Here is a 144,179-nt window from a genome sequence, read left to right on the forward strand (position 1 = left end):
CCGGTGAAAGTTAAAGGTGGGGAAAGAGGGGAGGGAATCCTTGACGCGTCTTTACCGTGCCTTTACCAAGGAAACCTTATGCGCGTGTGCTCTGACGCAACTGCCCATTTTTGGAAACATGCGTCAATGGTCGAAACCAACTGTGAAATGGGGGTGGCTGTGAAAAGCCAACAAGTTTAAAGGAAATTAAAGCATTTTAAACATTTCTCAATTGCTCAGTAGAATATATAATTCGTAATTTACCCATATTATTCCATAAACTTTTTACTGGACAGTAATGCCTGGTAGTGATTATGTACAATATGTATGCTGCCACCCCTATTTTGCTGTGCGCCTTATCAAGACTGTGACGCGTAGACGCAGGTTGGCGTTGATAAGCGGAGCTACGAAGTAGAGTAGTGCCATTGAAGTGAGTCATCTAACGACGTGACCTGTAGAAGTAGCACTGAAGTTCACTTAGTCGCCAAAATCAGCTCAACAAAGTCCAGAGCGGTACACTCATCACAGCCGTGAGTCACTGCTATAGGGACAGGACTAAACCTACGAGAGCACAGAGTTCACTGAAGAAAAGTAGGTGCTTCACAGATTTTTTTTTTCTTCATTTCATCTGCTTCTACTAGAACATCTCAGTAGCGATGAATATTAGGCATTAGGTTTACACGGGAACATCTATTTATTGGACTGTTAAAGAGACTACAGAATTTGAGAGCGTTGACTTCTCTAATAATATAATATTACACAGATATTCCTGGATTTTACATAATGACCATTAAGAAGTATTTTGGATATAATTTTTAGATTAGGTATAAAGGAATCGCTTTGCTTGGAAGTGCTTTTTTGCCACTGGAGACACTGGTCGTGTGGGAATTCATTATCAACCTTCTGAAATTTCCTCCTCTTTCTCTGGATCATGTACCAGGATTACATCGGGACATACGACACGTCCTCCCGCGGCAGCAGCAGCTCACCGGCGCACCCGGACACCAGCCCCATTCCTGCCTCTAACTATCAGGTAGCATAATGTGCTTGAGTGTCCACTTTACATGTTTGCACTATTCGGGTTTACATGAATAGTCCTAGTTACCATGTTATCATAAATAATTCCAAACTGACAGGTAACGATATGCACTTATGCAGAGCATATTGTCTTCACACACTTTACATCACAGTGCGCATACTACACATACTAAACAATGTGTTGTTAAACAACAATGGCAATATGCAATTAGAAGCAGCTCCGCTAAATAATAACACTGTAGCACATATTAACATAAACTGCGATGTAAAATGGGACCAAACTTTCTATACACCGAGGACTTGGTCATTGGCATTGGCTTTCATTTTCATTATGTGAACTAAATTAGGCTACATTCAGTGGCCCTGTATGAATGTTTTTGATTAAAAAAGCAGCGCAAGTGTTATAAGTGCTTAAAAAAAAACTTGACACTTGATAATTGAATAGACGGACGATGCGCCCTTACCTTAAGTAGGCTATGCATGCCTACCGTAAGAATACAGTGTATGCTACATATTTTTATAACTGTTTTCCGAATTGCTAGGTTTTAAAATAATCGTATCCGATCATTATTTTCAAAAGAAAGTGCACGAAGGACGCACATAGCTTTTATGCATCCGCAAAATGCGTAAAATCCAAGCAGAGGAGTCCGTCTCGCTCTCTTAATAAATGATTCCCAGTGTTTTTCGTTGTTGTTGTTTTGCCCGTCTTGCAGTCTATCGTTTTGTTAAGACAGTGCACATGTTGGCACCCATAACATTATGTTTCCGTGGAATTAGGCATGTTGTCAGATAAGGGTAGCAGTGGCGTGGGTGGTGTGCGTAATGTGAAATAAACCCACGGAGAGTGCGTACGTAGTGGCCACAGGATGCCACACTTCCGGGACTTCCACATAAGCTATTGCTTTTTACTAACCTTCAGAACATTTCATTTGTTTATCTGAAAGAAAAAAATATATAGATGTGTGTGATGGGGATAATAGGATATAGCATATGCTTAAATAGCTGCTTAAAAATGGAGGGGGGGGGGGGGGGTTACATTAAATTACAGTTTATTTAATTATTATAATTTATAATTTAATATAAACCTTGTTGCAAATAATGTTTATCACATACATTGTAATATATCATTGCCATCTGTCTATGGCTATACCACGAGGGTTGCATTATATATTACATGTTTCAAGTAAAGTTTTCTAACAGCTAAGAAGTTTAGGCAATTTTGTGAGAATTTTCCGATCTCGACATCAGCGCGAATGAATGGGAGCTTGTGCACCGGTCAGTTTGGCAACTTGTTCCCCAGACTGGTATTTTAATCACATCTGGTACGTTAAACACAGCCCCTGTCAGAAATTCCCGAGCATCATCGTCTTGTATGGTTGCTGTTTTAACTACCAAACCCATGGAATAAACTGCCCCCTTTCGATTCCAGCATGCGCTGTTTTGACTCCTTTGGGGAAAAATCAAGTGAAGGGGAAAATGCTGGTACATTTCAGGAGAAATTAGCGCAACGCGGTAATTTCGCAACACAACAGAGCTTCATGGAATGATTCAGTAAGATGTTTATATGTTGACCTTCCCTTCTCGGTCGCTTGTGATGGACTCGATGAGAAATAGACGCAACAGTTCCTGGAAGGTAGTGGAGTCTTTCGCAATACTGAGTTGTAGAAAACTCTTCTCTACCACCGTAAAGAAACAATATACTTTTAGTGAAAATAAAACAATAAAGTGAGACTTACAAATACTGACGTTTAGCTCTAGTCAATTTTTTAATGCACGAAATGATTGTTATCCTTTTAAACAACACCACGCTTCCCGTAATTCATTCACCTCCAAATGTTTAAACATGGTCCGTCACATTTTCCCGTCAGTTCACAGTTTCAAGTCAGTTTCCCGTTAAAATCCCACCAGGAATGCTTGAAAGGACTGGAATTTGGTGGATGGAATGTGCTGGCATGGGATCCCAGTTCAGTTTCCCGGATGACTGTAATAAAGAGCAACCTTTGTAACGTGATTAAGCATTTGTCAGACTACATATGTAAAAAAAAAAGAAAAAGAAAAAAAAAACATATAACCTTATAACTTGGGTACTTTTTACAAGTAATATTTAGGTAATAGCCTTGTTTGTACTGCAGCTTTCACTATGTGTTAATTTACAGATCAGAAGTTCACATATTTTCAAACGTGACTATATTTGAACAAATATTTGTGATATTTATCTTTTCTAAATTGACATTATTAACATTAAAGTTATTTAAAACTGATGTTAGTAATAGAAGACCCGTAAGTGTCACTAGCTGCTGTTTACTTACATTGAAATTAATAATTGGATACAATGCACTTATTGTGGACATACATGATTATTCATTTGATTAAAATCAGCATTTTATTTCAGTCATCTTATAAACAAAGAAGTGTATTTGTTATGAGCCATATTCACTTCTTATAAGACAGAGTCCGTTTAAAAAATATATGTTGTATACCCACACAGCAGTGAATCCGTTGCCCATTGCATCACAGAGGCTAATTATCTAACCCTGGCCGGCTTCTTTCATTGAGGGTTGTGGGCTTTCCCATGATTCACTGTGTGTGTGTCACCCTGTCGCTCTGGGGGTCAAGCAGTCAAGAGGGCGCAGAGCGAAGTAGCACGTGGAATGATTCATTAATCTGTGATGATGGGAATTTGTAAAATGGCTAAAAAGTGGGTGGCTGGGGTACTGCAGTAACAAAGAATAATGAATCATACAATTTTTAACGAACAGTGAAAGTCAGAGTTCTAATCCAGATTTTTATCATAAATATTTACACGTTAATCTCTCTCTCTCTTTTCACAGAAGTACATAGTAGACATGCCTGGCTCTAGCAGTGCCTTCATTCCCACAATTAATGCCATAACGACCAGTCAGGACCTGCAGTGGATGGTTCAGCCCACAGTAATCACATCCATGTCTAATCCATATTCCCGGCCTCACCCGTACGGCCTGTCTGTGTCTAGTGGCCCGAGCCTCCTCGGTCACACAGCCCTCACACGGCCCGGGGTCATCCGGTCCATCGGCGACGCCCGGGGTCGACGTAAACGAGACGAGCAGGTCAGTGTTAAATTTTTCATCAGACAAATTTTTTTTTTTTTTTTCATGTGCTAACATCTGCTAAATTATTAAACAACGACATTTGTTTGTAATTAAAGCTTCATTACAGCAGAACTTTGCTACATTAATACTGTTATTTTCTTTTTTTATTTGCTGAGAAACAATTGTTATTGTACAAGTGTAATTTAAATAAATTTGCCTTCAAGTATGTTGCTTAATATGATGTAAGCCTTTTTTTTTTCTTCTTCGTGAGAACGATTTCTCACAAACAACTGGAAAAGTTTACTTGTGTGAGTGCTCACTCCTCATTTTGTGTGTAGCTCACCCCAGAGGAAGAAGAAAAACGGAGAGTTAGACGAGAAAGAAACAAACTAGCTGCTGCAAAATGTCGGAACCGCAGAAGAGAACTGACCGACATGCTTCAAGGGGTGAGTTTTCTACCATTGTTACAAAAAACATTCTTGTAAATTACCAGCACAAGGCGAACACGTTTACCAAATAGTCCAAATGAAATGTCCACAACTATCTCTAGGCTTATTTTCACAAAATTTTTAGTGGTTGAAAGTTGAAAAGACCATAAAAAGAAGGTTTTACAGCCACAGAAGACCAGTGTTCTCTGACAGACATGGGAATGCCCCCAGTCCCAGACAATTCTGGCTGTAATTTAACTACTAAGCTTCTTTATAATGGCATCTCTCAGGCTTTCAGACCTGAAACATGAGGGAGGAATGTGCTACAGGGGGTTGGAGGGAAGCAAACGTCTGATATTGTTCGACTAGGAAACCACAGCTAACCATCAAACCCCACACACTGCTATCTTCTCTCATCCCTTCCCCCACGCTTCATTCCTCACCAAATAAGGAACTGTATGACAATAACTATGCCCTTTCTTCCAATGTACTGTTTCTTTCTCTGTAAAACAAGCATTTGTTTTGCTTTTAGTTTCCTTCTTCCTCATAGCCATATTAATGAGTCAAAGACAGCTACGGTTTATATATGGCTGTCTAGCCACATTGTTATGTCTGTTTCAACCTTCTGTAGGCTTTGACAGTTGTTCCAAAATATTTGGTGCTGTGTCAAGTGTCCTGTTTAACAAAGAAATGTGAACAGCTCAAATTTATTTGGGAAATAATTGCTTGTGTTTATGGTTTGCTTTTTATAGTGCCAAATTGCTCTGAAGAGTTCAGTCAGGAAAATGTTCGGGGTGTGGATGAAATTAGGCTTTATATTCTAAGATAATTAAAACTAAACTAAACTAAACTAAAATATATTATTATTGTAAAAATAGTAGTACTGGGTTGACTAAGACCACCCAGAGCACCCTGTCAGCAACCTTGATAAACTTTTTAAAATACTTAAATTGAATCAGTAATTACAGCATAATTAATTTGCAAATCATTTCACTATCCAAAAGAGTATCAGACAAAATGAAGCCTGATCATTTATTGTATTTATTTTTTTATTTTTTTAATTCAAGGAGACAGAGAAGTTAGAGGAGGAGAAGGCTGACCTGCAGAAAGAAATCGAGACCCTGCAGAAGGAAAAGGACAAGTTGGAGTTCATGTTGGTGGCCCACAACCCCGTGTGCAAACTGCCTCCTGAAGAACGCCATCAGAACTCGCACTCCCAGCAGTGTGCGCCCCTCCCTCTGACCATGCGCTCCAACCTTGGTCCCCGGGGACCGATGGGTACCCTCAACCCAGTGGTGGTTAAACAGGAGCCTTTGGAAGACGATGACGATGAGGAAGAAGGAAAAAGCCAACGTTCAGTCATCAAGCCCATCTGCCTAGGTGGCGGCATGTATTGTTCTGATGGAGACAGCCTCAACACGCCTGTGGTGGCTGCTTCCACCCCGTTGTCCACTCCGAACATCCCAAGCCTCATCTTCACCTACCCCAGCATGCTTGAGCCCGAGAGTCCTTCACCCTCATCGGAGTCCTGCTCCAAAGCCCACCGTCGTAGCAGTAGCAGCGGCGACCAATCTTCAGATTCCCTTAATTCTCCCACCCTCTTGGCACTTTGAAGGAAGATTTGACGGTGCTCCTTTGCCATTCTTACAGATCTCCAGAGCGCGCTCAGCTACGACTTCACCTCAGCAAAGCTGAGAACCCTCAAGGGCTAATTTGCTCATTTTATTTAAGCGTTTCAGAAGAGAGTTTTTGTTGTAATTTTTGTTTAAATGTATGTGCAAACTCAACTTGCTGTTTCAGTTACAAATAATCATGAGTTTCTGGAATGCGGATGAAATAAGGGGAGGAGAGATTTCATCTTTCATCTTTAGAAAGACTCAGAGCATCTTGCAGTCGGCTGCCTGTACAGTAGAGCAAGATATTTCCTGCTGGCTGTCTGACTAATAAAAGATTGGAATGGTTTGCAAGATCGAATTCTTGATAGGTACAGAATAAGACATTGGACACTACAGTAGAAAGCTGCCCTCAAAACATCATCTTTGTATTTTTGACGTGTGGTTATTGTCCCTTTGTATTTTATGTCCTGCTGTTTATAATATTTAGGGTTCACTGGATGAGCCTCACTGCTGAGTGTCGGAAGAACCATCTTGTATATTAAAATGCTGACCTTTGTTGATATTTTGTATTTGCGGCACAGGCACTAAGATAATTTGCCAAATTTACATAGCTTTTGTTATGTGAAGCAAACATAGAAAAAAAAAAAAACACTTTTTAGCATCAGCGGATCTACTGTCAGGGATTTTTGTCTGTGTCAGTGAGCCATACAAGCATTACTAGAAGCAATTGCACAGAGAACACAATATAACGGTGTACATGAGGGAAACTCTAGCCATATTAGGCTCTGCCTCTAACCCTGACATGGCAATATCGCTTTTGTATTGGCACACACTGTGGTTTTCAAATAATAATAATGATGATTAAAAAAAAATAGTACTTTTATAATATGTACTTTTATGTCTTGATTGGCCCTTTTTTCAGGGTACAGTTTAAACTGAATCATATATCAGCCATATGAGCACTTCTCCCTGAAGAACTGGTTGGCTTTTATTGCCACTCTTGGGAACAGATGCACTTTGTCAGCAACCTTACAATCAAATAAAACGCCATTCTTTACAGTGATGGAATAAACAGGGAACGCAAAATGATATTGAATGTTTGATGCAATAGGTGAGTGTGGTGTGCATCAGACGCTGAAAAAAAGATACACATTGCAATATTTCTTGAAAAACATTCCATGGAAAAGAAGACTTCAGTGAGATCTCAAGGTTACTGTTGCTACAGTCAGATAATAACTGAGGGTGAATGTGAGTATTTTGTTGTACAGGATGCAGCAAACTGAAACAAAAAAAAACAAAACAAAACAAATGTGGCTTCTATTTGAAGGACTTTGTTGCTTTATTTATGTCAGGAACTTTCAAGGATCTAGGAGATAATTTCAGTGTTCGTTTTATTGAGTATGAGAGATTCTAGTTTTGAAAACCAATTTAATACCAAAAAAAAAGGAAAATGTTTAATGACTGTGTGCTGTAAACCGTTCTCTGTTGGTCTTTGAGCCCTGTGTAATTTGAGCAAGCCGTCTGTATAGCTTTCTGCACATGTCCTGCTTATCAGTCTGTTCTCTCTCTCTCTCTCTCTCTCTCTCTCTTTATATTGCTTTTACTGTTGAAAGACAGAAAATAACCTACAAAAACAGCAATATGTAAGGCAGTGTTGTTCCTTTGGTAATTTAAATTTATTATAATGATAATAAAAACATTTCCAAAGTGGTATTTTTGGATAGTCGTACTTTGCTGTGTGAAGTGTTTTGCCTATGTTGGATATTTCATTGTTACAATGTGGTGCTTCTGTGTTTCTTTGAGTCAGTTACAAGATGGTTGAATGCACCTGCTTTATGCGTCAGTTATTCATTTGTCTCTAATTTCTGCACTTAATCAGAGATGCAGATTTATTTGTCCTAATATTGGTCTGTGAACCTAAATCTGTCATTAAACTTTTTTGATAGACAGCTTTGCTTTATCCAACTGATGATAATGTAAGACAATACTTGCTTTGTAAAATACATAAAACATTTCATAAATGGGGATCGTAGAGTGTAGAAGAAAAAAATAAGCAAAATAAGCATGTGCATACTTGCATGTACTGTACATACGGTTTTAAATACAATACTTTCTGCTCATAGTTCATCAACGCTTTTGCTGTCCTGGTTATCAAAACTGCACTTTATGTAAAAACTAAATGTATAAACTCGTTTGTTAGGTTGCTAATTTGGCCATACAAATTAGGGTTTCATTTCTCTTGAAGAATCACTCTATATATATTCATTTCAGATGTCAAAAATTATGTTTTGGTTAAAGGTGCATTCATTATCTTGCATTACCATTGTCTCATTTTACCAGATCAAGTTTTATAATGATTATGTACTAGGTTGAAAATGATTTGCCAAGTTTGAGATTTGAGTCTTTTTAAAAAAAATATTACTGGCTGTTTTGCGGTTGTGTATTGAGCTTTAGGCCAAATTCATGTGTCTGTGTGAAAATCTTTTATTTTGAAATAAATATTTCGATTTTTAAAATCTGAAATGTGTACATATTATTTCAGATATATCACTGCACTGATGTAGTCTCAAATCATTGTAAAAATAATGCTCTTCTGAATGTTTATCAGTTCCATGACTCATACTAAAATTATTTCCACTGAAAATAATAAAATACAATTAATAAAATATCATACAGGATAACATTATTAAAGATCAGATAATTATTATAGTTAATTCAGTTTTCACAATTCACAAAGCGATCACATATTTTATGGCAGTCAATAATTTATTCAAGACATGAAGTGCTTACTATATCTGGCAACCATAAACAAATTATACTTTAATAATGTGTTTACAAGGTATTTTGTAACTATTCACATTTTACAAGATTGTATTTTAGATTAGGTTTAATCTTTTATAATTAATATATATATATATATATATATATATATATATATATATATATATATATATATATATATATATATATATATATATATATATATATATATACACATGTACTCATTAATTAATTTCAATACTGAAAGGAATTTTATTTTAATTTTTGTCCACTGGACAGTTTTATGTAGTTTTATGAGTACAACACATAGTCTCAAGCTGATTTGGGGAAATTTTAGATCTCTGTCATTCTATGTTCATTTTAAATTAAAAGTCTCTTGCTTCAGTTATCTTTATTTTATATATATATATATATATACACACACACACACATTTTACAATAATACTTATAATTCAACCTTCAAGGACAACTAAAAGGTAGTATTTGAAATGTGTAATAGTCAACAGGCAAAAATGGAACACGACACAATAGATTTATACTGCCACCTAGTGTTTAAGATACATATGAGTTTTATGATATTTTATTTTACATTTTTCTGCTTAAAAACAACACAGTTAAGTTATTTTTAGTATATACACATTAAATTATATTATAATAGTCATAATAAACATGAAAGATATTAGTAATCAAAAAGACAAAATAGAAATCTGAAATATCAGAACAAAAAACAGAACAATAATCTTCAAGGATTTATGTAAAAATTATATTACATAATGTGAGAGTTATAAAGTCAGATTGATATCTCCAATGAGCCCCTAACAGATGCTTGTGTAGATGTGCAGTCTATGATTAAAGGTTTAGGCTGGCAAATGAACGATTTCAAGATCTAACTTTTCTGCTTCACTGTGTTAGTGAAGACATTTGTTTTTTAGATACAGTGACAATTGTTATTTATGTACATTTTATGTACATAGTGTTCTATATTGTTAAAAAGGTATAATTGTTTTACAATTCAAATTATTCTAATTGTAGCATACTTTTTGGCATATCAGCAACTCATCTAACTATCATACTATGTGCCTTGCGAAAGTATTCAAACCCTTTAATTTTTTTTTCATGTTTTGTTATATTGATTACTTGATTTCCACATCAGTCTACACTTGCATAATGGCTAAGTGAAAAAAGAACTGTCACCACTTTGTAAATTTATATAAAAAAATAAAAAAAACTGCAATAAGTACATACGTATTCCAGTATTCAAACCCTTAACTTAGCTGAAGCACCTTTACAGCCTCAAGTATTTTGAGTATGATGCAACAAGCTTTGCACATCAGCATTTGGCAATTTTCTGCCACAATTTCAGGTTTCTCTAGAAATATTTGATTGGGTTCAATGCTCTGCACTGGGTTTTCATTAAGGTTATTTATATATTTTGGTGCACTGAGTTTTCTTCTACTCTGATGTGTCCTGAAAAACAGCACCTCGTCATGATGCTGCCACGAGCCCACTTTTTGCTACTCTGCAGGTGATGAGCAGTATCTGGTTTCTTTCAAACATGATGCTTGTAATTGAGGTTCATCAGACCAGAGAATCTATTTTCTCACAGTCTGAGGGTCCTTTAGGTGCATTGTTTGCAAATGTTTTCATGCATCTTCAAAGAGGAGAAGATTGAGTTCAGCCATACCATCATAAAGCAGAGATCGGTAGAGTGTTGCAATGATGTTTGTCCTTCTGTAGGTTTCTCCTGTCTCCAGATATGATCACGGAGCTCAACTAGATTGACCATCAGCTTCTTCTCTTAACCAAAAGACTTTCTCTATCAATTGCTCAGTTTGGCCAGGAGGCCAGCTCTAGGAAGAGTCCTGGTTGCTCCAAACATCTTCCATCATGGATAATTGAAGCTACATGCTACATTTTTTTTTTTCCTAAACTCTTCCCCAGATGTGTGGTTTGATGCAATCCTGTCTCGGAGCTCTATAGGCAGATTATATATTAATTTGTTTATTTATTGCTTCAGGCCTTGGTCTTTGCAAAGATACCTGTTATTTGCAAAGATATCTAAAGATAAAAAGATAAAAACCAAATATTTGCTTTGTCATTAAGATGTATGGAGTGTAGATTTATGTGAAAATAAAAAAGAATTTAAAGCAATTCAAAATTTAACATAAGGCTGCAACATAATAAAACATGAAAAAATTAAGTGTGCAAGGCACAGTAATTAATAGTGTTTACTAATTAAATTAAACCTCTGTACAGTGTGTACTCAATGTGGTTTATCCATTTCAGATTAGGCTTTATTTTATTTTTTATGCAGCTACATCTGAACAACAAGTCCACTCAATTTCATCATGTAATTTCGAACTTTAAGTTTGCTTTCACAGGAAAAGATGACTAACTTCAGCAGACTGTGAAGTCACTAACAGATGCTCATCCAAATATCATCCGTGACACACAGTAATTGGGCAGGTTACTGTTGATGACAATACTTGTGACAAGACATTACTTGGTGTATATTCTAACTTTATATAAATTACAATTGCTGGTGCCTATTAACATTTTTAGGTCTACCTTTTAAATTACGGTACATGTATTTGTTTAATTTAAAATCAAACATTATCTAATGGAGTAAGTCAATATGATTTAGCTTGTAAACTATTTTTTTTTATTGTCACGTTCTGAAGTGAGCCTAACCAAAGTCCCTTGATGTATCGTAGTTTGTAGTTCGCTTCGCAATAATAAAACTATATTGCCCAGAATTCTTGTAGACTATTCTTGACGCTCATTGGCTGTGCAAAGACACCCCCTCGTAAATGTTCTAGGCGAACTGCATGTGAAGTTTAGAACAGCCTCTGTACATGCGCAAATGATGTCCCTAATTCTCACAGACTAGCCTTTTTGCTTTGACGATGGCATTAAACTGCAGCACATTTAGACGCCTTATCTTAGGAGCACAGACCGCGGCTGAGGCCTGCACAAAGCGGGCAGTTCAACAGACATGTGGGAGATACAGAGGATGTCGATGGTACTCTGGTGTCACTCATGAAGAGAAAACTCTAGAGCAGGTGTGTTTGTTACACTTTTTACACTTTGACTTTGCCCTGCCGCCGCTGACAGGTACGACATCATGAAGCGCTTTAAAGTCACGTGATGTCTAATTGTATGTTTTGGTTTAAAACTCTTGCATAAACAGCATTTTAATGTTGTTTGTTTGTTTGAATATTTGTTTCAATGTTTGTTTGAACACTTTGAATGTTTTCGTATAACGTGTTTTGTATGTATTGGTATGTGTTTATGTATGATTGTGGCCTGTTTAACTTTGTTTATTTAGTATTGTGCATAAACTAGCCCTCAAAATTGAAACATTTCATTGCATTAATGTAAAAAAAAGGATGATTAACATTTTATATATATATATATATATATATATATATATATATATATATATATATATATATATATATATATATATATATATAATGTATACATAAGTGTGTGTGTATACATACACACACACATATATATATATATATATATATATATATATATATATATATATATATATATATATATATATATACATATATATATATATAAATATACATATATATATAGTGTGTGTGCGCGCGCATGTGCATATAACTGTTTTAAAGTGTGACAAATTATAAATGTTTCTTTCTTTACAACAGTTGGGTCATAAGACTTTCACTGAAGTACCAAACCAGACAAATCCGTCATGGATGTCACGCTTTGTAACATGCCGTTATGCATTACTGTGAAATCTCTCAACATCAAAGTGCTTCCCCAAACTGGGCAGTAGCCTACAAAACTAAGTAAATCACATCAAAATAAAGTATTTGTATCATAAAACTTTAAATTAATCTCTGTACTTGAGATATATATGGTAATTTCTTGTCAAATTAACCAAATTTCAAAAACTTCCCTAGCTCAGTGTTTTTTTTTTTTTTTTTTTTGCTGATATTGTTTCTTAAGAAAAACATACAAGTATCGTGATGAAACATACATATCACATGTCATGGATGAATATTGACTGAGTACAGTAATCCACTATTTTGTAGAGGGGGGGGTCAAAATGGCAATTTTCACCTGAGAATCAAAGCCAAAATACAAGGGGGTACAGATTACTTGGAAGATGGCAGCATCATAATGTTATTTTTACACAGAGATTGGTAGGTCTGTTAGTAAAATCTGTTTTAGACATCTTTATTGCATCATGTGCCAATGGTGAATAGGGAAACAACATCTATCATGTTTTTGCTCCAAAGTTTGCATGCCTGTAATTAAAGAAGTTTTAAAGATGTCTTAAGGCGCTTTTGGATATTGGGACTTACCAAACTTTCCTGTCTGTGAGTCATGAATATTATTTATCCAAAGTTTGAATGCCTATAATTCAAGAATTATTAAAAATATTGCAATAAGATTTTAGGTTTTTAATAAACTTTTCTTTTGGAATCTTCATTTTCAAGGCCCTACATCAATCAGTTCCAGATATATGGGGATCTCAGTGAGTCTCCATTTTCAGAATGTTGAATGTTACCTATTTTTAGTGTCTGAAAAGCAAATGTTGGTCACTGTTTATACAGCTGATTCTTATTGTATTTTAAGCAGAATGTCTGAAGAATAAGTAATGTTGAAACTAGAAATGCATCATGTTTTCCTATATACATACCTGTCGGAGTGCTAAAAATGTACTGAAATGGTCAATGGTCAGTCGATATTGATAATTATCATGAAAAATGTAAATTCTTTATTTCTTTAAGGTCTAAAGCCAGATTTTGGCTCTAAAACTAAATAAATATCTAAATAGAAAAACATATTTCTTAGTTTCTGCATGTTCTAATGAGTGATATTGTTTCTCTTAGAAATGTACATTTGGTAGAAGCTTGAGTTAGAGTGTAGAGGAAAATGTTTGTTCATTATCAAAATCTGTAAGCTGTAGCAACCCCAGTTTTAGACGGTTAAATTGATTCTGATCACAAGGATTTTTATTTTTATTTTTTAAGCATTGGTCTCCCATTGTAGCATACATTTAAATCATGATAAACATAGTTAAAACAACACATATAGCACCTCTTTACCATGGTAAAAATATAACTATATGGTTTTTATGTAGCTTATTTGTATAAAACAGCAGTCTAAAAATATTCAGTATAAATGTGCATATGCTAAAGCTTAATCACAAATACATACTATAATTATATATCATTACTCCTGTAATGAAATTCAGGGTGAATATTCCACATTTCTGCCACACTATCATGGTACAGTGAGTATTACTACAGTAAATCCTTTGTAAATGATATCGACATATAGATTGAAAAACCTTCTGACTGTCTCGTTGCACACAGTTTTTTCTCCTGTTTGGCTTTAAAATAGTTTAAATAACAGAGTCATTTGTGTTCATCGGTCTATTCGCACTTCACACTGGATCTCACAGCCCTGTTTAGTGCTCATGTGACTGAGTAAAGCCATCTGCTCTAGTGATCTCGCCTCGAGTGGCAGTTTGAACTTTGATCTGAGCAGATAAATGGTCCGTGTGGCACAATCCAAATGAGACACACTGTTTTGTTCCACTTTTGGAGCATTAACATTATACTGAAGATTTATCAAACTCTTCATATCGTTTTATCAAGGAAAATTATATTGCGATTAATTATCGTTATTAAATTATCAACCAGCCCTATTCTGAAGCTACCAAGAGTTCAAACACAGTATTGTAACATGTTTGAAGCAATTTAAATTTATGACATTCAAACAGGTATGTCCTATAAGATTGTTTAGGATAGAGGGAAACAAGATGCTTTCCTAGTTTCAACATTACTTATTTCTTTCAGATATTTTTACACTAAGTATCCGCTGTATACAAAGTGACCAACATTTGGTTTTGGATGTATATATTCTTCTGTTTGTGTTCTAAAGTTATTTATAATAAGTGAAGTTTGTTAAGTGCAATGATGTCAGACTTGTTCTGGATAATAAGGTTTATTGTTAAATTGTTAAATGCCCTGCATCCATTACATATTTTGTGGCATGATTATAAATGTTTGATTGTCACATTTGAGTTATGATTGCTAAAATTGCTAAAACAACAAAAATAGCTAAACTGAACATATTTTACTAACAGACCTAGCAGTCTCTGTGTAAAAATGACATCATGAGCTGCCATCTTCCTGAAGTAATTTTTAGCCCGTTGTAATATGGCTCTGAATCACAGATGGAAATTGGCATTTTGACCCCCTCTACAAAATAGTGGATAACTCAGTAAATTTAGTATTTTGGCTTTCATTACTATACTTTCTTAAGAAAAAATGTTAGCAAAATAAAAAATTGAGCCAGGGACCTGGATAACAAAAATTCACCCTTAATTTTGCAAAAGCTGAATGGATTATTTTTATAATTTAATATTCGAAATCTGACTGTGAATGCAAACTATTTTGTTCTGCTGATTTATGATTTTAACATGTTTTATTTGTTTTCTCTATAGGTCGGAGAGCTTATGGTTCCAGGTAGTCAGAGGCGAGTCCTGAAGGATGTCCTGCCTTTCTCAGCATTTCTTATAGACTCCTTTGGACGCAGGCATAATTACCTTCGCATATCTCTCACTGAAAAATGTAACCTCCGCTGTAAGTCTCTCATATAATATATGTTTTGTAAAAATACTTTTGCTTCTACTATAAATGCTTCTGGTCCAAATGAAGCCCTACTAAATAGTAATAAAAAATATTAGTGATTAGTATTACATATATTCTACTGTATTTTAACAGTTTATCCAGAATTAGTACATAATGGTTTTATTAATTGGGTCACACTTTATTTTGATAGTCCACTCTAGACATTCTACTATGTAAGTAACTTTGCAGCTACAACTAATTCTCATTAATTTGCAAATACATGTCTACTAACTCTCAGAGTAGACCGTTAGGTTTACATTTACATTCAATCATTTAACAGACGCTTTTATCCAAAGCAGCTTACAAATGAGAACAATAGAAGCAGTCAGGTCAACAAGAGAACAAAAACAGTATACAAGTGCCATGACAAGTCTCAGTTAGTCTAGTACAGATCACGTAGCCAGGTTGTTTTTTTTTTTTGTTTTTTGTTTTTTTTTCTTTTTTCGTTCAAGAATATGATAGACAAGAAAAGAAAAGGTAAGTGCTAGTATTAGTTGGTTAAGTGCTGGAGAAAAAGATGAGTCTTTAGATGTTTTCTGAAAATAAGTAAAGATTCGTTTCGAGTAAAGCTGTTCGAATTGAGATCAGGAGGTCATTCCACCAGATGGGCACAGTCCAGGAAAAGATCCGTGAGAGTGATTTAGGTTTTCAAAATAAATTGTCACCATTAATTGTAGCAATAAGCCACAAGAGGTTGTATATTACAGTGGTTTTAGATGAAATAATATTACTGCAAGTAAAAAAAAAAAAACTTAAATATGCATGAATATTTGGTTCTGTGTTTCTCCATAATTTAGAGTCAATAATGTTTCCTCAGGTCAATACTGTATGCCTCAGGAAGGGGTAATGCTTACCCCTCGCTCTCAGCTCCTAACAGCAGAAGAGCTGTTGATAATAGCCAGACTCTTTGTACAAGAGGGGGTAAACAAAATACGACTGACTGGAGGAGAACCTCTCATTCGCCCAGACATTCTGCCTATAATAGGTAATTGTTCCACCTTTTGTTAGTTTTGTAATTGCTTTTTACTTTTAAATATAACTGTAGTGGTATAGGCATTTTGAAAACTACATCTTATGTTGAATGCCATAAGGTCTGCAATTGTGAAATGACAATCAGTTCATAGTATTAAAGGGATAGTTCACCCAAAAATCTAAATTTATTTCATTTATAACTCACCCTCATGTTGTTCCAAACCTGTGAGACCTCCATTTATCTTCGAAACACAGTTTAAGATATTTTAGATTTAGTCCAAGAGCTCTCAGTCCCTCCATTGAAACGGTGTGCACGGTCTACTGTCCATGTCCAGAAAGGTAAGAAAAACATCTTCAAAGTAGTCCATGTGACATCAGAGGGTCAGTTAGAATTTTTTGAAGCATCAAAAATACATTTTGGTCCAAAAATAGCAAAACCTACGACTTTATTCAGCATTGTCTCCGTGTCTGTTGTGAGAGAGCTCAAAACAAAGCAGTTTGTGATATCCGGTTTGCGAAAGAATCATTCGATGTAACCGGATCTAGTTGAGTAATTAATTTACTCAAACAGTACACTGACTGAACTGCTGTGAAGAGAGAACTGAAGATGAACACCGAGCCGAGCCAGATAACGAACAGAAGACTGACTCAACTTGACTCGACTTGATTCTGAAGTGATTCTGTGCTAATGTTATGAGCCCAGGTAAACCGAAGGCTTGAATCAAGGGCAATCATCGCCAATAACGCCATTACGTTATTATACCGCATATACCGCAAAAGAACCGGTGAACTGTTTTCTTCAACCGGTTTATTGAATCTAACTGTCTGAAAGAACTACTGGTGATCCGAAAACCGATGTAACCGGTTCTTGACTCGTGAAAGAGTCAATGTTTCGTTCGTTATCTGGCTTGGCTCGGTGTTCATCTTCAGTTCTCTCTTCACAGCAGTTCAGTCAGTGTACTGTTTGAGTAAATTAATTAAGTATTGGTTTGTTTTAACTCGGAGGTAGTGTCAGCCACATTAAAAAAAGTTAACACCTTAAGTAATTGTGGATTAATGCGTATTGGAGACGCAAACTGTTTAAAACGATTCTGTTCGATTTGGTGAACTGATTCGTTCGCGAACTGGATATCACAAACTGCTTTGTTTTGAACTCTCTCACAACAGACACGGAAGAGAAGAAAATGCTGATTAAAGTCGTAGTTTTTGCTATTTTTGGACCAAAATGTATTTTCGATGCTTCAAAAAATTCTAACTGACCCTCTGATGTCACATGGACTACTTTGATGATGTTTTTCTTACCTTTCTGGACATGGACAGTATACCATACACACAGTTTCAATGGAGGGACTGAGAGCTCTTTTCTCTACATCCGATCTGGGACACTTCCAAATGTTGATTTTAATTGGATACATAATCTGGACATCAGACCCATAAAGATAGCATTTTAATGTCTGCATGCTGTATATGCCCATGCATTTTATTGAGGTGAGAACTTTATATGTAACAAATTGCGGAACATTCAGAAGCTGGTTTTCAAACCCTGCCCCATGAATTTTAGGCTATAGATACAATAGCTTCACTAATAAAACCTACATTATATTTGTCAGCAATGAGGTGATAACTTCATTATAACTGGGGTGATAACTGTTTTTGTAATTAAACTGTGAGGACCAGGCACTTGGTCCAAGGAAGGTATCCAGTGCTGGCTGCAGGTTTCTTGCGTGTTCGATCTTTTCAGCGTGTAGTGTTATTAAATTTAGGTTAAACTCAAATCTGATTCTTTTTTTATTATTTTAATCTGATTCCATTTTATTATGATCTCGAATTTAGGTTGGAATACCAAAAAAATTGGTTGTATGTCTGTTTCTAATTAGTATTCTTGTGACATTTGATTATTGTAGTTAAACTTTTTTTTATATTAACTCGTTCATTCAGGTGCTCATGTTTAATAATGTAAACAAAGTGAAATGTAAAATGGTGGGCCAAAAAATCGTTGTATATGGTCAAACGATTAAGACTTTTGAGTGTAAATGCACCCTAGGACTGATAATAATTTTGTTGGTCTGAATTTTTGGCACTTTATTCTGCAACTTGCATGACAAAACAATGTTACACTCAAAAACACTAATTAATATATATATATATATATATATATATATATATATATAATATTATTATTATTATTATTATTATTATTATTATTATTTTATGATTTTTTTTTTTTAATAGTTATCTTTTCTCTTTCTTTCTGAAAGCGGAACTTAGGAAGTTGGAGGGTCTGAAGACCATTGCAGTGACCACAAATGGGATGAATTTGACCCGACTGTTGCCCAGTCTAAAGAAAGCTGGAGTGGATCTACTCAACATCAGTCTAGACACTCTGGTCCCTGCAAAATTTGAGTTCATCGCTAGACGAAAAGGTATTAGGTCCTAGCTCCAAAATGGTTCATAAACTACAAAAGTTTATATTCCTGCATGACAGCTAGATAGGTGCAGAAAGAACGCATAAGGTGTGTCAAATTCTCAATACAAATCATCGTACTGATGACAAAACTAATCTGACTTCTCTACCCTGTAACATACAACTCAATCAACCTCCAGTTGTCAATAACATTATACAATACCAATAAAATACTGTACTTCCCTTACAAAAGTATGGTGATGGTGTCCCGTCAAGAAGCTACTATCACTACCTCAAACCACACATGTACTGATCTTTGTCATATGACTGTTAGCTCTGCTGTTTCTGAAGCCATTACATAAAAACATTCCATCACAGGTGTCATGGATGAAGAAATGTAGATTGTGATTGTTATGAAGCATAAAGGTAGCAGCAGAACATTGAGAAAGTATATGAAGCAGTTGATCTCAAAAGGCTGAAAATAACTGACGAAAGGATTATGAAAATGTTTTATTTGAGATTGCTCCATGTTCAAGTTTCATAATTTTTATTTATTACCAATTTGAGTCTGTTACATTATTGGGTCAAAACATATAACTACATTAATATGTTCTAATCAAATATTGACCAGTAAAACTTTTATTATGGATTTGAAAGAGATGATCTTTTAACCATTTATTACATTTTAATGCCAAGCTATATAAGCGGCTTACCTTTTTTTTTTAGTTTATTAATGTTATTTACAAAATAGACACTTGTACAGTCACACTCACACAAAATGTTTGGTTGCCAAAAAAAGTTGGTGTGTCTGCCACCTTAAATATGTGCAATCTGTCTAATTGATGCCTAATATTGGTACCTCTTGCAGGGTTTCATAAAGTGATGGAGGGCATTGAAAAGGCTATCGAAATGGGCTACAATCCAGTCAAGGTATTTTACCTGCCTCGAAACATCTGAATTGTTAATCCCTTATAATATATGAAATGGTTCATGTCTCAGAAAGTGTCAAATGCTAGAGCTCTAAAACCACTTTAGGGCATTTCTTGTCACCTTTCTAGCAACACCTGAAACAACTTATTAAAGGGATAGTTCACCCAAAAATTTAAGTTATGTCATTAATGACTCACCCTTATGTCATTCCAAACCTGTAAGACCTACGTTCATCTTCAGAACACCGTTTAAAGCCCTATTCGGACGGGACTAGTTTTATCTCATTAGTTTCACAGACGTACTGGGTGATTTTAATCCTGTCCAAATCTGCCACGTCTGTGTTTTTCTCACACAACCTCTGTGATAATTCCAGAGCAAATTACCTTCTGTTTTTCAGCAAACTCAGTGATCCTCTGAGAAAACTAATCCCGTCCGAATGCGAATGTCTATGATTGCCGGTGATATTTTATTTCACAACGCGTTTCCTTGTGTGTTTTGGCCAACGTGAATTACCGTAGATGCTCTTACTGCGCGCATGTTTGATATATTTGCTTAGCGACAAAAAAATAATGATAAAAAAATAAATAATAAAATAATAAAATCAAGAGCAAGATCAAGTAAACTGTTAATACTGGCTATTGTAATGTCAGCATCAGGTAAGATTACTCACGTTCATTTATGTACTCTGTTACATAATGTTTTAATTTACATTTAATAAAATATATATATATATATATATATATATATATAAAAAAAGGAAACCAAGTTAAACTGAAGGAACCACACATTAACATGGTTTTACTATACTAGCCATTTAGTATTTATTGTGTAATAATACTAAGGCAATCATTCTGAATGAATGCAATGCACGCATACAGAGCGCGTGATCTGTGTGACGCCCAGATGTACAAAACAGACCTCCCACCTCTGTAATAAACACGGAGATGTTAGTCCCGTCTGAATTGGTACATGAAAATCGCAGACGTCAGGTGGTAAGAATCGAAACTCAAACGTAGTTTAGAAAACTAGTCCCGTCCGAATAGGGCTTAAGATATTTTAGATTTAGTCCAAGAGTTTTCTGTCCCACAATTGAAAGCGTTTGTACGGTATACTGTCCATGGTTAGAAAGGTAAAAAAAAACATCTTCAAAGTAGTCCATGTGACATCAGAGGGTCAATCAGAATTTTTTGAAGCATTGAAAATACATTTTGGTCCAAAAATTGCAAAAACTACAACTTTATTCAGGATTGTCTTCTCTTCCATGTCTGTTGCGAGAGAGTTCAAAGCAAAGCAGTTTGTGATATCCGGTTCGCAAACTAATCACTCGATATAACCGGATCTTCTTGAAATAGTTCACCAAATCGAACTGAATCGTTTGAAATGATTTGCATCTCCAATAAGCATTAATCCACAAATGCCTTAAACTGTTCACTTTTTTTAAACAAACAAACCAATATCCTGGAGTAATTCATTTACTCAAACAGTACACTGACTGAACTGCTGTGAAGAGAGAACTGAAGATGAACACCGAGCTGAGCCAGATAACGAACAATAGACTGACTCGTTCTCAAGTGAAGAACCAGTAGTTATGGGAAGTTCAGTTCTTTTCCATGAATTGGTTCTTCTAGACAGTTCGATTCAGTGAACCAGTTGAAGTAAGTAAGTAAGTAATTTTAATTTATAAAGCACATTTACACACAGCGCAAAACTGACCAAAGTGCTGTACAATGAATAGCTAAAAAGACAATAAAAGTATAAACACATAGATTGAATAATCATAATTATATAAAACATTAATAAAAATAAGCCTTCAATATCACGTCACACAACACAGAAATACAGAAAACAAACAGAGGTACCAGGTTAGGGAACAAGGAAAGCCAAGGAATAAAAATGAGTTTTTAACCTGGATTTGAATGTAGCAATGGAGGGAGCAGATCTAATATCCTGGGGGAGCTGGTTCCACAAACGTGGGGCAGCAACTGCAAAGGCTCTGTCACCTCTCTGTTTAAGCCGTGAGCGTGGCACAAGCAGGAGCCCTTTGTTTGAGGATCTCAGTGACCTTTGAACCGAGTATGGTTGTACAAGGTCGGTGATATAGGTCAGTTGAAGAAAACGGTTCACCGGTTCTTTTGCGCTCAAAGTAATGACGCCATTGGCGATGATTGCACTTGATTCAAGCCTTCGGTTTATCTGGGCTCATAACATTAGCACAGAATCAGTTCAGAATCAATCACCAAAAGAATCCGTTCAAGCCGTTCAGACGCACTGTGTGGTTGTCTGCTTTACACTGAATCCTACATGCGCAGTTATCATCAGCTCCTTGGTTCTCGAATCAGACACGTCCGACAGAAATGGTTCTTGACTCGAGAACGAGTCAATCGTTCGTTCGTTATCTGGCTCGGCTTGGGGTTCATCTTCAGTTCTCTCTTCACAGCAGTTCAGTCAGTGTACTGTTTGAGTACATGAATTACTCCAGGATATTGGTTTTTAACTCATCCACATTAAAAAAGTTAACAGCTTAAGTCATTTGTGGATTAATGCTTATTGGAGACGAAACAGTTTCAAACAATTCAGTTCGATTTGGTGAACTGGTTTAAAAAGATCCGGTTACATCAAGTGATTCGTTCGTGAACCGGATATCACTAAACTGCAATATTTTGAACTCATTTACAACAGACCCAGAAGAGAAGACAATGCTGAGTAAAGTCATAGTTTTTGCTATTTTTGGACCAAAATGTATTTTCAAAAAATTCTAACTGACCCTCTGATGTCACATGGACTACTTTGAAGATGTTTTTATTACCTTTCTGGACATGAACACACACTTTCATTGGAGGGACAGAAAGATCTCGGACTAAATCTAAAATATCTTAAACTGTGCTCCGAAGATGAACGGAGGTCTTACAGGTTTGGAACGACATGAGGTTGAGTCATTAATGACATAATTTTTATTTTTTCAAAAATGAACTATGAACTAACCCTTTAATATTTGTAATTAATCTTTGTGCGGTTATTCGTTCATTGTGGTAAATTGTCGTCTCTCTTCTCAGGTGAACTGTGTGGTCATGAGAGGTTTGAATGAAGATGAGTTGATTGACTTTGTGTCACTGACAGAGAGGAAACCATTGGATGTGAGATTCATAGAGTACATGCCTTTTGACGGTAAGATTGTTATCTGAAGTCAAATAGAGAAATCTACATCATACACTTGCTAGCCCATCTTACAGGTTTAATTATAATCGGCACAGTTGTAAAGGTCACAGTTTCTGCCCCAGTTCTTTAATCACATCAGTAGTGCAGATTATTCTCTTTCCAGGTCAGTGAGACCTGAGGTACCTCAGGATTTATATTCATAACACGTTATTGCAGTCCACATTCTGTTGATATTTTAGTGGAAGTCATATACCTTCACTACTAAACAGGTTTAACAGCTATGTGCAGAAGCAAGTTTAGAAGAAACTCCTTAAACTGGATAACAGTGACAGTGGAGAGTTTAGAGACATTGAATAGATTACTGTTTGTGATCCTGGAAAAGAGAGATTTTATGAAGGCAGTTGCAGAAGCTAATACGGTGTCACTTTTATAGATTTTTGTCCTGAGGGCCAATACTACAGCAATCACTGCAGTAACAACTGATTAGATGCTGTGAATAATGGAGCAGTTTGTGTAGTATGCAAACCTCACTTGACTCAAAGTAAAACTGAATGACTACAGGAAAAAATAAATAAATAAATAATTAAACATTCTGTAGAATCCATACTAAAACTATGAAATTAAACTATTGTGTTCTTCAATGAACTATTGTGAACTATTCTGTTTCCAATGCACTTTTCTTGCTAACTTTAAGAAAGATTGAGATTAGCATTGGAAAAAAAGCTTGAAGTGTGTAGTGAAACACTTCAAGATTGATTTTAGCATTAATATCTCTTCACATGGGATGCCATTTTTTAAAATCTTAATTAAAACTGCCATTTAATTTGTTTCAAGAAAGAAAAAAAAAAGGAACAACAAAACAATTTCTTAATTAAAGAAAGTTAAGCAGCTGAATGTTGTTCAAGTACCTCTGCATATTGCCTGTCTCTGTAGGTAACAGATGGAATTTCAAGATGATGGTGAGCTATCAGGAGATGCTGGACTCTATAAAGCAAAAATGGCCCAATCTGGAGCCTGTGCCTGGAGAGGAAACTGATACAACCAAGGTCAGCCCAGCTCCTGACTGCTAAATAAATCATTGGCCATGAATCATTCTCAATGTTAAATTCTCGTTAGCGCTTATTTAAATGTTCTGTTTTGAGGGTCAAGTTTGTGCAGTCTTTATGTATCAGTCTGTAAATGGATATTTCTGTAACTTGTAATTATCCTTCAAGAAAAGCATTCCTTTTGTAATCTTGCGTCAAGGCTGTAAAATCATATCAGTGGGATAAGCCCTCATGTGTGTGCTTCTGTGTTGTGTGCTTACAGGCGTTTAGAGTACCAGGATTTCGGGGCCAGCTGGGCTTCATTACCTCCATGTCAGACAACTTCTGTGGCTCCTGTAACCGCCTGCGCATCACGGCTGATGGCAACCTTAAGGTAAATGGTGTTTGTGTGTATGATGTTCCTTATACTGATATGTCTTGTGCTTAAGCTTTTCAGTTTAGCTATCTGATCTGTGATGTTTTGTTTTTCTATATTTGCCTGTGTTGGCATGCTATTAGGTTTGTTTGTTTGGAAATTCAGAGGTGTCTTTGAGGGATTTTCTGCGCTCTGGAGCAACTGAAGAGGAACTACTGCACATCATAGGGGCAGCAGTCGGGAGGAAGAAGAAACAGCATGCGGGTAAAGACAAACACACTCTGACATATCGAACCAACTGTTGGGCAAATGATTCCCAAATACAGATTTGATTATAGTATCAACATTCAGGTCATGTGTAATTCAGAATTAATTTACTTATTTGTCTTTCTGTGCAGGGATGTTCAATATATCTCAGATGAAGAACAGGCCAATGATCCTCATTGGTGGGTGATTTGGCTGTACGTAATACACTTCCCATCTCCCTATATCATCAACTGGGGTGTGCCATAGTGTTGAATATCTCATTATGTTCTGTGATTTTGTGTAAGGATAATTAGGGAATATTTTGCATTATTTTGTTTTTGTGCTGGTACCTTGACTGGTTTGTGCATGATATGGACAACTGACTGCCAAAGCTTTTCATATTCTTCATATTCTGTGTAGTGGTTAGTTCACAGCAGGGACAGGAATTACAAAACTTTTGCCACACTAACTGGATTTTTCCAGGGGCATTTTTACTATTTTTACCAATCAGTTGAAATCAGTATCAGCAAAATTATTAATTTTACATATCAAGATGTTGCAGCATTAAGATGTATTTACACAGTAGTTACAGTTACATAAATAATATTGAGATTAATGTTTAAAAATAGGCTACATTATGAAAGGTGCACTCTTAAAGGTATAGTTCACCCCAAAAAGAAAATGTGATTTTTATCTGCTTACCCCCAGCACATCCAAAATGAAGGTGACTTTTTTTGTTCTACACAAACAGATTTTTTAAACAAACCGTTGCAGTCTGTCAGTCTTGTAATGGATGTGAATGGGAACCATGGCTAAAACATGCACAAAACCAAGTTAAACCCTGTGTCTTGTGACGGTAGATTGATGTGTAAAGACATAAAATGATCGGTCTGTGCAAAAAATTTAACTGTATTTATGTTTTTTTTTTTTTTACCACTGATGCATGAACTACTGAATGGGCGCCTATTCAAAACACAGCTTTTGCGTGAGGGGTCGTCGTCCTGCTTTACAGCGGATCACAGTCTTATAAGTGCATTACCACCACCTATCTCTCAAGTGGACCATTGACACTTCTAATTGAACTCCTAATTTTCCTAATCCAAAAATACTACTGACCTTAATGTGTATCAGTCACTCTTCTCTTCCTTTTCTGCTAATGTCTCCAAGTCAAGTCAAGTCACCTTTATTTATATAGAGCTTTAAACAAAATACATTGCATCAAAGCAACTGAACAACATTCATTAGGAAAAAGGTGTGTCAATAATGCAAAATGACAGTTAAAGGCAGTTCAACATTAAATCCAGTGATGCCATCTCTGTTCAGTTTAAATAGTGTCTGTGCATTTATTTGCAATCATGTCAATGATATCGCTGTAGATGAAGTGACCCCAACTAAGCAGACCACAGGAGCTCCACTGCTAAAAGGCCATACTACCATAACACTCTGTTTTCCTCACTCCTTTATCCACCTCTTGCATCAACTCTAATAGCTGACAACTTAATTAATAAAATGAAAAACATCAGTGCACAATTTTCCACAATCCATCAAGCACATCTCACCAGCAAACATGTTCATTTACATCCTTCTCTTCACTTTCTGAGGCAGAAGTCTCCAAACTCATCTTTCTAATCATCCTACTACTTGTCCGGTTGATCCTATTCCATCTCATCTCCTTCAAGTAATTTCTCCTGCAGTTGTACCTGCACTCACTCACATCATTAACATATCCATCCACACTGGTGTCTTTCCCTCAACATTTAGACTGGCTCGTATAACTCCACTACTTACAGGGTTAGTTCACCCAAAAATCTAAATTATGTCAATAATAACTCACCCTCATGTCGTTCCAAACCTGTGAGACCTCCGTTCATCTTTGGAACACCGTTTAAGATATTTTAGATTTAGTCCCAGAGCTTTCTGTCCCTCCATTGAAACTGTGTGTATGGTATACTGTGATGATGTGGCTCTAACGTCTGTCGTCATGAAGTTGAAAAACAGGTTCTGGCTTATCTGAAGGACATCACTGGACCCTTACTGGACCCCCTCCAGTTTGCTTACTGAGCAAACAGGTCCGTGGATGATGCAATCAACATGGGATTGCACTTCATCTTGCAAAATCTGGACAAAACAGGGACTTATGTGAGGATCCTATTTGTGGACTTTAATTCGGCATTCAACACCATCATCCCAACAGCCCTTCAGACCAAACTGACCCAGCTCTCTGTTCCTAGCTCTATCTGTCAGTGGATCACCAGCTTTCTGACAGATAGGCAACAGTTAGTGAGACTGGGGAAATTCACATCAAACAGCTGCTCCACCAACACTGGTGCCCCTCAGGGATGTGTTCTCTCCCCTCTGATTTTCTCCCTGTACACCAACGACTGCACCTCTAAAGACCCCTCTGTCAAGCTCCTAAAGTTTGCAGACGACACTACAGTCATCGGCCTCATCCAGGACGGTGATGAGTCTGCTTACAGACAAGAGGTTGAGCAGCTGGCTGTCTGGTGCAGTCTTAACAACCTGGAGCTGAACACGCTCAAAACAGTGGAGATGATCGTGGACTTTAGGAGAAACCCACCTGCACTTTCCCCACTCACCAACATGAACAGCTCTGTGACTGCAGTGGAGTCATTCAGATTCCTGGGAACCACCATCTCTCAGGACCTGAAGTGGGACAATCACATTGACTCCATTGTTAAAAAGGCCCAGCAAAGGTTGTATTTCCTTCGCCAGCTGAGGAAGTTTAACTTGCCCCAGGAGCTGCTGAAACAGTTCTACTCGGCCGTCATTGAGTCTGTCCTCTGTACTTCAATAACTGTCTGGTTTGGTTCAGCAACAAAATCAGACATCAGAAGACTACAGAGAACTGTTCGGACTGCTGAAAGGATTATTGGTGCTCCCCTGCCCACCCTTCAAGAACTGTATACATCCAGAGTGAGGAAAAGGGCTCAGAAAATCACTCTGGATCCCTCACATCCAAAACACCCCATCTTTGAACTTTTGCCATCTGGCCGGCGCCTCAGAGCCGCAAACACCAGAACAGCAAGGCACAAGAACAGTTTCTTCCCCCAGGCAATCTACCTCATGAACAGTTAAATGTTCCCTACTTATGCTTATAAACGTGCAATATCCTTATATTTATTTGTTAACCCTCCATCCTAGAACATTCCTGCATCTCACTCAATCCTTTTCCATTATCATTTATAGCACAATTGTTTATACACTTATTTATTTACTTTTTTTTTTTTTTTTTGTCTGTGTGTTGTTGTCTCTGTGTACTGGAAGCTTATGTCACTAAAACAAATTCCTTGTATGCGTAAGCATACTTGGCAATAAAGCTCTTTCTGATTCTGATTCTGATGTTTTTCTTACCTTTCTGGACATGGACAGTATACCATACACACAGTTTCAATGGAAGGACTGAGAGCTCTTGGACTAAATCTAAAATATCTTAAACTATGTTCTGAAGATGAATTGTCACCGTGGTCTCACGGGTTTGGAACGTCATGAGGGTTGAGTTATTAATCACATAATTTTGATTTTTGGGTGAACTAAACCTATAAGAAACCTACCCTCTCTTTTAGAGAACTACAGACCAGTTTCCCTTCTTCCTTTCATTATAAAAAGACTTGAACGAGCTGTGTTCATCCAAGTCTATGCCTTTCTCAAACAGAACAACCTCCTTGACAGCAACCAATCTGGCTTCAGAAGTGGACATTCAACTGAGACGGCCTTGCTCTCAGTTGTTGAAGCACTAAGACTAGCAAGAACGGAATCCAAATCATCATAATTATTTTGCTTGATCTGTCCGCTGCTTTTGACATGGTCAACCACCAGATCCTCCTGGCAACCCTACTGGAAAAGGGCATCTCAGGAGTCTTACCTGTTAGATAGGTCCTGCAAAGTATCTTGGAGAGGAGAGGTGTCCAAGTCGCAACATCTAACTGCTGGGGTGCCTGAGGGCTCAGTTCTTGGACCACTTCTCTTCTCTGTCTACATGGCATCTTTAGGTTGTGTCATTCAGAAACATGGCTGTTTGGCGATGACACTCAACTCTACCTCTTATTCCATCCTGATTATGCGATGGTAGCTGTTCGCATCTCAGTGTGTCTAACAGACATTTCTTGCTGGATGAAGGACCATCACCTTCAACTCAACCTTGCCAAGAGTGAACTGCTTGTGGTTCCATCAAACCCATCATTTCATCACAATTTCACCATAAAGTTAGGCAAATCAAACATAACTCCTTCAAAAATAGCCAGAAACCTTGGAGTTACAATTGATGATCAGCTAACTTTCTCAGACCACATTGCTGTCCGGTCCTGCAGATTTGCTTTATTCAACATCAAGAAGATCAGGCCCTTTCTTTCAGAACAAGCTGCACAACCCCTTGTTCAAGCTCTTGATCTGCCGAGGCTGGACTACGATCCATTTCTGAGTGCACTATCAAATTCCGTAACATCAAGCACATGGACTTCACTCTTTTTTTGACTTTTGTCTCTGGGCTTCCCAATACTAACTCCGTGGAGTACTATAATTTCCATGCTTTCCTCACTTTTGGATGAGTTCGCACCTGTGCGAGAACAGCTTGTTACTGTTAGGAAACCCTGTCCATGGTTTACCCCGGACTTACGTTTAATGAAAGCTGCCAGAAGACAATTAGAACGGCAGTACAAAAAATCTGGCCTGACGGTGCAGTCTGCTTACCATTCTGCTTTGAATACTGCACGTAAGAACTACTATTCAAGCGTCATTGGTAACGCTGCAACACATTGTTTAAGGCTGTTTAAGACTGTTGACAATCTTCTCAAACCAACTAAGGCCGTTGTTCATTCCTCTGTTGACCAGTGTAATAAGTTTCTTCATTATTTGTACAGTTCACACAGTTCAGGCATTGCAGTGCATCAGAGGTAAAAAAGTTTCTTTTCAGTTCAGTTTCTTGCACAGACCGATTGTTTTGTGTCTTTAGACATCAGTTTATCATCACGAACCATAGGGTTTATTTTGGTTTTGTTTGTGTATGTTTTAGCCATGGTTCCCATTCACATCCATTTTAAGACTGACAGACTGCAACAGTTTGTTTTAAAAATCCCTGTTTGTGTTCTACGGAAGAAACAACGTCACCTACATCTTATATGCACTGGGGGAAGCAGATAAACATCAAATTTTCATTTCTGGGCGAACTATCCCTTTAAGATGTGCTCAATAATGTCACCTTTACCATTGTCACAGTTTTCTCAGTCGCTTTGTTGCATTTCTCGAATCATCCTTTATATTTTTAATGAAGTATGTGCATTTCGCAATACAACAATTCGTACAAACAGTGTCATACAATGGTTAACCTGCAACTTACTCAGAAATTTTAGTTCATCTGTCAAAAGTATTTCAGCGAACTTATCATAGTCCTTGTGTCATTGTTCACAAACGAGATTCACAATGCTTAGTCTTGTTGTCAATATACCTCAATATACTAATGTTAATATTACCTGAAGTAAACTGACAACCGTTTGGATGGCAGTTACTGTATTGAAATGCAGAAGGCTGCACTTCTTATGTATGCTATATATCCATTCCAAAAAGTACAAATTAACACATTACTGTATGTGGGATATTGTTTGAAGCAGACTGTATATGAGTCATAATTACTAGTGGGTTGATAACAAGACAAAAAAAAAAAAAAAACCTTTGCATTGTCATTGTGATAAAGATAAGACAAATATGGGCTCAAAGATGAAAATACAAATTTAGAAAGACAAACACAGGAAACACCAGAAGCTTTTGCATGCAGCACTGTATGAGGAATTTCAGAAAACTGGTTTATCATTGGTTGAGCAACATTCTCATCATTAGTGAATGTCAAGATTCGCCTGCACAAATCATAGCAAATGAAAAAAAAAGACTAATAGAAATGTGTAGAGATGTGTTTGGCAGTTTATGACAACTACATTAACCATTTTGCATTTAATGAATTGCACAGTGAACGAATGACTTTTGAGGGGTAAGACTGTTGCGCAGAGAACTATATAATAGATTTTGAGCAATATGACAATAGAAAATGATAATGTAGGAAACCACAGACAACTGTTCATAATCAATTGCATGAATGTACCAAAGCAATTTCAACTTGTTCAAAAAAAATTGAAAATTATTTTATGATGTAGTTAATTGAGCTCGAATGGGAAATTTATATAAATAATTACAATTAATTATGATTAATTACAATTATTTATATGGGCTGCTAGTAGGAACTGTAGCAGAATTAAATTGCCATCAGCTAATCGGTTCGTCCAGTGAACCCTTAGCACAATTTCATATTAACTCTAAGAAAGGATATTTCCGTGGCCACAGAAAATACTTTCATATAGTATTAGAGCACATAGCAAAATCGGAATCGTATTGGGACATTGAAATGTAAGGCAGAATCAGTAACACATGTAATTTGTGCACAAGATTTTTATTAACTAAACACTAATGCAAACTAGTCTAACAAACAAACATACATACAATCATTCATACAAGGGAAAGAGCAAATGAGATTTGGATGATACCATCAGGAAAACCAGAGAATGAAGCTATGAAAAGTGTCAGTTAACCACCTGAGTAAAAACATCATCGCCGTTTATAACGGGGTCCTTAGCTTATACTAAACTTCTGTTTTGTTTCATTAAATAGTTCATTAAACTGTTCATTAAACTGTTTTGTTTCAAAAAAGCCTAGAATGAGCGTCTGGATGCAAAGTCTTGATGGTCTGGAGGTTCATTGGTGTAGGAGTCGCGATCACGTTCTTCAGGTTTTGAAGAGTGATGAATTCCAAAGGTGTTTCCAAAAGAATTCCAAAGAGAACTTAGGAAGAAGATCCTCTCCACATATTTTTAGATCATAAAAGTTATCTTATCTTGCTGAGGTGTTGTGTTTGCAATGGTAACCAGGGGTCTGGAGTCATTTGCAGACATCCTGGCATCTAGTATGTTTATTGGCTAAGGGGTCCGAGATTTGTTAAATAAAAAATGGTCCAGATGCTACAATGATGTGCACAAGTAACTGGATTGAACAAATAGATTTTGAGAATTTCATTTCTGATCTGAGAAATGCACCAAACAGAAAAACTGTATAACAATAACTACATTATTCTACATGATACCTATTGCACACCCCTATCAACAAGCAACATGTTTCATATATTTATTGTTTATTACCCTCCCGCTTATGTTAATGTGTATGCATTCCCTGAATTTTCACATTTAAAAGTGATTATATTGTTGAATATGTGTGCCCTTGTCTACAGGTAGAGAGCTCAAATGGCTGCTGTCAGTACATCTATTTAGAGGCAGTCAGAGGCAGCCTCTTCCTCTGATCCACTACATGGTTCCAGCATCCTCTGCAACAACTCACTCATTAACAAATTGCATTCAACCCTTTTGTGGCAATGCCCATCAGGACTACACAAGCACTTTTGTCTATGATGCACTAGGTTTGACTCCTCTTTGTAAAAAGCATAATCGACCAAGGTTTCATTCTATGAAAAGATTGAACAATCAAAGGCAAATTTGTGCAGCCTCAGACTTACTTTGCAGTGAAGTGATGACTGAATCTTATCAAGTGAATGCTGGTGCCTTAAAAAACCCCACAGCTTCAACTCTTCATATGCACATTTTACGCAGGGGGTCTCAGCCACCACAGTTACAGTCCAAAACATTTCCTCCCATCCTCTTTCATAGTGCACTACTGTCAACGTCCAAATTTAGAGATTCAGCTCTGCAGTTTTCACGTCACTACCATAAAAAAAACCCTGAATATGGGTTTGATTTGAAAACACCACATACAGATGCACAGTCCTCCAGCCTTGATGGGACCTCTGATAAGTTGACCCACACTGATGCACAGGGTAAAGCCTCCATGGTCAATGTGGGCAGTAAGGCGGTGACTTGTCGTACAGCCATGGCTTGTGGCAGGGTCGTCCTGGGCCCAAAAGCTTTTAATTTGTTGTGAGCCAACCAGCTTGCCAAGGGCGATGCACTAGCGGTAACACAGCTAGCGGGCATCATGGGTGCCAAGCAGACTTCATCTCTCATTCCCCTCTGCCACCCGCTTCCTCTTGACCACGCCTCCATTACCATAGAGTTGCTGGAGGAAGAACATACTGTCATCATCAAGGCAACCTGCCAAACCACGGGCCGCACAGGAGTGGAGATGGAGGCGCTGACTGCCGTTGCGGTGGCTACGCTAACCCTCTATGACATGTGAAAATCAGTCAGCCATAACATTGTTATTACTGACATCAAGTTGCTCAGCAAGACGGGTGGGCAGAGAGGGGAATTTAATTGGTCACCTGATTCCTAAAGAATGCATAAACCGCTGGCTTAATTTCACCTGTTTGAATGTAGCTACAGTATTTATTTTTCTGTTTAGAATGACAACAGTTTTCTGTAACAAAATGTGCCTTCACATGCCTCTAATTAATCTACTTATTTTCATTTTTACTATTCCTTTGTCCATGCCCTTTGTCCATGAAAAATACTTTATTTCAGTTTATATTTATTTTGATAATGATAATGCAGCTAATTATACTGCATTGAGAAAGGTTGTCACAGTTTTCACCAGTTGAGCAAACTTATATTATCACTGAAAAGTGGTTAAGCAAAACCAAGCAGCAAATGTTTGACCTCTGTGTGAACCATCCCTTTAAACTAAAACACAACCAAAATGCAGCTTTATAGAGTGCTCCAGGGTTTACACATTTTGCAGGTCAATAAACCAGGAACAAGCATTTTAGCATGTCTGGTATGGTTTTCATGTCTGTTTTTTGGCTTAAGGCCTGCAACATATTCTAACTCAAACCTCAAATTTTCTGGGATTTTTTTTCTTCTTTTTAATAAATTAAGGCTGAAAAACTTGTTGGAAGCTTCTTTACAGTCTTTGTTTAGCTTTTTACTTTTTTTTAGATTGTATTTGGGATTCATAAAGGTGTGAAAGAATTTGTGTAAGAATCAATGTAAGAATCACTGAGTAAGAATCTGATGTAAGAATCAAACATTTGTTTTTAATGGTTTGGCATACAAAAATATTTCATCACTGCAGCACTCTTCAGAAGGCTTGCATTGAAAATTCCCAATTGGTGTAAACGTGTTACAGTATTAAAAATCCCCTTTCTTTTAGGTTACATTATTTTTGTTTTTGTGTAGTCTTTCATGTAACATGAGCAGAACAAATTCATTACAACATTTGTGACAGTAGTTTTATCAACTAACATTCTGCTTGTGTTTCATGAACAAGGCCCATATTTTATAAAATAACATTTTCCATATTCAAGTGTTTTTGAAAAGGAATAATTTCATGATATCCTGCTAAATAAAAGCACAAACTGTAAATTCACCCTGTGACTTGTTCCAAACAAACAAGAATACAATGAATTTTTCTTTTATATATAACACTGAAATCATTAAATGTCAGAATGATGTTCATCATAATTTTCTAATATAATTGATGTTTACAATGTGTAAAATGTTCCATGTTTCAAATGCAATAGTTGTTTTGGATAAAATGTTTGAATGATAGATGTGTTTGGTAGCCAAATATTTTTTTTTTTTTTTTTTTTTTTTTGTCTAGGTAAGTTGTAACAGACATTGATTAAACTAATTTGTATAAAGGAAAGTCATGTTTAAAACTGATGTGCTAGGGACGTCTGTATGTCGGACCAGAAGTTGCTGTTTGAATGGTTCTGATTATTTTTTTCTGTGATCAGAAGAGGGCAGTGTTGCACCGTGAGAAACATCTTATAGCCGTGAGACCTGCCATTATTAAATGGATGAATGTCTGCCTAATGTATTCATAGTAAAATGACATGTGATTTACGAGCCAGCTGTAAACAGTTTACCCAGATGTAAGTGAAACAAGTTTATTTTACCCTACAATATGTCACATAGAAAGGGGGTCAGGTGGAGGGTCGGACCATAGAGATCAAATGTATATAAATGAAAGGCTTGTCATTCTCATACAAACTAGCTGACAAATATCAATCACAATATAGTTATACCATTTCTTTCATAATGCTGTATATACATACAAGATATAGTAAAATAACTATGCCAAATAAATAGAGCTTCAGTTTACAGAGTGAAAGAAAAATCCTCATTCCAAATTCAGTATCACTTTTTTTCTTTTTGTCTTCAACTGACAATGATGTTGTACAAAATATTTTGATAACTACATCTATTTTGTGAGCTCTTGTCAAATCAACATTTAAAATGGTGCATGGCACAAATACAACCCGTCAAAATCATAATGGAGCATTCCATGAACACACTCAAAGTTTAATTTTCTTGTAATTTCTTGTAATTTCTTGTTCTTGTCACAGATAATAATACACATATATATTATCAGAGAACCACTGCTATGTCCCACTTGAGCAAACAGGGACAACATCAAGTGCCAAGCAGAAGTGGGAGGCAAAACATATTTCAAATATATCTAAAATATAAAAGTGAGTTATACATTTAGGCAGTTGGCATGGTGCTTTCATATTCAATCTAGTACCAATATTTTTATCTTGTACCAAAAATAATCAGTATTCTTTATTATTCATATTACAGTTCATATCTATCTAATTCTATATTCAATACAAAGAGCTGAAAAGGACAGTGGAACACAGATTATTGGGTAAATTTACATTTAATCTATGTAGGCCTCTCTCTCTCTCTCTCTCTCTCTCTCTCTCTCTACATACATAGGTTTTCTTTTTCTTTTCTTTTTTCAGCCTTTGTCTCCTCAGGTTTGTGATTCAGTTAAAAGTCTGTCCTACAAAAAAGTGCATTAAGCAACTAGTTACATTTTTTCCTTTGGTTTTGGAAAATCAATCACCAGATATACATAAAGTACAAATAATATCTCTGAAGATTTTTATACTCTTTGAAGCTTAAAAGGCAGAATACCAAAGTTGTTTTATGCATCAATGTAACTTCTAGAGTCTGCAGTACCACTCTTCTCATGACAAGCTTGATAGAGATGTAAAGGAAATTAAAATAAATAACCCCAGTCTTCATTTGGCAAGGGGCAAGTGTCTGTTTTTTTTAGTACTACATGTATTAATATAAAATTGTCGAATTTAGTGTGTCTTCACTTCTTTTGGATCATATTTATTCTGGTGCACAAAGAACAGTTAATTGTGCAAACCCACATTCCTAATTCTGCATGATCTCCAATTAAGCAGCTCAAGACTAGGGCTTCGCCACAAGATCTAATAAGAGCCTATATGGGGAATCCTTAGGAAGTGCAATCAAACTAATTACAAATGCTCTGATTTAAGTGGGCAATAATTGTATTTTTCTAAATGTCCCAGAAAAAAACTCTCTGCTCGTTTCAGGTCAAACCTGGAATAAACTGTCTGTTGTACAAAAATACTAACTTTTTGTAATAAGCAATCTCAAACCATTAGTCGCGAAAAAGTGACTTAACACAGATAAGACTACAATGACTATTTTTGGTATTAAACGAATAAACAAACAAATATACAACTTTCAATCATTAAATCTAATTAAGTACACAAGCTGATACAGGTGAAAAAGGAGAGAATTTCTGCACTGGCCCATTGTTATAGCACTTGTAAATTTAGTGTTAAAACTTGTGTATTTTTGGACTATTAATAAATAATTTTACTGGCTCAAAGAAATAGATATACCACATATAGATATACCACAAGCCCTGCAGTCACAGACACCATTCTTGTTCCTTAAGCAGGGTCAGAGAGCAGAGCTGTACCCACAAAAATGGACAATTAGCACCATGCATGTCTATATTTAACTTTTATCTCTTAAAAGATAAACACAATCATCTTATACCGAACTCCCACTGTGACCCCATATGGACAGAGGGCACAGGAGGTCTCAGACTGCTGCAATGTAACCTGCATGGGGTGATTTTTTTTTTTCCTTAATCCATAATCACAGTCTCACTGGAATCTACATTTCCTCTTCAAATGTTTGCATTCATTGCCTTCATATATGTGTATATTTACATATCATAGGCCTCTCCTTTACCCTGTCTCTGAAACAAGAAGAGAGAGATTGCAGAGCATCTTTCAGTGAGCCTGTCCATCTTTGAGCTTGTCCGTTATTACTGGTCTGAGCATAATAAAAACAGAGGGCAGTGTATGGTATTTCAAGAGAGTTCTCTGTCGGTCTGTAAATATAAAAATGCGTATTCACTGAGGTCAATAGTTCATCTTGCTGACTTGAATTACTTTGAATCTGCCAGCTGGTTGACAGAGCGCTTGCGGTTGCGTTTAAGTTTAGAGTCCTTGTCGCAGACTTCACCTGAGCGAAGCGCCGATACGAGATCATCAAACTCCCCCACCTCCTCTGACACACTGCATCCGGTGCTTTTCTTTGCTTGCCTTTCTCGCTCCCGCTGGTCCTTCAGCTGGGATAGATACATGAACAGAGATTAACATTTAAAATAGCCATATATGTTTAGTATATATTAACACTTATATTATTATTTCCTCTTTCCAATGTAAAAAAAATATAAAGTAGCTTTAAATACAACTAAACATTTAACAGAGGCCAATCTTGAAAATGTCCTACAATAACAGCATTACAACGCAGTAAGGCCCTAGTAGAACTGTTTTGAGGTGATTCATGGTCTCATGAGTGATTACAGTGACCTCACTGCATTTGTGATCCTACTACAAATTATTCCAAGGCCTGTCGACTTATGGAATGTTTTCCCTCAAGGTCCCTCAAAACTCAACATAAGATATTCAGCTCAAGTGTGAATTTGTTTGTTGAAATGCATTAATCTAATGTACATGGTAAAGTGACAAAGCTGTGCATTTTCTTCTGATATTTATATTTTATCAGATAATGGATGTACATCACGTGTACATTCACATTGGTAACCACTTGTTACATCAGCAGTTTTGACTGTCTACACTATATGTGGGAACCAGATTATTATCAGTGACTCTTTATATGCTGGATTCAGTAGACAGATATATTTCTGACTTACTTCATGTGCTTTTTGTTTTGTTTTTTGGATTTGACACATCCAGTTTAGACAGCCTGTTGGAGTGTCTGCACAGCCTTTAAAAGAACCCCAGCATCAAGAATGATTGGCATCATTAGGTTCTGTCATTCAGAAACATGGCTTTTCATACCACTGCTATGCTGATGACACTCAACTCTACCCCTCATTCCATCCTGATGATCCGACGGTAGCTATTCGCATCTCAGCTTGTCTAACATACATTTCTTGCTGGATGAAGGACCATCACCTTCAACTCAACCTTGGCAAGACAGAACTGCTTGTGATTCCAGCAAACCCATCGTTCCATCACAATTTCACCATCAAGTTAGGCACATCAACCATAACTCCTTCAAAAACAACTAGAAACCTTGGAGTTGCGATTGATGATCAGCTGACTTTCTCAGACCACATTGCTAAAACTGTCCGATCCTGCAGATTTGCTTTACTCAACATCAAGAAGATCAGACCCTTTCTTTCGGAACATGCTGCACAACCCCTTGTTCAAGCTCTTGTTCTGTCCAGGCTGGACTATTGCAATGCCCTCTTGGCAGGTCTTCCAGCCAGTTCTATCAAACCTTTACAATTATTCCAGAACGCGGCAGCAAGATTGATTTTTAATGAGCCAAAAAGAATATACGTCACACCTCTGTCTGTCACACCAATTTACACTGGCTTCCAATAGCTGCATAAAATTCAAGGCCTTGATGTTTGCCTACAAAACTACCACTGGCACTGCACCGATTTACCTAAATTTGTTACTTCAGACGTATGTGCCCTCTAGAAGCTTGCATTCTGCAAGTGAATGTCGCTTGAATGTGCCATCCCAAAGAAGCACAAAGTCACTTAACAAAACCTTATATTAGTATATAGTATATAGTAGTATATGAGGTGCCAAACAGGAAATGATTATATAAAAATTTGAATATACAAATGTAAATCCGAATATACACTTATAACTCCGAATATATAGAAGTAAATCTGAATATATAGTTATAAGTCTGAATATATAAATGTAAATCTGAATATATGCTAATAAGTCTGAATATAAAGAAGTAAATATGAATATATGGTTATAAGTCTGAATATATAAATATAACTGAATATATATAAGTAAATCTAAATATATAAATGTAACTGAATATATATATAAGTAAATCTAAATATATAAATATAACTGAATATATGCTAATAAGTCTGAATATATATAAGTAAATCTGAATATATGCTTTTAAGACTGAATATATATATATATATATATATATATATATATATATATGTATGTATGTATATATATATATATATATATATATATATATATATATATATATATATATATATATATAAATTGTCAATATATAGAAGTAAATCTCAATATATATTTATAAATCTGAATATATAGTTATAATTATACACACACACGCACACACACACACACACACACACACACACACACACACACACACACATATATATATATATATATATATATATATATATATATATATATCTGAACATATAGAAGCAAATCTGAATATATAGAAGCAAAACTGAACATATCAAAACTAATAATAAAGTCTGCATGAATAAAGTTAAATATAATTTTGGTAACATATTCAATGAAGCCCGTATTTATAATACATTATAAGGGCTTAAGGCATTATAATGAATAAACCATAATAAAACCCTATAATATGTTGTATCAACTCATGAATAATCATAACGACAATTATAATACATCATAATACTAATGTATTTGTGGTTGTAAGTTTAAGAGTATGATTATTTCTAACAAACAATGAACTCCATATTAAATCTACTTCATTTACAGTATAATGGACTGTATCATATCTTGACATTGTTGACATTGTTTATTCTGATATGATATCTGATCTTATTGCTGTCTGAGAGAAGTTTTTTTATTATTATTATTATTATAATTATTACTTATTATTGTAACAGACACACCAGGCTCCAACACCACCCAATCACAGCGCACGCCATCACCAGAGTACTGATCACACTCACCTGCCCCTCATCAACTTGCCAATCTCCCAACACTCAAAAGACACGCATACACGCAGTAACTGTCTCTTTCGCAACTAGGTCAAGCTTACCTGCTAACTTCAAGGACTAACCGTGTTCTCTACTTACCTACCTCCAGCGATCTCTAGTTACCTCCTATTCCCATTGTGTGTGTGTGTGTGTCATCGCCCTCCATCGTCTCAAGCCTCTGCGTCTCAGATCATCACTCCTCCAAGACATCAAGACAGTATCCGCACCCATTACTCACTCTTCACCTCTTCACCCACAGTTTGACTCACCATTGTTCACCGTTACCTCTGCTTGTGTCAAATAAACATCATTCCCTGTCATTCTCTCTCTCCGGTCCCTATGTACTGTAACACTTATAAGTGTTCTTTGACTGCTTTAAGTAAAGTAGCATCAGAAATACTGCAAGAAATGAGTTTAATAATGGATTATAACTATGAGAAATATAATCCATTGTAAAAAGTGGATGCAACATGTTTATACATTGTGTAAATATTAAAATATAGTAAAACTGTTCTTATGAATATTCATGAAATGATACAACATATGAAAAGTTTTTTTTTTATAAAGCATTATGTATTCATTATAATGCCTTAAGAATACCGTTATAATGTATTATGGTGTATATGGGAAAGTCGTGGCCTAGTGGTTAGTGAGTTTGACTCCTAACACTAGGGTTGTGGGTTTGAGTCTCGGGCTGGCAATACCATGACTTAGGTGCCCTTGAGCAAGGCACTGAACCCCCAACTGCTCCCCGGGCGCCACAGCATAAATGGCTTCCCACTGCTCCGGGTGTGTGTGTTCACTTCTGTGTGTGTGCACTTTGTGCACCCTAAATGCAGAGCACAAATTCTCGTAATGGATCACCATACTTGGTTGAATGTATGGAATGCACTTCACTATATAGTCTACATTTCAACAGAAATATATCTTTATTAATAGAGAGATGTTCTTTTTTTTAATGAAAACGCTGGGCCTATGTATCCTGTACTTGTATCAATGCAGATAAGTTAACATATTAGTTATTTTAATTATTACTATCACATGCTGCTACAATTGTCTCTATTCACTTCAATCACTTCATACCTCTCAGGGTATTAGCATTTTCACTGACTTTGAGGGTATTTTGACACCACAGTCAGCCTTTTTTAAAGTATATATACAATACTTCTTTTGGTTTAGATTAATGAGCTGCACTTACAATAATTAATACAACAAAATATTTACATTAATAGCTATATACAGTATGCACAGCTATAATAAAGAGTCTATTGATATGCTATAATATAGATATGCCTTATAATATAGTTCTATTGAGATGTAGACAATATATATCCATGTTTGCATTTATACAGTATATTCCGGATTTATACATATTTTCAGATTTCATGATATGCATAACTACAGTATATATTCAGAATTCATATTTTATATTCAAAATGTACATTTATATATTCAGAAGTATAATTAGAAATTCAGGTTTATAACTAATATTCAGAATAACTTCTATACATATTCAGAGTTATAAATATAAATTCCTGCAGGTTTGCCTTATACGACATTAGGATGCTTCCTGTCAGAGCAAGCAACCCAACTTCTTGTCCAAACTCTTGTTCTCTCCAGACTGGACTATTGTAATGCTCTCCTGGCGGCCCTTCCTGCATGTAATGTCAAGCCTCTGCAATTGATCCAGAATGCAGCAGCGAGGGTTGTCTTCAATTAGCCAAAAAAAGCTAATGTTACTCCTCTCCTCATCAGGTTACACTGGCTACCAGCTCGCATCAAATTCAAGGTACTGATGCTTGCCTACAAGATGACCACTGGCATGGCACCAACTTACCTAAACTCACTGGTTAAATCTTATGTGCCCTCCAGAAGTTTGCGCTCTGCAAGTGAACAACGCCTTGTGGTGCCATCCCAAAGAAGTTCAAAATCACTCTCACGGACCTTCTCCTGGACTCTGGCCAGCTGGTGGAATGACCTCCAAATCTCAATTTTTACAGCTGAATCTTTACTCATTTTCAAAAAACATAAAAAGACATAAAAAAGACTTTTTTGCCTGCACTTAACCAACTAATACTAGCACTTTTCCTTTTCTTGTCTTTTCATAAAAAAAAATAAAAAATAAATAAAAAAAACTTGGCTGTGCATTCTATACTAGACTAACTGAGACTTGTCATGTCGCTTGTATACTGTTGTTGTTCTCTTGTTGACCTGACTGCTTCTATTGTTCTCATTTGTAAGTCGCTTTGGATAAAAGCGTCTGCTAAATGATTAAATGTAAATGTAAATATATTCAGATTAATTCTATATATTCACAATTTACAGGATTATAACTATATATTCAGATTTACATTTTTATATTCAGAATTATAAATATATATTCATATTTACATTTATATATTAAGAATTAGAACTATATATTCAGATTTACTTATATTCAAAATTTACATTTATATATTCAGGCTTATAACTATATATATTCAGATTTACTCCTATATATTCAGGTTTATAACTATATATTCAGATTTCCATGTATATATTCAGAATTATAACTATATATTCAGGTTTACTTCTATATATTCAGAGTTATAAGTATATATGCATATTTACTTTTATATATTAAGGCATAAAAATATATTCACAATTTACATTTATATATTCAGATTTACATCTATATTCAGACTTATAAGTATATATTTAGATTTACTTTTATATATTCAGACATAACAACATATTCACAATTTACATCTATAGATTCAGATTTAAATTTATATACTCAGAATAATTATATATTCAGATTTACAGTTATATATTCAGACTTATAATTATATATTCAGATGTACTTTTATATATTCAGACATAACAATATATTCACAATTTACATTTATATATTCAGATTTACATCTATATATTTCGATTTTTATATAATTATTTCCTGTTTGGCACCTCAGTAGTAGTAGTAGTAGTAGTAGTAGTAGTAGTAGTAGTAGTAGTAGAAGTAATAATAATAATACTAATAAAGGGGTATGTCAGTAATATTTCAGGGTACCTCTGATGAGATCGCTTTAAGTTGGAGAAATAAATGATGGATGACTCACCACCTCCAGAGCTTTCAAGCCACTCCTAATGATGAACACGTCCTTTTCCAGCTCAGCCAGACTGTGAGAGTAAATGTAAGATAACTGCAATACAAAATGGCCTAAGCCTATCAAAAGAATAGATAGATACTATGTTTATGCTCAACAGTATACAGTGTTTGACTTACTTGACTTTGGCAGCTTCTGGTATAGAGACCAAGTCCTGTTGAAGACTGAGGATGTCAGGGTAATTGTTCTCAAAGTTCATGATCAGATAATGCAACATGGTGATGTTCCTGTAGAAAATGCATATAGAATTATTAATTTATTTCAAGTTTAAAGCAAAGAAATGAAAAAAAAAAAAACATATTTACCACTGTTATTAATCCATATTTAGTGATTTTCATACCATAACGTGTACTCAACATCAACAATCCATTTTTTTTAAACAGTGAATGGATGCTTTGAATTTTTAAGAGATTTGATACAATTTATGCTAATAAACTGCAATTATTTAAAAAAATGCCTTGTGTGAACATTTTTAAGTGACAACTAAAATTTACTACAAATAAACAAAGTTGACTGATTACACCAATTCTGTAAAATGCATTTAACATCTCAATGGTGGCAGTGGGAAGTCTAATACAGATAAGCAACTTCAGTCCTGGAGTGCCGCTGTCTTGCAGAGTTTAGCTCTAACCCTAATTAAACACACCCGAACAAGCTAATAAAGGTCTTCAGGATTACTGAGGCTATTTAGTATAAGGATTTGTTTCAGGGCTGGAGCTATACTCTGCAGGACATCGGCACTCCAAACCAATGACATTAATTGATGCATTTAGATGAACAAACTAAAAACCTCTTCATTGAACTCTGACCTGTCTATACTTGACTTGGTGTCTATGATCTTGTTGAGGCTGGACACTTTGAAACCATATGCATTGCCTCTCTGTCCTTTGTTCATGAAGTTCCCAAATGCCAAAACCACTTCCAGAACCTGTGTCAGGCGCTTACTTCTCATCACCTCATGTGACGCCCACAGGATAGCTATAATAGATTAAAGAAAATATATTACTCCATAATGTCTATAATGTCTATATAGCCTCCATAATGTCTATATAGTACTAACATATTTATTATCAGGCAATATGGACAACATGATTTTCTTTCACAGACTTAACTGGAATTTGTTGAACATTAAGTGTTTATTATTTCTGGATTAAGTATTCATAAGTAAGGTCATAAACCGGCTCAGCAGATTGATTCATAATTCACCAAAGCTTATATATAGGGGACGGGATATATATATATATATATATATATATATATATATATATATATATATATATATATATATATATATATATATATATATATATACAGTACAGACCAAAAGTTTGGACACACCTTCTCATTTAAAGAGTTTTCTTTATTTCTTTATCATGACTATGAAAACTATGAATTAACACATGTGGACTTATATATGGAATTATGTACATAACAAAAAAGTGTGAAACAACTGAAAATATGTCATATTTTAGGTTCTTCAAAAAATGCCAGCTTTTGCTTTGATTACTGCTTTGCACACTCTTGGCATTCTCTTGATGAGCTTCAAGAGGTAGTCACCTGAAATGGTCTTCCAACAGTCTTGGAGTTCCCCGAGAGATGCTTAGCACTTGTTGGCCCTTTTGCCTTCTGTCTGCGGTCCAGATCACCCCTAAACCATCTTGATTGGGTTCAGGTTCGGTGACTGTGGAGGCCAGGTCATCTGGCGCAGCACCCCATCACTTTTGTTGGTCAAATAGACCTTAATGCCTTCAGTGTGACTCTACAATTTTCATAGTCATGAAAATAAAGAAAACTCTTTGAATGAGAAGGTGTGTCCAAAAGTTTGGTCTGTACTATATATATATATTGGCTAATTGGATTGTGCTTTTAATAAGAGTGTAGTGCACTCAGCTCTGTTAAACACATTTTACCACACGTAATTCCATTGCATATAATCTGCAAGAATGTGCAGAAAATGTGGAAAAACGCAGCAGATTCTAAAAGTCTAGTAAAAATAGTTTTCCGGGGGATAACATATGGAAACCAAATTATTCTGTATGAGGGACCAAAATGCAATTGTAATCATTTCATGATCAACACGATTCACTGTACAAGATCAGTACCCACAGTAATGTCAGCATGAATCAGCAAACAAATAAAGACATTTCTGAAATAAATTAATTAAACCCTTTCTTTTCTTCCAGTTCCAGTTTACACAAATGAATTACACAGCCCAGTTTAGAACCCTACGTTTTGCCTCAGAGTTCCCATCACAGAGCTGCAGTACTGAGTCACTCCAGCAGGAACAAGAAAGAGTATGTGACTTTGATGCCTGTCCACAATTTTCCAGCCGCCAGTTTCCCATAAGAAGCATTTCCCGAAGGGTCTTAGCCACAGTAAGACTTCCTTTGCCTGGATGTTAAAACATTCAAAATGGCTTTCTGTTGACATGTTTTAATGTGCAAGGGTGGGCCAGAGAATTCCTTAATTTGTTTTGTCTTTGTTGATGGCACCCATTATTTCTGCTCTATAAAGCTTAATTAGACACTGTTATCAATTAGACATGATATGGCATTGTAAAATAAGGGAAACTGTCATATAAGCAACCTTAATGTTTACCTTTGTAATTGTTTTTCACTTAAGGTTGTGAAAATGAGTAGTTAGTAATATTAGAGATCGGTGTATGTACTTGGAAATTTGAGGGTGTATGGCTATTTATCACATTATGGAAAAGAGCAGCATGAACAATCTTCAAAACACCTTCTGTGTATCACAGAGGAAAATAAATCTTTTTTTTTTTTTATGACATTAGGTATATGAAATGATGACAGTACTGTATATTTGTTTTTTGGTAAGATCATCATTAATGTGCAGGGACAGGTTTATAACCAGAATTGAGGAAAGCTTATGTTTATCTGAAGTACTATGCAAGAACATGCATGTCATGACTCTTTCTTGAAAAGCTTGAGACTCTTTGAAGAAAAAAAGCAGCATTTATGAGAACGACTCTCCTCTCTCAACATGTGCCAGCTTTCCAAAACAGCCTCCGTGTAAACTCTGTTCTTTATTTGAACTGGAGATAAATTCAAGTATAAAAGCCACACACAATCACAAACATACCAGCCCTGACTTATGTTCTAATATCCACTTCTCCCAAATCACATTTATACAGCCACTGGTCTCTGTTCTTCAATATGAACCAGTGTTAATTTGCAAAGAAACACCTCTAGTAACATTCCTTCTAAACATACAAACCTTCAACCTTTGGTTTTATTTCTGCTAGACGCTCTGCAAACTTCTTTTTGAAGAAAAGAGACTGGAGCCTCTGCTGATAGTGGTCGATTCTGACAGAGAGAAAAAAGTCACAATTATTTAAGTTTTAGACCCCCCCCCCCCCCCCAATAATTTTAATTATTCTCAAAGGTATTGTACTTAATTTTGTTTAAAGATAAGGTTTAAAATGCTGGAATAAAATAAATTGTTTAAAAATTATTATTTATTATTTTTTTGCATTAGATTAATGAGAAAAAAAAAATTCACATTACAGTAAGTATATATGGGGAGGGGTAAAGTAGTAAACTTTTTTATGACATTAAGAACCTCTTAATGTCAAGGGGGAAAAAGATGGCTCTTTATTTTACATGTATGTACTTATTATAATAACTATATACAGACCCTGAACCAAAACCTTAAATCTAACATGATTTATAACCATATTAACATCAATAAGTTATCTTACATTACTCTTTTTTTGTGTAAGGAATGTAGTTTATCAAGTATGCAGATATAACCGTGAATGCATAGCCAGTGAAAACACTTTTGTTTGGTTATTAGCTTTTAGATATGTAGATTTATGCAAGTATGACTGCTTGACAGAAAGTATGTTTCTGGCCTCATGATAAATGTTGACTTTGGAATTTCTAGATATCACAGATTTTTGCAGTGTCCTGTTTCTTTGGAGGTAAAATATGCTGAAGAAATATAAATAATGACTGCCAGTCCTGGTTTGTTGCCTCTTGTGTAATTAATGCAATTCAGTATTAAATCTTCTGGTTAAGAACTTTCAATAATATTATCCTTCACTCATCCAAAATTGCTTTTTTATTATTATTATTTCTGAAGCCATATATACATCATTGTGCTCATTTATCAAATGTATTTAATCTAAGATTCAATTACTTCGCAGTACCTGCTCATCTCATACAGGAAGCGATCAGCCCGGGCCATACGCTCAGGCTCATGTTTGCTCATGTCATGATATTGACCTCCAGAAGGTCAATATCACTTTTTTCAGGAACAAACTTCAGCAGCTGTGAATGTACAATACATGGACCCATACAGAGTGTTTACTAGTATATAATAAAAGTACTAATTCCAAAACATTATAGTTACATATTTCTTGATGAATCCATTCTAAAGCCTTCACCTGCTCTAACATGTCTTTAGCCAGCTCCTCCCTCTCATCCATCTCCAGAATGGCTTTCTTTATCTCTTCATTGCTCATTTTTAACCTATATTGACAGAAATATTTTCTTTTATTATGTAAACTCTTAATATTTAACATTATTTAGAAAGTACAAACACCAGTAGTATGCCAAACCATTCTTTATGACATGAGAGGTTAGGTGTGGTACAATCAATGTTCTCTCCTCTCAGCTTTGATCAATAAAAATTGGGCCACATCAAAGAACACTATCAAACTTTTCCTGGCATCATTAGGTAAATATGTGGCACCTGGGCCACAGAATTGCAGGAAATAGCCTGTTTCTCCCTTATGAGGGCACATTAATAAAATATATGTGTGCATATATTTCCAGATAAATTATTTAGTAAGTAAATAGTAAGTAAGTAAATTTTATTTATATAGCACATTAAACATAGCAAAGCTATCCAAAGTGCTGAACAATGTAAAATCAAATTAAAAGTAAGAGGAAACAGAAAACAACAATAACAAAAACAAGACATATAATACAATAAAACAGCAATGAAGTGAAATTAAAATGCTAAGGAGAAAATATATGTTTTCATATTTATAAAAATATATTTTTTCATATTTATAATAAACTATTCCAATAGTCCATAAAAAAGTGTAAATTTTGATTTCAAGGTGACTTTAAGAACTAGTCTGACCGACTGTAATTTTGGCCAGGGGTAATCTGTCTCTCCTTTCAGATTCAGATTAGTTTTTTATGTAACTAAAATAAGTTGTGACCAGGTATTACATAATAAGCCTACAATTTCAAAAAAACTTTTTTTTCCAAAAATGTTTACATTTTGGGCTTCATAAGTGTAGCATCAGTTTTCCAGGATAACTGATAGGTTGACTATAACACAATTCTGACCCAGAACAAGTGCATACTTTGAAAGCAAGATGACACAGTTTTGGGCTCTCCGTCCTTCAATAACAGACAGCTCTTTGACTTTGCGTGAGCTCAGATAAAGGTCATCCATTGATCCTGTTTCTTTCTGCAGAAAAGGAGAAAACTGTTTGAATACATTTTATTTATAATGAAATAAAATAATGAATGAGTATTATGAAGTATTTTTGAATTTACTGATATAAAATTTTTATTTATAATGTGGGATTGTGCTTTGGCTTGTATTTAGGCAAAGGTTTAAATTGTATTTATTAATCAACCAAAGCTTAGGACAATGAGTTATGACAATTTCATTGCTTGTTTTGAACACGCAATTAACTTTCTTTTTTTTTTTAAACCAGTTTTTCGAAACTGAATGAATCAGTGAAAATAAAACATACAATACATTCCTAACTTTCTATATGTCTATTATTAAAGAGTTTGGTGATTTTACATCCAAGTTAGTTCTGGCTACAGATAAAGTCTTAATAGTTGGTGATTTTAATATCCATGTCGATAATGAAAAAGATGCATTGGGATCAGCATTTATAGACATTCTGAACTCTATTGGTGTTAGACAACACGTTTCAGGACCTACTCATTGTCGAAATCATACTCTAGATTTAATACTGTCACATGGAATTGATGTTGATAGTGTTGAAATTATTCAGCCAAGTGATGATATCTCAGATCATTATTTAGTTCTGTGTAAACTTCATATAGCCAAAATTGTAAATTCTACTTCTTGTTACAAGTATCGAAGAACCATCACTTCTACCACAAAAGACTGCTTTTTAAGTTATCTTCCTGATGTATCCGAATTCCTTAGCATATCCAAAACCTCAGAACAACTTGATGATGTAACAGAAACTATGGACTCTCTCTTTTCTAGCACTTTAAATACAGTTGCTCCTTTACGCTTAAGAAAGGTTAAGGAAAACAGTTTGACACCATGGTATAATGAGCATACTCGCACCCTAAAAAGAGAAGCCCGAAAAATGGAGCGCAGCTGGAGGAAAACAAAACTAGAGGTATTTCGTATTGCTTGGCGGGAAAGTAGCATATCCTACAGAAAAGCATTGAAAACTGCTAGATCTGATTACCTTTCTTCTCTTTTAGAAGAAAACAAACATAACCCCAGGTATTTATTCAATACAGTGGCTAAATTAACGAAAAATAAAGCCTCAACAAGTGTTGACATTTCCCAACACCACAGCAGTAATGACTTTATGAACTACTTTACTTCTAAAATCGATACTATTAGAGATAAAATTGCAACCATTCAGCCGTCAGCTACAGTTTCGCATCAGACAGTGCACTATATACCCCCTGAGGAACAGTTCCACTCATTCTCTACTATAGGAGAGGAAGAATTGTATAAACTTGTTAAATCATCTAAACTTACAACATGTATGTTAGACCCTATACCATCTAAGCTCTTAAAAGAGGTGCTTCCAGAAGTCATAGGTCCTCTTCTGACTATTATTAATTCCTCATTGTCATTAGGATATGTCCCCAAAACCTTCAAACTGGCTGTTATTAAGCCTCTCATAAAAAAGCCACAACTTGACCCCAGAGAACTAGTTAATTATAGACCAATCTCGAATCTCCCTTTTCTGTCCAAGATACTAGAAAAGGTGGTATCCTCACAATTATATTCCTTCTTAGAGAAAAATGGTATATGTGAGGATTTCCAGTCAGGATTTAGACCGTATCATAGTACTGAAACTGCTCTCCTTAGAGTTACAAATGATCTGCTCTTATCATCTGATCGTGGGTGTATCTCTCTATTAGTTTTATTGGATCTTAGTGCTGCGTTTGACACAATTGACCACAACATTCTTTTGCATAGACTTGAACACTTTGTTGGCATCAGTGGAAGTGCATTAGCATGGTTTAAATCGTACTTATATGACCGCCATCAGTTCGTAGCAGTGAATGAAGATGTATCATATCGATCACAAGTGCAGTATGGAGTACCTCAAGGCTCAGTTCTAGGGCCACTACTCTTCACGCTTTATATGTTACCCTTGGGAGATATCATCAGGAAACATGGTGTTAGCTTTCACTGTTATGCTGATGATACGCAGCTCTATATTTCCTCGCAGCCCGGTGAAACACACCAATTTGAAAAACTAATGGAATGCATAGTCGATATAAAAAATTGGATGACGAGTAATTTCTTACTGCTAAATTCAGAAAAAAAACAGAGGTGTTAATCATAGGGCCTAAAAACTCTACTTGTAATAACCTAGAACACTGTCTAAGACTTGATGGTTGCTCTGTCAATTCTTCGTCATCAGTTAGGAACCTAGGTGTGCTACTTGATCGCAATCTTTCCTTAGAAAGCCACGTTTCTAGCATTTGTAAAACTGCATTTTTCCATCTCAAAAATATATCTAAATTACGGCCTATGCTCTCAATGTCAAATGCAGAAATGTTAATCCATGCATTTATGACTTCAAGGTTAGACTATTGTAATGCTTTATTGGGTGGTTGTTCTGCACGCTTGGTAAACAAACTACAGCTAGTCCAAAATGCAGCAGCAAGAGTTCTTACTAGAACCAGGAAGTATGACCATATTAGCCCGGTCCTGTCCACACTGCACTGGCTCCCTATCAAACATCGTATAGATTTTAAAATATTGCTTATTACTTATAAAGCCCTGAATGGTTTAGCACCTCAGTATTTGAATGAGCTCCTTTTACATTATACTCCTCTACGTCCGCTACGTTCTCAAAACTCAGGCAATTTGATAATACCTAGAATATCAAAATCAACTGCGGGCGGCAGATCCTTTTCCTATTTGGCGCCTAAACTCTGGAATAACCTACCTAACATTGTTCGGGAGGCAGACACACTCTTGCAGTTTAAATCTAGATTAAAGACCCATCTCTTTAACCTGGCATACACATAACATACTAATATGCTTTTAATATCCAAATCCGTTAAAGGATTTTTAGGCTGCATTAATTAGGTAAACTGGAACCGGAACACTTCACATAACACCGTACTTTCTACATCATTAGAAGAATGGCATCTACGCTAATATTTGTCTGTTTCTCTCTTGTTCCGAGGTCACCGTGGCCACCAGATCCAGTCTGTGTCCAGATCAGAGGGTCACTGCAGTCACCCGGATCCAGTACGTATCCAGACCAGATGGTCGATCAGCACCTAGAAAGGACCTCTACTGCCCTGAAAGACAGCGGAGACCAGGACAACTAGAGCCCCAGATACAGATCCCCTGTAAAGACCTTGTCTCAGAGGACCACCAGGACAAGACCACAGGAAACAGATGATTCTTCTGCACAATCTGACTTTGCTGCAGCCTGGAATTGAACTACTGGTTTCGTCTGGTCAGAGGAGAACTGGCCCCCCAACTGAGCCTGGTTTCTCCCAAGGTTTTTTTTCTCCATTCTGTCAACTATGGAGTTTCGGTTCCTTGCCGCTGTCGCCTCTGGCTTGCTTAGTTGGGGTCACTTCATCTACAGCGATATCATTGACTTGATTACAAAATAAAACAGACACTATTTCAACTGAACAGAGATGACATAACTAAATTCAATGATGAACTGCCTTTAACTATCATTTTGCATTATTGAGACACTGTTTTCCAAATGAATGTTGTTCAGTGCTTTGGCGCAATGTATTTTGTTTAAAGCACTATATAAATAAAGGTGATTGATTGATTGATTGATATGTCTCTCAAAAAGCCAGTATTAAGAACAGTGTGTCATTAATAATAATAATAATAATAATAATAATAATAATAATAATAATAATAATAATAAAATAACAATAATAATTCATGCACCTGAAACACCACAGATGCTTAAAAGAAGCTTGATTATTTCACAGAGACCATTCATCTATTTTTGGTCCGGACCGTTTCCTGTGCTGTGAATGTTTTGATGAGGTTACGTGTCATGTAACTCCAAATTGGTCCAAAGAAAGCAAACTTTTTACACACCCCTGCAACTCTCTCTGAGCAGTGACATGAAGAATGTGGGATAGGTGAAAGGTCATTACTTCCCACAACATGGCTCATCTACATTTTAGACATCTGTGTATTAATGTTCAGTAAGTAGACACATTTGTGACAAATTTATATAGATATATACATTATATTTATAAATTTATATATATATATACGTAACTGATGATATTCAGAGAGTTAAATGACTTGGCACAAGCTGATTGGTTCATGCTGCACATGCAACCAGTGGGCTTACTGCCTTGCATTTATATGACTGGCTTTAGCATTCACTAGAGTTTCCTGCAGAATGCTTTTGAGAGTTTCTCTGAAACCCACCACCTTCCCCAGCTCCACCTGTATAGACCTGCTATGGGTTACTTTATATGCTATGTGTGTAGCGTAGTATGTCTTAAAAAAGTCGGGGCGCGGCACGGCTGCTGACCCAGTGCTTCTCCGTTCGTTTGTTTGTTTGTTCTGTGAATTTTCGGCGTTAACCGTGTGTTTACTTATGTTTTGTTAATGTCCTTGAGGCAATCAACATGGAAATGGATTACTTGCGCGCAGTGGTGATCTTATTTATTCTATACGCTGTCATAAGAGAGAACTTTGCCCTTTTCGGGAACAATGAGGGAAGTAAACACCAGATACAAACGTCATCAGTAATTACTTATTCGAGGGATTTTATTTTTGCCCTACGGAGTGAAGCTGTGCCTGTAGACTTAAGTCGTGTATCAGCAATACCTCATGGAAAAGCCCAGGGCAGGAAAAGGAAGAAAAGAGGCTCGAGGGGAGGCGTTCGTAACAGGTTGAGAAGGCGAGGAAACAGACACCCGCTTCCCATCATAACTCTGTCAAACGTCAGATCATTAAATAATAAACTGGATGAGATCACAACACGCCTCCAGTTTGACGAAGATTTTAGGAGGAGTAATTTGCTTTGTTTCACAGAGACGTGGCTTCACGAGGACAGCGCAGGTATTGACATGGAGCGATTTACAGTTATAAGAGCAGATCGTGATAAGGTGTCATCTCAAAAATCCATCGGGGGAGGACTCTGAATGTTTATTGACAGCACCTGGGCATCACAATTTAAAGTGCTCAAGAGAGTGTGCACTAGAGACTATGAACTGCTGTCTGTATCTATCAGGCCATTTTACCTTCCGCGGGAGTTCGGGCAAATCACCATCATCCTTGTCTATGTCCCAGGGCCTAATAATAAAGAAGCAGCGGAAATGATAACTGAAAGCTTCAATGCTGCTCTCTCCCGATCGGCAGATCAGCCAGTTTTTATTTTGGGGGATTTCAACACATGTCAGCTGTCACCTCATCTACCCACTCTGCAGCAGTATGTCACCACGCCCACTCGCTCCACTCGCATACTGGACCAATGCTTCGGTAACATCCCAGACGCATATAAAGCAGTGAGTCGTCCTCCTCTTGGTAAGTCAGATCATAACGTCATTCATCTCCTTCCAACATACAGACTGTACGTCAATGGACTGAGGATGGGGAGGAGAAGCTCAGAGATTGTTTTGACTCTACGGATTGGCGCATGTTTTTTGACACATGCTCTGATTATCACAAATTAACAGACATAATCACATGCTATATTAAGTTTTGTGAAGAAACTGTTATCACCTCTAAGAAAGTTCAGGTGTTTAGTAATAACAAGCCATGGCTCTCAAAGGATCTTAAAACGTGTCTGAATGAGAAAAAGGCTGCATTTTTGAGAGGAGAAAATGATGTAGTAAAGGAGAAAGAGAAGGAATTTAAACGTAAGGTTTTTACAGCAAAAATAGATTTTAAGAATAAGGTTGAACAAAGATTCTGTACAGGTAATGCAAGACAAGCATGGGAGGGATTAAACACAATAATGGGTAGGGAAGGAAAAAAAGAAAGTGTAAACGTGGCAGATTGTGGTAAATTTGTTAATGATTTAAACATCTTCTATGGAAGATATGATGTGAGAGACCCAAAAATAGGCTGCAGTATTACCTGTGATCAGATTGGTAGCTATGAACATATACAGCTTTCTGAAGAAGAAGTAGCCAGATGTCTCTCTAAAATTAGACCAAACAAAGCCCCTGGGCTTGATGGCCTCCAAGGAAGGGTGTTAAAGGTATGTTCTCAGCAGCTTAAAGGGGTTATCACTCAGCTGTTTCAAATTTTGCTGAATTGTCTGAATTCATGGAAGAAATCCACAATAATACCTGTGCCTAAGTCTCTAGGGCTATAGCCCTTGGAGACTTTAGACCAGTGGCACTCACTCCACTCTTAGCTAAGTGTATGGAGAGAGTGGTCAGTACTCATCTTATGTCTTCTGTTGGGAATCAACTTGACCCCCTTCAATTTGCCTATAGGTCACACAGGGGCACAGAGGACACAACTCTTACTCTTGTAAATCAAATAGCTAAACATTTGCAACAACCAAAGTCACTTGCTCGGGTTCTTTTTATTGATTTTACTTCTGCTTTTAATACTATGCAAACTGACATTCTTTTAGAACAACTTCATAGGATGAATGTGAATGGTGGGCTCATTCACTGGATTAGAAGTTTCTTAACTGACCGCCCTCAGAGAGTCTTAATGAATGGGGTCTACTCAGATGAGCTTGTTATAAATACTGGAGCACCACAAGGCTGTGTGTTTTCACCTTTGTTGTTTTCAATTTATATAAATGATATGACTGTGCACAGCACCAATGTTAGTTTACTTAAATATTCTGATGACATGGCCTTGGTAGGACTTCTCACAGAAAATAATGCAGCACATGAGAAAGCTTATCTTAGTGAAGTCACTTTATTGCAGGATTGGTGTCAGACTGTTAAATTGGAAATTAATGTGACTAAAACAAATGAACTTATAATACAAACGAAACCAAAAGGGGCCAGTAACATCAACCCTGTTGTACTTAACAAGTTTTAATGTTAACTCAGAGAGTATTTTTAAGAGAGCTAATCAGCGATTGTTTTTAATTAGAAAACTGAGGAGTTTTAGGGTCAGCCAGCATATTCTTGAGATGGCATATAGGGGCCTTGTAGAAAGTATTTTACAGTTTAATATAACAGCTTGGTATGGTAACCTGAATGTGAAAGATAAAAACATGCTTTCTAAAATTGTTAATACGGCAGGGAAGGTGGTTGGCAGGTCACAAAGGCAACTTGGGGATGTATTTGATAAGGCGGTACTCAGGAAGGCACGACAGATATCAACAGACACCCTACACCCACTAAACTCAGAGTTTGAATTGCTTCCATCTGGCCATAGATTCAGGGTCTCAAGGGCGAGCCGGAACATCTATAAGAAATCTTTTATTCCCCATGCCATACAGGAACTTAATTTAAACTGAAATGGTTTAAAAATGTGTTTATTGTAGATCAAAATCTATCTTATTTTAATCAGCTGCGCTGTTTTCCATTTTTCTGTTGTTGTATGTTGATGGTGGTAGTATTGTACTCTTAACTGTGTGTATTTTAATGTAAGTTTAAATGTCATTGATGTATTTCTGTTCGGAGAAGTCGAAGACAAATTTCCACTAAGGTGGACAATAAAGTCTAATGAATGAATGAATGAATACCCATAGCACCATATCACCATATGCATTTGCAGTAGCAAGTTCCTGTACTTGCTAGCAGCAGCAATAATCTACAACTACAACAATAAACAGCAGCAGCAGCAAAGCAGATCTAAGAGCAACTACATTTGAATTGTCATACCTACCACCATTCAAAATCTTCAAAGTTGTCATGATTAAATTACAGTTATTCAGCCAATTACTGTTCTATCACAGTAGTTTAGCTAATTCTATACAAAATAAATAATAATAAAAAAAACTCTCCAATTATTCACTCCAAGTATTTGAGAAAAAAAACATAATTCTATAACTGCAGGATAAGGCTGTGAAAACAAGGGGCCCTATTTTAACGATCTAAACGCAAAGTGTAAAGCGCATGGCGCAGGTGCACTCTGGACGTTTCCAGATCCACTTTGGTATTTTAACGACCGAAAACAGTTGGCACACCCGGGTCTAAACGGGTTGTCCCTATTCTCTTAATGAGTAATGGGTGTTTTTTGGGGGGGTGTAACGTGGAATAAACCAATCAGAGTCTCATCTTCCATTCCCTTTAAGAGTCAGTTGCACTCGTGCCATGACATATTTGCTATTTACACGACGGAATTTGACAAGCGCAAAAACAGAACGCGTCTCCAAGATGAAACAGAGCTGCTCATGTGCAACCAGATAGACTATCCATTATGACATGTAGGCATTTTTATATATATATATATATATATATATATATATATATATATATATATATATATATATATATATATGTATATATAATTATTATTATTATTATTATTTTTTTTTAATTAGCCTACAAAAAAATATTATGCATTTTTAATATTTGGCATGTGTGTCCCTGCGTTAAGCACCGTGTACGCGCATTGCGGACCTGCCTATACTAATACACTCTTTAAATAACAAAGAAAAAACATTGTGCCAGACTTTAGACCAGGTTTGAGTTTCAGCTCCGTTAAATAGCATTGCGCCAGCAATGCGCCTGAACACACCTCTTTTTTAGACCAGAACGCCCATGGGCGCACAAATGGGTGCAAATGCATTTGGTAATTAAACGACGTGGCGCTGGACGAGAAAATGCGAGTAGTGCCACACTGAAAATAGCAAACACACTTGAGCTGCGCCTTGCGTCTCATTGCGCCGGGTGTAGTATATGGCCCAAGATCTCTAAAATACTTAAAGGAACAGTTCCCTCAAAAATGTTATCCCATTGTCATTTTAACCCCATGCTGCTCCAAACTTGCTCCTTTCCATACATTGATATTATACCATGATCAGAGGCTGTTAAAGACTAATAAGGTATCGCTATATCCTAATGTGCCATAAAAGAATATAAGCAAACATACTTTTATAGTGCTTCTTTGTCATTTTTGGATATTTTCAGTACCAGATTCCATTTATTCATCATTGTAATAGGAGTTTCTGAAAGACTACATAACTTGCACTAGACTGTCATCAAACTCTTCAGTGATCATTCTTTATATGATTACATTTCTGTAAATCAATCAATCACCTTTATTTATATAGTGCTTTAAACAAAATACATTGCGTCAAAGCACTGAACAACATTCAGTTGGAAAACAGTGTCTCAATAATGCAAAATGATAGTTAAAGGCAGTTCATCATTGAATTCAGTTATGTCATCTCTGTTCATTTAAATAGTGTCTGTGCATTTATTTGCAATCAAGTCAATGATATCGCTGTAGATGAAGTGACCCCAACTAAGCAAGCCAGAGGCGACAGCGGCAAGGAACCAAAACTCCATCGGTGACAGAATGGAGAAAAAAACCTTGGGAGAAACCAGGCTCAGTTGGGGGGCCAGTTCTCCTCTGACCAGACGAAACCAGTAGTTCAATTCCAGGCTGCAGCAAAGTCAGATTGTGCAGAAGAATCATCTGTTTCCTGTGGTCTTGTCCTGGTGGTCCTCTGAGACAAGGTCTTTACAGGGGATCTGTATCTGGGGCTCTAGTTGTCCTGGTCTCCGCTGTCTTTCTGGGCAGTAGAGGTCCTTTCTAGGTGCTGATCCACCATCTGGTCTGGATACGTACTGGATCCGGGCGACTGCAGTGACCCTCTGATCTGGATACAGACTGGATCTGGTGGCCACGGTGACCTCGGAACAAGAGAGAAACAGACAAATATTAGCGTAGATGCCATTCTTCTAATGATGTAGCAAGTACATGGGGTGTTATGTGAAGTGTTTCCGGTTACAGTTTACCTAATTAATGCAGCCTAAAAATCCTTTAACGGATTTGTATATTAAAAGCATATTAGTATGTTATGTGTATGCCAGGTTAAAGAGATGGGTCTTTAATCTAGATTTAAACTGCAAGAGTGTGTCTGCCTCCCGAACAATGTTAGGTAGGTTATTCCAGAGTTTAGGCACCAAATAGGAAAGGATCTGCTGCCCGCAGTTGATTTTGATGTTCTAGGTATTATCAAATTGCCTGAGTTTTGAGAACGTAGCGGACGTAGAGGAGTATAATGTAAAAGGAGCTCATTCAAATACTGAGGTGCTAAACCATTCAGGGCTTTATAAGTAATAAGCAATATTTTAAAATCTATACAATGTTTGATAGGGAGCCAGTGCAGTGTGGACAGGGCCGGGCTAATATGGTCATACTTCCTGGTTCTAGTAAGAACTCTTGCTGCTGCATTTTGGACTAGCTGTAGTTTGTTTACTAAGCGTGCAGAACAACCACCCAATAAAGCATTACAACAGTCTAACCTTGAAGTAATAAATGCATGGACTAACATTTCTGCATTTGACATTGAGAGCATAGGCCGTAATTTAAATATATTTTTGAGATGGAAAAATGCAGTTTTACAAATGCTAGAAACGTGGCTTTCTAAGGAAAGATTGCGATCAAGTAGCACACCTAGGTTCCTAACTGATGACGAAGAATTGACAGAGCAACCATCAAGTCTTAGACAGTGTTCTAGGTTATTACAAGCAGAGATTTTAGGCCCTATAATTAACACCTTTGTTTTTTCTGAATTCTGAATTTTTCTGAACTATGCATTCCATTAGTTTTTCAAATTGGTGTGTTTCACCGGGCTGTGAGGAAATATAGAGCTGAGTATCATCAGCATAACAGTGAAAGCTAACACCATGTTTCCTGATGATATCTCCCAAGGGTAACATATAAAGCGTGAAGAGTAGCGGCCCTAGTTCTGAGCCTTGAGGTACTCCATACTGCACTTGTGACCGATATGATACATCTTCATTCACTGCTACGAACTGATGGCGGTCATATAAGTACGATTTAAACCATGCTAATGCACTTCCACTGATGCCAACAAAGTGTTCAAGTCTATGCAAAAGAATGCTGTGGTCAATTGTGTCAAACGCAGCACTAAGATCCAATAAAACTATAGAAAAATAGAGAGATACACCCACGATCAGATGATAAGAGCAGATCATTTGTAAGTCTAAGGAGAGCAGTCTCAGTACTATGATACGGTCTAAATCCTGACTGGAAATCCTCACATATACCATTTTTCTCTAAGAAGGAATATAATTGTGAGGATACCACCTTTTCTAGAATCTCGGACAGAAAAGAGAGATTCAAGATTGGTCTATAATTAACAAGTTCTTTGGGGTCAAGTTGTGTTTTTTTTATGAGAGGCTTAATAACAGCCAGTTTGAAGGTTTTGGGGACATATCCTAATGACAATGAGGAATTAATAATAGTCAGAAGAGGACCTATGACTTCTGGAAGCACCTGTTTTAGGAGCTTAGATGGTATAGGGTCTAACATACATGTTGTTGGTTTAGATGATTTAACAAGTTTATACAATTCTTCCTCTCCTATAGTAGAGAATGAGTGGAACTGTTCCTCAGGGATCTATAGTGCACTGTCTGATGCGATACTGTAGCTGACGGCTGAATGGTTGCAATTTTATCTCTAATAGTATCGATTTTAGAAGTAAAGTAGTTCATAAAGTCATTACTGTTGTGGTGTTGGGAAATGTCAACACTTGTTGAGGCTTTATTTTTCGTTAATTTAGCCACTGTATTGAATAAATACCTGGGGTTATGTTTGTTTTCTTCCAAAAGAGAAGAAAAGTAATCAGATCTAGCAGTTTTTAATGCTTTTCTGTAGGATATGCTACTTTCCCGCCAAGCAATACGAAATACCTCTAGTTTTGGGTAAATAATGATCTGAGATATCATCACTTGGCTGAATTATTTCAACACTATCAACATCAATTCCATGTGACAGTATTAGATCTAGAGTATGATTTCTACAATGAGTTGTCAAGGTTTTGGCAAGGAGGAACTCAGGTGCAGACAGGATTTACAACACAAACAGGTTTATTCACAAAAAGGGGAAAATAAAAACCCACGAGGGGGAAAACAAGGACTAGGGCAGATACAAAAATAACTAAACAGGACTGATAAGGTAAGATAAACAAAGACTCAAAACTAGAGAACACTGACTACAAATAAACACTCACGGTATACAGGACACAGTATCTTAAAGGGGTTACCAGGGTATTATCACGAATCACAATCACAATTCTTGGGGAACAAATCTCAATGAACCGACGCAAGACAGAGCACACTAGGAAAGCTAAATAGGGGGAACAATCAAGACACGACAGGTGGCACAGATGGGACAATCAAGACACGACTAGGTTAACAAGGGGGGCGGGGCAAGGGAACGAGACAACACAAGCACATGGCCCAAAGGCAAGGCCATGTGCTTGTACACAAAACACGGGTCTGTCATGATCCTGCCTCAAGACTAGGAAAAATCAAGGACACGAGGGCAGAATCATGACAGAACCCCTCCCTTAAGGAGCGGCTTCCAGACGCTCCTCAAGGGAACATCAAACACGAGACATGACTGACATGACGGACTGGGACACCGACACAAACCAACAAGACATGACAAATAATAACAAAGGCAGACATGAATACACGACGGCAGGGTTAGGGTGACAAATAAAAAAAAAACAAACAGGGAAGGGGAGGAGGCGGGACCACAAAGTTCATGGGGGACAGACCAGGGTGAGTGGGTGGGGCAGGAGTTTTAGGAGGACAGGACGAAGGCTGACGACGGGGGGTACGGGCAGGTCTGGGTGGTGAGGGGCGGGGAGGGGTCTCGGGACAACTGACAGGGGACATGATAGGAGCAGACAAGGGACGCGGGGCAACACTTACGGGACGCGGGGCAAGACTTACGGGACGCGGGGAGACGACAGCTGGACACGGGGGGACAACATCTACTGGACACGGGACGACAACATCTACTGGACACGGGACGACAACATCTACTGGACACGGGACGACAACATCTACTGGACACGGGACATCTACGGGACACGGGGCAACATCTACTGGACACGGGGGGACAACAGGACACGGGACATCTACGGGACACGGGGCCACATCAACAGGATACATGACTTCATCAGCAGGACACGGGGCAACACTCACGGGACACGGGGAGACGACATCTACGGGACACGGGGAGACGACATCAGGACACTCGGGATTTCTGGGGACAGGGTCTGAGGACAAGACAGGACTGACGGGGACTTCTAGGATACGGACAAGACTAGACAAATAATCTGAAAAGGCTTTAGCCGCTAAGACAATTGGCATCTCCTTACGAGATGAGACACACTGAACTAAAGTCTTTGCTGCAGAGTCGGCCGCGGCACTCTCCTGCGCTCTCACGACTGCCGACTTGCATACTGCCCTCTTCTTTGCCGGCTCGGGCACGCCAGCGCTCACCGCTGCTGGCTCGGACACGCTCACCGCTGCTGGCTCGGGCACGCTCACCGCTGCTGGCTCGGGCACGCCAGCTCTCTCCGCTGCTGGCTCGGGCACGCTCACCGCTGCTGGCTCGGGCACGCCAGCTCTCTCCGCTGCTGGCACGGGAGGAGACAGGGTCACAGGACCGGCAGGCCCCTTCTTCCTCCTCGGGCGCGGTGCAGAGGCTACAGCTGGGTCAGAGGCGGGTTGGGGGAGTTTGGTCTCGGGCAGGGCAGCCTCGGACGCCGAAGACTCTGAAGCTGACTCCCATGAAAGCCGTCTCCCTCGCTTGTTGGGGAGACTTAAGGTAGTGGGAGGTGCCTCAGGATCTTGGGAGGGACCTAACTGATCCCCCAGGGTTGCCACGGCCAGGACACGACCCTCCGGGATCGCTGGCAGCTGGGTAGGTGGGGGGGACCTCTGTGGCTCCTCCTGGGAGATGCTCTCCCACAGCCGGGCATAATTCCGAAGGATCCACTCCCCCTCGGGCGAGTATGGGAGGGTGACCCCCTTCCTGTCGGTGGGGGACGACATCCAACATTGTCGACGGAACTCCAACAAGTGTTGGAGCTCGGGGGACCTCCTGCCTGCTGAGTTCCTTTTTGGTCGGTTCATTCTGTCAGAGTTTTGGCAAGGAGGAACTCAGGTGCAGACAGGATTTACAACACAAACAGGTTTATTCACAAAAAGGGGAAAATAAAAACCCACGAGGGGGAAAACAAGGACTAGGGCAGATACAAAAATAACTAAACAGGACTGATAAGGTAAGATAAACAAAGACTCAAAACTAGAGAACACTGACTACAAATAAACACTCACGGTATACAGGACACAGTATCTTAAAGGGGTTACCAGGGTATTATCACGAATCACAATCACAATTCTTGGGGAACAAATCTCAATGAACCGACGCAAGACAGAGCACACTAGGAAAGCTAAATAGGGGGAACAATCAAGACACGACAGGTGGCACAGATGGGACAATCAAGACACGACTAGGTTAACAAGGGGGGCGGGGCAAGGGAACGAGACAACACAAGCACATGGCCCAAAGGCAAGGCCATGTGCTTGTACACAAAACACGGGTCTGTCATGATCCTGCCTCAAGACTAGGAAAAATCAAGGACACGAGGGCAGAATCATGACATGAGTAGGTCCTGAAACATGTTGTCTAACACCAATAGAGTTCAGAATGTCTATAAATGCTGATCCCAATGCATCTTTTTCATTATCGACATGGATATTAAAATCACCAACTATTAAAACTTTATCTGCAGCCAGAACTAACTCGGATGTAAAATCACCAAACTCTTTAATAAAGTCTGTATGGTGCCCTGGTGGCCTGTATACAGTAGCCAGTACAAACATAACAGGGGATTTATCATTAACATTGGTTTCTCTTGATAATGTTATATGAAGCACCATTACTTCAAACGAGTTATACTTGAAGCCTGCCCTCTGAGAAATCCTGAAAACGTTGTTATAAATTGAAGCAACTCCTCCCCCTTTGCCTTTTAGACACGGCTCATGTTTATAACAGTAATCTTGGGGGGTGGACTCATTTAAAATAATGTAATCATCAGGTTTTAGCCAAGTTTCTGTCAAACAGAGCACATCTATATTATGATCAGTTATCATATTATTTACAAAAAGTGTTTTCGTAGAAATGGATCTGATATTCAATAAGCCAAGCTTTATCATTTGTTTATTCATATTGCATTTGTTTTTTATTTGTTGAACCTCAATTAAATTGTTAGCCTTAACTTGGTTTGGACGTTTTTTTTGTATTTTCTAGTTCGGGGAACAGACACAGTCTCTATAGTGTGATATCTAGGTGAAAGAGTCTCTGAAAGAGTGCTGAGAATTAACTGACCTCTGTGACGGGAGGCAGCTAGCAGACGGTCGGTTTAGCCAGTCTGTCTGCTAAATAAATTCACAGTTTGAATAACCATTCTGTTTATTACACCATTAAAATATCCAATGTGAAGTATTCATATTCTGCTCTGTAAAAAGCAATAAACTAATTCACAAATGGTTTCATGCTTGTTATGACTGTGTAGCCATAACATAGCAGTATCCTTAAACACAGATACATTTTTATTCATTCCGTTAACCAACATCCACCATCTGAGCAATAATTAAGTTCTGATCAACTGAAGATGTAACAAATCTGCCTGGAAGAGGACATGTGTTTATATCATCCTAACGCACAGTGAGGAGGAGAGTTTGAGTGGCTAAAGACTCTGCAAAGAACACAGTTTTAGGATTGCAGAGATTAGCTGAGACTTGGAAATCAAGAAATCAAAGAACCCCTAAATTACCACATATTGTTTGGGAGGGTTTCAAGAAAAATCTCCTTGCTCATCCAAAAACAAATTCAGCATATTCAGTTGTCAGACATGACTGGAACTTCAAATTGCACTGGCTTCTATAGCCCTATTCGGACGGGACTAGTTTTACAGGGGGTTGTTAGAGAAATCTGTGTTTCTCAGACGTACTTGGTGAATCTGCCTCATCTGTGTTTTTCTCACACAACCTCTGTGATAATTCCAGGGCAAATTACTTACTGTTTTTTAACAACTCAGTGATCCTCTGAAAAAACTAATCCCATCCTAATGCTAATGTCTGTGATTGGCAGTGATATTTTATTTCACAATGCGTTTCCCCATGTGTTTTGGCCAACGTGAATTACCGTAGATGCTTTTACCACGTGCATGTTTGATATATTTGCTTCCCAGCAAAGAAATAATAATAATAAAAAATCAAGATCATGTGTTATTACTGGCTATTGTAATATCAGAATCAAGTAAGATTACTCACGTTCATTTATGCACTCAGTTACATAATGTTTTAATTACAGATTTACCTTTACAAAAATTAAACGTTTAGCCTACTACTTCTACTACTACCAAAAAAATATATAATAATAAAAAAGTTAAACTAAAAAAAAAACACACATTAACATGGTTTTGCTATACTAGCTATTTAGTATTTAGTTTTTATTGTGTAATAATACTAATGGTAATCAATACAATGACTATATGCAATGCACTCATACAGAATGTGTGAACACTGTGACGGCCAGATGCACAAAACAGACCCTCCCATTTTTGTAATAAACACAGAGATGTTAGTCCCGTCGCAATTGGTACATGAAAATTGCAGATGTCAGGTGGCAAGAATCAAAACTCATACGTAGTTTAGAAAACTAGTCCCATCCGAACAGGGCTAAAGATCAGACAAAATAACAACAACAACAACAAAAATAGCTTTTAAGAGATTTAAAAAATCTAAACTTGACTGCTTCCGTAAGAAATCTTATAATGGGCTGTGGTTGGACAATAATCCAAAACAAATATTAAAATCAACACAAAAATGGAGCTTCTGCCATGGCCATCCTGAACTTCATAGAAAATGAGTGGGGTGAACTGAAGAGAAGAAGTACCAATATGGATCTGTGAATCTGAAAAGAGCTGATTTCTTGAGAAAAGGATGTTGCAATAATTGGGTTGCAATAATTGTGTTCAACATGAACTAGAGAAAACATGTATTTCACAATGAGATTTCCCCCCACTTTCAATTGTTTTACTTCAATGAAAGTTTAGAATTTTGGGGGGAATTCTTTGAATGAAAAATCAAAAGGATAAACAATTTGGATTTATTTTCACAGCCGCCTTTGTTCAAATTTACCAAGGATGCCAATAATAGTGGAGGGCACTATACTTCATGTAGGCCATTTAGGTTATGTAATTTTGGAAATACATGTAGGTCAGCTTTGAGATTAATTAACAGTCTGTGTCAATAAATCTAGATGACAGGTCAGATATAGTATTTGTTCCACCATTGCAAGTATGGCTTTTTGTTGTTGTATAGTTTTTGATGTAAAAGAAACTATGGACTCTCTCTTTTCTAGCACTTTAAATACAGTTGCTCCTTTACGCTTAAGGAAGGTTAAGGAAAACAGTTTGACACCATGGTATAATGAGAATACTCGCACCCTAAAGAGAGCAGCCCGAAAAATGGAGCGCAGCTGGAGGAAAACAAAACTAGAGGTATTTTGTATTGCTTGGCGGGAAAGTAACCTATCCTACAGAAAAGCATTAAAAACTGCTAGATCCGATTACTTTTCTTCTCTTATAGAAGAAAACAAACATAACCCCAGGTATTTATTCAATACAGTGGCTAAATTAACGAAAAATAAAGCCTCAACAAGTGTTTTCCCAACATTCCCTACATTTCCCAACATCACAGCAGTAATGAACTACTTCTAAAATCGATACTATTAGAGATAAAATTGCAAACATTCAGCCTTCAGCTTCAGTATCACATCAGACAGTGCACTATAGACCCCCTGAGGAACAGTTCCACTCATTCTCTACTATAGGAGAGGAAGAATTGTATAAACTTGTTAAATCATCTAAACCAACAACATGTATGTTAGACCCTATACCATCTAAGCTCCTAAAAGAGGTGCTTCCAGAAGTCATAGATCCTCTTCTGACTGTTATTAATTCCTCATTGCCATTAGGATATGTCCTCAAAACCTTCAAACTGGCTGTTATTAAGCCTCTCATTAAAAAAACCACAACTTGACCCCAAAGAACTAGTTAATTATAGACCAATCTCAAATCTCCCTTTTCTGTCCAAGATACTAGAAAAGGTGGTATCCTCACAATTACATTCCTTCTTGGAGAAAAATGGTATATGTGAGGATTTCCAGTCAGGATTTAGACCGTATCATAGTACTGAGACTGCTCTCCTTAGAGTTACAAATGATCTGCTCTTATCATCTGATTGTGGGTGTATCTATCTATTAGTTTTATTGGATATTAGTGCTGCGTTTGACACAATTGACCACAACATTATTTTGCATAGACTTGAACACTTTATTGGCATTAATGGAAGTGCATTAGCATGGTTTAAAATTGTACTTATATGACTGCCATCAGTTCGTAGCAGTGAATGAAGATGTATCATATCGATCACAAGTGCAGTATGGAGTATCTCAAGGCCCAGTGCTATGGCGGCTACTCTTCACGCTTTATATGTTACCCTTGGGAGATATCATCAGGAAACATGGTGTTAGCTTTCACTGTTATGCTGATGATACTCAGCTCTATATTTCTTCGCGGCCCGGTGAAACAAACCAATTTGAAAACTAATGGAATGCATAGTCAATATAAAAAAATGGATGACGAGTAATTTCTTACTGCTAAATTCTGAAAAAAAAAAACCCTGAATTGTTAATTATAGGACCTAAAAACTCTTCATGTAATAACCTAGAACACTGTCTAAGACTTGATGTCTGCTCTGTCAATTCTCCGTCATCTGTTAGGAACCTAGGTGTGCTATTTGATCGCAATCTTTCCTTAGAAAGCCAAGCTTAAAACTGCATTTTTCCATCTCAAAAATATATCTAAATTACGTTCTATGCTCTCAATGTCAAATGCAGAAATGTTAATCCATGTATTTATGACCTCAAGCTTTGATTATTATAATGCTTTATTGGGTGGTTGTTCTGCATGCTTAGTAAACAAACTACAGCTAGTTCAAAATGCAGCACCAAGAGTTCTTACTAGAACCAGGAAGTGTAAACATATTAGCCCGGTCCTGTCAACACTGCACTTTAAAAAATTGCTTATTACTTATAAAGCCCTGAATGGTTAAGCACCTCAGTATTCCTTTTACATTATAATCCTCTACGTCTGCTATGTTCTCAAAACTCAATTTGATAATACCTAGAATATCAAAATCAACTGCGGGCAGCAGATCCTTTTCCTATTTGGCACAACTCTGGAATAACCTACCTAACATTGTTCGAGAGGCAGACACACTCTTGCAGTTTAAATCTGGATTAAAGACCCATCTCTTTAACCTGGCTTACACATAACATACTAACATGCTTTAAATATCCAAATCCGTTAAAGGATTTTTAGGCTGCATTAATCAGGTAAACCGGGAAAACTTCCCATAACACCCAATGTACTTGCTACATCATTAGAGGAATGGCATCTACGCTAATATTAGTCTGTTTCTCTCTTATTCTGAGGTCACCGTAGCCACCAGATCCAGTCTGTATCCAGATCAGAGGGTCACTGCAGTCACCCGGATACAGTACGTATCCAGACCAGATGGTGGATCAGCACCTAGAAAGGACCTCTACATCCCTGAAAGACAGTGGAGACCAGGACAACTAGAGCCCCAGATACAGATCCCCTGTAAAGACCTTTCTCAGAGTACCACCAGGACAAGACCACAGGAAACAGATGATTCTTCTGCACAATCTGACTTTGCTGCAGCCTGGAATTGAACTACTGGTTTCGTCTGGTCAGAGGAGAACTGGCCCCCCAACTGAGCCTGGATTCTCCCAAGGTTTTTTTCTCTATTCTGTCACCAATGGAGTTTTGGTTCCTTGCGGCTGTCACCTCTGGCTTGCTTAGTTGGGGTCACTTCATCTACAGCGATATCATTGACTTGATTGCAAATAAATGCACAGACACTATTTAAATGAACAGAGATGACACCACTGAATTCAATGATGAACTGCCTTTAACTATCATTTTGCATTATTGACAAACTTTTTTCCTAATGAATGTTGTTCAGTTGCTTTGACACAATGCATTTTGTTTAAAGCGCTATATAAATAAAGGTGACTTGACTTGACTTATTGATGTTAATACAATTGTATTGGTAACAGTCTAGTATTCTGATTGAATGAATTAGTAAAACTTAAGCATTTTACATAAAAGACAACACAGATACAATGTAGCAAATAATTAAAAGAAACGTTAATTTCTGACCCTGTTCTGGCAGTAAAGTAGCTTTATGATTCTATGATAATTTTTTATATTGCAATACCTCTAAATAAATAAAAAAATAAAATAAAAAACTGACTCACCTCTCCCAGTTTGGACCAGTTAAAGGATTTTAGTGGTTGTGAAGGTTGTGGGATGCTTTTAGTGCATAGGCTGGATGTGGAGCTAATGGAAGCAGGTCCATTTGGAGGTGGAATCACAGAAAAGATGGGTGGGCCCCCAGGTGGGATTGGAGGACCCCCTGGGGGAGGTTGGGGGGTGGGGGGTGGATTGGAAAAAGCAATAGGTGGAGAAGGAGGAAGGAAGTTATCCATCATCATAGGTGGTGGAGGCGGAGCCATCGGCCTCCCAGGAAGCGGAGGGGGAATGGGTAAATGAACTCTATAAATGAATTCTTAAAGTGAAAAAGATCAAATAATTTGCATAAAATATATTAGACAAATCTGCTGCAATGTATAAACCATCACATATAACTCATGCTTAACCAGAACAGCTTCTCCTCAAGCATATCTTACTAAACAACACAATTAAAACATCAACATAGAAGTTCTAATATTATTGTGCAATTGTTCTACTTTCTGATATCAAGGTAAATCATACAACTACAGCACACTAGAAATTAACAGACGGTGAACTCACTGAGATGTCGCTAATGAAGGTAGAAAGGTCTAATACTTGCTCCCTGGCAGAGTGCAATTCCACTCCTTCTTTCTTCAGTTTGTCCTTCATCTTGTTGAGTGTCTTCATCATATCATCCTTCTCTTGTGTCTTGGTATCACACTCTCTTTCTTTCCTTTCCAGCCGAGCCATCAGCTCTACATGCTCTAAAAACACGTTCCATATCATTACATAAGTTCACCCAGGCTTAGCTATGGAAGTCATTGTGCACTCTTACCTTTTCTGAACTTTTCTGCTTGGTCTCGCCACTGTTTGACTTCATTCTCATTGACAAGCTTGTAGGTGTAATGAAGTCTCATTAAGTTGCACTCAATTGCACAGGGTTATAAAATTGATTTTGCCCTACTTTTTACCCTTACCTCAGTCATTTTCTATTTATATTACTGTTTGTTATTTGTTACCAAAAGCAAAAGCCAACATTAAAGACTAGCTTTTATGAGACTAAACAGACGAATCGTCTTGTACACAGAGGTGTTTATAATTTTTGTCCAATAAAATACTCTCCAGAACATCCCTCTTAATTATAAACACTACTTTTTTCCATCTAGTAATAAGAAGTGCCAAAATATGGCTCATCCTTTTATTTTCTAAAACATCAACTGATTACAAAGCACATGGGTAGAACTTATTTATTTTGAAGTTGCCTTTATTGGTCACAGCCATGGTACAAGCTGTCAAGTTTGGGTTTGCTATGTGGTTTGTGGTCTGGCTGTGAAACAGAAGCAGCATACAAAAGAAAGCTGGTCACCAAGCCAATTCATGGGGTCTTTAAAACAAAAGGGCCACTGTTAAACTAAAGAAATGACATTCAGTTGGGCAGTATTTCCTAATAAGATTTTTTTAAATATATAAATAAAAGGTGTTAGTTTAGTGTGGTTGTGATTTTATTTTATTTAGATTTTTGTAAGTTGATACTGTTTGAGGTTTAAGGGAGGATCTAGTAAAGAAATCTAAAGCAACACCTTGACATGCGTTGCTTTCCATAACTGCAGAAAGAGGAAAATGAAATACAGATAGTATTTACACAGTAATATTTACTGCCAGCACTAGAGAAGACAATGAAAGATATATATGAATAATAAGAAACCAGGTAAAGAGGATAAAGATACAGTTTCCACACAAACTATAAACATACTGTAGAGTTTATTGTACTATATTTAAGAAGACTTTTTTATTTTAAAAACCAAGTTTGATTCTTTTGTAGGCAGACTCATATTACTGGGGTAACACAATAAATTCCCAGCTACAAGCCAACACTGGAAATAAAAAGTCTATTATTTTATCTGTTTGTTTGGACAAATTGTTCCTAAACTGGGTAAAACCCTCTGAGGTCTAAAGGGGTTTTGGGGTCCTGGAGAAGTTTTGACATGCCCTGACTTTTGTGCTTTTTTCAGTTGCTTATAAAAATATACATGGCTAAAGATTGACCATGAATATTATTGTGTTTGCACCTGAGAAGACAAAAGTAATGCATAATGAGCAGTGTGTGACTGAGAGGGAAGAGTTACACGAAAGAATGTGAGGACAAAATAAATGTATATATATTTTTTATGTTTGTAGTTTATTTAGAATATATTTAATTATCCCACAAAATTCACTTGTGGGTTCAGTTAAACAGTTTATTAAGAACAATCAAAGCTGACGCTCAAAGCTGAATTTTCAGAATCATTACTCCAGTCACATGATCTTTCAGAAAACCTTCTAATGTTCTGATTTTCTACTAAAAAAATAAAATAAAATAAAAACAGTAATTATTATTATTATTATTATTATTATTATTATTATTATTATTATTATTATTATTATTCATGTTGAAAAGAACTGAGAATATTTTTTTCAGGTTTTTATTTTATTTTTGTTATTTTTTTTTGTAAATTGAAAGAACGGCATTTTTTTTAACATCTATCATATTAAATGTTTTTATTTATCATCACGTGTGCTAAAAAGTTTTAATTTCTATATATACTGGGTAGCATTTGGACCAATCAGACACACAACTATTGTTACATTTAACAAATAATATCTAACGCCTCCTCATCTAACCAAAGGGTCTACGGACCCTTCCCCCAAAAGGAAGCTATCACCTCAAAATGGACAGAACAGGCCTCTGGTTGTCTGTTACACTAAGAAGGACGGGTCAAATGGAAATGCTTATAACCCAATGACAGGCTTTTTGCCTTTACTTTTTGCCAAGCTTTTTGCCTTGCTTTTTGCCCTGCTTGCAGTGACTTGGGCCCTTGCCTATGTTTTGTGCTGACCTTTCCATCGTCCAGCTTCAAACCACCAAGAGCTCACTCAAAACTCATCAACTCTTCCATAAGATCCTTCGCTGAACTTCGTCAAAGAAAAAGTCACTCCAGACTTAGAGAAAACTCTGTTGCATAGCAACCCACAATCCAGGAAGTCTTGCGAACGATAAAGGCAAAGCCAACCAACCACTCACCATCGAGTGCTGTCCCTAAGAATGAGTCATCTACCGACTGCCAGCCAATCAGCGCCAGAGATTCCCTCTCCAGCAACTTCCAGCAACACGCGCCCACAGGAGCATTCAAACGCAAGTACACAATATCTCCTAATTCTGGCTGAAACTGATGCAAATTTTATTAAGAAAACAAACTAAGATTAAAGTGCTAGTAGATTGATTCTCTCAGGTTGCGGTCAAGAAATAGTGTCTAACGTTAGACACTTGGGAATCCAGTCACCCTCCATTAATAACATCACTTTTCTCTGTCACTGTTTGAATGAATGTTTGTGTGTTTTCGTTAGTTTAGTTTTAGTGTATTGGAGTAGTTCAATAAAGCCTTGTCTGAGTTTACATACCAGTGTCTTGTGCTGTGTGCTTACAAGTTACTGCCTTAAACTGTAGATTCTGTTACCTTGCTCATAATCAGTTATCAAAATTTTATGATATTATTACCGTAGGCCACAGGATAATATTTGGTTTAAAAAAGAATTGATAAAATACCTTAATCTCAACTTATCGGTGGCCGAATAGTTGATAAAGTGTTAAATATTAATTCTGAATAATTTGCATACTAATTCGGTTCTTAATCACTGTAATTCAGTCCCCTTTGAGTTATATTGATCTTAATTCTATTATTAATCTTACAGTGTATATTATATGTTGATGCCTATGCAACACACTATTTTTTTATTGATTGAAGCTTTGACAATAGAGTTTATTAGTGGACAAACAACACTAAATAAGACTCACAAAAAGATAGCGACTGACACACACACAGAGCGCTTGCTGAAAACAGAAGGCTGGCTGCCGGCTTCACTGCTCGTGCTTTTATGCTTCCTGGTCTCTGACGTCACCCGCCTATGACGTCTCTCCCATCCATTGGACTGATTACACACGTTATTCAGAGACATCATGCTGTAGGCATTCCCCAAAACGTTATCGACGCAGCTCGAGTTTCTGAAGATGAACTGATGTTTCCTTCAGGCTGTAGATCTGCTGAATATCAAATTGTACTATAGCTCCATGTCTTTATTTCTTTTCTTTTTACTGCTTAAGCTTTAGCCCTTTTTTCCTATGCCAACTGTATGCATGTGTGTGTATGTTAGACTAGTTTAAGTGTTTATGTAGTTAATAAAGTCTTATTTGTATCCAGTGTTTGGAATAACGGCGTTTAAAAGAACGGCGTTAGGTAACGACGTTATTTTTTCAGTAACGGGGTAATCTAACTAATTGCTTTTCCCGTCGTTACAACGCCGTTACCATTACTGGACATTAAATGCGGTGCGTTACTATGCATTCATTTCATAAACTATGTAATCCGAACGCACCCCTGGCTCACACAGCGAGTGAGGAGGTGGGCTAATAACTAGATAAGTGATTATGATTGGCTAAGGCAGAGTCATGTGTTTCATGGTAGCCAATCAGAGCCAGTGTTTTTACACACATGCCGGCACACGCGCCAGCGGCGCCAAACACGCACATACACACACAAACACACACCCCACAGCTACATAGTGATTCGCAGCAGCTGCAGAAATGGCGTGTCAGGAGCAATCCGATGAAAAGTTGCCATTTTCAAGGTGGAGCTATATAAGCACTACTTCAATTTCATTGTTGTCAAAGGCAAGAACGTGCATGTAATGTGTACATGTAATGTGATACACCCGCATCTACAAAGCTAGTGGCCAAAAACACTTTTCTTACAAATATAATACCCTGAAGTGCAGGATAAAACTCTTGCTGTCTGTTGACGTGCAATAAATATCGAAAGTTATGTACGAACACCTGTCTGTTCTGCTCATTTTAACTGACTTGTGAAAACTGTAACAAAAAAAAAAAAAATTTGACATAGCAACTTTTTTTTCTTTTTTTTACAGTAACGCAAATAGTTACTTTCCCTGGTAACGAGTTACTTTTATTATAGAGTAATTCAGTTACTAACTCAATTACTTTTTGGAACAAGTAGTGAGTAACTATAACTAATTACTTTTTAAAAGTAACGCTCCCAACAGAGGTTGTTCATTGTTTGCTCATAACTGAAGTCCCTAATCATGCAGATTTTTGCTACATGCTCTGAGTAGTATTGTATAGTAAGAAAGTTATTTTCCTTAATCAGGAAATTAACATTCTTAGTTAGAATTGACAGACAGACAAGTAAATACTTACAGCGGATCTAAATATTTATATTTACTCACAACTAGTTATGATTGATTATTCATATTTCCCCTTTGAGCTGATTTGCTGCAACTGACTTCAAGCTTTTGAATGGTATATGGTATAGTATTGTTTACTTGGAGTAAGACTGGAGTAATGATGCTGAAAATGTAGCTTTGATCACATTTGAAAATATATTCAAATAGAAAACAGTTACTTTTAAATAGTAAAAATATTTCACAACATTACTGTTTTAGTAAACTTGTATTGACTGGTATTGTGTCATGTTGAAATATATAAACGAACATCACATAACTAGAATTCCAAAGTGTATATTGTTTATGTGCCCTCAAATAAACTAAATGACAAACTACAGTATAGTCACTGATACTAGTAGTACAGTAGAACATTTATATTGTAACAACAATGAGTCTTACAGAATAATTAACTCAAATGATATATAGGGAATTTGAATAATTAATCAGGAATATGATTAATTTATATCTCAAATGACAGTTACATTAAATTTGATTGATTATGAAAAATAGCTCAATTGCCTATACCAATAAATAATCACAGGGCACTGTAACTTACTCATTAATATGTCAATATTACATTCTTCATGTTAATTATTGTGATCTCTTACTGTAAATTACTGCAAATCAAACAGTGGTATGTCCAGCAAACCACTGTTGACCTATCAATTTTCAATAAGGTTATCACGCCTTATAATTCAAGGAAAAATATTCTCTGGCCATGAAAACATTATCCTATCCTTATGATAAATTTAGTTTCTAAATTTAAAGCTTGTAGCTAAAGATCAGACATCTCAGTGACTCGTAATGTATGTGGGGTGGAGTCCAAGCCAATCGTCAGTATATGGGTTTTTAATAACATCAACTAGTAATTCATTAAACTACAAATCACACAGAGTAAATATGCGTACGACAATACAAACAGTAAGCTTTATACAAGACATAACGGAATCCAAATAAGAGAGAGAGAGAGAGAGAGAGAGAGAGAGAGAGAGAGAAAATAGAATGAGATCACATAAGGAGCTCAGGTATGGAAATCATAGTCAGTAACTTTTGGAAGCCAACAACGATCAGATCACAGAAACAATTTAAAGCAGCATTTAAATCTCCATAGAGAAAGTGATACTTGCAAAATGTCCAATGTGCGTGAGCTGGACATCGGGGCGCGCTGGATCTTTTGAAACCGGCGTGCGCGTGCTGGAGACCGGCGCACGCTGGAGCACGTGGTCTTTTGTTCTGTCCTCGCGCGGTATTTGAAAGGTTCAACAAACAATGTTCCAGAATTCGTCTTCCTTGCGTGGAGAGGCGAATAGTTGAATAAACTTAGTAAAGAAAAGAAAAGAAAAGAACGAAAGCTTCCAAAGGAGCCATTAAAATGGCTTTTTCTCTCAGCCCCTGTGCTGAGGGGGCTTGCGCTATGAGCGCGGCCTAAGGCCGTGCGGAAGCAACGTTGGTCGATGCAGGAGGGAAGGGAGTCAGCGTAAGAAGAGAGGAAGAGTGAGGGCGGACCTTGTTCGGTCGTTCTTATGGCTTGAGATGGTCCCCACCTCTTTTCGCGTAAACAGCCAATAAAAGTCCGCGATCTGAAGCGGAGGGAAAAGTTCCTTTGTCTCTGTGGAGACAACCCCCTGGTGATCTAGGGCTTGTCCAATTTCCAGGGATTATTCTAGCAAGTTTGTAATTCAGATTACATACATTTTTCATTACTTTGCTCTAGATAAATGGGTCTGTCACAGCATGACAATTACACAGATACTAAACATAATATATATATATAAATGATCAAAACATGAAGTTACATTCAAATGCAGAATTACACATATTTAAAAATTTGCTTAACACATGATAACACTGCAGATAGTCCCAATTTATATGGGAAACATCTAAATGTACCAAAAGGGAATACGTAATACATTTATAAAACATAAAAACAAAAAGGTAATGAATTCATTCCATAGAATGCATTGGGGAGAAGATTTGGCTTCTCTCCTCTCCTGTTGTCCAGGGAGGTCGTAAAGTTTTTCGACCTGCAAAGGTGGGGGTTACATACACATGACTATTTGAGAAAGAGCCAGGCTGAGGAGAACATTTCCACCCATAAGTCAGCACTTTAACCATTTACCCAGGATTAACCATTTTTATGCAATACACAAACATTAAAAATACATATTAATAAGGACTTCCAAAAGTAAGGAACTTTACGAAAGGTTTCCTTTTGTGTATGTTGGAATGTGGTTGGTTTAGTGTCTCCTTTGAGGCTCGCCCACGTGACTCTGGAATTTCTTGTCGTAAATAACTTAAGTCCAGCCAGGCTGGCGCCAGGCCCAGGCATTTAGGGCAAAAAGGGTTTCATTTGGAAAATCTGAATTAAACACATGAATTGATGATCTGCATATCCGTTACACCTCCCCCTTTACGTCAGATGAAGTCCCGGTGTGGACATCATCGGACGGCAATCATCAGGATGGGCAGATGACAAGTGAATCGTGATGGTCATGTAGCAGGTGGGTCATGATGGCAGGTGGTTCCTGAAGCTGAGGATTCAGCTTGGTGAGGTTCGGTGTTGTCTTTGACTTGGCACCCCCTTTCCGGGGATTCCATCGGAGACCTCCAGCCACAGTTGTCGTGAGTTTGGCTGTAGAGGTTTGCATCTCGTTGAGTATCCTGTATAGGGTGAAGGTCACGCCACGAGTCAGGGCGGGACCAATGACGGTGGAGATGCACCGTGCAGTGTCGGGAGTAGTCCAGGCTCGGACCGCAGATGACTGGTTCAGAACGGGCTGTCGAGGCTGTGCTTGGAGGGCTGTGTCGACAGGAGTAATGTCAATGTGTTGGGTGGTACCTTTCAGTACTTGGTCAAGCAGGTTGGCACGGGTGGTGGTGTCATGCTGGTCATAGGTCAGCATAGCTGAGCGCACAGGAGTGTTGACGAGCCATCTGTGCTGGGGTAGTGTGCCCTGTCATCGGTAGTCAGGAGTCTCAGCGGTTTTCTCGGTGGCAGCTGTCCTCTCTTTGGCTGACAGCACGGCACGGCAAACCACAGCAGCATCCTGGTACAGATAATAGGGAGAGAGAGAGAGAAAGGGGAGAAAGAAACAAACGAGGGCTGTCTTTGGTTGGACAGGGCAGCCTCTTTGCTTAGTGGGCGGCGACTGGGTTTAGCTCGCCCTCGCCCATGTTTTGCCACATCTTGCTGCTGGCATGATGCTTGCTTCAGTGTTTTGTCAGTGGCTCTGGTGCTGCGTGGTGCAGCACATGCTGCGTCATGGAAATATATTGGCATTATCCCCCTTTTGCTCCGTGGCATTACAAGCCCTGGCATTGTGATGTCAGACGGTGCACAACCCACAATATTGTTTTGTGCACGCAGAATGGTTTGTGTAACATGCAGTGGTCTGGGGCTTTGGTTGTCAGTGACTGTAGACTGGTTGCCAGGGTGGATGGAGGGGTCTGAGAGGTGGTAAAGCAAAGTCATTATCAAGGTTTCATAAGCCCGCATGTCCGCTATGTTGCTCTGTGTAGACAACGGAGCCAGCGTAAGCGATTCTGATGTAGGCAGTTTAGCTAGTAAAGTTCTTATGCTGTGTGTAATCACTTCAACCTTGAATGTGGGTGGGTGGGTTGGGAGTGACCACAGAATGTTGTTTAGTGTGCCAGTTTTGGCAAGGGTGTCAGTGTGATCTTTAAAGTCCTTGTCCAGACTTGGTAACTTCGAGTGTCCTTTTGCCTTCTTCCAGTACCCGATCACATTGTGTGTTTTTGTGATGTTATCACCTTGCTGGAACAGGTGTTGGTGTTTGACATGCTTGTTGTTTGCAAGTGTGAGTCCGAGTTCCACACATTCAGGTGAGGATTGGCAAAAACCCAGCGTGTGGTGTAAGGTTTGACCACATTGCAGGTTGAGCCGAACAGCGACCCCTTTGGTGTAAGATGGTACCACCGTACCCTGTTTGTTGACTAAGGTACAGAGGCATGAACTTGAGCCTGTCGTTAGGGCGTTGTACTCATGGCTGGCTGCTGGGGTTCCCGTGACCTCTGTGACCTGACCGTCTGGCTCTGTGGGAGTTCCCGTGACCTCTGCGACCTGACAGTCTGGCTCTAGCAACCTTTGTGGCTGGAGAGAAAGAGGTTCTCGCACTTGAGCAAAGTCTTTTAGCTGTTTGAAGTTCAGAAAAGGGTCAAAGTGTTCTAGCAGGTCTTTGTCGATGAGCAATGTATGAGTGTTCATTGGTGGGACATACATGGGATGTATTAGACTCATCGGAACGATTGTCAGGTGAATGGAAACAACCTGTTCAAACTGGATGTCATTCTGTCTGTACACCTGTGCATTCAGTTCATAGTTTTGAGGTGTAAGAGTTCGATCTTGTCTCTTTGCTTCAAATTGGAGTCTTTTGAAAAAGTGAGATGAGATCACCGTCAGGTTTGATCCTGTGTCGATCAGGTCTTTCCTGTTGACTCCTTTTCGGCCCACCCCCTTTTTGACAAGGCTGCCCAGGAATGTTGGCATCAGGGCAGGTGTGACGATCGGTGGGTGGTGAGGACCGGTCTTGTGTAGCTCGCTGCGAAGGCAGGTAGTCAAAACAGCATTTTCTGGTACCTTGTGTTTGTGGTACCTGGTGTGAGGACCTGTGCTGTCTCGTTCAGGGTGTGCAGCTGTCAGCTGTGGAGCTTGGGTGATGCTGTCACCTTGTGCTGTGACAGTTAGCTCTGTGGTCTGTGGATGACGGGCAGTGTTCTGGGTGCTTGGCTCATCTTCCTTGCGAGTTTTCATGTGAAGAAGATCTTTCAGCACCCTCAGGATCTCTGCTGTCTCAGACGTGGCTGCACTGTGTTTTTCTGATGTGGGCTCAGGACTGAGCTTACCAGTGTCGAGTCGAAAGTGGTTCCACTGCCGGATGTTGGGGCTTTGTGTCCTGGATGGTAGGAATCGCTCGCTCTGGTGCGTTGGATGAGCACCACCACGATTGTGTTGCCCTCTGCTGGCTTGGAACGGTATTGACTCTCTGTAAAAATGTCTGTGACTGTGGCGTTGTAGGGCGCCATCTAGGGTTAACTCCAAGCAGTGCTCAGAGACAGAGACTTGGGGGTTTTTCACAGTCTCTTCACCAATAGTCTTTTGCTTGGTGCAAGCTTTGTGGGCTAAGTTCTGTAACTCTTGTGTAGTCCTGTTACGTGGACACTCTGGGACTCTGAGATGAAAACTCCAACTGGCATGTAGGTTTAGGAGGAACAGAGTTTTTAAGTTGACATCCTGTTCCATACCTGGTTCGTTGAATGCTCCGAAGTAGGCTTTTCGTAGCTGACTACAGAAAGTCTGTGGGTTTTCAAATCGGCCCTGTTTGAGGTCCATAGCAATAAGGAGCCCATGGTCTGAGTTTGGATCAGAGAATTCAAGAATCAAAGTCTGTAGCAGTTGCTGGTAGTACGCTTTGACAGTCTCTGGTTGACGATCCAGAAAGCAATGCACATCACGGCTGGACGTGATTTTTAACAGGTACAATGTGTTCACATCTGTCACGTTAGCGACAGTTTGCAAATGAAAGTCAATGGCTTGTAAAGAAGCATGAACGTCATGTTCTCCTGCAGGATCTGGATTGAATGTAGAGATGCTTCTGGCTAGCTTGTGAAGTTCTCTGTGAGCAGTGCAGGGTTTAGTGACATGCGTTCTCTGGAAGGGTTCTGTCCCCTCCGTTGTTGACAGATGTTCTTGTAAGCTGGCTGGTGATTTCCTTAGAAGTGGGCTTACACCCCCTTTTCCAGCTCTGGGTCCTGGCTGAAAGGGTTGGAGTGGCGGCCCGGGAGAAATTTTGTGGTGTGCATTTCTCCGATCCAGCCACTCTGTAATCTGTGAGATTGTCTCAGTTCGGTGTGAACAGTGTCAAGTTCATCTTGGAGCTCATCTCTCTGCAGAGTGAGCTTGTTGAATTTAGCTCGGGCCGCTTGCAAGTGTGTTTTGCAGGCCCAGGTTTTATAGTCTCTTTCTTTCAGTTCAGTCTCTGCTCTTTTTAGGAGAGCGAGTTCTTTTCTGGCTTCTCTCTCCAGCTGTTCTCTTTGATCTGTGTCGAGGCGAAGATCTTGCAGGGTATTGTGAAGTCTTTCAACTCCTTTCTGTAGCTCTGGGGGGTCGTCACTGCTTTCAACCATGTCGAGAGGTTGCCCCCGTGGACTGCTGGACTGGATGCCTGGAACATCCTGATTCTCTGTCGGTGAGAGAAGCACAGCACACACACACACAAAAAGACCAATGCAAGTTCGTTCTACGTTTAACGAGCTATATTCATACGGGCTGTGCCGTTTATGAGAATTTTGGGCTAACTGATGCAAACAGTCAGACAGTTAAGTAGCCAATTAACTTGGGTCAACGAAGGACCTGAAATGGAGATTTGACAGGCAGTAGCCTGGCGGGTCGTGTGATGACACCGGCTGCTGGTGGTCGCTCTACTATTTAACTTCGTTGGTGGCTCCCAGGTTACTGTCTCTATGTGAAATGAAAGAAACAAATCACAACAGAACAGAGGGTAGAAAAAGATCAAAGTGAAACACAACACTTGAAATGAGATGAAAACAATAGGAACGACAATGTGTTAGTGGGAATAAGGAAGCCTAAGCCTACTGCTAGGTTTTAAGATAGGGCCAACAGGTGAGTTGGGTCTGGGTAGGAAACCTAGAAATATGGTGTGGCTTAAAGAAGCAAAAGGGTCAAACACTTAAAATATATCCGGGGGAATATCTAATATTCTGTGGCTTATAATAAGTGGATGGGTTTTATCACATTGGGTTCACCTGGGTGAATTGAAGTCATTCAGGTGGAAACCAGTGGCTTGGTCAACCTCTCCGGTGCTCCCCAAACACTCAACCGCAGTGTCCCCGGTCCTCCTTTACTCTGGCAACGAACAGCTTGTGACTTTAGCACAACCTTTGGAGAGCCAAATTGCTGATGTTTTATGCGTGCCACTAACGGACAGACACAAGAGGAACCGAGTTTCACTCGCAGCCAGTATCGGTAACACCGGTCGGGCAGCCTTGCTCACTGGAAACCTGAGATGACTGTCCAATCACAGAGGGAGTTCTACAATCAAATACACAAAGGATGAACAAAGGAAACTTAAAATTAATTAAGGTTTGGTTTGTTTAACATCAATTGAGTAACTATATATGTAGAGAGGAAAGGTAACAGCTTTACCTAATAATAATAAAACAAAACAAAGGAATTATGATAATAATGGTAATTATCAAAATAACCTAAGTCAAAAGAGAGAAGTAAAATAATAAACATCAAATTAAAAGACAGGAATGAAACAAGGGAGAAGGAGTAGCTGGTTTTCACCACAAGGGGGGGAAGTACTGCTTCTCTGTCTTTAACCTGCTTCTAAGTGGGTCAATCAGTAGTTGACCTGAAACATCTAGATTTCCACTATTATACAATTACATTTTAATTCAAATCATGTTTGAACCAAACTCAAAGTAAATGTAAACAGTCAAAAGCAGGGAACATTCTTTTGTTTCCCTGTAATAATATTCGCACGAGCAAAGCTGTAAATGCAAATAATTATCGAGAATTTAGACATCTAATTCAAATACATCACAGGGGATTATAAATTAGCAATCAGAGCGCATTATCTGAAACGGCCACAGGATGGCAGCTTTGCACTCATGCAAGCTGGAATCAGAAAGCAGGGCGTACCCTGAAATTTCTAACCCAAACGTTCCCTCTGGTGTTTAGATAGAGAAATTACAATTTCAATATTACTTACAAATTATCTGATCGTTTGTCAGGCTGATTTTCTGCATCAAAAATCATAAGTAACAAACCAAAGGTTTTAATCTCTGAGGTGCTATATTAACATAGGTTGAAGGAAGGATCCGTTCACTTCCAAAACACAACTGTAATAAAAACAGGAATTTTCCAACTGTTGACTCCAATAAACATTTATCAAAATAGCACTTATGATTTAAATGTTTTAGGTTTAAAAATCGGGTAGCTAAGCCAATTTTAGACCAGGAGTTTTTATTGTTTATTTTGGTTTACCACGAATTCAATAACGATATTTAATAAGCAAGGCCTTTTTAACTGAATCAGAGGAACATCGCTCAGGTTCAGATTTACATGTTGCAACTATTAAAAGATTTCTTTATCTTTTAATTATTCATATTAAAATGTTCTCACTGTAAAAAGATTTTGGTCTTTCTTAACAGGATACTTTTAACATTATACTGCAGATTACTTTCATTAAAAATAACAGTGACTATACTGTTAAGTTTCTACAAATACCTAGCACGCTGACTGACCAGCTTTTTGCCTCAGTCAGTGAGTTCGCGTCTTGCGACTTATCTCACAAGTAACGTTACATAATTTCATAGCGCACGTGCAGAAATTATTAAAAAAACATATACACAGATTGATTGCTCACAAAACGAAGTTTGAAATGCCCGCATTCTCCACCATAATGTAACAACAATGAGTCTTACAGAATAATTAACTCAAATGATATATAGGGAATTTGAATAATTAATCAGGAATATGATTAATTTATATCTCAAATGACAGTTACATTAAATTTGATTGATTATGAAAAATAGCTCAATTGCCTATACCAATAAATAATCACAGGGCACTGTAACTTACTCATTAATATGTCAATATTACATTCTTCATATCAATTATTGTGATCTCTTACTGTAAATTACTGCAAATCAAACAGTGGTATGTCCAGCAAACCACTGTTGATCTATCAATTTTCAATAAGGTTATCACGCCTATAATTCAAGGAAAAATATTCTCTGGCCATGAAAACATTATCCTATCCTTATGATAAATTTAGTTTCTAAATTTAAAGCTCGTAGCTAAAGATCAGACATCTCAGTGACTCGTAATGTAAGTGGGGTGGAGTCCAAGCCAATCGTCAGTATATGGGTTTTTAATAACATCAACTAGTAATACATTAAACTACAAATCACACAGAGTAAATATGCGTACGACAATACAAACAGTAAGCTTTATACAAGACATAACGGAATCCAAATAAGAGAGAGAGAGAGAGAGAGAGAGAGAGAGAGAGAGAGAAAATAGAATGAGATCACATAAGGAGCTCAGGTATGGAAATCATAGTCAGTAACTTTTGGAAGCCAACAACGATCAGATCACAGCAACAATTTAAAGAAGCATTTAAATCTCCATAGAGAAAGTGATACTTGCAAAGTGTCCAATGTGCGTGAGCTGGACATCGGGGCGCGCTGGATCTTTTGAAACCGGCGTGCGCGTGCTGGAGACCGGCGCACGCTGGAGCACGTGGTCTTTTGTTCTGTCCTCGCGCGGTATTTGAAAGGTTCAACAAACAATGTTCCAGAATTCGTCTTCCTTGCGTGGAGAGGCGAATAGTTGAATAAACTTAGTAAAGAAAAGAAAAGAAAAGAACGAAAGCTTCCAAAGGAGCCATTAAAATGGCTTTTTCTCTCAGCCCCTGTGCTGAGGGGGCTTGCGCTATGAGCGTGGCCTAAGGCCGTGCGGAAGCAACGTTGGTCGATGCAGGAGGGAAGGGAGTCAGCGTAAGAAGAGAGGAAGAGCGAGGGCGGACCTTGTTCGGTCGTTCTTATGGCTTGAGATGGTCCCCGCCTCTTTTCGCGTAAACAGCCAATGAAAGTCCGCGATCTGAAGCGGAGGGAAAAGTTCCTTTGTCTCTGTGGAGACAACCCCTTGGTGATCTAGGGCTTGTCCAATTTCCAGGGATTATTCTAGCAAGTTTGTAATTCAGATTACATACATTTTTCATTACTTTGCTCTAGATAAATGGGTCTGTCACAGCATGACAATTATACAGATACTAAACATAATATATATATATAAATGATCAAAACATGAAGTTACATTCAAATGCAGACTTCCAAAAGTAAGGAACTTTACGAAAGGTTTCCTTTTGTGTATGTTGGAATGTGGTTGGTTTAGTGTCTCCTTTGAGGCTCGCCCACGTGACTCTGGAATTTCTTGTCGTAAATAACTTAAGTCCAGCCAGGCTGGCGCCAGGCCCAGGCACTTAGGGCAAAAAGGGTTTCATTTGGAAAATCTGAATTAAACACATGAATCGATGATCTGCATATCCGTTACAATATGATGTGAATGAAGTTGCCCCTGGGACGTTTAGACTGCTGTCCATGACATTATCCCTCACGGCCATAGGCCTAAGCTATAAACCCAGTTTTTATTTGTTAGGGCCTCGGCCTGGGGTAGAGCTAAAGGCTTGGAATAAGGAAGGATTCCTTTAACCAGTATTTATACAAGGTCTTGCCTGTCACACAGGGGCTACCGCTTACTCTCGCATAAGCTTGCTGAAGGAGCTGTCTAAACAGATCTCTAGTAGCAACACCCTGTTTAGACAGATAGGTAACCGAGGATACATAAGTTGAGTGGCGCCCAAGATGAACAGGGCTTTTACCAACTCAAGAAAGGGCACAAAGCAACCGCGCAAAGCCCCTTACCATAAAGGATTTTAGAAAGAACGCAGAGCACTAGCATGCGATCTTACCACAGTGTGGATTTCAGAAAGTGTGCTAAGCCTTCACGTGCACACTTACCATAACATGGATTTTGAAGTTCTAAGGAGGGGCTCTCGTGGCACTATGATCCGGCAGCTCCTGGATGGAATGGTGCATCTCAAACAATATGCTTGAGGGTCATCAACTCGATCTGTGGAAATAATGCTGGAGCGCTCTGGGGAAAAAACAGAGAACTCAGTCTCATATGATAGGAGAACTCCGAATTCAGAGTAGCAAACTCAAAGGCGACCCTTCCTGGAAAAGGGGAGCACTGCTAAACTACCATGAGAGTAACCCAGATAGCCCCTCACATTGAGGGAAGCGATGCTTAAAGGGTATAAACAAATACACCCTGGCTGAATGGAGCCCAAGGAACCAAGGTCTAAACATCTTGAAAAGGGAACAAAGCTGAGCGCATAACCATTACTGTACAGAAGTCTTGCATGCACACTTACCACCTATGTGGATTTTAGAAAGTACACAGAGCTTAGCGTGTGTACTTAAAGGTTCCTAAGCATCGCAGAAGTGCTGGACCGCATAGGAGAGGCAAGCTCAACTTTTGCAAACCTCTGGCGAGGGGAGCATTACCAGTACATACAGGAAGACTTCCGTAATTACCACCTCCACTTTCTGCTGGATGTGACAGCACAACTAAGCAGCCAGGAGGCCCCTCAGGTTGACCTGGCCGGACATCCATGAGAATCCCTGCAGTGCTGTGCCAGTTCTGATGATCAGTGAGGCTCCCGCAGAAGCCTGTTATCTCAGCTGCCTAATACCAGAGCACGAGACCGGACAGCCGGTGCAGATGAGTTTTTAGTAAACACTGTAACTGAGCACTGATGCGAGAAAAAAATGGCCTCTTCAATTCTTTTTTGACTTCTGCATGTAAATCAGGCAAGAATGGAAGGCTCACCTGGGCTGGAGGGATATGATCAGACAAATAACGCTTGTTGAGGCGACCTCACTGTGTCACTTTTATGGCATGCTTCCATGGCAAATCCAACTTTGCCGTAATGCAATCCATAACCTCTAATAGCTCCACATATGCAGGGCAGGAGGATTGAGAAGGCTCAGCCTCAGCTTCTTTGCCACCCTCAGACATCTCCTGCTGTTCAAAACTCAGCAGAGCACTAACTTCAGTATCAGAAAGGGTTAATAACAACACATCTTCCTCCTGAAGTTCACTCTCGTCTGCCGCCGCAGAGCACGAAAGGGAAAGTTCCCTCTCTAAACTTCTCAGCGAGATCCACCTGCGATCCGAATGTGGTGTGTGGGTGACGTACAGATCACCCATTGGTTATGTTAAATTAGGAAGTGCGTATTTAAATGGGTTGCGCTAGTTGAGTGATGCGATTGGTTGTGATAACCGCCCTATTGGTTTGTTATTTCTGGCTCGACATGCTGCAGGAGAAACGGCTGGTAGCATGCAAATGAGTTGGACCACTTTGATGTGCCGATAGTTTGGGGTTGGCCGGTTGTTTAATCAGCGTTCTGTGGCGTTGCCGCTAGTGGCGGCTGTACACCAGCTGCAGTTCATCTACAAAAAGGAAATCGTTGTCTGTGGCTGGGCATTACATCTGGCAGTAGCGCGAACAGCCCGGTCGGCGCTGTTGTCTCACCCGGATTTTAAGTGTTTCTTTTTTTTTTATTTTCTTTCCAGTCAACCTGGTTGGGGTTTGTTTGCCTAAAAAGCAATGGTGAATTTAATTGTCTAGTTCCTTATTTTTGTTTTCTGTTCTGTTATTTGCGGGGTTTTTTCATTTCTCTGTTTTATTGAATAGTTTGATTTATTTTGTTTATTATATAATATATTATATTATATATAATATGAAATTCGTATTATATGCTGGGTTTGGGGTGTAGAAGACCAGCTGACAATTCCATCTTGATTTAATTAATCCTTGCTTTGTATTATGTTGATCGTGACATTGGTTATTGTATTATTTACTTTTGTATTTTTATGCAGGAGCTGAGGGTCACTGAGGCGGGTGCTCTAGGGCTGTGGTAGTTGGGTCTCCCGTTCACTTAAGAGAGGTATATTTCACCGGTGTGGTGTGAGTATTGAGTGGAGTTTATTTTTGTTTTCTTTGGAGGTCACTCAAGTATATAAATTAAAGAAAAAGTCTTACTCATGTTTAGGATCTCTGCTGGATAAAGCACTTGATTCTTTGTTCTGAGGAAATCCAAAACTCAAATCCTGAGGTAATCCTCAGCACATATTCTTGGGGTGAATTATGTCTTATTCCTTTCAGTGGGAAGCAAACAGTAAAAAAATAAAATAAATAAATAAAATAAAATAAATAAAAACCACTTGACCAGTCTCACTGCTTTGTTGTTTGTAGTTTTGTTGTTATTATGCGTGCATATAAATAAAAGTAGTCCCTTTACAGATTCAACTGATTTTTTTGCTCTTATCTGTAAGATCAAAGCCCAAAGTCTAGTTTAAGTTCTTTTCCGGGTTATCGGGAGAAGATGCCTCAAAATACGTTTTCACGTTGATCGATTCCAGAGGGTTAAAGATACATAATTGCCCACGATGTCTTAAATACAACCAGTACATTCCAGCTCTGTTTCACTAAGATAATTTGTTTTGCAACTGGAAAGAGTTAAACATTAAGGGTAAGCATGAGCAGACAAAAATGATGATTGCTAGTTGTAGGTTCCCTGTGCTAAGTGGCCTTAACTACAATGTACTTACATCAAAAAATAAATACAATGTACTTATTGTGTTCATATTGTAATGCAACTTTTTTTGTTGTTGCTGCTATTGAGGTGGGAAACAGGTAATGTTAGGGACAGATTTGGTGGTATGGGTAAGTTTAAGGGTGTGTTAAGGTGTAAGGGATGGGTCAACATGTAATTATACATGTAATTACAGAAATTAATAACAGATGTAATTATGTGCAGATATTTTTCAATTATAAGTACAATGTAAAAACATGTATGCACACAATAAGTGCATTGTACCAAATTAATAATTAAAATGTAACTACATAGTAGTTAAGGCCACTTAATATAAAGTGGGTCCCCCTGTGCTTTCAATTTCCACCTTAAACATCTTCTGGCAGTGGCAAACTCATGAAAACAGAGCACATGGATGTCCACAAATGTTTATCTGGACTTTGTGTAGATGGAAGTGGGACAAGGAATGCAAAAAGCAAATAAATAACAAATGTGAAAATGTGAGGCAAGTAAATTGATAGCCAGCAAATTTAAGGACAAAGAGATGCTAAGAAAGGACAAAACATACAGAGAAAGCAGCAAAGACTGCTGGTACTGGTAAAATGACAGAATAGAGGTCTGGAAAGTTGGGTGAATGATAGTGAAAGCACAGCTGAAGTGATAAATGACCCAAGGAAAAAATAAATAAGTGTTTTTCCCCCCTGCCTAGAGAACTGTTGGAATGTGCTGGAGCACATGGCTGGAAATTCAACATACTTATGCACATTGATGACAGCAATACCAGTGCTTAGACTATAGAGTCTTGCATCTTCTTTTAAAATTTCACAAAATAGTTTGATACCATTTTTTTTTTTTTTTTTTTTTTTTGGCCACAGCTTCATGATGCATTCACATTATTGTGGAGCATCTTCTAGCATGTTAAAAGTACCAGATCCCAGCAGTGTGAAACAATATAGCTTTGTGGTTTATTGAGCATAAAACATTTTACAGGAGTAACCCAGTGAGATAGGGAGAGCATTGTCATGATAATCCAGAATTATCATGACTTTTTTCATGAGCAGTATTATTATTTGAAAATTTGATGGTTAAAATAATTTGCTCAATGTGTTTTGAGTTGGGCACTTACATTCTAATGATGTTCTTGATGTTGAAATTGGCCAGGGGTGAAACATCTGGATTTTCTCCCTTCTCATCTTGTAGAACAATTTGCTGAAGGATGCGATCTAGAATCTGCCATTGCATATTGCCTGCACCACCTTTATCTGAAAACATTTTTCAAGTCATAAACAAGCTTTTTTGGGGATATATTGTCATGGTAATGCCATGCTTCTTGGAGTATTTACATATCATGTGAATATGATAATTCCCACGCATCTATCAAAATAATACAGTTTTACAATCTGATCCATCACTTGATTAGTTGTGGAATACAAATATGGTTATCAGAGCCGGACAGTAACAGAGTATATTTGCTTGAGTACAGTACTAAAGTACTATTTTGAGGGATCTGTACTTTACTCCAGTATCATTTTTGGGGACTACACATGACTTTACTTAAGTACATTCGAGAGGCAAATATTGTTCTCTTTACTCCGCTACATTTCAATCCATAACAGTAAGTACCCGTAACTTCTTCGGCCCCATCCACATGGAGATGGAGCTTACCCCGATCCAATCTTTTTTTCCCCTCATCTCAAGAAATATCCGCATCCACACGAAACCACAAAACGATGTAGTTTACATGCCAGACCAGAAATATCCGCATCCACACGAAACCACAAAACGATGTAGTTTACATGCCAGACCAGAAATATCCGCATCCACACGAAACCACAAAACGATGTAGTTTACATGCCAGACCAGAAATATCCGCGTCCACACGAAACCACAAAATGATGTAGTATACATGCCAAACCAGCATGTGGTGCTGTAATTCTGATGTAATTCTGCCACAGAGATACACTTAAAATGGAGAAGAAGACATGGACTTGCTCATAAACCTTGCGTGTGGTACACAAAATAACCTGGAACAATACATTTATTAATCTGTGTTAATGTTAGTTAATAAAAATACAATCGTTCAATGTTGTTCATGTTTTTGTTGCTGTTACGTGACGTAGCGGTGTCTGATTAGGGACGAGACGTGGGCTGATGCATCATCATTTCAGAAAATATACAGATTTGCTGTCCAGACGAAAACGCAAAGGCGGCGTTTTCAAATGTATCCACTCTGGGACCCGGTTTCAAAAAACATGGGTTTCACTCTTCCAAACCGCTGGATCCGTGTGGACGAAACGCCTAACCGATTAACAATCCGTGAGGGTACTTTTTACAAAATCTGAGTGCACGTATTGGAATTTTGTAGGCACGGTTTGTTAATCCATGGGCACCATTTGTTAAACCGAGGGAACAGTTTATGAATTTGTGAGTACGGTTTATAAACTGAGGGGACGGATTGCAAAACCGTCACCACTGATTTTTTTTTTCTCCTACAGATACTCACATGTATGGAGACCTGTAGGAGAAAAAAATCAATCTGTGGCGACGGTTTTGCAACCCGTCCCCTCAGTTTATAAACCATAGTTAAACTGTTCCCTCGGTTTAACAAATCATGCCAACGGATTAATAAACCGTGCCCATGAATTTTTAATCCGTGCGCTCAGATTTTGTAAACCGCACCCTTGGTTTTTGAATCTGTACCCACGAATTTGTAAACCGTACTCACAGATTCATGCAGCATGCTCCTATGTGTTAACATACAGTTTTATTGAATATTATTATGTGGAATAGGTTTATAGCAAAGTGTCTTAAATGATTCTCTATCAAGTCTAGTAAGAGGTGGAATAAAAAGATTTAATAAGAAGGATGTGCATCAAAATCTTGTTCAATTTGTGATAATCTTATAAAAGTACTTGATTATTATTGTGCAATAAACCATTGTGGCATTGTGACTGACCCTGGAGTAATTTTTTCCTCTTTTGTATGTTGTTTTGGATAAAAGTTTCTTATGCATAACCTGTATAAAAAATATATAATAATGATAAAAATAAAGTTATTTTTTATAATTTTTATTTAAAAGCTAAATAAATGAGTACACTTAAGACAGTACAATTTTTGTCATAAAATAATTCATGAATGCTTTATTTTTAAATAACCTTTGACAGTTTTGGAAAGGTTTGTGTACAATTCTTTCTTAACATGAAGACTTATTTTTGTGATTTTATTATACTAAAATCACTTGAAGTTCATTTCACTCAGAAAATTACTTTTTTTTTTAGGCAGACTTTAATGTGATTTTTTGTATTGGGTCTGTTATACCATAACAGTGATTTTGATTGTTTTTGTTGTAAGGTGTCCATAAGTTTCATGGAAGGCGCCTATAAATAAAATGAAATAATAATAATAATAATAATAATAATAATAATAATAAATTGCCTAAAATGTTCTGAAATTAACCCTCTTGAGTGTTCTCAGTCATTTTAGACTGAAAAAAAAGTGTAAATTTGTATTATTATTTTTTAACAGAATGGTACGAAGCTTAATGATGTCTGTTACACTTGCTATTTGAACACACAAAAAAAGTGTGGATCTTCACAGTCAAGAATATTCACATTAAATAGAAAATACAAAAATACATAAACATAATCTTGGGGGGTGTACAGTCAACAAATCAGCCACAGTGAAGTAGTGTTTCCTGAATATAGATCCAAATTCAGATAGATTCTAATCTTTTCCTAGATGATAGACGGCCTTCACCCACTATGCCATTTCCCAGAGATGAAGTGCCCAACAGGCCAATGCAGTCTGAGCAGGAGCAGGCTCCACCTTCATTACATGATGTGGAGAGAGATTCGGTTGGTTATTTTTACTGACAGTTTTATCACACCATGCTATTAATCCATCTAATTCAGAACACATCCCCAATCCATTTACTTTTCTCTACAGGAGATTTTTAACCATGTAGCAGCCGACATTGAGACCTTTGTTTATAAAGTAGGCTCAGCTTTGCCAAAAGAAGATGGAAGCAAGAAAAAGAAAAAGAAAAATGCTGCAAAAAAAATGGGTGAACAATTTGGGTGTTTTAATAATTTAATTAATGTCCTATAAAGATGTTAAAAATCTACATGGTGTCAACATGATAAGATTTATTATTTTTATAGTTGCAAGTGTTCCCCCTGTGGAGGAGTACATATCTTTTCTGCAGAAAATAAAGTATGGCTTCAACCTTCTGGTGTCACGGACAGAAGAGAGAGACAACAGGTAATTCAGGTAAGTGGATGTTTTAATGATAAAGAAGCAGGGATATACGTGAACGGGAACTGAGATCAGACGGTGGTTATTCAGACGATTCTTGACAAGGTTTAGGTAGTAGAGTCGGTGATTCTCTGACGAGACCAGACAGAGAGTGACAGGAGCTGAGGGCTTATGAAGAGGTAGTGGTGATCAGGTGCAGGTGCGGTGACTTCAATAATCAGGTGATAATGAGCGGATGGGAGGAGTCGGGTGACCGGACTCTGATGGTGTGGCAGGTGTTACTGGTGGTTCCGTGACAGTACCCCCCGCTCTACGGGCGGCTCCTGACGCCCGCGCTACTCGTCGACGGGGTCGGCCTCGACCTCTCGGCGCAGGGCGGTTAGGGTGGGAGTTGTGGAACTGGGTGAGGAGGGATGGGTCCAGGATGTCGTCCCTAGGGACCCAAGAACGTTCTTCAGGGCCATATCCTTCCCAGTCTACTAGATATTCTAGGCGACGGCCCCGACGACGGGAATCCAGGATATCCTGCACACGGTGAATTGACTCTTCTACAGCAATTTCTGGAGGAGGGGGTACGTCCACACCATCAGGTCCTGGGGAAGGAGAAACAAGAGGGTCAGTGAAGGGTTTCAACAGTGAGACATGAAATGATGGTGCGATCCGGTAGTGTGAGGGAAGGTGAAGACGATAGGTGACCTCGTTGACCTGCCTCTCGATAGTGAAGGGACCTATGTATCGGGGACTCAGCTTACGACAGGGTAGGCGAAGACGGATGTCTCTGGTGGAGAGCCAGACCTTTTGACCCGGTTGGTACTGGGGTGTATCTCTCCTCTTGGTGTTGGCCTGGCTCTGGTGTCTTCGCACTGCCCGTTGGAGATGGACGTGTGCTGAGTCCCATACCCTCTCACTCGCTTCGAACCAGGTGTTGACCGCTGGGACTTCTGACGGCTCCCCCGACCAGGGGAAGAGAGGAGGCTGGTACCCGAGTATGCATTGAAATGGTGTTAGACCGGTGGTGTCTTGGCGTAGTGAATTCTGTGCATACTCGGCCCATGGGAGGTAGCGGCTCCAGCTTCCTTGGTTCTGGTGGCAGTAGGTTCGTAGGTATCTTCCGATCTCTTGAATCTTGCGCTCAGTCTGACCGTTGGATTGGGGATGGTACCCTGAAGATAGGCTGACTGAGACTCCAAGTAACCTGAAGAAAGCATGCCAGACTCGGGAGATGAATTGGGGACCTCTGTCAGATACAATGTCTTCTGGTAGACCAAAGTGACGGAATACTTGGTGGAATAGTAGGTTGGCAGTCTCAAAGGCAGTGGGAAGACCTTTTAAGGGGATGAGCTTACATGCCTTGGAGAAGCGGTCGACCACGACTAGGATGCTGGTGTGAGAATCTGAAGGTGAGAGATCAGTCATGAAATCTACGCCCAGATGGGACCAGGGACGATGTGGTATGGAAAGTGGTTTCAGCTTCCCTTCGGGGAGTTGACGTGGGGTATTGGAGATGGCACAGACTGAGCACCCACGAACGTACTGAGCGACATCCTGCGCGATGGAGGGCCACCAGAACCGGTTGCGAAGGAGTGAGAGGGTTCGGTGGCTGCCTGGATGTCCAGAGCCCAGAGACGTGTGAACTGAGTCCATGAGGGACAGGCGTAGTGATGATGGAACGTATTTTTTTCCCTCAGGACCTCCCGGCGGAGCTGGCTCGGAGCGGGTGGCTTCCTGGATACGATCTTCAATAGCCCATTCAATGGGACTGACAAGGACGGCTGGAGGGAGTATAGTTTCAGGAGGTGATAATTCGGGTTCAGGTGCATGAAGACGGGAGAGAGCATCTGCTTTGAGATTTTTGCCTCCTGGTCGATAGGTTACTCGAAAATTGAAACGAGTGAAGAAGAGGGCCCATCGGGCTTGACAAGGATTTAGACGTTTGGCTTCCTGAAGATATTGGAGGTTACGGTGGTCCGTAATGACCTCGACTTGATGGTGTGCTCCCTCTAGCCAGTGTCTCCATTCCTCGAAAGCCATCTTTATAGCCAGTAGTTCCCGATTACCGATATCGTAATTACGCTCCGCCAGGGACAGTTTCTTGGAATAGAAGGCACATGGATGGAGTACTGGAGGCTTCCCCTGCTGTTGAGATAGTATTGCTCCCACTCCAGTCGATGAGGCGTCCACTTCGACCACGAAGGGGAGGTCTGGGTTGGGATGGATCAGGATGGGAGCTGAACAGAAGGCGTTCTTCAGTTTCTGGAAGGCTTGGATGGCCGTTGGGTTCCAGGTCAGAGACTTGGGCCGATCCTTAAGGAGGGAGGTGAGAGGTGAACTGATGATACTGTATTGATGGATAAAACGACGGTAGAAGTTTGCAAATCCTAGGAATCTCTGGAGGTCCTTGACGGTGGTAGGTTGCGGCCAGTCTTTGATGGTGTCCACCTTCCTCTGGTCCATTTGGATTCCCTGTGGGCTGATGATGTAGCCGAGGAAGTGAACCGTGGTACAGTGGAACTCACATTTCTCCAACTTAAGGAACAATTGATGATCTCGGAGTTTTTGCAGGACTTGACAGACATGGTGGTGGTGTTCAGATAGGTTCTTGGAGAAGATTAAGATGTCATCAATATAAACGATCACGAATTTGGTCAGGAACTCACGGAACACTTCATTCATGAAGGCTTGGAAAACAGATGGTGAGTTGGACAGCCCATACGGCATAACAAGATATTCATAGTGGCCAGATGGAGTAATGAACGCTGTCTTCCACTCATCGCCTCTTCGGATGCGTACGAGATTATATGCACTTCTGAGGTCCAATTTAGTGAAGATTTTAGCTCCGCGAAGTTGTTCCAGAGCAGTCGGTACCAGAGGAAGGGGATAGCGGAATTTGACCGTTTGTTCGTTGAGTGCCCGGTAGTCAATGCACGGCCTCAAGCCTCCATCCTTCTTATCCACAAAGAAGAAGCTTGATGCAGCAGGGGAAGTAGATGGTCGAATGAACCGCTGTTGTAGGGCTTCCTTGATGTACTCCTCCATGGCCCTCTGCTCCGGGATGGACAGTGGGTAGATCCGACCCTTGGGTAAGGTGGCTCCAGGCAGCAGGTCAATGGCACAGTCCCATGGCCGATGAGGTGGTAGCTGTGTCGCTTGTTGCTTGCTGAATACATCCTGGAACGCCCTGTACTCAAGGGGAACCTCTGTTAGGTGGTTAGATTCTGGACTTTCGATCGACGTGGAGTGAAGGTGAAGACGAGAGGAAGAAGGGGATTCATCCGGAGCAGGTTTCCGACTGCAGATCTTGATGACGGGTTGTAGACAGGATAAGGAGCAGGATTCACCCCATTGCGTAATTTCCCCTGTGGTCCAGTTGACTCGCGGCGAGTGTTCGGACATCCACGGGCGTCCCAGGATGATATCCACGGTGGACCCCTCCAGCACCAGAAATGAAATCTCCTCTCGATGAAGACATCCAATGCGGAGTGAGACAATGGGGGATTGATGACAGATTTGACCACGGCCCAGCGGTTTACCCAAGATGGTATGGATCTCTAACTTCTTCGTAATCCTTCTCCTCGGGAGGTTGAGCCTCTTGAGGAGTTCGTGGGAGATGAAGTTCCCTGAGGAGCCGGTGTCAATGAGGGCATACGCTGAAACAGAGTGAAAGCGGGTCACTAGCATGACTGAGGTACGGGATAAGGGAGATATCATGGGAGGAATCTGGATTGTACTCACCGCTGGGCGTGGTGGTCGTACTGGGCACTGTAGGCGGAGATGTCCTTCGGAACCACAGTAGAGGCAGAGACCATTGTGAATGCGTCGTTGACGTTCTACTGCAGTGAGATGGTAGGAGTCTACTTGCATGGGTTCTGGTGCTGGAAGGTCTGTAGACGGTGTGGGTGGCAGAGGTTGCACAGCGGATTGATCTAGATCACATGTGGCGAGACGTTGAGAGATGCGAATGGTACGCTGAATAAGGTTCTCTAAGCCGACGACATCATCATAAACGGCCACTTGATGGCGGATGGCAGGATTCAATCCATGACGAAAGCAGGTGATAAGCGCAGTTTCATTCCATCCACAGTTGGCGGCTAGAGTGCGGAAACGTAAAGCGTTCTCACTCGTGGTCATCTTTCCTTGACGAAGGCGGTACAACTGATCATGAATGGAGAGAGCGGCAGTGTTGAGGCCAAAGACTTCCTTGAAATGGGTGGTAAAAGCTTCCCATGAACGAGTGAGGGGGCCATTCGCTTCCCAGATAGACTGGGCCCATTGGAGGGCGGAACCTGAGAGGAGGGAGATCAAATAGGCGATTTTAGTACGATCCGTAGGGAAAGCATGTACCTGCATCTCAAAGTAGAGCGAACACTGCAGTAGAAATCTGCTGCAACCCTCTGCCTCGCCGGTGTATGTTGCAGGTCGGGCCATGGGACTGTGAGAGGCAGGTATTGAAGGGGAGTGAAAACGTGGTGGATCGCCCGCTTGCGCCAACTCGGGGAGAGAGACTCGTGGAGGGCTCTCTTCCAATTCAGCGCCATGTTGCATCTTGTTGGTCTGGTCTTCTGTCACAGACAGAAGAGAGAGACAACAGGTAATTCAGGTAAGTGGATGTTTTAATGATAAAGAAGCAGGGATATACGTGAACGGGAACTGAGATCAGACGGTGGTTATTCAGACGATTCTTGACAAGGTTTAGGTAGTAGAGTCGGTGATTCTCTGACGAGACCAGACAGAGAGTGACAGGAGTTGAGGGCTTATGAAGAGGTAGTGGTGATCAGGTGCAGGTGCGGTGACTTCAATAATCAGGTGATAATGAGCGGATGGGAGGAGTCGGGTGATCGGACTCTGATGGTGTGGCAGGTGTTACTGGTGGTTCCGTGACATCTGGTAAGTTACACATCCCATTTCTGTGATATTTCCTAAGAGTAGTAGACCACTTCAATGTATAGTTTCAAATAATATTGTTATTACAACTACTTTGGTTTTGGCATGTCCCTTAAGTACAATGGAATTAATTATATATTTTTTTCCAGTGGTCTCAAAATGACTTCTCAATAAAAAATAATACTGTTTAATATGAGACAAACTGTTTTTTATTCGTTGCATATATATGTTTTCATACTCTTCTCTACTTATGACAGGGGAAACTGGATGGTCACCTAAAAAATCCTCCTGCTTCTGATTTTGATCACAGTCTCTTTTCTTCCCTTGCTTTTGTAAGTATATGTTTGTTCAGTCTGTTTGCATTGCAGTCACATTTCATTTTTTTTTTTTTTCATTGTGCAATGAAAATGGCTGCGAATACTTTCAGAAAAGCAGTTTTTTTTCTCCTGAAGTTTCAGAGGGTGAGTCAGTAGGACCCACCTGACCTGTTATCTATTTACACAAGTATAGCAATGTTTTAGAAAGCACAAGCTGTATAGTTTTGTATTGACATCTATGGTTCCATAAAGAACCTTTTACATTCATAGGACGTTTCCATGACACAGAAGGTTCTTTATTGTGGACAAAGGTTCTTCAGATTTTCACAGTATACTTCATACTAAGAAAAACTGAGAACCCAGTTTTATACTGAGATACTTTTATTATGTTACATGCACGCTTCACTGTTAATGTTATTATTAAATAAATAGGGCCAAAAATAACATTGCATTCATTTTTGAGAGAAAAGAAATGAATACATAACCGGCATATTACTTGTTTAGTATTGCTTTTACCCTTATTTTCTTCTTATTTTAGCGTTAATTTTTTTGGCCATAAAACACAGGCAGCGGTGTCTTCTATTGGTGATTAATGTATTTTTTGTCTATAAAACAGACTTTTATTGCATATTTTTTATGTCTTTTATTGGTGATTAATATAAAATAAACACTAAAAATAAACAAATAATAATAATAATAATTTTGTAGGGAAGTTGTGGCCTAATGGTTAGAGAGTTGGACTGGCATTCGAAAGGTTGTGAGTTTGAGTCTCGGGCCGGCAGGAATTGTAGGAGTGCATGTACAGTTCTCTCTCCATCTTCAATACCATGACTTAGGTGCCCTTGAGCAAGGCACCGAACCCTCAACTGCTCCCCGGGCGCCGCAGCATAAATGGCTGCCCACTGCTCCGGGGTGTGTGTTCATAGTGTGTGTGTGTTCACTGCTCTGTGTGTGTGCACTTTGGATGGGTTAAATGCAGAGCACAAATTGGGTCACCATACTTGGTTGAAGAAAAAAAGAAGAAGTGAATGCTGATCATGGTCTCATTGGATACTATGAAAAATAATGTTTAATTAACTGAAATGAATCTGCCCGAGGGGACGGAGCCACAAATGCGTGTCAGTTTACAAATTCGAGGGAACGGATTGCGAAAGCGTGCCCATGGATTATGAATTCGTGGGTACGGATACAAAAACCGAGGGTACACTGGTAAAAATGATGTGTTGGATTTACTTAAAATATATATGGACCATTTTTGCAACACACTTTTTAAGTAAACCTAACTTGGAACAATTTTACTTAAAATAAACAAGATAATATTTGTTATATGAACTTAATTATTTGAGTTGACTCAACGTTCTTTACTTAAAATATTCAACATTATATAATCCACCAAGTAATTTCAAGTTGTGTTAATTTAACATTTAAGATCATTTATATTTAAAAAAATTGAGTTGAACCAACTTAACATTTTAACTGCTTTTAGATCTTCAGCTATTGAGTTTGTCTCCTTAGTCATCGCATCTTAAATAAATTAAACAAGCAAATTACACAAAATAAAGCATTTCAGTTTATTTTTTTACAGGCTGCGTTGAAGGTGAAGCCTAAAACCACACATCATGAATGTACAACAAAATGTGACAAATATACAAATGTAGCTTAATTTCCAACATGCTATTTTCTTGATTTTTTTCACCCTTTGCAACACTTCTTAAAGGGTTTACATTTTTCAAACATTTACTTTTGTACAAAATTCCTAATAAAACTAAAAAAAAAAAAAGCATTTTCTTTCTTTCTTTTATGTTTTGTTTGTAACACACAGATTGCAAACTTCAAAATAGATCACATTTTTTCACCCTTTGCAACAATTTTTCTAACATTTACTTTTGGAACACGCGGCAAACATCCCAAGAATAAATCAAGTATTTAATTGAACAGTTGCAGACAAACATTGTACATTGAGCTCTTTAGGATAACTCAGATTAATAGCATAAATTAGGCCAAGAAGAAAAACACAAGCCTTTGCAACACCTTCCAATCCCATCATCACCTCTATGCCTTCCAGCACTATCCCAGTCTGTATTGGTCATCTGTTGAGCCACATTCCATGATGATTTTAAGTGTGAGCAGTTCCAGTTTCTTCTTATTCCCATGAGTATCTTTAAAAAACAAAACAAAACAAATGTGTATTTACTTACAACACCACTTGATATTTTTTCTGATTGTTTCTCAGTGCAAAAAAATACATTACCATGAAATAACACACACACACACACATACACAAATAAGATTTTGAAATATTTTACAATTAAATAAGTGATTTGCAGCCATTCATTTTATTTCTATCTATGTTGGTTGAATTTAATTAACTGACTTTATATAAGTTGTTTAGTTTTGGAGAGTAACTTGGTTTTTGATTGATTTCAGATGCTCACCTGATGGTGCTTGATGAGATTCTCAGAGAGGCAGACAGTTAAGCATAGAATTACAACTTCTTTACGTTGTTCCACTGGGCGGGTCTAAAAAGTAAAACAAAATGTGGCTTTTTATGCTGCATACACACAAAATCACAACTATACAGTGACTCCATAGAGTTTGTGAATCAAGGCATTATTTGAACATCTTATCTCTGATGACGGTGAAACTGCTGATGGAAATGAAGTTGAAAGGAAAATGAATTTTGAAAGAGAAAATTAAAATCTATACACCACAACAATGATCTGAAATTTCTACAGCGAAGATTTTTTTTTAAAGCTAATTGGTGAATGGCCAAGTCAGTCAGTTGATTCACACAAAATGTCATTATTTACTCATCCTCACACTGTTCCTGATTAATGACTTTCTTTAGATAAACAGAAATAGACTTTCAATCCTGATCCTGAAGAGCCACCGCTCTGCCCATTTTGTATCTATCTTATCCATTATTATTGCTCTCTCCAGATCAGCGGCAGAGGGAACGCAGTTTTAAATTTACAGTTGTGATCATAATTTAGAAGGTTTACCAGACAGAGGAATCATTGTCATTTAGAAATAAGTTAGCATGTGTCTGAATCGAGATCACCATTATTTAATTATCATGCATGCATATTGAAATGTAGCATATATTTTACAATGTAATATAAACCAAACCTCAAAATTAACCTGTGCCCAGGCCAGGACTGCCACTCATAGAGAACATGATAACAATTATTATTATTATTATTATTCTGGAATGGGTTAACACGAACAGACTCTATGTTTTCATAATCATAACATGTTTCTAATTTCAGAAGCATTATTCTAAGCGATTCAGAAATTCAGTTTACAGTTCCTTTTTAGATCACAAACGCAATAAACAAGATAAATCTAATATTATACTTAGTTTTCAAAAAAAGTTGGCTTACCTCTTCTCACCGTCTTCCCATGTGCTTCACAAAATGGCTCCTTGGCAGGAAACAGCATATTACATGGCTCACAGTCAAATACGTAAAATTGTATGCTATATTTACTTAATTTTAACATAATTGTACTAGTAGTTGTCATGACTTATTTTCTTTCGTTGTATTTATGCATTCACTTAAGTTCACTTTGTAACTTATATGTTTGTGTTACATGAACTATATATGTTAAGTAGACATTGAAAAGTTATAAATACTTAGTTTTTTGTGTTTAATATATTTACTTTTATAAGTAATGGTTGTTCAGGCAACAAATCATTTTTTTCAGTGTACGGTTTACAAAATCTAAGCGCACGGATTGAAAATTCATGGGTTTGGTTTGTTAATCCTTGGGCACGATTTGTTAAACCGAGGGAACAGTTTATGAATTTGTGAGTACGGTTTATAAGCTGAGGGGACGGATTGCAAAACCGTCGCAACGGATTGATTTTTTTCTCCTACAGGTGACGTGCAGGGCTCCGTACACATGTACACACAATTGTTAGCTGAATTTTCTTTTCTGATATTATAGATTAATGTAAACTGAGCATTTGCTTTGATGTTCTTGAGTGTGTTTAACACAGTCAGGTTCAAATGTGGGTGCAAAAATGTTAAATAAAGCAACATGGTAAAAAGATGAAAATGACTCGATTTCACTTTCAATTCCTTTTACATTCTCCAAGGTATTAACATTAAAAATTGTATAACTCCATGTAGGACGTTTCTGTACATAAATATAAGCACTGTGGCAGTAGTAATGCAATGTAATAGTACTCTTGATACTCAAGTACTTTTAAAAAACAAGTACTTTAGTACTTTTACTTAAGTAGACATCTAACTGTAGTACTTTTAATGGTACTTGAGTAAAATTTAGCAAGGGGTATCTGTACTTTTACTCAAGTAATGAAGCTGTACTCTGTCCGCCTCTGATGGTTATAATTAAATACAAAGGAAATGATACAACACACTAACATATATAGTAGGCACTGTTCCAATCTCAGTAAGCTGCCTACAAAGAAAGCATTTACATTTTCAAGGGATCACAGCCATGCTCCAAGATCAAAGAGTATTCCAAACACAAATTATTCCAAAAAATAAAAGGAATATTTTGAATGAGTAAAATGGAAGACTCCCAATCCTCACATGGCATTTGGAGGCAGTGCTTTAAGATAGACAGAAGGTGGGGGTAGGTATCTGTGTTGCTCAGTTTCTTCTTGATCAGCTCAAACATCTGCCCAGCACTCTTGGTGTCCACATGTGTCTACAAAAACAAACCACATGTGCACACATGTCCACATGTGTCGAACAAAAAAACATCCATTAATTTTTTTTTCCAGTTAGACACACATGAAGCCAGGAGCCTTAAAAATAAATCTAATAATACCAAACTGTTCTGTACATAAGTGATCTCTAAATAGGACATAATATGAAAAAATGCATGTGCAAATAGGTAAAAGATCTTACAATGTCAAAGCGTTTGGCCAATTCTAACTGGGGAAGTCGTGGCCTAATGGTTAGAGGGTTGGACTCCCAATCGAAGGGTTGTGGGTTCTAGTCTCGGGCCGGATGGAATTGTGGGTGGGGGGAGTGCATGAACAGCTCTCTCTCCACCTTCAATACCTCGACTTAGGTGCCCTTGAGCAAGGCATCTAACCCCCAACTGCTCCCCGGGCGCCGCAGCATAAATGGCTGCCCACTGCTCCGGGTGTGTGCTCACAGTGTGTGTGTTTGTGTTCACTGCTCTGTGTGTGTGCATTTCGGATGGGTTAAATGCAGAGCACAAATTCTGAGTATGGGTCACCATACTTGGCTGAATGTCACTTCACTTTCATCCTCATTCCGCACCATTTCAAAAAAGTCCAGATGTCTGAAACAAACAAACACAGTCTTTCAATTAGAAGCAACAGTATGATGCTTGGTAGAAAAGGAGCACCATTTAAACTGGTGTTCTGTACCTGTCGAGTGTGGTATTATAATGGGCTCTCAGCTTCTCGATGACTGGCTGAATTCCTAACATCAGAAACTCATACCTAAGATGAAGGCGAAACTCTAGACTGTCCTAGAGAAACAAAGGAAATCATCATGTTAATAGTATATATATATATATATATTTCCATTTTTTTTTTTTTTAGGGACGTTCTTGACCTCTCCAACCCCAGCATTCAGCAGAGCATTTATGAATGACATGATGGCTGTCTTCAGATTTACTTCATCCTTGTAGTGTCCTGTGCTTCTGTCCAGCTCGTTCAAAAGAGACTGAGTAAAAAATATAAAAATGTCAAATGAAATTCAATTAATCTAATTATGATATATTTTTCAGCCACCAAATATCTGCTTTTTTTCAATTAGACTTGCATTATTATCTAAGCAACATGTTACAAGTAAATGTTTAATGCAAGCACCATAAAGTGCAAGCACATGATAAAGACAAATCACCCTACACATGTTGCATAAGATGAGGCCTCCACAACTCTACAGTTAAATTTGCCATGTGTCCTGAGAGGTGTTTTAAAAATACAGATAAATCCCAAAATGCTGAAATGTCAGAGCCCACAATGACTCCCCAAAATCCAGCCCACAATTTGACACTATTTCTGCCATCACTTTTTTTTTTAAAGAAATTAAAATCATTAAAATTTATTTTTTTTAAAAGCCACAAAAGGAGTGCTTTTACCTTAGTGATTTTAGCACAAATACTATAATAAGAATCTGAGAAAAGATTAATTATTTTACACATCCTGTCAGATTATACTAGAACTACACATATTACTGTACCACCCTAAAACTAAAAAAAAAAAAAAAGAGTTTTGTAATGGAATTTTGTGCTCAATTCCTTTCCTACTGTTGCAAAACTCTCATTAAAAGCAATTTTACCTGAAAGCGAGTCCTCTCTGCAGCATACTTCTGGTAGTGTACCATTGCCTGTTATACTTTCTTATGTCCGTCGGGAACCAAGCAAACAGCACCCAGGATCTCTAACATAGCCACTTTACTTTTAATGTTGTCCTGTTGGAGGCTTTGGGAGATAGTGTTGATGCTCTGGGAGTGGGCCAGTACATAGGCACAGCCCTGGGAGTTGTTCATCAAGGCTTTGATGCAGCCGATGATGGATGTATGTATGCGGCTCTCTGAGGTTTCATAATCCATGCTCTTCAGGAAGTTCAGAAGACATATCAAGCCATCCAACTCGATAAAGCGAGTGACAAACCTGAAGGGCGAGTCATCAAAGGTTTTGTGAGGTTGTTTTCTTTCCAATCCCTAGAATGTCAGGAAACATAACGATCCTTTTCACACTGTTCCCAAAAACATGGACAGCAAACCGATCCAACAAAACTCACCTTTAGAACAGGGCCTAAACTAGGAAAGCGCTTTTGAGATCTTATGGTCTTTTACACATATAAATAAAACTGTCAGTTGAATAAAAATGAACTTCGGAAGTTCTTGGTAAATACCAAAAGGGACTATCTTTAAAACTTCTCTATTGGCAAAAGTCCCAGATGGCTTCTTTATATACTTAGCTGCACAAATAAATAAGACATAAAATATAATACTGAACAAGTCAACCATAAAAACGTGTCAATGCAGAAAGAGAATGTATCCTCATATTAAGCTAAACCAGGGACTCATTATTCAGATTAATTAAGGTCAAGCATTTCATTAACCCCTTCTCAAGATTGGCCAATCAAGTGACAATGTGTTTCTTCATTTCTGCTCTTTATGTGACTTTTATTCCATGTTAACTAAATACAGATACTGTACTGACAATAGAGGGAGATAGTGGAGGTAGAGGAACAGAAGTGACTTATCATCTGTAATCATAATAGATTCACTGTTTTCAAATCATTACTTGCCAAGTTGAAGCTACCCTTCTAGGTGAAGAGAGATGCATGTTTTTCTTTACCAGGGGGTGCCAAGAAAACCATGCATCTCCCTTCGCCTAGAATAAATCAATTTGTAATTATCCCATATAGTCTGGCTCCACATCTCCTGCAAACATATGCAAACCTTAGTTCCAAAGCAGACGTGGCTTACCTGGCATGGCTTAGTGATCTTTGTGTGACCTGTAACAGTTCTTGGACCCTCTCAGGCTCCTTACTTCTCATTCTCTGCTCAAGAGGAAGACCTTATGTCGATCGCCGCATCACAAGGCGGGCTTGAGTCCTCGGGAGATGAGGATTTGGCTGTGTTGCCTTCCTCAGAAGTACCAGCGTTGCCCAAGTCTGATCCCGAGCTGACAGCCATGCTTTCCCGGGGAGCTGAGAGCATCGGGCTTGACTGGAATCCTCCACCCTGTCCCGAGCGCTCGAGGATGGATGATGGGTTCCTGGGGGCTGCTCGTGCTGATTGCCAGCACCTCCCCTCTAGTTCCTTTCTTTCTGGAAGTGCACCAGGAAGTGACCAGTTTATGGAAGGCACCTTAAACTGCTCGAAACTGTTCTGATACTTCCTCTGCCTTCACTGCCCTCGATGGTGGAGTGGCCAAGGGGTATGCTGGGATTCCCCCATTGGAGTGTTCTGTTGCGATGCAACCGTGTCCGCAGGACGCCTCCGCATGGCGTGGTGGTCGCAAGCTCCCTACAAGGCCTGTTAGTTCTCTTCCACGCTTGTGGCCAAGGCTTACAGAGCTGCGGGCCAGGCCGCTTCTGCCCTGCACACCATGGCCTCCCTTCAAAAGCAGGCCAAGCAGGCAGTGCTGACCTGGGTTTTTTTCAGGGGGCTCGCTGCTACCGACGTCGCTCTCCGGGCGACAAAGGTTACTGTGCATTCCTTGGGTCAGGTGATGTCCTCTTTGGTGGTCCAGGAGCGTGGCGCAGCTGCCTCAGCCTGCTCCTTACCGAGGGCACCACCCTGCGGTCTTCTCCACTCCTGCTCGGCCACAACAGCAGCCTTCACGCCAGGTGTAGCGAGGAGACTGCCGTAAAAGGGTGGCACATTCCGTCTCTGTCCCTAACCTGCCAAACGTCAGGCCTAGTGGCGTTCCTGAGAAGGGCGATCCGCAGTTGGAGACGTCAACTCATCAGGAGATGGTAGCAGGACCACTCCTTCCCCCGGAGGAGGGCCGGTGGAGAATCCTTTGTTCACCGCATGTCTCCGTCCACCCTCTAGGTCTATGTGGCTGCTATTTCGGCTCACCTTGACCCTGTTTAAGGTAAGTCTCTTGGGAGGCACGATCTGATCATCAGGTTCCTGAGAGGAGCAAGGAGGCTCAATCCGCCTCGCCCTAAGCAAGTCCCCTCTTGGGACCTCGCAGTGGTTCTATCGGCATTGCAGAGGTATGCATTTACGCTGATCTCGAAGAAAATACATCACCGTCAGTAAGACACCGTCTTTAAACATCTTGTTGGTCTCTTCCTCTCTCTTATTGCTCTCTTTTCTCACTAAACCACTTATTTTCATTTTACTAGAAAGGGAAATACTAACTCACAATTATTAATTATGACAAATTGAAATTTAATTGAAACATTAAATTTATTTTGAATCATTTAAAATTTCCCTCTCAGATCATTTCAAATGATCCTTTATTTCTAGTATTCTCTTTGGGGCCTAATTATTTTAGGAATGAATAAGCCTTGAACTTTGAAAGTTTAAGTAAACTTATTCTACTTAATTTATTTATTACCCATCTGAATATATGCTATTCAGACCTTTACTTATTTGATTGCGTTTTACCCCTCTTCCTGTTTGGTTATACACTTAACCACTATTGTTTTACTTATTGATTTCCTCTAATTTCATTTTTGCATATTTTGCCCATTTATTATTATTTTTTATTTTATTTTTATTTTACTTTTTCTTACCATTTCTTTACTTTGTGTATCCTAGCCTGGGAACGACACACCTGAGCCCTAAAAGGAGACATTGTTATCCCTCACTACGAGTTCAAATAAATTAGAAAGACAACTCTTTCACTTAAAGTTTATTTTGTTTGATTTGTTGTGTAGCAACTAAAACAACGCTCTCCTTGTAGTTGAGATAACCACGACTGAGACTTACCATCTCCATCCTCTCTCCTTTACTTTTCTCTTCTCTTTTTACATTTGTAGGACATGTAAGAACCATCAATCAATTCTAAGTGAATTAAATACACAACCGTGCCAAAGACGACGAATCATCCTTATGAATTTTGATTGTAATCATCCTCTCCTTTGTTCTTCCTAACATCCCTACATTTGGAAACGCAATCCAAGTTTTAGCATCTCATCCAACGTTGAGATCAATTTAATAGAGATACGTGTTGAACAACTGTCACCTTCGCAGCCTTCCTGGTGAGCGGTCCAACTGTAAGGTGTACGGTGTCAATCATGTCAGACTAAGGAAAGAGATATCAGCATTATTATTGTATGCTTTTGTCCAAAACAAGAAATATAATAATATTGTTTACCTTATATATGTATGTTATATATGTTATGTTATAACATTTAAAAATTATAAAATTAGTTTTTCACCTCTTTCTCTCTTTTCCTCTTCCTCAATAGAGAGACAAATTCTTCGCATATCTAGTCTACTTAGACACCCTGAGACCAACACAGTCATCACCACATTTTACTAGTGGTTCACAATCACTGATACAACACTTAGTTGTCCCACAGCACATAGGCTTTTACTCCACACAGATCTGTGTCAGTCTCTCTTCTCCTAGCGTGCCAACATGTTGCAGACCCCATTGCCCATGGGGAAGATGTGAACATTTGGCTGAGAGGCATGTCAGACAGCCTCACTCCAAAGACATTTGAACTGTTATTATTTTAATAATAATCCTAATCCTGAGAAGATTCCTGACACAAGATTCAAGCCAGAACAACAACCATGAGGAGCTAGTCAAGATCACGAGCTCACTAAGCTATGCCTTCACAACCCAGCTGAAACTGAGCGACAAGCACATCACCCACCTTCAAGAGGAGCTGACACGTGCTCAATGTCGCATAGACAAGCTGGAAGTGAAAGTTCAAGATCAGCTCAATGCAACCAGCGAGAGGGAGCAGGAAACAACGGAACAAGTTATGAAGCTCCAAGCAGCCCTGGCAGCAGCTCAGCTCGACCAGCAACATACAACAGCTGCTCAGAAAGACCTGGTAAACAGACTCCAGTATGCCGAACAGCTACTAGAGAAAGCCAAGCTAGACATCAGAAACAAGAATTCTGAAATCAGTGCTTTGAAGGAACACCTTGAAAGGTACAGAACTGAAACGGACAATATGACCCAACATCTAGACGATACCAAAGATGAGCTTTGCATGGTCAGAAAAGAACTCCAAAATGCTTACAAGCACAAACAAGAGCCAAGGAAAGAGAAACCTCTCTTAGCCTCATCACTGCTGAGCAGAGCAGAGTCCCACGTCCAAGAACTGGCCTATGACGAAAGGAGCGAAGGGCCACAACCCAAAACCTCACCTGCCTTCACCACACAACCCTTTCCTGTCAACGAAAGAAAACCTCCCGTCCAAGGCCTTGGAGCTGCACATGGGATTACAATCAAAGACCTCAACATGCTGTCTGAAAACATCAGCAGGTTCAACCACAGAGATCCCAGACATCCAAGTTTACCTGCGAGATATCGAATTTCATCTGGAAGTGAGACCTCATGTGACTGACAGAGACTGGTTATACCTCCTTAGAGCCACATCCAGTCCTGAGGTACGAAACTTTCTAGATCGACAGCCCAGTCAAACCAAGTCAAACTACCAGCGACTTCGTGAGGTCCTGATTAAAGAGTTTACAGACCCAGAGTCTGAACATGGACTGTTAACTGCCTTGGAAACCAAACAAGGTCGACAAGAGACTCCACAAGCTTCCTACAACCGACTCCGACAAGCCTACCCTTACGAAAATTAACCATGGTTTTACTACAAATAAAACCAAAAAACCATGGTTACTGTAGTTAAACCATGGTAACCACAAATTAACCATGGTTTTGCTATATTAACCATAGTTTAACCATGGTATTTGTAGTAAATCTGTGGTTTTACAAATGGCAGTCAATACGCCAAAAAACCATGGGTTACTACAGTTTTACTATAATAAAACCATGGTTATTTTTCGTAAGGGTACTTTGAAGAGGATGTGAACTTCAAAACCCTCTTCCTAAAGAATCTGCACCCTGGAGTCAGTCACCATCTTGGTGTCATGACCTGTCCGAACTCCATGACTATCCAACAGTTGCGTGACCTAACACAGAAGGCCTATAACAAGCAGAAGATGTCCTCAAAGAATGTTAACAAAACCTATACACTTTTGAACTCTGTTAACAAAGACTCAAGCCTTGCACTGGACGACACCCAGTGGCATCACGACACTAGAGTCTTCCATCAAGAGCACAGAGAGCGTGACACCCATATCCACGACCGTTTTCAGCCCAACTGCTGGAAAAATCCATGGGACCAACCACGCTTCTCAAGAAACCAAAAGGATAGCATCTGGAAACCTAACCAGATATCCAAAGGTAATCACCTGACTCATCCAAGAGCAACACTGGTGGGTAAGCGACAACAAAACCCACCTCAGCACCACTCAGACATGCACAGTGCTGAATATGCACAAGAACATGACAGATTACCATCAGAAGACATGGAACAAGTCATGAAACAACTGAGAGAGTTCTCTTAAGACAATTTACATGCATATGACCACAAAGTTGAGTCATGCTCGCTGTGACCAGCGACAGAACGGAAGGCCAGTGATCACCTGCTACACCACATCAAAGATGACAAGCACCTGTTCAACAACGACCCGTAACGTCTTTCACGGTCAACTGTTGATGAAAAATCTGAGGTATCAAAGGACATCACCTCAGTCACCTAACACAGTCACTAACAAACTGTCAAATTAACTCCAACTCCAAGAACCACATTCCCTGTCTGTGCAACAGCAACCACCAGAGCACAGAAGATCAGAAAGTCTGCTACAGCCAGAAGGCACCACAAGAAGAATGCAACATAGGAGACAAAGTTTTGCAACCCAGCTTCACACAGCCATGCCAAACTGCCTCCGACTGTGTGCTAAAGAACTTCCTGCCTTGCTGGACTGACCCCCATTAGACCATGGACATGCCTTTTACTTATCTTCAACTTATTCTTTTACCTATCCTTCTCCTTCCCCTCTTTCCTGAGTAGGTGAAACGCCTAGACACCTTGCAAGGTTCGAAGGTCTGATATTAGGATTGACTCGCAACACCTAATATCCGCCAACCACTCTAAACTGTATGGAAGCTAGAGAGCTCCATTCATGATAGGTCAATTCATTGAATTGAAAATGAAATTACTAGAAAACTAACGGTAAACGTGTAAAGTAAGACAACCTAGAAAAAACAAACAAAGTTAACCACAAATTTGATTGATGAATCAAAATAAAAATAAAAAACAATTTCCAAGACGATCTAAACTATCCTCAATGTGCTAAACTACATTGACTAATTGAACTTAACCACATGTACCTAAATAACCTGATGCCTGCACCAGTACAGTAACTGTCATGGAGGTGTTGTCTTGCTGTTTGCTGTGTTTGTCTGCTTCTTCTGCCTTTGTTTCTCCAGCGATCGAAGATGTCTTCACCTAAACACCTCGCCGATCGAAAGGGGGATATGTAACAGAAATGAGTCGAACCAGACAAATTAAAGAGTCAATCAAAGCTGTGTTTGGAACACGAGCCGAATTCCTCAGGAAGTCATAAAACATCTGTGCCACAAGTCCCAAGGAAGATAACCAACCAACTTGTTCACACAACAGCTTTCAACATTAACACCACTAGAACAATTATTGACAATTTTAATTTGCAGAAGAGATTGTCAAATTTGTTGTTCATATTGGAAATGCAACGCTGGACACCACATGGAAACCCATGAGTTAAACACTTCCATTGACTTCCCCCCACCTAGCAGACTGAAATTCCTAAGGGGGAAGGGTTTTGAACCTCTGGTCTTTACAGAACATCCCTATGTCAGAGAATGACAAAGAAACTGTCTTTTGTACATATATATGGACCAGAATTAACTCCAAAAGACTTATAAATGAATCAGTCCATCGCTTCACTCCATATTCATTTATGTGTAACCCACACATTTGACTATCATGTTATAATCACTTATTGTGTATTGTGGCTAGTGGGGCGGGGCCGAGAGGCGTGGGAACGAGGAGTGAGTCCAGGTGTAGTGATTGAAGATGAGCTGCACCTGCGCCCCACCGCCAGTATCGAGTCCCACGTAGGAGATGGAAGGATTTAAAACTGGAGCGACGACCGTGAAGGACGAGAGAGGACCAGGCCTGGGACATTATTTTATGTGTTTGCTTTTTATTTGCACACACCAGTCGTCCGCGAGGGGCTGGTGCGCTGTATTGTGTTTATTTTGAATATTAAAATTATGTTTTGATTGTGCGCCGGTTCCCGCCTCCTTCTTCCCGATGAATATGGAGATTTGTATATCGTTACAGTGGTGCCGAAAACCCGGGAGAAGGAGGGACGCGCTGCTGAAGATCCCTCGCCGCTGTGGTGAATCCACGGTGCCCTCGAGCAGGCGAAGTATGTGCCGCCATGGACGCTCGAGGCGGTGGGCTGGAGTGAGTTGCCGGCCGCCCACGATATGGAGGGGCGGCTGCCGTCCGTGAGGGAGCGGAGGAGTCGGCGCCGTTCGCCAGGGGGCCGGAGCCTGCCGCCTCCGTGATGGAATCCGGAGGGGCAGGGAACGGGGGACTCCTGCCGCTGCCCAAAATCGGAGGAGCCGTCGCTGTCCATCGGGCGGCGGAGGAGTGTCGTGCCGTCCGCCGAGGGCCGTCCAGTGCCACCGCCAGGCACCGCGGAGGAGATCACCCAGCTGGTGGAGGGCCGAGCAGCAGTGCGTCTGGGAACCGGAATTTTTTTTTATTTTTATTTTTTCCTCTCTCCCCTCTCTCGTCCTTGTCGCTCCTCCTTCCATCTCCTTTTCTCTCGCCTCGTCTGTCCTACCCCCAGGTTCCCGCAGGTCCCCGTGAGCGGCTGGGTTGGGGGGGGGGGGGGGAGTAGAGCGCAGTCTCGGGACTACCCCCCGGCCTGTGAGGGGCGATGGGGGTATGTGGCGAGTGGGGCGGGGCCGAGAGGCGTGGGAACGAGGAGTGAGGCCAGGTGTAGTGATTGAAGATGAGCTGCACCTGCGCCCCACCGCCAGTATCGAGTCCCACGTAGGAGATGGAAGGATTTAAAACTGGAGCGACGACCATGAAGGACGAGAGAGGACCAGGCCTGGGACATTATTTTATGTGTTTGCTTTTTATTTGCGCGCACTAGTCGTCCGCGAGGGGCTGGTGCGCTGTATTGTGTTTATTTTGAATATTAAAATTATGTTTTGATTGTGCGCCGGTTCCCGCCTCCTTCTTCCCGATGAATATGGAGATTTGTATATCGTTACATGTATGTTTTTTTTTTTAATAACTATGCAATAGCTGAAGGATTCATAATTATGATTGGTATGTGTGTGATTGAATCTGCTTGCTTGAATTAGACCAGACAATCTTTTATTTGTCATATATATATCATATATATCAATATATCATATTCGTGTAATGGGAATCATGCCCAAAATTAAACCCTAGAGTTTTCCCACCCTAAAGAGTGGGAAAATTCGGACCACATGCTTGGTAAGATAAACATATGATTTATGATACCCCCGAGCCAAGACAATATCTGATTGGTCAAGACAACATTTGAGGTGTGTAAATACTTAGGACACCATAAAATCTTGCTTTTAGTCTCTAGCTATGCTGCTGCTATTAGTCATGTTGCTTTTAGTTGTTAGCTTTGCTTCTGCTATTTGTCATGTCTGCTTTTAGTTTGCTTTTAGCTTTTAGCTTGTAGCTTTGCTACCTAGCTTTAGCTTTTAGCCATGCTCTTTGTCATCACTGTTCTGTGAGCACGGTTGCAGCGTGCTTCAGCCTGCATGCCTGCTGCTACTTATCCACGATGAGAAGGAACACAACCTAGTCTCTTCAAACTTTAAATTCTTTTCTTTTCCGTTTGAGAGTTTTGTGTTCTGAGTTAAGTTTTGTAACGTCGACCTCGTCTGCACGTTCAACTTCAACCAGCCACACAACTCCATTTTCAGCAAACGCCCCACCACGGGCCTTTCCAAGACGTCACTTCAGCGACTACTGAACTTCCAAAAAATCAGCGACATCGGGATTCCCCTTTCACCGGGATTCCCTTTTTCACAGGAGACGCAAGTAACCTCCAGACTGTGACCTTTACTGGTGTATCTAATATAATTTTAACCTCATTGAGGAACTCAATGCGAGGACTAATTACGTGATTGATGGCTGTCCATGTCTATGCAATTTAAAGGTGCCATCTGTAATGTTTGGCAAAAAAAAATCAAGTCATACTCCACATTCCATACCAGATGGGGGCAGTATGCCTCAATAAAGTGAATTGGTCTACTCTAGAGTAACAAACGAGAAACGTCATAGTCTCTATGCTCCGCCACTACTTTCACAACAACACTACAGCCATAGCCGAAGCCTAACTGTGCGTTCTCACCGCCAGCGTCTAGAGCGTCAAAAATCGCTCTTGCCGCTCTGCTCACGACGCTGCAGAAAGATTTGTGAGCGCTCAGACGCTCTAACATAGATCGAATGCTTATTTTGTATTTAAAGCGACCGGAAAGCAAACAAGCTTGTTGATCTCGTGCAGACTAACCACAAGGAGTTGACTCTTTTCACACGCTTTCACGCCACACATCAATTTTTCATGCACAGAAAAACCACGAAGCAAAGAGGACACGGAGACCAACAGACTAGAAAGAGCAGGTTAGTTATGATATAATAAAATTGGTAACTTTAAGTTATAGCTAGCTAATTATCAAACGCAGCTACGGTTATCCATCGCTAACATTAGCACGTTTATCGAACAGCCTTCGATACATTTCTATGTTATAACTTCCCGAAAACGAATACACAAACATATAAAACAAACTTCTAGCGAAATACTAACAGCATCTAACTTACCAATCCAAAAGAAATGTTGCAAGTTCGGAGTCTAACCTCATTTCTTTCAGGTCCATCAGTTGTCTCCAGCTATTAAAAGCAGTGCCAATGTTTACTCTGGTTCGGCTCCTTTTCTTATCGGATTTGATTTGTGAATCCGAGCGCGGTTGTTTCCCTGTAGATTCAGATTCAGATATCTTTATTAGTCCCCAAAGGGGCAATTCAGTTCTACAGCCAACCCATCCAATAAGGTTATTAGCACACAATAATATAAGAATTATAAAGTTAAAAATGTATACAACGATCACACCCTAACACACACATACAGCACAACACACACATTCACCTGCCAGTGACAGAACAAAGCAGTGGAATCCAAGAGCCATTTATGTAGTTATGAATTCTCATTCAAGAATCTTATAGCAGAGGGAAGGAATGAGTTTGCATAACGATTCGTTTTCCGTATTGGCACATAATACCGCCGACCTGACTGCATGAGCACAAATCCATACCTGAGCACATGATCTGGTTGGCACAGTATTCTATCTGCTTTTTGGACCACTCTTTTTTTCCAGAGAGAACAGAGATCATTTAATTGGGTACCAGTAATTTTTGAGCATACTTTAACAATGTCGTTCAAACTCTTTTTGTCTTTCACAGCTAAACCATTAAACCAACCCAAGAAAGAAAAAGTTAATAGACTCTCATTGAATGCCTGATAAAATGTACATAACAATTTTTTACAAACCCCAAAGGAGTTCAACTTCCTCAGTAGGTATATTCTTTGGTTTGCTCGCTTAATAATGCTATCAGTGTTCTCTCTGAAATTCAATTGTGAGTCAAATACTGTGCCCAAATACTTGTATGTTTGAACCACTTGAACACCTTCATTGTGTATTACACTCAGTTTAGGTTCGTCACTAACCTTCCTAAAATCTATTATCAATTCTTTAGTCTTTGACACATTTAAGTCAAGGAGACTGTCATCGCACCATCTAGCAAACTCCTCAAGGGCTCTGCTATGATCAGGTTAGTTGTCCTGTAAAAGGGACAACAGGGCTGTGTCGTCTGAAAACTTCACTAAGTAGCTGTTCTCCCAAGATGACCTGCAGTTATCGGTGTACAATATGAAAAGAAGGGGAGAGAGAACACAGCCCTGAGGAGAGCCTGTGTTTGATATCATAACAGATGACATATTTCCATTTACACAGACCTGCTGCCTTCTATTTGTTAAAAAGTTTAAGATGAGTAATAGGATCTGCTCAGGTAACTTAAAATATGAAGCTAATCGTTCAATCAGAATGTGAGGCTGCATTTTATTAAAAGCTGAACTAAAGTCAGCAAATAAAATTCTTACATGTGATGCAGGTTTCTCAAGGTGTTTATACACCTTGTCAAGAATAAAAAGTTTTGCATCCTCTACACCCTTGCCCGCTTGATATGCGAACTGTAGATGATCTAATTTGTCTACAGTTAGGGGGATGATTGTGTCCTTCAAGATCTTTTCAAAACATTTCATGACCAGGGAAGTTAATGCAATTGGTCTAAAATCATTGAGGTCTTTAGGAAATTTTGTTTTTGGGATGGGTATTACTGTTGATGTTTTCCATAAATCAGGTATATGCCCACTATCAGCACATTTTTGAAAGATAACTGTAAAAGCCTCACTAAGCTGTTCAGCACAATAATGGAGTGTATGCCCACAAATTGCGTCAGGACCTGGAGCCTTGCCTATTTTTATACTTTTAAGTAGTGTTGTGACTTTTTCCTGTTGTATTTTTATCCCTCTCTGAGGCTTCCATGTCTCTCTCAGTGTGTCTAAGCTATCTGAGAAGGACCTTTCGAACCTACAGAAAATTTTGTTAAAAATATCTGGCAAATCTCCGTCATCTAAACCACTCAATTTTATTGGTTGCCCTGTTCTACACACAGGCTGATTAATGGCTGCCATGGTTTTAATGCCTTGACAGGCTGCCTTTAAATCCCCACTATTATATTGATTTTCAATTTTATTCTTGTATTGGCTTTTTGCTTTCCTTATTTCATTTTTGACTTCTCTTGAGACAGCTTTTTTCTCGACCAGGTCTCCTAAATAGAATGTCTTTTTTTCGTGTTGATAACACTTTTCAATTCCTTCGTTACCCAAGGCTTGTTATTAGGATAAATGACCACTTTTTTAGATGGAATAATCATATCAACACAATATTTGACATAGGCAGACGTGGTTTCTGTAAGTTCATTAATATCATTACAAGTGTCATAAAAACAAGTCCAATCAGTACATTCCAGACACCCCTGTAGAGAGGAAATGCTGTCTTCTGTCCAAAGTTTTATGTTTTTTTCCTCACGCTCAAGGCGTCTGAATGCGGGCTTATACACAGGCATCAAATAAATACTGTTGTGGTAGGAGGCACCAAGTGGTGGCATAGCCATAGATCTCTAGGCTCCATTTACTGAACCATAACATAGATCTAAAGTGGTGTTCCTCTGTGTTGTAGAACAAGTTATATACTGTTCATATGATCTTAAGGTCTTGTCTAAAGTACAGTGGTTAAAATCTCCTATAAAAAACTTGGGGGCCTCTGGGCAAATAGTCTGTGAGTAACATCAGCGATCACTTGCGCTGCAATTGAAGCATTGGCTCGCGGATGAATGTACACAAGCGTATAAAACAGTTGTTGGAACTCTCAAGGTAAATAGAACGGCCGGAGAGACACTGTCAACAATTCAATATCCGAGGTGCATATTCTTTCTCTCACTACCACAGTGTTACAGTACCTTTGGTTTACGTAGAGGCACACTCCTCCTCCCAGACTTTTCCCAGTTGTCATCGGGTCTCGGTCCAGGCGAATTGGGCTACCAAAACCCACTCATAATCAGGTCCTCCTCCCGGTCTAACTCCCTTAGCCATGTTTCCTAGAAGGCGAGAAGACAAGTGTCTCTTATACCGGGTTTGCTCTTGATCCAAGCTTCCAGCTCGTCTGTCTTGTGTCTTAATAACTGCACGTTTGACAACAGGATTGTGGAGAGTGGGGGTAGCTTATGGCGGTTATCGAGCCTGAGGTTTTTAAGTCTCCGATGCAGGCCTCCTCTTCTCCCTCTTTTCCGATGTTTGCTCCGTGCATGCAATCTGCACAACTCCACCGGAATATCTGGTATAATACCGGCAGACGCTGTTCGTAGGGAGATCAGAAACTCCCAACTCTAGATAATTTCCCCCAATACTCCATACTCCGAACCGTAACAGGAGGAGAATTCAAGCAGTAGCGTTATCACAATAGATATTGCGAACAGTTGATCAAAAGTCTTTAAAAGCCACATCTCTGAATCACTGACACTTCCTTTCATGCATAAACATTAATGTCCACAATAAACACTCAATAAAACGAGTAAAACAAACAATGGATGGGCAAGCTTCTGGGTCGCACACACACTGGAGCACCCCGGAAGGAAAAATAGCGGGTGGTGGTCTCTTGCCAAGGGCTTGAGCCATCCTTTCTCTCTCTTCTCTGAACTGAAATGAAGTACTGGGCTGTACTTTCCACATGATTGACATCAGGTTCAGGCACGCCCACAAGCCGTGCAAGTTATTCGTGTATTGCAGGTTGGCTGGTGGTTATGTTGCCTGCATACCGCCTCCCATGGCCGAAACTGGTATTACGACACCTGTCGGGCCGGGGCTAGTAATGCTAATGCTAATTAAGGTTGATAACGTCACACCTCTGTTTATCAATTTGCACTGGCTTCCAGTAGCTGCTCGCATAAAATTCAAGGCATTGATGTTTGCCTACAAAACTACCACTGGCTCTGCACCCATTTACCTAAATTCGTTACTTCAGACTTATGTGCCCTCTAGAAGCTTGCGTTCTGCAAGTGAACGTCGCTTGATTGTGCCATCCCAAAGAAGCACAAAGTCACTTTTACGGACTTTTAAATTAAATATTCCCTTCTGGTGGAATGAACTCCCCAACTCAATCCGAGCAGCTGAGTCCTTAGCCATCTTCAAGAATGGGATTAAAACACATCTCTTCCATCTTTATTTAACCCTCTAACTTTAAAACTCACTATTCTAATTCCATTCTTTAAAAAATCTAACTACCTTTCTAATCTTTTTGTATTCTATTTTCTTTTCATTTATTATGCAATTGTATATGTATGCGTGTGTGTGTGTGTGTGTCCTCTAACTAGCTTGCTCTATTTTTTTTTTTATTCTGTTTTCTTTTATTTATTATATTAGTTAAAATCCCATGCTACGTGTACTGTGTTAACCTAACTGAGACTTGTTATAGCACTTATATATCATTGCTCTTTTTGTTGTTTTTGATTGCTTCCACTTGTCTACATTTGTAAGTCGCTTTGGATAAAAGCGTCAGCTAAATGAATAAATGTAAATGTAAATGTAATATCTCTGCAGCACTATAACTTGACATTTTTTTAATGACATCATCACCCTTATTTCTTCTCATTCTTTTGATGCGTGTAGGTCACGTTATGGATATTTTTACCTAAATTTTTGCATATGGCACCTTTAACTTATTGCTGTAAACTTGGGATTCCATATTTCCATTCTCTTAAACTCATCTTTCCCTAACTTTCGATTTTCCTGCAACTTGTATTAATGTGTGAGTGCGTGCGTTTATGTGTTAGATTAGTTTATATGTCTTAGATTTATCTAATAAAGCCTTATTCATATTGAAAAGAGAAGTATCTTGTGTTTTGTGCTTACAAGTTAATGTCTTAAACTGCCGATCTTGTTACTGTGCTAATTGATAGTGTTTCACTATAGTTTGGATATTAATATCCAGCGCAGATTTGATGTTAAACGGCTTGTTCAGGGAATCTCAGGGCGTCTCAGTGATCAGCCATGAAACAGTGATTCTGTTCAAATTCCCTTTAAAATCTTAAATGATTCCCTTTGAGCTAAATTGACCTGTTTCCGTTACACGGTATATGTGAGGATTTCCAGTCAGGATTTAGACCGTATCATAGTACTGAGACCGCTCTCCTTAGAGTTACAAATGACCTGCTCTTATCATCTGATCGTGGTTGTATCTCTCTATTAGTTCTATTTGATCTTAGTGCTGCGTTTGACACAATTGACAACAACATTCTTTTGCATAGGATTGAACACTTTGTTGGCATTAATGGAAGTGCATTAGCATGGTTTAAATCGTACTTATATGACCACCATCAGTTCGTAGCAGTGAATGAAGAGGTATCATATCGATCACAAGTGCAGTATGGAGTACCTCAAGGTTCAGTACTAGGGCCGCTACTCTTCATGTTTTATATGTTACCCTTATATCATCAGATATCATCAGGAAACATGGTGTTAGCTTTCACTGTTATGCTGATGATACTCAGCTCATACTGCAGCTAGTCCAAAATGCAGCATCTATAGATCTTACTAGAACCAGAAAAAAATGTCCATATCAGCCCAGTTCTGTCAACACACTAGCTCCCTATCAAACATCGTACGGATTTTAAAATCCTGCTTATTACTTATAAAGCCCTGAATGGATTAGCACCTCAGTATTTGAACGACCTCTTACTGCACTATAGTCCTCCACATACACTGTGTTCTCAAAACTCTGATTTGGTTCCTTGCCGCTGTTTCCTCTGGCTTGCTTAGTTGGGAACACTTAATTTCCAGCGATTTCGTTGACTTGATTGCACAGATACTTTTTAACATGAACTGAGCTGGATGATGACATCATTGAATTCAATGATGAACTGCCTTTTTGCTTTATTGACACATTATTTACCTATTTAAAGGGATAGTTCACCCAAAATTCAAAATTATGTAATAACTCACCCTCATGTCGTTCCAAACCCGTGAGACCTCCGTTTATCTTTGGAAGATATTTTTGATTTAATCCGAGAGCTCTCAGTCCCACCATTGAAACTGTGTGTATGGTATACTGTCCATATGGACGACTGGGTTAAGTAGGAGCTGGAAACAAGTGCGAGTTAAACAGTTTAATGAATATAAAACAAACAAACAAGATTACAACACGATGCTGGGAAGACGACAATCCAAGATGGTGGTGAGACGTGAGCGTGCTCCACCATAGAGAGTTGTTGACTCCAGGAATACCATCATGCCATTAGAGCGCAGGAGGGCGGTAACAAAATCTAGTGCGATGTGGGACCAGGGTCTCGAAGGGACAGACAGCGGTTGGAGGAGCCCATCAGGAGGTCGGTTAGATGACTTACCACTGGCACAAACTGAGCAAGCCAAAACAAAATTGCGGACGTCACGAGCCATACGTGGCCACCAGAATCGTTGTTTAACTAACCCATTAGTTCGACTTATCCCTGGGTGACAATCCCATTAGAGCAGTGACACCACTGAACGACTTCGGACCTTTACTCCTCCGGCACAAATAAACGGTTTGGTGGACAACCGGGCGGAGGCATTACCCCTTCTAAGGCTGTCTTGACCTTCGGCTCGACCTCCCATACGAGTGCTGAGTAAAATACACTCGGGAGTCACCGGGCAGGAGGAGGGATCAAAAAGACATGATAAAGAATCGGGTTTGACATTTTTGGAACCCGGGCGGTATGATAAAGTAAAATCAAAGCGACCAAAAAAAAAAGTGCCCACCGAGCCTGCCTGGAATTGAGTCTTTTGGCAGTTCTAATGTATTCTAAATTCATATGATCGGTCCAAACAATGAAAGGTACCCCTGAGCCTTCCAGCCAGTGATGCCACTCCTCTAAAGCTAATTTGACAGCCAACAACTCTCTATTACCAATGTCATAATTGCATTCAGCAGGAGATAATCGATGGGAAAAAAAAACACGCCAAGATGTACCTTATCATCCGAGACAGCACGTTGGGACAACACTGCTCCTACTCCCACCTCTGATGCGTCGACCTCCACCACGAACTGCCGTGTGGGATCAGGGGCCACAAGGATGGGAGCCGAAACGAAGTGGCTTTTTAGGTTAGTGAACACAGTCTCATCTGCGTCCGACCACCTGGACGGAGTACTGGGAGAGGTCAAGGCTGTCAGAGGTGAGGCTAGTTGGCTGAAATTGCGAATGAAACGCAGATAGAAATTGGCGAACCCCAGAAACCTCTGTAGGGCCTTACGGGAATCTGGCCAATCTATCACAGCCTTAACCTTCTCAGGGTCCATACATATTCCCTCAGGCGAAACGATATACCCTAGGAAGGGAACAGACTGTGCATGGAATACGCATTTCTCCGTCTTGACAAAAAGCTCATTCTTAAGTAAACTCTGGAGCACTCGTCTTACGTGTTTGAACGTGTTCCTGGAGAGTGACATGGATGGGAAGAGACACAGGCAGGACAGGAATGTTCAGGTGACGTGCAAGGAGTGAGTTGATGAAATTACCTTTGGCTCCGGAGTCCAGAAGGGCGTGACAGTCGTGAGTGTGGAGAGTCGATGATGTAGTTGAGGACTTCCCAGCGGAGATCCCACCTGATAGTAGCCTCAAGTTTACTACTGGGTTGGCTCTTTTACCGGGCAGGAGAAGATGGTATGTCCTGAGCCTCCACAGTACAGGCATAGTCCTTGTGACCACATCCGTTCTCTCTCCCTCCGGGACAGCCGAGCTCTACCCACCTGCATGGGTTCGTGGTCGTCGACGGGACCGACCGCGTTCTCTCGACTCGAGCGCCCCCTGTCCGGAGAGATGATATGCCGCGTAGGACTGGTCTGACGACCCAGGCGATTAGATCCTGGCATCAACTCGTAAGGCTAAGTCAATAAGACCGTTGAGTGTGGGGGGCAGCTCAAGGAGGTAGATCTCCTTTTGAACACGGTTGGCCAGCCCATGCAGGAATCGATCCCACTGCGCCGCCTCGTTCCACCGCCGTCCCCCATAGGCGGTGCGATGGGCGCAGTGGGAGAGGTGAGCTGATGGATCTACTGGGTGAGCTCGGATACCTGTGCCACCAGCGCTTGGATAGCGCGTCCAGTGTTAGAGATGCTCTCCTGCTGCTCATCCATGCGTTTGACACTGTGAAGCATAAAGTCTTTTAGAGTGTTGGTGCTCACTGCTTCCATGATGGTGAGAACGTTCTGTGACGACTGGGTGAAGGAGGAGCTGTAAACAAGTGTGAGTTAAACAGTTTAATGAATATAAAACAAACAAAAAAGAGTACAACACGATGCTGGGAAGACGACAATCCAAGATGGTGGTGAGACGTTGAGTAATCTGGATGGTGACGGTGAGAAGGCAGCAGGAGAGGATGGCACAGGAACTGCGGGGAATTGAGCCGAAGGTAAGTCGTGATGTTTGTGGAGGTGCGAAGAGTGGATGAGGTTCCGGGGAAAGACACGGACATCCAACGCAAAACAACACAGAAGCAAGAGACAGAGATCAGACATGAAACAACGTTTTCACAAACACAAGACGTGAGACAAGCCAATATATAGGGAGTGTGTAATGAGTGACAGCTGCTGCTGATGACAATTAACGAAGACGCCCACAAACTAATCAGTGCAGACGCGAAACACACAGACTTCACCACAAAGTGCAAAACCCAGAGATCACGGTTTACCAACCGTGACACTATGTCCAGAAAGGTAAGAAAAACAACATCAAAGTAGTCCATGTGACATCAGAGGGTCAGTTAGAATTTTTTTATATCCTGGAGCTATTCATTTACTCAAACAGTACACTGACTGAACTGCTGTGAAGAGAGAACTGAAGACGAACACAGAGCCGAGCCAGATAATGAACAAAAGACTGACTCCTTCTCGAGTCAAGAACCGTTTCTGTCAGACGCGTCCGATTCGAGAACCGAGGAGCTGATGATACTGCGCATGTGTGATTCAGCGTGAAGCCGAATGGCTCGGTGTTCATCTTCAGTTCTCTCTTCACAGCAGTTCAGTCAGTGTAATGTTTGAGTAAATGAATTACTCCAGGATATTGGTTTGTTTTAACTCAGAGGGAGTGTCAGCCTCATTAAAAAAGTTAACAGCTTAAGTCATTTGTGGATTAATGCATATTGGAGATGCAAACCATTTAAAACAATTCAGTTCAATTTGGTGAACTGGTTCAAAAAGATCCGGTTACATCAAGAAATGTTTCGTTCACGAAATTTTTTTATCACAAAATGCTTTGTTTTGAACTCTCTCACAACAGACACGGAAGAGAATGCTGTCAGATATGCAAAATAAATCTATTGCATCATGCTCTGGCTACTGTGTATAGACCACCAGGACTGTATACAGATTTCCTAAAAGAATTTGCAGATTTTCTCTTAGACCTATTGGTCACTGTTGATAAAGCGCTAATTGTTGAAGATTTTAACATTCATGTTGATAATACAAATCATGCATTAGGACTTGCGTTTACTGACCTAATAAGCTCTTTTGGGATCAAGCAAAATGGCATCCAGCCCACTCATCATTTTAATCATACGCTAGACTTAATTATATTTCATGGAACCGATCTTACCGATGTAGTTATTGTACCTCAAACTGCTGATGTTACTGACCATTTTCTTATATCGTGCATGCTGCGTATTACTAATATTTTATACATTTGACTCCGCATTATTGTCTGGGCAGAACTAATGTTCCAGCCACCAAAGACAGATTCACAAATAACCTGACTAATTTATCTCTACTCCTCTGTGTACCCATAAATACACATGAACTAGATGAAATGACCAGCAACATGGGCACTATCTTCTCTAATACATTAGAATCTGTTGCCCCCATCAAATTGAAAAAGTTTAGAGAAGAATGTACTGTGCCATGGTGCAACAGTAATACCCATTCTCTCAAGAAAGAAACTCATAGTCTTGAGCGCAAATGGAGAAAAACTAACTTGGAAGTTAGCATGGAAAAACAGTATGTCCAGCTATAGACAGGCTCTAAAAACTGCCAAGACTGAGCATATCTACAAAAATTAAAAATAAAATAAATAAAAATAACAAAAAACAATCCAGTTCTCTTTCAGTCAGTCACTCTCGACATCACGTCGATTACCTACGAATTGGGATATCACTTCGATAGACCAATGTACTTTGAGTGTAAACTAAACGAGCCCCTGCACATTGGCATGCAATTGTTGCATCCAGATGCACCTGGCTCACAGCATGGACATAAAAGGCAGCAGATGCAATGCATACCAGCTTTTTGCTTTGGAACCCAGCGACAACATTGTTCTGCTCCTTCCAGTTGTCTTCATTGAGCTACGAGTTCGATATGCTCTTGGAAGCTTTTGGTGTTGGCGGTACGGCACTTCAGAGATGGTCGTTCCTGTGTTGAGTGGGTTGCACACATCAGGTTGCACTTCCCCCTGTTGTGCTGCAGGAGGACATTCCCCTGTGCACTACAGTACATAAGAGCATTTCCCTAAAATATATATATTTTTTAAAAGAGCAATAAATATGTGTGTCATTTTAAAGACCACAGATCGTCTTTTTAAAGATGCCGTTTCACCTGTAGATATAATGGAATCAAATACAATATTTCCAGAAGTAGGTCTCTGCCTCACTTGTCTGGGCAAACATGCTGAGGCAGCATTTGCAGATGAGTCATGTTCCCATCGTGGAAAGAAGACTGTCTCTGAGCTCCGTTACTGCTGCCGTGATCTAAGGCTCATCCTGGTGGCCGACAGACGAGAACTATTTCCAACAGTGGCACAGGTGGTTTTGAAGATCACAGCAGTGGCAAATCCCTCAAGGAACCAACCCCTGAGGGGCCCACCACTTCTCTACTGCTCCGATCCAGTTGAACGGCCAAAGGACTGTGCTAGGCCTTCTTCAAAGTGCGTACCAGTGGTATACTTCAGTGCTCCTCCTGATAGACTTTTGCCACATTGTTAATTTATAACCATTTCCGTCACTTCCTGTTTGTTCACACGTCACTTCCTGTTTGTTGTTGGCATCTGTATTGCGTTTGAGCTCCGTCATTATATTCTTTTTATCGACTATTTTTAACTTAAAAATCAATTTTATACACCATCGTTTCCGTTTATATAACGTGTGAATCTTCCCGGGCTGACACTCACAAGTCCGGGGTAAGTTTACAGCATGCTGTTAACAGTCCCACAGAGTGTTTCTCTGCACAGGCCCAGTACACCCAGGATGCAATCTTCCCAGATGTCCTTCACTCCGACGCCGGGACACCACGGACCCTGGGTGCATCCACAGCGGAGGACGCGAGCCAGGCCCCGGGCAATGACTTCTCCCCTTCCTGCCTTCGAGATCTCCATCCGGAACCGCTTCGCTCCCCTCCACGAGACAGGATGCGACGCTGTGAATCATCGGAGACTCCATTGTCTGACACGTCCGTGTTATGTTAGCCGAAGGTAAAGTGCACAGTCATTGTTTGCCTGTTGCTCGTCTTCTCGATGTTTCTGCGCAGATACCCGCGATCCTGAAGGCCGACGAGAGCCCCAGAGCGGTCGTGCTTCACGCCGGGGTTAACGGCATCATGCTGCGGCAGACGGAGACGCTGAAGAGGGACTTCAGCAGCATGATCGAGACGGTTCACAGCACAACGCCCGCGGCGACGATCATTGTGTCAGGACCGCTGCCCACGTATCGACGAGGACACGAAAGGTTCAGTAGACTTTTTGCTTTAAATGAATGGTTGTTGTCATGGTGTAAAGAACAGAAACTACTATTTGTTAATAACTGGAATCTTTTCTGGGAGCATCCTAGGCTGTTTCGCGCTGATGGATTACACCCCAGCAGAATCGGAGCAGAGCTGCTTTCTGACAACATCTCCAGGACACTTCGCTCCATGTCACTAGTAAGACAATTTTCAAATAAACATTATGAGTTTTATTCCACCTGCTTAAATGATAAAAGTACTTGCGCTGTAAAAACTATTAAGACTGTGTCTGTTCCCCGAATAGTGAGGTCAAAATATAAATATATAATAGGATCTAGAAAAAATCTTATCGTAATTAAACCAGAAACAAGTAAAGTAAATGAACAAAAACTATTTTTTTAAGTTTGGGCTCATAAATATTAGATCACTCACACCCAAAGCAGTTATTGTAAATGAAATGATCACAGATAATAGTTTTGATGTACTCTGCTTGACTGAAACCTGGCTAAAACCAAATGATTATTTTGGTCTAAATGAGTCTACTCCACCAAACTAATGTTATAAGCATGAGCCCCGTCAGACTGGTTGTGGCGGAGGTGTTGCAACAATATATAGTGATATTCTCAATGTTACCCAGAAAACAGGATACAGGTTTAACTCTTTTGAAATACTTCTGCTAAATGTTACACTGTCAGACATGCAAAAGAAATCTAATGTATCTCTTGCTCTGGCTACTTTGTATAGACCACCAGGGTCGTATACAAAATTCCTAAAAGAATTTGCAGATTTCCTCTCAGACCTTCTAGTTACAGTTGATAAGGCGCTAATCATGGGAGATTTTAATATTCAGGTTGATAATACAAATGATAAATTAGGACTTGCGTTTACTTGCCTAATAAACTCTTTTGGAGTTAAGCAAAATGTCACCGGGCCAACTCATCGTTTTAATCATACACTAGATTTAATTATATCTCATGGAATTGATCTTACTGCTATAGATATTGTACCTCAAAGTGATGATATTACAGACCATTTCCTTGTATCGTGCATGCTGCGCAGTGTTGGGGAGTAACTACATGTAACGGCGTTACGTAATTTAATTACAAAATTAATGTAACTGTAATTAGTTACAGTTACTAAGAAAAAATGAGTAATTAAATTTCAGTTACTTATGAAATTTTTAACGATTACAAAGGGGATTACATTTGAATATTTACACACATCCACATACAGATTTAACTGATTTATTTCCAAAATTGCACTGACTATTCTGAGACATACCGCCCTAATAATTTCCGGGATGCGGAAACACAGTCTGCTTCGTAGAATCCAGTCAAAACTAACGCGGACGGAATATGCCACATTTTGGATGACTAAAATCTAAAGTAGGTCAGTACACTTGAATCAAAACATGACATGGACTAGTGTCTGTGAATATTAAGTCCCAAAAATGCAATATGTGACTCCTGCACGTTCTGCGTGTCTGGAAATCAGATGCGGACTGGACACCGGGAGAAACGGGACAATTCCCGGTGGCGTGGCAGCCGATTTGGCCCACTATTTTAATGTCATTATTGTATAATTGCCTGCCGAATGTAGGCTGCTAAAGCGATCATTTGCGAATCCGCCATTTGATAATTAAATCTCTAATAAGTCATGAAGTGCTAGTCGTGACCGCGCGCTCTCCGCGCCTCCGCCAAATGGTTTGGATCAGACTCAATGTAATCAATGCGAGAGAGAGAGAGAGAGAGAGAGAGAGAGAGAGATTTGAGATTTTAACATCTTTATTTATACAAACAAGATTTCTCTACAAGATAGAATAAAAAATGTAAAAAAAATAAAAGTTATGAGTGATTTCATGAAAACCATTTAACTCAAACCTATACCACAATACCACATATCGTCTACAACAGAGCACAACACATCTTTATAACACCAGATGAAAATGAATTCCTCTATATTATTGATAGAAGAATAAAAATCAAAATCAACCTTCAGTCTGGCTTTCATCATTCTGACAAACAAAGTGCTTGCATCACAATCAAGAGACCCATCTACTTTATTTCTCCTGCTAATGTAAATAGCCATTTTTGCTTGACCTAAAACAAAATTAAAAAGCTGGCATTTCTGTCTGTATTTTTGACTGTATCTATATCCCAGAATAAACATCTCTTTAGTAAAAACTTCTCCAAACATTGTGAACAATTGTTGTAACAATGTAAAAAAAATACAAAGTCTGCTACATTCTGAAAAACAATGATACACTGTTTCCCTTTGCAAACAGAAAGGACAATTTTCATTTACATTAGCATTAATAACAGAGATAAAAGCATTGACAGCCACGATTCCATGTAACACTCTCCATTGTAAATCCCCGACTTTTTTCGTTAGGGGTGGTTTATAAAGAGTTCTCCACTCAGGCTTGACCTCGTCATCAAGCCCGAAATGTGCTCTCCAGGGAGCATCAACTCGCCCATTCAATTTGTCTTTATTTAAAATCTTGACCAAAGACTTATACATAGATTTCCCTTTCATTGTGACCACATTGTTTGTGAGAGTTTCAGTTAACTCTAGCATTGGACCAGAGCAGTTTTTAAAATCAGGAGCAAGAATGAATGAGGGGAATATATCATTACTATCCGGTTGACAATGTCCATTACCATATTCATTGCACAAGGAGATTTCAGTCTTTGTGAGTTCACCTTTCAAACTGTTAAGTAAGTGATTTACAGTCCTAATAGATCGGACTCCTATATGAGAGGCTAGTTTTTCAGTGTTAGACAAGTTTGGGCCAGTCATATCAAAGACATGTTTCAGAGTAACAACTCCCGCTGAAATGAAACGCTGTGCCATAAAAGGCCCAGCTAAGAGCTCGATGTTAAAACGTGTCCCATACAGCACTGGCTCTTTCAACAACCAAAACAGTGAATCACTGCTGGTCCTCACTTTCTGGAACATCCCCCACACAGTAAACACCCCCTGATAAAACTTAGGAAGGTTGCAAAGTTTGCGAGTCTTCAGATCCATTAAAAATAACGACTGAGCTAGGCCCAAATTCCCACTTGGCTCGATATGGTGTGGGCCAAGGGTCTCCAGACAAGGTTTTCTGGTCCAAACAGAAGTCTCTGTATAAATTGAAGTCTGAAAGTAGCACCTCTACTAGCGAGATGAACAAGTCCTTGACCCCCTTCTTCCTTAGGCAAAAACAAAAGGCACTGTGGGACCCAATGTAAATGATCCCAAAAAAAATTAACTAACACTGCTTGAATTTTTGCCAGCAACTGTGCAGGAGGATCAACACACATCAGGCGATGCCACAACATAGATGACACTAGGTTGTTGATCACTAATACACGCCCCCTAAAAGACATGTGCGGTAAAATCCACTTCCATTTCTTAAGACGCCCTTCAATTATTTCTAAGACATTATCCCAATTTTTACACACAAAAGAATGGTCTCCTAAAAACACACCAAGATACTTAAAACCACCCTTAACCCAAGACAACCCATTAGGCAATACAGTCTTTTTAACGAATTCAACACCAAAAGATATGGCTTCACTTTTTCCCCAATTGACTTTTGCAGATGACAAAACACTGAAATCATTTATACATTCAACAAGAACATTAATGTCATCTTGAGTCTTGACAAAAATCACCACATCATCAGCATAAGCAGATAATTTAAAAACAGAAGTGCAACCAGGAAGAAATACACCTGAAAGGAGCCTTCTTAGTTTGTGTAGGAAAGGCTCGATGGCTAGAGAATAAAGCATTCCAGAGAGAGAACAACCCTGCCTAATTCCTCTCTGAACCTTAAAAGGATCACTCAATCCTCCATTAATCTTTAGTAAACTCTCAATGTCTCTGTATAAAACCTGGATCAAGGCTATAAAACCTGGACTAAAACCAAAAGCTTCCAACGTTTGCCATAAATATTGATGTTCAACTCTGTCAAACGCTTTTTCTTGGTCTATTGAAATTAAACCAAGTTCACAACCCAAAAAACTGGAGAAGTCCAAAACATCACAAATTAAAATAATGTTGTCTGAGATCAATCTGTTAGGAATGCAGTATGTCTGGTCCACATGTATAGTCTGCTCCATTGCTTTTTTCAGTCTCATGGCTAATATTTTGGAGAGCAGCTTGTAATCAGTTGACAGTAAAGCCACTGGTCGCCAATTTTTAATCTCTTGCAGGTCACCTTTCTTAGGAAGAAGAGTAAGGATCGCCCTCCTGCAGCTTAGTGGTAAAAATCCTTTTTCAAGACTGTCCATTAGCACAAGTAACAAGTCTTTACCAATTTCATTCCAAAAAACTTTATAGAAGTCCACAGGAATCCCATCAATACCTGGAGACTTGCCACTCTCTAGGCTCTGCAGTGCAGCGTATAATTCAGCTTCAGAGATTGGAGCACCCAGCTCCATGTTAGTCTCCTCAGAGAACTGTGGTAAACCCTCATAAAAGCCCTGTGCTTCTTCTTGTATGTCTTGAGACTCTTTCTTGAACAGTTTCTCATAAAAGTCAACAGCACATTTACGAATCTCTGCAGATTCATGCAGTAGTTGTCCGTTATTGTTTCGCAAAGAATGGATGAGTCTCCTTTGCCCATCCTTTCGTTCCAGGGCAAAGAAAAAATGGGAAGGAGCATCCATTTTAACCACATTTTGAAAACGCGAAGGGACCAAAGCACCTTGAGCAGAAAAACCCAACAGGTTGGACAGAGTTGTTTTTTTCCTTTTGAGACTTGTAAAGTGTTCTTTTTCTCCCGTGGAGTCTGCCAACTCTTGCAGCTCCGCTATTTCATTCTCTAAGGCTTTCATAGATCTGGTCATATCTTTAGTCACATTTAGAGTATATTGTAAACAAAGCTGTTTAATTTTACTCTTTCCTATGTCCCACCACTGTTGCAAAGAAACATATTCAGATTTTGTATTTTTAAAACCATCCCAAAAAAACTTAAAAGTATCTCTAAAAGAAATGTCATCAAGCAAAGCGACATTAAAATGCCAAAAAGCACTAATACATTTCACATCTTTGATAAAAATTGAACACTGAACCAAAGAATGATCAGAAATTCCAACAGGATGTATTGAACAATTTCTCAGAACATTCGTTTGATGTTTGAAACAATAAAATCGATCCAGTCTAGCTAAAGACAGAGAGTTATCTTTAGCATGAGCCCAGGTATATTGATGCTGGGAAGGGTGAAAAAACCTCCAAACATCACATAAACTATTGGATTCAATTAAATTGATTAAACACTTTTTGCTTGGACCATGAGGTTCTATGTGATTTATATCAGCACTTGCAGCAGTACAGTTGAAATCACCCCCCAGAATCATATAACAATCATCTGAACAATTTCTTATGACATTATCTAAAGTGTTTAAAAATAACACCCTTTCAGTTCCCACAGTTGGAGCATACACATTAATAAAAATCAATTTTACATTTTCAAAGACAGCATGTAGACAGCATGTAGCTTTAATAACCGGCCCTTAATAATTTCCTCAGTAACAGAAGATATAGGAGTACAATCTTTAGAAAAAAGAATGCCAACTCCACTGCTGTTATTGCTCTTATGACTAAGATGAACTTCCCCATCCCATTCTTTCTTCCAATCTGCTTCATTCTGTACTGAACTATGTGTTTCTTGCAGAAATACAACATCACATTTTCTCACTTTAAATAGATTCACTAGTTCACGCTTACATATAATTAGCTGAGGTATGGTATGCGTATTTGGCGTGCTGTCCGGGGAAGGGCTCCGAGCTCGGGAATTGCCCGAACCTAGAGTACCCCCCCTTCCCCGTATACTGTAAAGTGAACTTGAAGTGAGGAGATGGGGTGGAGGAGGGATGCTGATAAACCGTCAATGGATAGAGGTAAGTCAGCGATATTTATACTGTGGGATTGATTACTTGATTGTGGTCCACCTGTGATGATTAGGCTAAGTATCTGACGCGCTCCTCCCGAATCTTCATTGATAATTACATTTCACTAGTTCACGCTTACATATAATTAGCTGAGGTATGGTATGCGTATTTGGCGTGCTGTCCGGGGAAGGGCTCCGAGCTCGGGAATTGCCCGAACCTAGAGTACCCCCCAAAAAGGCAAATGTACAAGAGGACAGCCGCCAGTTTAAAGAATGCCCCCCCAAAAAGCAGAGTACTGGCGGGGGCTGATTTGGTTTCTGAGAAGTCATCTCGTTGGCAGGCTGGAAGGGCCTACGTACTCCGGAGGGAGCGACTTGGGAGTTGGGAGAGTAGGCCCTACCGGCTGCAGCTAGTGAACTACGTGGTTGTTGGCGCCCGGTCGGTAGGGCTCGGGCCGATGCTCAACTGGAGCTTTTTGGCGTTGGAACGGTGAGCCCTACCGGCCGATGAGGAGGAGCAGCGTGGTTGTGGTGCCCGACCGGGAGGACCCGAGTTGCCTCGACCGGAATAGGTCACGGTGTCGGCGTACGGGCCCTACTGGCTGATATCCCCTGCTATTCAGTGGGTGAAGGGCCTAACGCTGACCGAGAGGGCCCATGAAGCCTCCGACAGGAGATTGAGACTCAGGATGACGGACGTCTGGGTCCTCTCGGTTTGGCAGATAAAAAGCTTTTGGGCTAGCCGACAAGGAGGACTCTGGCAACATCCGAAGGGAGATCCCAACTCACGGCATCGGATGGATGAGACTCGCTTGCGGCTGGCAAGCATAGGCCCGTCCGGGAGACTCTCGCCAGACGTCTGAAGGGAGCACACGCGACAGACGGGTAAGCCTCGGCGGACGGGGAGGGTTGGAAAGAAAAACCCGACTGGGAGGACTCTCGCAGCATCCGATGGGGCCTCTAACTCAGAACATCGAACGGGTAAGCCTCGCCAGACGGGGTTAAAAGATGTGAGAGTAGCTGAGGGTAGCTTTTTTTTTTTTTTTTTTTTTTTTTTTTTTGCAGGATTTGGCGAGAGGACGAGACTCGTAGCGTCGGACGGTTAAGCCTCGCCTACCGTCAAATGGAAAGGTAAGTTGCGTGGCCGAGAGACTGTTACCGACGTCCGAAGGGAGCACACACATCGAACGGGTAAGCCTCGCCGACCGTAGAGTGGAAACGTAAAGCAAGTCTGTCCAGGAGGCTCTTGCCAGCGTCCGAAGGGAGCACACACATCGAACGGGTAAGCCTCGCTGACCATAGAAAAGGAAAAGGTAAGGTTGTCTAACCGGGAGGCTCTCGCCGGCGTCCGAAGGGAGCACACGCATCGAACGGGTAAGCCTCTCCGGATGGCGGACAGAAAAGGTAACGATAGGTGGCCAGGAGGCTCTTGCCAGCGTCCGGCGGGGACAAAACTGGGTGAGCCTCGCAGGCCGTAGGATGGAAAAGGTAAGTTTGTGTGGTCGTTAGGCTGTCGTCAGCGTTTTAAGGGAGTTTGCTACTCCCGGCAAGAGACGGGTTAGCCTTGGCGACCATAGGAAGGAAGGAGAGTTTATTGTGTGTTTGGTACTTGCAGCATTTGAACAGCTTGCTTGTAGGTTTGTAACCTAAACCACGCGGTAAGGTCGTGGTTGGCTGGCCAGGAGGCTCGGACCGACGTCCGATAGGAGCTTAGCTCCAGGAATCGAACGGGTAAACCTCTCTGGCTGAAGGACGGAAAAGGTTGTCCGGCCGGGAGGCTCTTACCTTCGTCCGACAGGAGCTTAGCTCCCGGATAGAACGGTTAAGCCTCGCTGGCCAAAGGACGGAAAAGGTAAGGTTGTCTAGCCGGGAAGCTCTCACCTACATTCAATGGGAGCCCTGACTCCGTGCATTGGATGGGTAAACCTCTCCGTACGTAAGACAGAATGGCAAAGCAGGTAGCCGGGGGCTTTCACCTACGTCCGAAGGGAGTGTGAGCTCCTGGCAACGAACGGGTAAGCCTTGCTGGCCGCAGAATGGAAAAGGTGAGTTTGTCTGGCCGGGAGGCTCTCGTCAGCATCCGATGGGAGCTCAAGCTCTTGGCATCGAAGAGAGAAGCCTTGCCGGCCATAGGATTGAAAAAGGTAAGGTTATCTGGTCAGGAGGCTATGGCCAGCATCTGGTGTCTTTTTATTTATTATTTATTTATTTATTTATTTTCTATATTTATTTTTATTTATTATATATATTAAAATTTGCGACACCAGATGGGTAGTCTCTCCAGCCATCGGAGGGAAAATTGAGAAATTGAGAATTGAGAAAATTGTTTTATCTGCGAAGAGCCCGTTAGTGTTCGGCGAAAGCGTAACTTGCGGTATTGGATGGGTACATCTTGCCATCGGAGGGAGAATTTGTTTGGGCTGCAATGTACTCATTGGTGTTCGATAGGTAAATGTCGCTTCTTTTTTTTTTTTTTTTTTGGTTAATCTGCCTTTTTTAATCGGGTAAGCTTCGCTGGTGGTCGGATGGAAAGTCCAAGATTGATTAAGTGGGAAAGCATCTGGCAGGATTTTAATACTTGCGATGTCAAACGAGTAAGCTTTGCTGATAGTAGAATGGAGAAGGCAAAGGTTGGTTCAACCGGGAGCCCTCTTGCAGGGCCTGGCAGGGAGTTCGATACTAAGGATGATTTATTTGTCTACGAGGGTAGACGCTGTGAGGCTTACTTGAATAATTGTTTAGCAAATCCAATGAGCTGCTTCCGATAATGAGTCCGAAAAATCTTGGTGCAGTCATAGTATCCGAAATTAAGCGTGCAAAAATAAATTGGATTTCCTGTGCCAGTGTACCCCAAATAGGTGCCATGTATCGGCGATGTGGTCATTGTCAGCACGTGAGATCGATGGTACATATCGACGATGTAATCGTGCATGGGTGGAGTAAGAGAAAGATTCTTTATACTATCTGAGCTTACTATTTACCATTTTGACCATGCAGGTGCACGAAAAGAGCCTATGGAATCATGGGGGTGGTGTTGGCGCAGTGGATAAGACGCATGTCTTTGGTGTGAGATACCCGGGTTCGAATCCACTGGCACCAATGTGTCCCTGAGCAAGACACTTAAACCCTAGTTGCTCCAGAGGCGTATGACCTCTGACATATATAGCAATTGTAAGTCGCTTTGGATAAAAGCGTCAGCTAAATAAATAAATGTAAATGTAAATGGAATCACCAATAATCAAAAAATATACTTTCGGACGTACTGATACACTGGTATTAAGTATAAATACTATATTTAAATACTGCTAGTTCATGTAGTCGGCACTACGGTCATCTCGCTTGTCCAGTGAATTTTTTTTTTTTTTTTTTTTTTTTACCTACGGGCTCACATCATCCTTTGAGAGCAGGGGCGAGCGGGAAATGCAGTGCTGAGATGGGATAACGGAGCGGTTTGATAGCCGAATTAAGGTAGGCCGCCTAATGATTATTTTAAAAAATGTTGGTTGGAGAATGGGCCTAATATCGTCTTGACTATTGTCGATACATGATGCTATCGCGACCTCGTATGCATGGCATGCCTTTAGGCGGAGGTGATGTGTGGCATTTATTTATTTATTTTTTTTTTAAATATATATTTAGGTGTAGGAAAGGCTCCCGGGGGAGCAGACGCTGCTACAGCAGTGGGGAGAACGGGAAAGGCTCCTGCGGGAGCAGACACTGCTACGGCAGTGAGGAGGTGTAGGAAGGCTCCTGCGGGAGCAGACACTGCGCGACAGTGAGGAGGTATAGGAAAGGCTCCTGCGGGAGCAGACACTGCTCTTTAGCCAAAACTTCATTTTTGAAAAAAGGCGGAACATTAGAGATAATTACCTTTTTTGCAGGATTCACTAAAGAAAGAACAGGTATGAACGTATCCTGAATTACAACTCCATTCTCAATTAGCTGATTTGCTTTATCTATATCATCCAAAAAAATCACAACCGCGCTAATCATCCGCGAAGCAGATTTAATGCTTCCATAACCGACCTCTTTTCCGACCACTAAACTGCAATCCTCCACCGAACAACCGGGCGGCGGAGACAGCTTAATAGCGTGCCGGCGTGTGAGCTTAAACAAACCGAGCTGATTGCCCGCAGCCCTGCTGCAGCCGCCGCTCTAAACAACTCACAATATCCTACACTAAAGTTCAAACAAAAACAACGATCAAAAAAGAAGAACTACTGTTCAGGGTTTCAGGTCAGTTTCATCTGTAAAGATGCTTTTTTTTTTTTTTTTATTTAATCAAGCAGCAGCACGTTGCTCATTAGTCATCACTCAAAATACTATATAAAGGACATCATTATTATCTGTTGTAATGTTACAGTAGTAATTTAGCTGAAAAAAAAATCAGATTTTTTGGGGAAGCTACGACAGACAACAACACACCCCTTACGAAAATTAACGTTTTATTATTTTACTATAAATCCAGAGAAAATGGTTACTATTGTTTAACTGTGATAACCAAACATGTTAAATCATTTTACAAATTTATTTGTTTAAAAATAAATACAAATCCATTTGCAAAACAAAAAACAAAACATGGTTATTTTACTTTTATATAGGCTAATAAAAGCATGGTCAATTTTTGTAAGGGAAAAACATGACTCGTGTACAGTATGAGGATTTTTCTATAAAGATATTGTAGTATTGTATTGTAAAGTATAGTTTTGTTCAATCTTGAGTATTAAAGTCATAAGATAGATGGATAACGGGGAAAAATAAAGAGACTGAAGAGAAAAATGGAAGTGAAGGTGCAGTTCAGGAGAGAACTTTTAATTATTTTGCATGTCCCCAAATTAAAGATTTAAAACTTTTTTATGCCAGGTCCATACAAAAAATAGTTTTGTCCATGAATTTGTTTGTATGAGTTTGAATTTTCCAGTCTGAATTTTTTCCCAGTCCACACCTCCTGTAAATTAATGGCAAAGACATGGTTTCATCTACTACACATAGGCCTACTGAAGCTCGCAGTGTTTTCAACCTCTGCCACCTCAATATAGGAGTACACCAGCACATAAACATAATTTCTAGAACTGCTCTGTCACTTCATGCATTTTACTTGTTTTGAGAAAACTATCATCATATCATATACAAAGAGACAGCAGTATAAAAAAAACCACCAATGTTTCAGGAGTTTATTTTACAGAATATGACACATGCTTATTAGATAACTGTATTTGAGTTCATGTATATGCTTTTATTTATTATTATTTAATTTTCACAAATTTAGAAAAGTAATCAAAAAGTACTCAAAAGTAATTAGTTACATTACTTTAATAAAGTAATTGAAAAAGTTACACTACTATTACATTTTAAACAGGGTAACTTGTAATCTGTAACCTATTACATTTCCAAAGTAACCTTCCCAACACTGATGCTGCGTATCACTGATATTAACTATATGCCTCAACGTTACCGTCTGGGCAGAACTATTGTTCCAGCCACCAAAGAAAGATTCGCAAATAACCTGCCTAATCTATCTCAACTGCTATTTGTACCCAAAAATACACATGAATTAGACGAAATGACTGTGTCAGGGTTCTGTCACTTCAGTCTAGTGGTATTCATGGTTTTGTGACAGAGCCCTGATACTCTCCTCATGTCATTGTTTTCATGTGAGCGCGCGGCTTCGAGACTGCTCGAGTCGTGCGCTCTTGTCTGCGTGTCCTGTTTCATGTTGGAGCGTGGTGTTCGGATCCCGGCACTCATGTCTTGCTGAGTTTCGGTTTCGTGTCGGGGACCGAACACTCGCTCTCCATATTCTGTTTTATTGTGTTGTCTTGTATTGTTGCACACAGCTCGAGTTATCGGCTGTGTGCTTACTTGTTATATTTTGTCTTGTGCTGTCGCACACAGCTTAGTTTTTACTGGCTGCGTGCTGTCTGGTGTGAACTCGCAGTTTATGAGCTTGCTCATTAGCTGTGTGTTTGTCCAATTCAAGCACATGGCTTGCGATTGGTTTGCTGGCCATGTGCTTGTTTTTGTGAGCACATGGCTTTTGTCTTTGTTCCCATGTGCTCTCGTCAATTGTCTTGACCCCACCCATCTTGTTACCTGATTATTGATGTAATTTTCCCCACATGTGTTCCCTCGTTACCCTCCTCATTAGCTCCCTATTTATTGTCCTTGTGTTTGCAGTCTGGTTGCTAGTTCGTCTAATATTCGTCTGTGTATATTGTGCCTTGCCTTGCCAGTCAAGTTTGTCTGTTTTCCCCCACGGGGTAGTTTTTGTTTGTTTGTTTTATTTTTATTACTATTAAAGAGCCCTTCTCTCTGCATCATTGAGTCCTCGCCTCATCCCTCTACCCAAACCTTGACAGACTGGGCACAACATGGGCACTATTTTATCTAATACATTAGAAACTGTTGTCCCCATCAAATTGAAAAAGGTTAGAGAAAAACGTACTGTGCCATGGTATAACAGTAATACTCACTCTCTCAAGAAAGAAACTCGTAGTCTTGAACGCAAATGGAGAAAAACTAACTTGGAAGTTTTTAGAATTGCATGGAAAAACAGTATGTCCAGCTATAGAGAGGCTCTAAAAACTGCTAGGGCAGAGCATATACACAAACTCATAGAAAAGAACCAAAACAATCCAAGGTTTTTATTTAGCACAGTGGCTAAATTAACAAATTACCAGACGCCACCTGATTCAAATATTCCACCAACGTTAAATAGTAATGACTTTATGAATTTCTTCACTGATAAAATAGATAACATTAGAAATACAATAGCGAATGTAGATTCTACAGCGTCAGTTCAGTTTCATCCATCGCACCCAAAGATAAACTGCAGTGCTTTACAACTATAGGACAGGAAGAGCTAAATAAACTTATCACTGTATCTAAACCAACAACAGTAATCCGACGAGCTGGATGGCGCCTTGTATGGCAGACACCGCCGTCGGTGTGTGAATGGGTGAATGTGAGGCAAATTGTAAAGCGCTTTGGATGGCCATGTGGTCTGTTGAAAGCACTATATAAATGCAGTCCATTTACCAACAACATGTTTATTAGATCCTGTACCCACTAAATTACTGAAAGAGTTGTTACCTTTAGCTGAAGAACCGCTTCTCAATATCATTAACTCGTCGTTATCTTTAGGTCACGTCCCAAAACCATTCAAGCTGGCGTTTATCAAGCCTCTTATTAAGAAACCAAAACTATATCCTAGTGTGCTGGCAAATTATAGGCCTATTTCAAATCTTCCATTTATTTCTAAAATTTTAGAAAAGTTGTGTCTGCTCAATTGAGCACCTTCCTGCATAAAAATGATCTGTATGAAGAATTTCAGTCAGGTTTCAGGCCCCACCATAGCACACAAACTGCACTTGTTAAAATTACAAATGACCTGCTCCTTGCGTCAGATCAAGGCTGCATCTCATTTCTAGTCTTACTTGATCTTAGTGCTGCGTTCGACACCATAGATCATGACATACTCATAGATATATTACAAAACTATACAGGTATTCAAGGGCAGGCTCTAAGATGGTTTAGATCCTACCTGTCCGATCACTACCATTTTGTTTACTTAAATGGGGAGTCATCTCATTTATCATCAGTAAAATATGGAGTGCCACAAGGATCCGTCCTAGGTCCCCTTCTATTTTCAATATACATGTTGCCCCTTGGTAATATTATTAGAAAATACGGAATTAGCTTCTACTGTTATGCTGATGATACTCAGCTACTGTATATATCTCAACGAGATCAGATGAAACTTCTCAATTATCTAAGCTAACAGAGTGTGTTAAAAATGTAAAAGATTGGATGACAAATAATTTTCTCCAATTAAATTTGGATAAGACAGAGATATTAATTATTGGACCGAAAAACACTACACAGAATCTTGTAGATTAAAATCTGCAACTAGACGGATGTACTGTTACTTCCTCTACAGTCAGAAATCTGGGTGTTATATTAGACAGCAATTTGTCTTTTGAAAATCCTATTTCAAATGTTACAAAAACTGCATTCTTCCATCTTAGAAACATTGCCAAGCTACGAAACATGTTATCTGTTTCTGATGCAGAAAAGCTAGTTCATGCATTTATGACCGCTAGACTGGACTATTGTAATGCACTTCTAGGTGGTTGTCCTGCTTCTTCAATAAACAAGCTACAGGTAGTCCAAAATGCAGCAGCTAGAGCCCTTACTAGGACTGATATTATCAGTGATATTAACTCTATGCCTCAGCGTTACCGTCTGGGCAGAACTATTTTTCCAGCCACCAAAGAAAGATTCGCAAATAACCTGCCTGATCTATCTCAACTGCTATTTGTACCCAAAAATACACATGAATTAGACGAAATGACTGACAACATGGGCACTATTTACTCTAATACATTAGAAACTGTTGCCCCCATCAAATTGAAAAAGCTTAGAGAAAAACATACTGTGCCATGGTATAACAGTAATACTCACTCTCTCAAGAAAGAAACTCATAGTCTTGAACGCAAATGGAGAAAAACTAACTTGGAAGTTTTTAGAATTGCATGGAAAAACAGTATGTCCAGCTATAGACAGGCTCTAAAAACTGCTAGGGCAGAGCATATACACAAACTCATAGAAAAGAACCAAAACAATCCAAGGTTTTTATTTAGCACAGTGTCAAGAAAATATGATCATATTACCCCAATTGTACAGTCTCTGCACTGGCTACCTATTAAGTTCCGTATCAGTTACAAATTATCATTACTTACCTATAAGGCTTACAAAAGTAGATTAGAAGATAATACAGATCTGAAGAGTCAAGAGAGATCTTGATTACTGTGATGGGAGTGTCCTTTCCTTGGGACCTGAGTTAATGCAAATTCCAATTGTTAGTTTCTGTCTTCATCTCGGGGGATGTTTGTCTTGGTCTGAGGTATTTAAAGGATTGCAGCAAAAGGATCAGGGCGATTTCTGTAGCCAGAAAGCCCGTAGTGTGTTGTGTGTCTCTTCACTTCATACTATGTATTTTCTAAGATCAGGTATGCATATTTTACTTTTAGATTCATCTTTGAGAATTTGATGTTTTGTATTGATATGATTTGATGTGTTTCAAATGGATATGTAATTGGCAAAATACATATCTACCTGACTGTAAATAAATTGTTACATTTTGATTCTATTCTGTCTTACTCTGTAATTATTGACTAGTAGATTACGTTGTATCCTTGTTAGCAACATGAGCACCTGAATGAATGAGTTAATATAAAAATAGAGTTAACTAGAATAATCAAATGTCAGAAGAATATTAATTAAAAAGGCATACAACCAATTTGCATTTCAACCTAAATTCGAGATCATAAGAAAATGGAGTCAGATTAAATAATAAAATGGAGTCAGATTTGAGCTTAACCTGAATTAAATAACTCTATGCGCTGAAAGACAGAACACGCAGGAAACCTTCATCCAGCACCTTCATCCAGCAAGGTTTGAGCTTCTTCCCTGTCTACAACTGCTGTGGTAAGTTCATTCATTTTTCTTATTAGAAGTGTTGAGGGAAAGCTTTTTGCATTTCACATACAGACACATTTTTAGAACGGGTCGACATACCCATTGTTAGACCGGAGACCGTAGAAATCCGGTGGGGGGAGAATTAACCGGGAAACATGGCTTTTCAGGGACAATACAGTGACAGTGTAGATCAGGAGATCATGGAAATTCAGGCATTACAAATAAAAGACACACTTCTTAGTTTAAACGATAAAGGATTCAATCTTAAATGGAAAAACAACGAAATTGTAGCTTGGTTTTTGGCAGAGGGCAAAAAATTGGCATCTACATCGAAATATAAGAATATCCCAACTGCTATCGTCTACCTGCTTCGTAAAAATGACCTCGAGACAATAGCTGAAAACAAACGAACAATAACAAGCATCAAAGAAATTGAAAAAGGGCGCTCTGAAGAATTGCAAAAACTAAGAGCACAGGTCGAGGCATTTACATTCGAAAGACAAGGTTGGGCAAGACCCCAAGAGTGAGATGATGTCAAGAAAACTCGAAGGGCTTCAAAAGAAACTCCAAACCGGCAATAATTATATATCATCTCTTGAAGGCTGCTGTAATAATGCAGGCTTCCCAGTGGCTGCAGTTAAGCAAGCGGCACTGCATGAAACCTTTGATTATGATAGAAACAGCGATAGTGACGATGATGATGTTGCCGCATTAGATTCTCAGAGAAACCGAGATCCCGTTCAGAGACACGGAGAACAAAATCAGCGAAGTCCGATTAAAACCAGAGCATCCAAACCATCCAAATCAGTTAAAATTGCTGTACTCAATACCATAACAAATACAAACGATGAAATAACCACGATTAGCCGCCCATTAACATGCGAAGAGTGTACAACACACAAACAGATTGTAGGAATGATGCCCAGAAGAGGGCCATTCCAACCCTATTGGGAAACACTGATGCTACAAGCCACAGTGTATAAATTGGAAACTAGGGATGTATGGCAAATCGCACTCTTAACCATTCCTGAAGAACTCCGATCTAAATTAACCCCTCAAATGAAATCTGGAGACATAATCAAGCAAAACAATAACGAAACTGACGAAAGTATCTTTGAACGATTAAAACAGGCATTGCTAGATATAAGGGGTCCAACAAGCGCAGATTGGAGCAGGATACTACAAATTAAGCAGGAAAGCAATGAACCGTTTGAAACATTCGCCGAACGTCTGTGGACGACATACAAAGAATATTCCGGTCTAGAAAATGCAAGCCGTGATCACGAACCATTGTTACAACTCATAAAGAACAATGCTGGCACTCCAGTCCAAAATGCTTTGTTAAACGGAGCAGATTCAGCTGAAAACACATTCAGAGCAATTGTAGATTGGGGTTCAAGGATAGAAAACAGATGGAAATCAAAGCCCCAAACCATTGCATCTGCACAGTGGATGACAGAAGGAAATTATCCTAAAAGCAATGGGGCTGAAAAGCATGTCCACTTCTTGGAGGAGGTGACTTGCTGTGATGAATCTAGAACTTTTAGTTCAGAGGAAGCCTGTGCCACTGCTCAAGATAGTGTACCGATTTCAGTTCTTAAGGAGATGCAGCACCATAATAGCGCAGAGTCGTGGACCAGTGCGCAAGGTGTAAAAAAAGCATTAGAGATTCATAAAAATCCTCAAACTTCAGGAGAACACAGCAAACAAACCTGTGGCAAAGATAGCAGGTTTTGTTCTTCCTGTCAGAAAATAGGCCATACAGAGGAAAAATGCTGGTCACTGGGAAGGGGTAGACCTCCACCTTATTTTCAGAAACGTAGGATATCACTTTCTAAAGGAAAAGATCAGGGGTTGACATGTAACAAGTCTACCTCTGGTAACACTCTTGGTGAGTTGAATGCATTGTTAATGCAAGGCCTTCAGCTACTGACTTCACTTACTAGTGGGTTAGCAGTTTAATAGCAATGAGTTTAATATGGAAACATCCAAATTTCAATAATCCTGCTTGCTTGCAATTCAAATTTATAATTGCGCTGAACATTGTGAGCATAGAAAACACATTATAGTTGTTTGTGCTACTAAATGTACACATAGCTTAGTTTAGTTTATTCTTTAAAAAACACATGACTGCTTTACTGTAAGTGTGTAAACACTTAGGTTTAAGGTTGTAGATGCTACATGCATTCTAGACCATGTGTCTTGTGTAAAATTGGAATAACTTTAATACTGGAATTGCATCGCAATTTCAAGTTGCATGTGTGTCCGTGTTGAATTTGTTTGTCTCCTGAGTGTTACACTCTGCTATTTTCTGTATAGCTGCAGTTAAACCATGTAGAGGAGCATAGAATAGCCATGTGGCCACAGTGTGATTTCATAAATGTCTTAATGAAAATGCTCTCCTCACACTGAGAACTTAAACCGTGTGGCAGATTGATTTGCTTCACAGTGCCAAAAGGGAGGAAGTGTGATTTGATTTCAATAGTGTGGCACAAGCGATAGCAAACCAATTCATCCTTCACTGAGGAGCACCAACTAAAAATTTGATCTGATCAGAGAGAATGGCTAACATTATTTGGAAATGGAAACTCTGAATTTGCAACTAATCTTGTAATAATAAAAACATTTTATGGAAGTATTTTGAGCCAGATCTCACCTCACACTCGCTCTTAGAGGCTATATTACCTGTTACAGCAACAGGACCAAATTTACATAACAATAGTCCTTTCCATTGTTTGGAGACACAAAGCCACAGTCGTATGCAGCCACAAAACACCATTTGATCTTTTAATCCTTTAAATTGACTTGAAAAATAATGAGAGGGGGGTGTAAAATACAAGAAGTTTTTATGTGCCACAGAGATCTGCATGTGTGAACAACACCATAAAACATCAATTGTCAAACAGACAACACCAAAACAGGTGAACACATTTCTGCCCACAGATCTGACTGTAATGAGAGCAACAGCAACTAAAGCCATGGACATTGGTCCATTGGAATGCATGATGACATGGGTGATAAAAACACCAATTAATCTAGAAAATGTCCCCAGTAGAACTGGGGTCTCTAATGCTCATGACACAACAGACTGTGTGGGCTCTACTGCAAGAGCAGCATCAGGTGTTACACACTCAGACTGCACTGAAACAGGAGCAGTGATTCAGATCTGACCAACCGAACTCCGTTTCATGTGACATCTGGATTAAAACTGCAGTACATGAGGATGAATGTAGTTAAAATAATTCCACGTGCCTGAACATGAAACTGATGAAAAGTTCAACATTAACTGTGGTTATCTTTGTATCTGTTTCTGTCTCAGGTTGACCAAAGCAATTCTTTGGAGGACAGATACCAGGAGGGTGTCTTGTCCCCTCTGCACTGCATTTTGAATCTTTCAGATTGTTATTAGGGTGGTTGACAAGCCAGAGGGCCCCTGGTTTCCCAACACATCACTAATGACAATAAACATTATTAAAATGATCAAATATGATGTGCCTGCACATCATCTCTATCAATCAATCATAACATTTTTAACTTTACCAAACCATCAACTGTGACTTAACCTTTATATCAGATACCCATTCACACACACACACACACACACACACACACACACACGTTACAAGGAATTTAGGATTTACATTGTAGAAAAATGTTTTAATTGTGTTCTAAGTCACTTCTTAAAAACCTTACACCTTCTAAAGTGACTTGAAATAGAATATTCCTGAATTAACAGTGTGATTATTGTATATACCTTCATTATTGTGTTTGAATATTATTCTTATAGTAATTATATGACGTTTATTGATGCATACCTCTAAATTAATGCTCAAGTTATACTGACCTCTTGCTGCATTTCCTTTGATTCATTCATACCAAATTTTGTGTTTACATGGGACCACTTTTAACATCAGATGTACCAATTGCACTGGCTGACATGAATTCATCAGGGTATTTCTTTGTTTTGTTTTATTGTTCTTATGTTAACTTATGACGTTTCTATCTTACTCCATGGGTGATGAAATGAAGCTGATCAGAATTCAGTCATTGAATGGCCACTAAGATGCTTTTCAGGTGTCCCACACAAATCAGTGTGTAAGCAAGGAGAACACCTTCACCTACTGAAGTCTGCTTAAAAAACTGCACCGCTGGAGGTGAGAGGATTCACGAAGATGGGTCAGACTACCGTCCTAGAGAAGGTGCCATAAGGAGCAGAGGTTTCTCCACAAAGGAATGACACGTAAACTGAACAAGTCGTAAAGGCTCAGATTGACCCACTGAACTGTGCTCACATGCTGAGCTCAACCACAGGTAGAAACCCTGGAGACATTCATCCACCTGCCAAACTCAAGCGACACACACATGCTGATACTGAGTGTTCTGCAGATGTTTACAGCCCTCAGAAGGTTTCTAAAGCTGCTAGCATCACAAAGACAATTTTGAGATAACATCTCGAAGATAAACAATCATCTAACGGTGACCCCATTGGATTCATCTGAATGTGACCCATT

The 144,179-nt window shown here is 39.3% G+C and overlaps 3 protein-coding genes and 1 long non-coding RNA gene across 8 annotated transcripts; 2 read left to right on the plus strand and 2 right to left on the minus strand.

Moving 5' to 3' along the window:
* Positions 1–386: 386 nt before the first annotated feature.
* On the plus strand, positions 387–7,842 carry LOC113117041 (fos-related antigen 2-like). 3 transcript variants are annotated; one of them, XM_026285415.1, is made up of 5 exons: positions 387–570; positions 799–1,012; positions 3,849–4,103; positions 4,424–4,531; positions 5,581–6,126. In XM_026285415.1, exons 2-5 carry the CDS (start codon positions 911–913, stop codon positions 6,124–6,126), a joined length of 1,011 nt encoding a protein of 336 aa, XP_026141200.1. In that variant the 5' UTR covers positions 387–570; positions 799–910. The 3 variants fall into 3 exon arrangements, with proteins under 3 accessions (XP_026141200.1, XP_026141202.1, XP_026141201.1); XM_026285417.1 differs by having other exon boundaries at positions 920–1,012; XM_026285416.1 differs by lacking the exon at positions 387–570 and having other exon boundaries at positions 911–1,012; positions 5,581–7,842.
* Positions 7,843–11,716: 3,874 nt separating this feature from the next.
* On the plus strand, positions 11,717–34,262 carry LOC113117042 (molybdenum cofactor biosynthesis protein 1-like). Of its 3 annotated transcripts, none has more exons than XM_026285418.1 (11): positions 11,717–11,972; positions 15,413–15,551; positions 16,417–16,584; positions 18,830–18,994; positions 19,844–19,905; positions 22,959–23,070; positions 23,995–24,107; positions 24,370–24,480; positions 24,606–24,726; positions 24,861–24,908; positions 31,994–34,262. In XM_026285418.1, the coding sequence occupies exons 1-11, from the start codon at positions 11,817–11,819 to the stop codon at positions 32,695–32,697; spliced, it is 1,899 nt and encodes a 632-aa protein (XP_026141203.1). In that variant the 5' UTR covers positions 11,717–11,816; the 3' UTR covers positions 32,698–34,262. The 3 variants fall into 3 exon arrangements, with proteins under 3 accessions (XP_026141203.1, XP_026141204.1, XP_026141205.1); XM_026285419.1 differs by having other exon boundaries at positions 11,724–11,972; positions 24,861–24,923; positions 31,994–32,133; XM_026285420.1 differs by lacking the exon at positions 31,994–34,262 and having other exon boundaries at positions 11,724–11,972; positions 24,861–25,610.
* Positions 34,263–35,083: 821 nt separating this feature from the next.
* On the minus strand, positions 35,084–47,640 carry LOC113117043 (disheveled-associated activator of morphogenesis 2-like). The gene is made up of 8 exons (XM_026285421.1): positions 47,506–47,640; positions 47,332–47,416; positions 47,095–47,215; positions 46,161–46,249; positions 43,736–43,904; positions 43,046–43,153; positions 42,879–42,939; positions 35,084–37,122 (listed from the first exon to the last, which is right to left on the minus strand). Exons 3-8 carry the CDS (start codon positions 47,154–47,156, stop codon positions 36,940–36,942), a joined length of 672 nt encoding a protein of 223 aa, XP_026141206.1. The 5' UTR covers positions 47,157–47,215; positions 47,332–47,416; positions 47,506–47,640; the 3' UTR covers positions 35,084–36,939.
* Positions 47,641–48,288: 648 nt separating this feature from the next.
* LOC113117045 (uncharacterized) lies at positions 48,289–70,556 on the minus strand. Its single transcript, XR_003294120.1, has 4 exons — positions 69,299–70,556; positions 69,043–69,227; positions 68,487–68,797; positions 48,289–48,371 (listed from the first exon to the last, which is right to left on the minus strand). It is a non-coding gene; the product is annotated as an uncharacterized LOC113117045 (long non-coding RNA).
* Between the last annotated feature and the right edge of the window lie 73,623 nt (positions 70,557–144,179).

This window comes from Carassius auratus, chromosome 17 (assembly GCF_003368295.1).
Source record: "Carassius auratus strain Wakin chromosome 17, ASM336829v1, whole genome shotgun sequence".
Lineage (NCBI taxonomy): Eukaryota > Metazoa > Chordata > Actinopteri > Cypriniformes > Cyprinidae > Carassius > Carassius auratus.

Coding starts and splice junctions, on each gene's coding strand:
- LOC113117041 (XM_026285415.1), top strand. CDS start 911: ATGTACCAGGATTACATCGGGACATACGACACGTCCTCCCGCGGCAGC. Junction 4,104..4,423: donor GACGTAAACGAGACGAGCAG/GTCAGTGTTAAA, acceptor TTTTGTGTGTAG/CTCACCCCAGAGGAAGAAGA. Junction 4,532..5,580: donor TGACCGACATGCTTCAAGGG/GTGAGTTTTCTA, acceptor TTTTAATTCAAG/GAGACAGAGAAGTTAGAGGA.
- LOC113117043 (XM_026285421.1), bottom strand. CDS start 47,156: ATGAGCAAACATGAGCCTGAGCGTATGGCCCGGGCTGATCGCTTCCTG. Junction 43,905..46,160: donor AATAAAACCAAAGGTTGAAG/GTTTGTATGTTT, acceptor AATCTATTATAG/CTATCCTGTGGGCGTCACAT. Junction 42,940..43,045: donor CCAGAAGCTGCCAAAGTCAA/GTAAGTCAAACA, acceptor TTACTCTCACAG/TCTGGCTGAGCTGGAAAAGG.
- LOC113117042 (XM_026285418.1), top strand. CDS start 11,817: ATGGCATTAAACTGCAGCACATTTAGACGCCTTATCTTAGGAGCACAG. Junction 23,071..23,994: donor AGAGTACATGCCTTTTGACG/GTAAGATTGTTA, acceptor CTGTCTCTGTAG/GTAACAGATGGAATTTCAAG. Junction 24,108..24,369: donor AGGAAACTGATACAACCAAG/GTCAGCCCAGCT, acceptor GTGTGCTTACAG/GCGTTTAGAGTACCAGGATT.